Here is a 144,179-nt window from a genome sequence, read left to right as displayed (position 1 = left end):
TACATCCTAACTTTCAGCTCATGGAAATGATTCAACCACAATTCTGAAATATGTTTGCTGCAGGTCTTTGTACTGCCCATAGACTTAACATTCTCTCTTTTTCAAGCAAAAATCCATTTTTTTTTTTTTTTTTTTTTTTTTTTTTGTACTTCACTAGTGGGAAGACTGAAACCAATTTTGACATTACGTAAGAATAAATTGAGAAACAGAAAGCAAACATCGAAACATTCCTTAAAACTTCATCAGCGGGAAGTCTGTAATCAGTTTTGAGATTACACCAAAAGAATTACAAAGACAGAAAAGAGGAAGATCTTATAGCTGATATTTCATAAATTTCATAATTAATGTGTGTGATCTTGAGCTCCACAGCTGATTGACCCTTATTATTAATAGTTGATGAAATATACAAGAGCTTCATTTATATACATCTATTTTTAGAAAATAGGTATCTGTAAATTCACTACTTTAGCCTAGAAAAAGTGTTCACAAAAGGGTTTATATTTTAAAACAAGCTTACCTGTGGAACGAATGGTTACTTCCTTTCACATAAATTTTGGTGCAACCAGACGTGACAAAAGAAGTATTAAACAAATCTTTAATGAAAATACTTCAGTCAGCATAAACTGAATGATATTCGAGAAATCTCCTGCAAGTGGCTACCTCCACCACCCAGCTAATCGAGATGGTGGTTTCAACATAATTACGTCATCCGCGGTCTGCATCATCAGTGGTCCAAGTTGCGAGGTAAGAACGATTGCTGTTGCAGGTGTTATTTAGTCCAATTTCATCTTAACGAACGATATGTAGCGAGCTGTCAAATATTTGTGAACTACTTCCTGAAATCCAGTTCTTGGAAGATTATGGATAAGTTAACGCGAGTTGTCTAGTCGCTGTGCTTCACTTGTCGGCATATCTATATTTTTCGTTGTTTCTCCTATACTGTCCTGCGAGGTAAATAACGTATATGTTCTATATCGTCTATTTGCATAATATCGTACGCAACCTGCTCTCTTTGCAGGTATTCCAGCGTGGGTCGTAATGAGTGCTTCAAAATGGGAATGGCTGTACCCTAGTATCAGACCAGTGAATCCCAGGTGTCATTTCATTTACCTAATCTATGTGATTATTCCATTTCTATAAAATGTAGTTGTCAGCCAACCGTTTGCACACAATTTTTTTTTAAAAAAAAATCACGTAACCAGGTTTCGATAGTTTTACGACTATGCTCATCAGAATGGTTAAAAGTATTTGAAATCGCATAACAACTTTAAAATTTCAGCAACAGCTTTCTCGTCCAATAACATATTTGTGTTCCATGAGTCAAGAATAACAATAGAACACAAACATGCCATTTGACGAGAGCACGGTTGCTAAAATATTAAAGTTGTTATGTGATTTCATGTAACATTTACCATTCTGATGAAAATAGTCTTAGAAGTATCGAAACCTGGTTAATGTGATTTTTATAAAAAAAAAATTTGTGTGCAATCGGTTGGCTGACTATCACATTTTACATAATTTCATACATGGTCGCTGAGCTCACATCCACAAAATGTTTAAAATATCATTATTCCATTTCATATCTTCAAGGTCATTTAGACCCTGCTATTTGTATTAACTGACCATTTGTAACTTACAATTACTTTTACCTTTTAAGGTTTGTAAAGTGCACACTTCACATATCTCTACAAATCGTTACGAAATCAAAATTCTTCTCTCCATTAAATTAAATTATATTTACTAGATTAGAGTTCATTAATCAGATTGTTGATATACGATCAGACAACTTTTTAAAACGATGTGCACTGTTTCAGCAACTTCTTACAATTACTTGATACACTGTTGCTGCACCCAGTTGCATAATCGAAAAGCAGGCATTTAGGTATGTGCTAGGATATAGTAATTTGGAAGCAGTCGACTGTTCTTCCATGTTAACCGAATGATCAGTTTTCCTAAATTCACACAAAAAGTTTACTTACTATGCCCCCAACAAAGATAATCAAGATATTTCCCTGAGTTTTGACGAAAGCTTTCGAGATTCCAGCAGATTGCAGTTCTGTCAGGTAGCTCCGTAATAGGCCGCCAAGACGTCAGTCGGCGACACCCCGGGATGGATACACTGAGCAGTGCCACAGTATGATGCTAAATCAATAGAGGTCACTTGAAAAGAAAAGAACGGCACAGCCTGACAACGTGCAAAGGGACTGCGAGCGAGACGGTACAGCTGTCGCATTCACAAGGACAACAATTCTGATCCATGTGCGACAATGAAGTTTAAGGTTTTCCTGAATCGCTAGAGGTAAATGCTGGAATAATTCCTGTGAAAAGAATTCAGCATTCTGCGACATCTCCACTGACCTCGGTTTCTACACTATCCAAAATTACAGGATCCAAAATTAAATACAGAATAAGACAGAAATTCATTTCAGATGATTATTACAGAACAAAGAGCGCTGATATCACATCTAGAAGATCTTTTGGCGACGCAAATCTATGAATGTTGTGAATGTTATGAATAACGTCTTTCCATGGTAAAATGCAAGCTTTTACTGTCGGAATTGTATCACGTGTTATAATTTTCCGTATGGACAGACATTCTCATTCACTATACGAAAGAGAATGCTGACGATTAAGGATCTATTGACTACAGGCACCCATAGAACTTTGGCAGAAAGTTTCTCTGTTGTCTTGAATTGTAATTCTAAGCGCTTATCACCCACAATTGCTACTGGCTGCATGTGAGTATGTGTGGAACTATGATGGCAACAACTGGAGGATGCATAACTGCCCAAAATAATCTGTGGAAGGCTTAAATTAAGTTCACAAAAACAGCGCCATATCGATGAATCCACATATTACAGCAAACTTGACAACTGTTCTTTAACAGCCAACTAGACAGCACAAGCAGCCAAACACAAAAGACACAGACCTACCTCATAAGACTCCACACAACCAGCGGCCAATTCCATCTGACCTCTCAGACGACGAATTAGCATATTACAGGTCAGATGGCACTGTAACTGTCCCAGGTGATATCGTCGGGTACCAGCTACACTAACATTTTCTAACACCGAAGCATGGGCTGTCCCTACTGGCACAAATCCACCAGTAGCCTTACCAGCCGCCGAGACTACAGCATAACTTTTTTTCCCCTCACGGCACCATCCGTGTCACTTCTTCCTCTGTGCCCTTAAAATAGCTGCCCTGCAATTGCTTCCTGTCTGCCTCCCAGACGGGACCGTATTAGTGGGTGATCTAACCCACACATATGGACAGCATCGCAGACCCGCCTGTTCTGACTCCTCGATTCAAAAACTGACAATATTTGCATGGATGACACCAGAACTTCTCGTGTTAGTTATCGTGAAAGGTCGGGCGTAGAGGGGCTCCATCTCTTCTAAAAAAATTAAAAAATATTAAAGTTGCAACGATATTCATTTGTTTAACCGTAATGAGCACTCTCACACATAGCGAAATAGGATGAACTAAAGCTACACGTACTGCCCTCTCAGGCCATGCGCTACCGACCGGATCGGCGGCAGTTTCAACTTCAACAGCCGTCATAGTACCAATCCTCAGTGAAAAGTGATTACTTACTTCGTTACAAGCAACAGCTGTATCCTCAATTTCACATTTATCTCCTGTAATGGTTTAAACACTATTACATTTCATGTTGGAGTTACGCGCTGTATTCTGCACTTAAGGTACCATGGACATGGACGCACTTCGTTCACTGGTTCAGGCGTTGCACTTCAAAGACTTCGATACGAAAAGCCAAGAGGTTTCATTATACAGACAGAATATCTTTTTTTAATAAGATTATTTTTCAAGTTATATCTGCCTCTTGTATTTGCAGCACTTCACTCTAATGTGAAGGTGACGCCCCATTGGTTATTGCGGTAAAGGTCCCTGTTCTCTAGTTTTCCATTTTTTACATTTTGTTTCGGGGTCATTAGCTGTATTCTGCAAGTACTATTTTGATATACACGAGGCTTTATTTGGTTCAATTAGTGTTCAGCATTCAAGTGTTGTCGATCTGCACTGCAGTGGTTTTTCATTATGTTGAGACGTGGTAGTTGCAGGTCACCACACATTGGACGATAATCACACGAGTAGGTTTGGTGAAAACAGCATCGTGACCCGAGCGATAGAGCACGAGATATTTCAGTTTTATTCAAGCGCTGAAATAAGAATTCATAGGACCTCGAAAGGGCAGGAAGCTACCTCCGTCGCGTCGATGAAGCGACAGTAGACCAAAGCTCGCCACGTCATCACGATGGGCTTCAGAGTGTGGACTTGAAAAGTTTCGGAGGAGGGCATCAGTATAGGAAAAGGCAGGAACTAAAAATAAGACAGAGTTGCGGAGGACAGACACACTTTGGTAATCAGCAGACGGACGAGTCCAAGGGATGGATCATAGAAGAAAAAAGAGTAGTGCGTCCGCAAAACACATTTTTATAACAATAATACTGAACTGAGTACTATTTTAAAGAGTGTTCCTTAAGAGTTTCCACTGGATTGAGGACACTACAATTGTCGTAATAATATAATTGATACAGTGACTTGTCTGATATCACTTCAGACTCAAAAGTTTAACCAGGACCAACAGACCATCGTGTAGGGAGAACGCGTTGCGGCTTGACTGAGCTCGGTCCTATATCAAACGGCTGTCTACTTTCGTTACGACATAAGTTTTGTATATGTTCATTTCATGTTAAATAAGTTGAATACGTACATTCGCTTAGTCAAGCAAGTCTTCGAATGAAGCACTAGTGTAATGATTGAATTCAGCACACCCAGAGATTTATGGGTCTATATGACATTTTGGTTTATTTAGAGAGATGGATATGGGGCCAGAAGATGGCATAGTAAAATGCTGAAACTGGTAGCCTTCAAAACAAAATAAAATAACATCTTAAGTTACACGGTTGTTCGTGAACTTCATTGACATTGACAATTAATTAACCAGCCGATGTCCCCTGTCCAGACTGAAAAAAGCTGAGTGGCCAATGTGACCTAATGCCATGTTAGGAGGCTTGCTTCGGGCCCGATACTTGCTTCTCTTTGGTGGTACACTGGAGCGGCGTGGACTAAGCCTCGTCATAACAGTTGACCAGCTACTTTACGGACTCGTAGCAGCTTTGTCTCACGAGATTGAGAATGGCTGGGTGAGTGATATGCGAACTCCGTGCCATCCAACGACGCCAATGGCAGAGGATGACGAACCACTCGGCCTGTACCGATGGGTCAGTCAGGACCTGTAGACCGAGTTTACATTTAAAACTCTCATACTTTTCCCACATCCCTCACATTCCTCTTCAAAGAGGCGAGTGACATCGCGTTGGTTATCGTAATAAATGCTTTGCTAGCTAGTTTCCACATTTAACAATTATTTGGCTTTGCCATTGACTGTCATCTACAGTGCAGCTCAGGGACTAATTCTATGTTGGAGGATGACTATGTAGAGAAGTAACTGGAAGTTGTAACTAAATGCTGCAAATGAAACATTTTTAATTCCATTTTGATTTCCATTTCGCGACCGATCGGACATAGAAAAAAAATCTGATACAAGCGTTATCGACCCCTGGGCTGTATACAGCAGTGGTCCTTTGTGCATCCAATAAAAATCCCCTTGGTCTCCTACTACAACCATTTTAAGACCGTATTCTTCGTAATTAGATGTAGCAAGTAGTTGTGAATTTATTATTGGTTGTTAATATTTTTTGTTTCCAGTCACTTCATGATTTAGATCCGAAAAGCTCTGAAATGTAACAGTTATGCCTTTATTAACATAATGCAATTCAGTTACTAATTTTTATATAATTGAAAGTTTAATCATACATATACTTGTAATTAGCGATGATATGTCACATATATGCCTCTTATAATAGACAGTAGGATAATTCCATTAATGCCTCCAAGCGGCAACAACAGTTCGCATTGCAACATGTTGTGCTGCTGACCCACTTTGGGCAGTAATGTTGATTGTGGAATGAGTTGTAGTGAAAAAACACTCTGTATCTATGTTAAAGGTATACCACTCAGCTTCACTGACTTGTTGTAATGCACATTTCTCAGTTTTGTCTTGAATTCTTATCCCTAAGATCTGAAAACGGAGAAACGAGGTACGAATAAAATATTGACGACCAAGACAAGTTCACCATCAATACGTGTTTACCATCTTTACGTTGAGAACTGTGTTATTTTTCGGACGGGTACATTTAGGATGTCTGCCTGTGCACCTAGTGGTGAGCGCTGGTCACTGTCTTGCACAGAGCCCGGGTTCGATTCCCTGTACTATCAGGGATTTTCCATCGGTGGCGATGGCGGAGGGGGTGGGGGGAGGAGGAGGGGGTACTGGAGCAGAGTGCACTCAGCCTCGTGATGGCAATTCAGGAACAACTTCACGAACAGTAGCGGCTCGAGGTTAAGGAAACTGACAACGCCTGTGAGGGTGGTGTACTCAACTGAGGCCCCTCTATACCACATCCAGTGCGGAGGAGGACACGGCGCTCGGCCGGTTACCGACGGACGTGCCAGAGCCTGAGGACGGAGTTGATGCTACCGTTAGGATAACTGGTAAACAGGGTATTGTAATAATGATTAGATTATAGGTATTTGATCCGTGATGTGAGATACTGATGGTCCTGCGCAATGTAGCATCGAAGGAATATCTACTTAAAAAGTCAGTTCATAACCATCTCTTACTAAATGGGTGTATAAGGCACTGTTGTGGTGAAAACTGCGGGTGTAGCAGACGTAATGCATTCTAACATTCATACTTAGTTCGAACCATCTAGATATTTCGCAGCTCGTCCAGTGTCGAACTGCAAGAGTTTAGCTTTGGCAGGACAAGCGACTGCACCAGTTGATGTTCTGCGTGCTGTAGAAATAGGTTCTGAAAGTTTTGCAAGGCATAGGGACAAACGGGAGCACTCTAGGGCATGCAGATGGTGTTTTCTTTGCAGGTACTCATTCATGGTTACATCCGCATTCTAGCGCTTTTCGTATCTGATGTTGTGGTACAGTCGACAAGAACAGGGTCAAACGCTCCAGAAATTCTATGGGATATAAAGTGGTCCGGTCGTGCTTCGATCGCTATCGAGTGGTGAGAAGCCATTCATCAATTTGTCAGGGTGGCTTTCGGTTCTCCAGCCCTCACACTGTGAGGCCCATTGACTGGCGGAGACTACTGTTTATGGTGGAAGGTTGCAGATACCACATCGCTCTTACAGTATTCTGTGGAAACCAGTTCATAGATGTTAGCCACCGACAGGATCGTACATACGATTGAAGTTCACCCCCTCAGCGTCAATTAGGGCCTGAAGACGCAACCGAAACTGGTTGCAATATAATGACATTAAAACGAAGGCCGAACTTTCGTAGACTTTCAATCACAAGGATGGACATACAAACATAACAGAGATCCGTCTGAGGTGGAGATGTCTGCAGAAAGGAGTTCAGGGAAATTTTACTGTTCATCATGCTAGATGAGATACAAGTGCATTCCTTCGTCTGGTGGCTCATCCTGGTGTCGATCCACGGCGTCGTCCTGTCAGTGTAGTTGCGGTGGATGATGTCTGCAGGCCCCGCACAGCTATGGGAGGCAGCGCGCTTGCTTGGCGGTAAACTCGCACCCACTACCGACGCGGTGGCTGGCGGCTGTGACGGATACCCTGCGACGATTGTCAGCACGTTATTTTCACCCTCGTGCGCATCATAAAGATGTGAAATGTTATACACAATATTGCTAAGCGGACAAGTGAAATTACAAATAGCATAATGTAGTTGTTCTAATGGCAGTAAAAAGTTGCTCAAAGCTATTTATTGTAACGATTTATTGTAACGAAATGCTACGGAAGGTGACCCGACACGCGACACCCAGCTGTGTGAGCAACGACATCAAGGCGAGAAAGCCGGCCGCGAAAGCAGATCGGCGTGCCATTGCTGCTGAACAAAAAACAGAAGAAAACTAATATTGTAAATTTATTCATTCATTGTATTCTAATCTAGATAGACCAATGTGGATCATTCATTTCGCGCCAGGCCAGATATAAACTAATTGACTTTGGACATCACTGATTTGAAATACTTAAAGAGAATTACACGTACACGAGATGCTCTTGTATTGCTTTAACCAACAATATACCAGCCTCAGTTACAGCAGTTTAGTGCTTTTCGTTCGTCATTGGAAGTGATTATGTGTTGAAGAAGAACTGTGACTTTAATTTATCGCTTAATATTCTCCGAAGAAAATATAAAAGTAATCTCGAACAGTGCAGGGCGTTTATTCCTTGGGCATAAAATAAAGGGCATTCAAATGAAAACGAAACAGCTGCAAAACAATTAGTAAACTTTCTATTATTTCAAAATTAAACGCCATAGCTGTTAAAACATATATCCCACTGTGAAACAAGGTGGTCATTGCCTTCATGGAAAAATTTTTGCTGCCGGCCGTTGTGGCCGAGCGGCTCTAGGCGCTTCACTCCGGAACCACGCTGCTGCTACGGTCGCAGGTTCGAATCCTGCCTCGGGCATGGATGTGTGTGCTGTCCTTAGGTTAGTTAGGTTTAAGCAATTCTAAGTCTAGGGGACTGGTGACCTCAGATGTTAAGTTCCATAGTGCTCAGAGCCATTTTGAACCATTTTTTGAAAAAGTTTACAGTTGCCAACGAAACCCTGTTTGTACCCAGGGGTACATCTTTTCGTTCAAAGCAAAGGCAGGAATATCTTTTCTTCAGCGTTCCAAAAACGTGGAAATCGCCTGGGGAGAGATCGGGACAGGATAGAGGCAGCCTAACATGTTTCCAAGGTTTTTTCGACTATGCTGCGGAAGTTTCACTAGGAACCCCGGAGCCCTTACTCATACTGCATACAGTTTTGATCTGCCCCCTTTCGATTTCCAGAGTTTGGGAGCCCTGAAGAAAGACATTCGTGACCGTCGATTTGCTTAGAACGAGATAATGCACGTCTGGGTACAATCATGGTGTCGTAGCGAACCACAAACAGTTTTCTATGAAGACATTGACGGTACTTTCTCACAGTAAGACAGATGTATTAACAGTTATGTGGATGAGACACCTGCACCTTATACCTTACATTCTTTCCATATTTCACATGTTTGTTTCGCTAATCCTTATATTACGTCCAAGGAATGAACGTCTTGCACTGTGCGCACGAATGAACATTAATTTTTACGTAATCAGGTGAACATTTTACTTAGGGTCTACATCTTAACTGACCATTACGCATTAATTGGGATTTTTGAACCCCACTGGACTTAATTTTCCTTGTGTGTCAAGGATGCAGTAGGTGTGTAGGTAGATGGACCCTGTACCACCAGTCATCACCTTCCAAGACTCAGAATGCCACACGGTCGAGGCCCACGCGCTTACCTACATACATCGTCCGCTTACTAGCTGACAGCGTCAAGAAGGGGTTGGAAGGGGGGGCTGGAAGTAGCCGGTGCCTCGAAATCCAGATCTCGGCTGTTTGCTGGGCTGTCTAACAGCGAAAGCAAGCGCCGCAAATTGGCGCAGTACTGCGTCGACGAACCACTATGTGCGTCTTGCCACACGTTGACGTAACATGTGTAATGTTTACTACGTCGGCTGCATCAACCGCGTATCTTCGGAACGATAACTGGAACACTGTTTCCTAAATTACCTTGACGCCTTGGTCGTCCTCTGCACCGCAACGCGCACTGAAATCCAGTCAGCGTTCTCCAAATTACATTTTGATACTACGGTATTACGTTCTTTGACAGAAAACAACGCTATACGAAAGAATTATCCGAATGGGACGAAATCGGTAGATGTACAGACAAACAAATGATTACAATTTCAGAAAAATTGGATGATTCATTCAAGGGAAAGAGCTTCACAAATTGAGCAACTCAGTAAAGTGTTGGTTCACTTTTGGCCCACGGCGCTGATCGATGAGTAGGTGAATGTCCTCGTGAGAGATCCAGTCCCAAATTCTGTCCAACTGGCGCGTTAGATCGTCAAAATCCCGATCTGGTTGGACAGCCTTGCTCATAACGCTCCAAACATTTTTGGTTGTGGAGGGATCTGGCGATCTTGCTGACCAAGGTAGGGTTTCGCAAGCACGAACACAAGCAGTAGAAACTCTCGCCGTATGGGGTGGGCACAATTTTGCTGAAATGTAAGCCAAGGATGGCTTGCCATGAAGCGCAATAAAACGAAGTGTACAATATCTTCGATGTAGGGAAGTGCTGTAAGTTTTCCGCGAATGACCACCAAAATGTCATATGGCGAGCGACAATCAGGCTGGTACCCCATCGCTCTCCAGGGCGTTCCAGTCACATCTTCGCATGGCATCGGGGCTCACTTCGAAGCGGCAATCATAACTGAAGATAATTGTACTCCAGACAATGAGATTGCAGGTCGAAGACGTGTCTGGAGACTTGAGCACAGCGGCGGGATAGCACCCAGTCAATGAGATTCCAGGCCGGAAACGTATCTGGAGACTTCCGGACAGCGGCGGGATTCCAGCTTGACTGTCACTCGCCCAACGGTCCTACAACCATAAGTGATAATTTGGGGTGCCATTTAGTTTCGTAGCAGCAACCCTCTGTTTGTCAAACACGGCACAACACTTACAATACTACGGTACGTCGACGATATTCTAGGCTCCGTTTTGTTGCCCTTCATGACAAGCTGTTCCAGTCTTACATTGCAGCAGATAATGCCTTCCCGCGCACGGCGAGAGTTTCTACCGCTTGTGTTCGCGCTTGCCAAGCCCTACCATGGCCATTAAGGTGGCCAGGCCTCTTCAGAATTGAGAAGGTTTGGAGCATTATGTACAGAACCCTCCAAGCGGCTGGGGGTTTTGGCGATCTGACGCATCAGTTGGAGAACGTCTGGGATGATAACCACCAGAAGGAAATCCAACAACTCTACCAATCACTGCCAAGTTGAATAATTGCTTCCATAAGGGCCAAAGGTGGACCAACACGTTTCTGATTTGCTCAATTTGCGAAGCTCTTTCTCTTGAAAAAATCATCCAGTGTTTCTAAAACTGTAATCATTTGTTTCTTTCTACATCTACATCACATCTAGCGATTTCCCTCCGATTCGGATAACACCTTTCAGGTCCGTCGGTTTTTTGATTTAGATTGTTTTTGCCATTTACACTCATGCTCATAAATTAAGGATAATGCTAGTACGTGGTGAAACAACACTCTTGTGGGCGTTTGCGGGTTTAAATCACCTTGGTGTATGGCCATGCGGTGAATTTGACCTGTGGTCGTCGCACGGTGGCACTGGCAGGTTTGTTGGTGCATGGCAGAGGACGGTGCAATGAGTAAGTGTGAAGATATGCTAATGATGAATATATGTTGAAAATGGCTCAAAGAACACATATTGATGGCATTATGAGGGTTAGAATACTAGGGCGACTAGAGGCTGGTCAAACAGCAGGTCATAGTACAGGCCCTCCATTTGCCACAAAGTGTGATCTCAAGATTACGGCAACGATTCCAGCAGGCAGGAAACGTGTCCAGGCGCTACAGTACGGGACGTCCACAGTGTACAACACCACAAGAAGACCGATATCTCACCATCAGTGCCCACAGACGGCCCCGGAGTACTGCAGGTAGCGTTGCTCAGGACATTACTGCACCCACTGGAACAGTTGTCTCCAGACACGTATAGACGACTAAACAGACGGTTTATTCTCCTGGAGACCTGCAAGGTGCATTTCACTAACCCCTGGTCACAGGAGAGCCCATAAAGCCTGGTGTGAAGAACACAGTACATGGTCATTGGAACAGTGGTCCCAGGTTATGTTCACGGACGAGTCCAGGTATAGTCAGAACAGTGATTCTTGCTGGGTTTTCATCTGGCGTGAACCAGGAACCAGATACCAACCTCTTAATGTTCTTGAAAGGGACCTACATGGAGGTCGTGGTTTGATGGTGTGGGGTGGGATTATGATTGGTGCATGTACACCCCTGCATGTCTTTCACAGAGGAACCGTAACAGATCAGGTGTGTCGGGATGTCACTTTGCACCAGTATGTCCGCCTTTTCAGGGGTGCAGTGGGTCCCACTCTCCTCCTCATGTATGACAGCGCACGGTACCACCGAGCTGTCATCGTGGAGGCATACCTTGAAACAGAAGATATCAGGCGAATGGAGTGGCCTGCCTGTTCTCCAGACCTAAACCCCATCGAGCACGTCTGGGATGCTCGGTCGACGTATCACTGCACGTCTTCATACCCATAGGACACTTGAGGAGCTCCGACAGGCACTGGTACGAGAATGGGGGGCTATACCCCAGTAGTAGCTCGACAACCTGATCCAGAGTATGCCAACCCGTTGTGAAGCCTGTGTACGTGTGCATGGTGATCATATCTCTAATTGTTGTTGCGGTACATGCGCAGGAAACAGTGGCGTTTTGTAGCACATGTGTTTTGGGACGGTTTTCTCAATTTATCACCAATACCGTGGACTTACAGATCTGTGTCGTGTATGTTCTCTATGTGCCTATGCTATTAGCCCCAGTTCTGTGTAGTGCCACGTTGTGTGGCATCACATTCTGCAATTATCCTTAATTTATGAGCATGAGTGTAGTAAAAAGAAGCGGTTAGAGAAGGAAACCGAAGGGACATTTCATTGCATCTCTGTCTGAATGAAGCGGCTACTTATAACTCTTTTTCTTTATAGACTATAAAAAAAATTTCTAGCCACAGATTCGACATGCGGAAGTTCAAACATGGCTGATGGATAAGATCCTCACATGACATTTCTACTTGTTTAAGCTATAGCTGCGATATTGCTGCAACTATGGTCTACTCTTGTTGCCATAAGAGAGGTTACTGGCCTCTGATCACGGAACACTTTATGTGGTTGGTCAGTATGTGGGAGACCAGCTACAGACAATTTGCTCACTGCGTGAGGAGTCGATGTTGGACAACTCTCGCCATTGTTCAGTTCCAGTGTAACTTGTAGTTCACAGTTGGTGTGTTCTCCTTCTATATGCAGCCCGAAATTGTCTTATCATTCAAAATAACTGTGAATTAGGATGGGGTGGAGTTCTGTGTTGTTGCATACACACAGGCGTAATCGCCCGTTGACTGTAAATAGTGACTATCGTTACCCGTTAAGACAACATTATTCTTGCTTATTTGACATTGTTGCACTGATGCAATAAATGAAAATATTATTCTACAAATCGCCTGAGATTCACCAGACAGAGCTCGTGGATGAATATGTTCAATATAGAACAATCCAGAAATTATCATAGGGTCCTCCAGACCGAAATGATCTGGTGTACACAACATCTCTGGAATTTTCTTTGGATATGAATCGGAGAGGAAAGGAACATGTGGAAAACACTGATAAGGAGAAGGGGCAGGATGATAGGACATCTGTAAAGATATGAGTGAATGACTTCCATGGTACTAGAGGGAGCTGTAGAGTGCAAGAACTGTTGAGGAAGACAGAGATTGGATTACGTTCAGCAAATAATCGAGGACGTAGGTTGTGATGAAGAGGTTAGCACAGGAAAGGAATTCGTGGCGGGTCGCATCAAACCAGTCAGAAGACTGATGACAAAAAAAAAGTATTACTGCCCGCAGTGAGTAGCGGTTTCTGGGCTCATGAAATAAGTGTAATCTTCCTGACGCGATACATTCGTGCCTCTTACTAACTATCCATGTTGTAGTCTACGTAAATTTGCCTACGTCTGACTACACTGGATAAACTGAACTGTAGGCTGCATTCGGTTGTTCGATGATAGCTGGAAGCGAGACCTTATTACTCCGTACCTCCTACAGATGTCTTGTTTTCCCCATTGGAGTTCTTCTCCGTTGGTCGCCGCTTCTGACATAGCTACAGTAAGTGTGATCATTGGGATTGCTACTTATTCCATTACTATGACGTATAAATTTTGTTGATTTAATGAAAATAGATGCAACATTATTGTTTATCTAGTTATCTGAAATAAGGAACTTGTGCCTGCTTCGGTGGCCGAGTGGTTCTAGGCGCTTCAGTCCGGAACCGCGGGACTGTTACGGTCGCAGATTCGAATGCTGGAAGTGTGTGATGTCCTTAGGTTAGTTAGGTTTAAGTAGTTCTAAGTTCAAGGGGACTGATGACCTCAGATGTTAAGTCCCATAGTGCCCAGAGCCGTTTGAATTTAAGAAACCTGCATTTGGCAATACGGTACCGGATCAGTAACTACAACAGGATCTGATGTGACTATCGAGAGGCACCGAGGTAATGCGTACTGTCGTCATTCTTGAAAGAGATGTTGGAATCAGAACCATTATCCACAGTTTTCTTTCTTTCTAGTGTACTTGCCACATCCTTGGTCACAGGCACAGCTTACTAGCTCTCTTGCTTTGGGCCTATCCTTTTTTGTTTGGAGGCTCTTCTTTCCAGCAATGAGTTACTGCTGGAGGTGTGCTCATCCTCGGCTGTCTTCCTGGCGTACGGGAAGGGCGGCAACTCGCTGTACACCGCTGTCTGGCTGATAGCTGGCCATCAGGGGACGGGCTATCATGTTTAAGAATTACCTGTGTCATATTTTGGAACGCAGCGAATAACATTTGAAGATTATACTCAGTGCTTGCTAATTGTCTCAGTGTAACAAATGTATCAATAATGAGTAACTCAAGAGATGCCACACAATTTTTTGTGAGTAACATAAATTTAGTAGGCATATAGTTAACTTCATTAATTAAATGATAATAGTTAACTTCATTAAAATTAATGGAGAAGAAATAAAAACTTTGAGGTTCGCCGATGACATTGTAATTCTGTCAGAGACAGCAAAGGACTTGGAAGAGAAGTTGAATGGAATGGACAGTGTCTTGAAAGGAGGATATAAGATGAACATCAACCAAAACAAAACAAGGATAATGGAATATAGTCGAATTAAGTCGGGTGATGCTGAGGGAATTAGATTAGGAAATGAGACACTTAAAGTAGTAAAGGAGTTTTGCTATTTGGGGAGCAAAATAACTGATGATGGTCGAAGTAGAGAGGATATAAAATGTAGACTGGCAATGGCAAGGAAAGCGTTCCTGAAGAAGAGAAATTTGTTAACATCGAGTATAGATTTAAGTGTCAGGAAGTCATGTCTGAAAGTATTTGTATGGAGTGTAGCCATGTATGGAAGTGAAACATGGACGATAAATAGTTTAGACAAGAAGAGAATAGAAGCTTTCGAAATGTGGTGCTACAGAAGAATGCTGAAGATTAGATGGGTAGATCACATAACTAATGAGGAAGTATTGAATAGGATTGGGGAGAAGAGAAGTTTGTGGCACAACTTGACCAGAAGAAGGGATCGGTTGGTAGGACATGTTCTGAGGCATCAAGGGATCACCAATTTAATATTGGAGGGCAGCGTGGAGGGTAAAAATCGTAGAGGGAGACCAAGAGATGAATACACTAAGCAGATTCAGAAGAATGTAGGTTGCAGCAGGTACTGGGAGATGAAAAAGCTTGCACAGGATAGAGTAGCATGGAGAGCTGCATCAAACCAGTCTCAGGACTGAAGACCACAACAACAAAAACATAGTTAACTTTTAGCGTGAATGTGGCAAGCGTCCTGGAACTACTTATACATTTATTTTCAGTCTGATAGCGAAGTTTTCCAAAAGTTTATGTTACCGCAAAAGTGAATTTCTAATAGAAAAACAAATTATGACCAACTTCTCTTACACAATGACAGCATAGCTAATAGAAAATTTGTGATAGGTGGTTTCTTACGAACAGATTAGATATATCATTTCTGGACTGTTTTGGCTGTATCAGTTTTAAGACGACTAACTTTTCTTGGGAATCGTTTGACATCAATCTAACGTTTGACAACAAAACTGTAACTCGTTCGTTAATCACCACCAAGCAGTGAGCTAGACTGTTTAATGACCACACTTAAAGAGTTGCTCACTTACCCTCACGTGTGGCATCACCACCGGCATCTGCCAGCTCTACCTAGATTCGTCACGCTAATTTTTGTTTATCTTCCAAAAGTTCTTTTCAATCTGTAGTATTTCAGACAGGAAACGCCAAACTGAGTAAGTATTCAGGTATGGACAGATTTGTTTTTTAATAATTTTTTTTATAAATTATCATCAATTGAATCTCTGCATATGGCCACAATTTTTGCATGGAAGTTTCTACGTTCTGTCCTAACTCAAGAACAAAGTCTCCTACGACTCAAAATGCACCATACACCAGGTTCCTTGGCCATCTGTTGTACCGGAGCAGGTAACCAGCTGGCCTTCTGTGACACAGACAGCCGTTGCAGTGAACGTAAATCCGTATCGAAAATAGATTATGATGTGGAAATTAGATTATGACTGCAACGTGGCGTAAACGTCACTAGATCTCCCTCGCCAAAATCTCTCCTCGTCCTCGTCTTTCCGTAAGTACTTCACACATCTACGCCAAAACTGCTACTCAAAACTGACACACTGACTTCGTGAATGTTCTAAAATCGAATACTAATACTTTGTCACCAGATGTGTTTTCGTGTCTTCATATACGTTGACGATTTTTAGTGGATGGCTGCATATCTTTTTTTTTTCTAATCTCACGTAAAGTATATTAGGCATAAATAGTGGTGTAGATCATTATGAAGTTTTAAATTTACCTTTTAAAAATCATTCAGTCGGAAGGCTCAAACAGACGTACCACAAGTGAACAGCCGCACAGACGCCCGTACGGAGCACATAGAAATAGGCACCCCTGGCGGTGAGAAGCAAGAAGCAACTGAAAGAGTTCAAAAGAAAAAGGTTACGTGGTCCGGATGGAAATCCAGTTCGGTTGTACGGAGAGTACTGTACTGGCTCATGACTTAGCTTGCGTCTACCGCGAGTTTCTCGCCCAGCACGAGTTCCCGAGCGACTAGAAAGAAGTTCGGACGAGTACTGCATATAATCAGAGTAAAAGAACTGATTTGCAAAATTACAATCCAATACCCTTAACACTGATCTGCCGTAGGCTCTTGAAGGTAGTCTAAGTTCGAATATAATACGTTCCCTTGGGACAGAAAAGCTTCTGTGCACAAATCAGCACTGATTTGGAAAGCACCGCTCTTGCGGATCTCATCCTGCCCATTTCCCAAATGATTTCATGCGAACTATGGATGAATGACAACAGGCAGGTTCCATATTCCTAGACATAGTGTGCTAGAACATCGCAGAATAACATTGATAGTTTCCCAAATCCAGAGATAACATGATTAAATATATAGATATATGTGTAGTATAAAAGAACTCCTTGTTCTCTTTTTAGCTATATTTAGTTTAAAGACCAAATCTTATGGCTTAGCAACTGCTACATTCTCCTCCTGGAACTCCTCCTAAGTGCACATTACGCAAAAGGTGATCTCATTTTTTGTTCTCTATCCTATGTAAATGACAAATACTTGTGTACTACAGTTAACACGATTGCACATCAAATATCTAAAAGGTAACTGCGTAACTTTCATTCTATAAGATCAAGTGGACGCTCTCAATATCGAAACAACGGCAACGGATCACAAAGAGTGTTTCCGGCATTATAGATAACGTTGGGCACATATAAAATGTAACGGAAATTTTTGTTTTTCTAAATAACTTCTATTTATCCATCAACACCAACTATTTCCCCTTCAACGTAATCATCCTCAGATGTAATACACTTGTGCCACAGCTTCTTCCAACACTGCAAGCACTTATGGAACTCATTTTTCGTTATGGTGTTCAGCTCCTTCTGCGGTTCTGCTTTCATCTCATCGATGGGGGGAAAAACGACGTCATTTCATGGTTGTCTTCAGCCTCCAAAATACAAAGCACTCGCAGTGGGCCATACCCGGCGATTACGTTAGCCGTCACAGATCGACGGTTTTGTTTTTTGTCAAAAGATTGACGAACAACCATTATCATGTCAGCGGGAGCATTATGGTGACGCAATTTTCACGAGAGGCTTTGCCATAATTCTGGCCGTTTCCTCCGGACTGCTTCACGCAACGGTGCCTAACTTCCAGGTGGAATTCGTTATTGACGTACGACCACAAGCCAGGAATTCATGATGCCTTTTCCCACCGTAATCGAAGAACACAGTGTGAAGAACCTTCACATCTGACCGACCTAGTCGAAATTTTTCGGTCTTGGCTCTTCCTGCCGTTTCCATTGGGACAATTGGGATTTGGTTCCAACATAATATCCGTAGACCTATGTTTCCTCACCTGTTATAACCTTCTTTAGAAGTTCTGGGTTGCTGTCGACTTCATACAGAAATTCCTGAGCGATATCTGCGCGACGTGGTTTTTGGTCGAAATTCAAGAATTTCGGAACAAACTTTGCTGAAAAAATGAGAAATTCTAGCGTCGCATGAGTCAACGAATATGCCGACGTTGTCAGTAACCTCTCTGATGGTGACTCGATCATTTTCCAGAATCATTTTCTTTACTTCTCACACCCTGTCGTCAGTAATTGATGCGCTAGGGCGTCCTGGGCGGTCGTCGCCTGCAACGTTTTCTCGACCCTGTTTGAAACGTTTATAACACTCGTAAACTCTTCTCATACTCATAGAAGATTGGCCTAAAGCTATAGTCAACATTCCAAATGCTGCACTGCACATTGTTTCATTTTTCAAGCAAATTTTGAGGCAAATTCTTTGATTCATCTTTTTCGTAAGTAAATTTAATCCGACCATTCAAAACACCAATAACGTTTTCGACTGTCAATAATAAAATAAACATTCAAAACAGCTGAAAATTCGAACAAACATCAGGAACATGTGTAATAACAAGATGATAAATTTGAAAATCTGATGTATTGTTGTTGTTGTTGTGGTCTTTTCATTCCAGAGACTGGTTTGATGCAGCTCTCCTTGCTACTCTATATTGTGCAAGCTTCTTCATCTCGAAGTAACTACTGCAACCTTTTGAATCTGTTCAGTGTATTCATCTTTTGGTACCCCTCTACGATTTTTACCCTCCACGCTTTCCTCCAAAACTAAATTGATGATGCCTTGATGCCTCAGAACGTGTCCTACCAACCGATCCGTTCTTTTAGTCAAGTTGTGCTACAAACTCCTCTTCTCCCCAGTTCTGTTCAGTACCTCCTCATTAGTTACACGATTTACCCATCTAATCTTCAGCATTCTTCTGTGGCGCCACATTTCGAAAGATTCTATTCTCTTCTTGTCTAAACTATTTATTGACCATGTTTCATTTCCATACATGGCTACACTAGACTTCTTTGCTTAGAACTGGTTTTCCATCTGAGCTCTTATATTCATACAAGTGGTCCTTAGTTTAATGAATGGCACAATAAATCATAAAACTCTGTAGAAGCCAAACTTAAATTTCTCTTATTAAACTGCACTCCACTTCACTCTCTAACGTAGGACAAATATGGTTTGTTGTTATTTTTGTCATAGATTTACATATTTCCACTGTTGTATTACTAGAGTTTGATGAGAAGCAGTGAAAACACTGCCGTAGCATGAAGGATGTGCGTCTGAAGGTCTGCACGCTGTCTATATGTCATAGGAGAATGTCAGCTAAAGTAGTATAGCGAGCGGCGACGGCTGTGTTTGAGACAGTTGCGGTGAATAGTGACTGAAAAGTGTGGGGTGCCAGTTCAGGCGCCCTAACATTATGTTTAGGAAACACGAACAACTTGCACGAATAAAGACTAAAGTGGTTCGTGGTCGGATAGCACAATAATGTTTTCCTGGACGGCACCTTCTGGCACTGCAATCCATCATCCTTCATTACAATGCAGGATCTCGCAAGGCGAACCCTGTTCTGCAGCGAAGATGAACAAGTGCTCATAGCTATCAAGGTATGCATTTTGTGCCCTATGTTTACTGGACATTTTTTCTTGTTTCTGTTGCACCGTCCCAAAATAAGAAAGCAAAGAGCTCGCAGTAGATGAAATTTGTTTCATAGCATCGAAGCAAACATGTGTCCATAGCACTTAATGTATGGTTTTATGAGCCCATGATTACTAGACTTTTTCCTCTAGTTACGTGAAGAATCCATTCCTCAAGTTTTGCCATTGAAAACCATGGATTCCAACCTGTGATGTTCCGTACTATTTTATCCTCTGCAGCTCCTTCGAGAACCGTCGAAACTATTTCTACACGTGATAGTACCATGTGTTTTCCGCGTACGTTCCTCCCCTTCGTCGTTTCTGTGGAGTATAACATTGCTCCTTGTTTCAGCACTCCACCTAATTCATCATCCTTTCTATAGCATCACATCTCAAACGCTTCGATTTTCTGCATTTCCGGTTTTCCCGCAGTCCATGATCAACACAATGCCGTGCACGTAACGTGTTTCTCAGTAATGTCGTAATCAAATTGAGGCCGATGTTTGACATCAGTAGATTTCTTTTGGCCAGGAATTTTCTCCGTGCCTGTGCTAGTCTGCCATTAAGGGGCTCCGGAAAGGCTCAAAATCATGAAAAGTTCAATTTTTTCTTTTTTGCGTTTTCTGAATCTGCAGATTCTGCAGATTTGATAGATATATAATTTATTCAATTCCGAAGACTACAACTATTTTTAAATTTTTTTTGAAATGTGTTCTACATGGGCGTGACCCACTGTGGCGCTGTTAAACTGCTGTCAAATGGTGTTATTATTAACGTCCGTGTTCATCAGGTACATTTTAGTGATGTGAGATAAAGTATGTGTTGTGGCTAACCTGTGATGGTTCAATATATATCGCTGGTGAGATTGTCGATTGTTTCATATTTATTTACTCTGTCGTTATCTCGAAAATATTCGTAATTAATTCTGTTTCTTGAGTCTCTGTTTTGTTGAAGTATAATAATGAGTAAAAGTAAAGTTATTAGAAATCCTCAGAAGGCTTTCAAGAAAATGAGAAATGTTGGAAAGCCAAAGGTATGTGTTATTACTGTAAACAATAAAGACGAAAACGAAGTGAGTGAACCTAACCCCTCAAGTACACCTGCCCATAGCAGTCAAAGTGGGAAAGAAAATACTTCACAGAAGAAGCTTGGTTCAATGAGTGAAAACTATGAATGTTTTATGGGCGAATCGGATGTGAATGAAATATTTGATATGTCGGTTCTCAAAGGAATTTTTTCAAACTGTGTAAGATGTATTCATTGTAGTGAAGTTGGTCTGGAACTCTCCATAATAAAGCACGACGGACTTGCTAGTGAAATACAACTGAAATGTGATAAGTGTTCATACATGACCACCTTCTGGAACAGTGTTGCAGTAACTGCAACTGAAGAAAATGGTAGCAAAATCTACGAACACAACAACGAGCGATGCTTGCTTTAGACAGACAGGGCTGTAAAGAGTCTAGAAATACAAGCAAGAGTAAACAGGAGGAGGAACAAGAGGAAGCTGGAGGAGGAGTTTGCAGAGGATGAAGATAATCCATCCTATGGACCTGGAATGCACTAAAAAGTTAATCCAATCTTTGTCGCTCGATTCCCAAAACTTTTATTTTCTCATACTAATTACATGTTTTCTAAGGATCTTCCAAACATATTTGTTTCAAACATTCAGTGAATGTCACACAGTACCTTCTGCATAATTTAACACAGCCTTTTTCCAAAAACCTGTATATTTTTGAATATATAAATAAAAAATTGCAAAAAAATGTTGTGAATTTTCATTACGATTGAAAAAAAATCATCTTTAATAACTGAACTAAAATTTTGTAAAATCGCTGTGTTAAGTTGTAGCCCATATTCCAATAAATAATCTGTAAAAAGTTCAACTTCCTACCTCAAATACTTTGTGAGGAAAGATGTAATTTATAAGCGTTATTTTAACATTGCAGGTATAGGGCGTTCCGGAGCCCCTTAATGTGTTCCTTACCTCGTCCGTCAAGTGTTACTTTGTTTCCAAGGCACCAGAATGCATTCATTTCATCTCGTCATCCACTGTCTTGATGTTAAATTTGTCGGTAATCACATTTATGCAACTCCTCATTACATTCCACTTTCTTCGCTTTACTTTCAGTTCGTATTTTGTATTCATCAGACTGTTCTTTCCACCCAACATGTGCTGCAATTCTTTTCACTGACGACAATAATATCATCCTCAAAAATTATCATAAATACTGAAGTGTGTGTTTCTGTGTGTATGTGTACGAAAGCAAATACTATTCTCATAGGTAGTGACAAAAAAATTCACCATATTTTAGAGATATGCAGGGCGTATATTTTTAATACCCAAAAGAACAAATTCAGTAATCCGTTCTGACTCTAAAGTAAGAAGAAAATTTGTCACACAGTACGCACAGAAACACAGCGCAACGAAAAGAAGTGATGGCCTGCATATCTAATACGTATAAGTGGCACATACATGAATAACTTTGTGAATGCAGTAGATTACTTTGAACATCTATTAGGTTTCCGTTTATAGTGCAGTGGGACTTTCTTTCCCTCTGTGTACATAAATGCAGCATGAATTTTGTAAGTAGATTGTTTATGTGTTTGTATGTTGGCAGCGCTATGTAGCGCTCTGCATTAATAAATCTGACAGCGCTGTGTGCACACTGTAAGAGACTCTGTGGCTGGTCGGACTAGCAGTTGGAGGTGAACAGCCAGCAGTGATGGAATTTGGGAGTGAGTAGCCAGCAGTGATGGAGGTTAGAAGTTAATTATTAGCAGTGTTGGAGGTTTGCAGTATTAGCGAGAGCGGACGGTCTGAATGTGTATCCCTCATGAAGATTTATTGCTGCTAATTATATATATATATATTTTATGAAATGGTTGTCACATGATTAAGGTAAATTCTGCTAAATACATTGTTTGCTCTGCAACAAAATCTTTCCTTGGCTAACCACACGCCTATAAGTAGCAGTTAGAATCTTTTATTTAGCTGACAGTATCGGCGCTTGTATCGCTGTAGTTCATGTAATAAAGATTTTCTGTGAGGTAAGTGACTTATGTATGGGTTACTGTTAGGATTTCTTCTTATCCAGGGCCATTCTTTTGTATTAATTATTTGAAGTCGGGTTATCATTTTTGAGCAGCCGAACTACGTTACGCTAGAATATTGTGGGTCAGTGTTGAAGTGATGAGAATACGTAAAGAGAAAGTAGGCTCTATATGTTCAGTTTCACTCAGCAGTTTCCGAATTAAACAACGTATAAGTATCACCTTCCAAATTGTTTGAGTCCAAGTAAGAACATAATTAAGAAGTTTCAATTTTCAGTGAGATCAACGGCAATCCTAGTTCGCTTAGAACATAATATTTCGTTAGACAAATTAGACGACACAACGCGATGACCCTTAGCAGCAGCCAGCTACCGAGCGTACGACGACCTTCCTCATATCACCTCCTGAAACACGTCTAGCAAACAGAGAGATTCTGTTTATTATTATTTATAATGCTCGGTGCCAACACTGTCGCCCAGTGGTGATTCGACACAATGGTTATGAATTGCTTATTTAACTATCATAATACAACATGGCGGCCTGTCAGCCTGTCACATCCAGTCAGATCAAATACATAGAATTATATGGCGTGAGTTTAACAAAAGAAGTATTGACCTTAAGGGCAACAGAAAACTTTACAGCCCCTTACGGGTATTGCAAACTAAATTGAGCCTTACAAACTCAAGCATCATACTCTAAAATACGTAATGCTGACTCATTGAGAAATTAATCTTACACTCCATGAAAAGTTAAATTCGATGAGTTTACGCTAACACTGGACAGTATAAAGCAAGAAGTAATAAAATAAGCAGCTTCCCAGCAGTTCGTGATAGCAAGCTTGGAACGCCAGTTCATGTGCGGAGCCACGCGGGTCGGCTACCTACACGCGGAATAATCCAAACAAGCATTCCCAAACTATTCTTGTTTCATGAAGCTAATTTTCAACTCAGGAAGTTGGTCCCAAACAACCGTTACGCACTGCATCGTCTGCTCAATGGCGTGGACCTCGACGAGACTAAAGCGGGTTTCTTCCCAAAAGCAGAAACAAAGCACATAGGGCCTCTTTACCATATCAGGTCCAGACAAGAAATGGCCAAAAGTTATGGCGAACTATTTTCAAACAAGCAAGACCATAAGTCCATCACATGCAAATGGATGCTATTGGTCGAGACCAAACCCACTCGCCAATGACTTACGTTAGCCTCTGTGACCAAACAAAGCGGTGAATAAAGAGCTAGTACCTACCTATGTAACTGGTCAGAGGAAGCTCTCCTAGACTACAGCAGAAATAAGCGTCATCATACACAAACAGACAAAATGTAGTGTGAGGAAATGAAAGTGCTCACTAAAAGGCACCTTTCAAAACCCTTTCTCCCTGCATTTTAATACCACACCTGAGCCTTTATTTGATTTTCATCATTGCTGAATGCGTATTTCAATTTTCTTATACCTGCTCTAGTCGAATCACTTCGTTTTTGGTGTTTTGTTCTTATTGTTTCCTTTTTATTCTTGTACAAATTGTACGTTACCCACATTTCCCTATAGCTTGAAATGTGGTAAGCCCTTCAGATAACCACTTTTCATTTTTTTTCCACCTATAAATGTACAAATGAAGGAGAGCTGAATTAGGTTAGTGTGATTCATGATATGACAGTGATTGTATAAACAGATTTCACATCCTCTAGGAGTATAACATGGTTCTGTATACATTTATTTCCTCTGTGAACTAACTTTGGAAGTGAGGAATGCCTTGAGTACGAGACAAGCGACGCGTTTAGATTAGAAGATCTCGGGGAAACACAAAGAGGGTTTCACTCTCCAAGGGTGCAGGTCGAATACAGGAACAACGTAGGCCGAAGAACCTTCGATAAGACTGCTGTAAATAGTAGTAGCTTGTTGAGAAAGTACTAGAGCTCCAAGCGCCAATAGAAACCATTCTTGCAAATTGTTATCGGCACTGAAAGCTTGGCGGCAGCTGTGGCCGAGAGGTTCTAGGTGCTTCAGCCAGGAACCGCGCTGCTGCTACGGTCGCAGATTCTAATCCTGCCTCGGGCACGGATGTGTGTGATGTTCTTAGGTTAGTTCGGTTTAAGTAGTTCTAAGTCTAGGGGACTGATGACATCAGATGTTAAGTCCCATAGTGCTTACAGCCATTTGAAACATTTGAACTGAAAGATGGCTAAAGCCGGAGATCAGTTCAGCTGAAATTTTTACAAAGGAGCTAACGGTGTTCAGTAAGGGTAGACTAAACGCATTTGGCTGTGACGTGTTTGTTGATGTTAGAAGTACTTTATCTTGTACCGAAATAGAAGTAGATAGATTCTGTTAGTATGGGTAGAGGTCATTCTTGGCAAACGGAATAAAATAGTAGTTGGATACTTTTACCGACCTCCCAACTCAGATGACAGAACTGCTGAAAGGTTCAAAGAAAACTTGAGTCTAATTTCAAACACGTACCCGACTCACCCGACTCATACAATTATAGTTAATGATGACTTCTATTTACCCTCTATATGTTGGCGAAAATACATGTTTAAATCCGTAGGTACACATAATATATCACCCGAAACTGTGCTAAACACAATCTTTGAAAATTATTTCTAGCAATTACTTCTTGAGCCCACTCCAATAATAAATGTTTTGAGAACACACTTGACCTCTTAGCAACAGATAATCCTGAGCTAATAACGAGCATCAAAACGAATACAGAGTTTGTGAACACCGGGCTGTCGTAGCGAGATTGAACGCCGTAACTCCAAATCCACCAAAATTAAACGAAAAGTATGTCCATTCAAAAAAGATAAGCGAAAAATATATCCACTCAAAAAAGCAGATAAAAATTCGCTTGACGCCTTCCTGAGAGACAATCTCCACTCCTTCCATATTCTAATAAATTTCCTTTACTTTACATCTATGGTCACAAATTATTTCATCACCAGGCTACAGGTTTAGGTCTATAATAATCATGTTCAGATCTGCATCAAAATATGAGAAAACCTAAATACACTAGGAGATTATCTACAGCTTAAAACAATAAAATAGACCACAATGAAAAGTACACTGACATAAATGTACATTTGTCCCATTTAAGTATGAAGAGTCATACTTGTTCTATAAAAAAAATGCCATAATGTACAGCAGCCATAGTGGCATTGGCGTCAGCGCGAACAGATGGCGCTTGTTATGTGCTGCAGTCTGTTTTTCTTTCATTGTGACTTATTTAGCTATTTGTTTTATAGTTTTTATGTTATTCTGTGCACTCTGAAAGCTATTATTTATGTCACTATCTATAATATTGGCACTTGAGCATATGCCAATTACTGTCTATTTACTCTTCCACTTTCTAACTTTCTGACTTTTGCGTGTTTTATTTCATCGCTTTTTGTTACTGTGATGCCTCTTATACCTTATAAGCCCAATACAGACTTTACCGATCGTATCCCCCTTTCTTTTAAGTTGTTAAATTAATTATTGAAGAATATGTGTATGCCTACAATAGCAACACCTCGTGAACTTGCAACAACAAACATCTTGTGGCTACTGTACGGCAGTTTGTTTTGAACAGTAGTGCTGCTGACAAGATGACTATTGCAGACGCTGTTATTTATATATATTTGACGATCCTGGTGATAATTTTGTGTTTAACATTTGACGATGCCACTAGGGCTGCAGTATATTAGGAGATGTTTTTATAGAACAGGTATGCCTCTTCATACGTAAAGCGTAAAAATGTACATTTATGTCAATGTACTTTCCATTATGGTCTATTTTTTTGTTTAAGCTGTAGACAATTTGCTAGTGTATTTCTGTTTTCCCATATTTTGCTGCAGATCTGAAGATGGTCATTACAGAGCTAAACCGGTAGTCTAAGACCAAATAACTTGTGACCATAGACGTAAAGTAAATGAAATTTATTGTATATTCGGGTCGCAGTTTTATTCGCGACCATGTCGCAAACTGTGAATGTAATTATAGGCCGGCCGGAGTGGCCGTGCGATTCTAGGCGCTACACTCTGGATCCGAGCGACCGCTACGGTTGCAGGTTCGAATCCTGCCTCGGGCATGGATGTGTGTGATGTCCTTAGGTTAGTTAGGTTTAATTAGTTCTAAGTCCTAGGCGCCTGATGACCTCAGAAGTTAAGTCGCATGGTGCTCAGAGCCATTTGAACCGTTTTTTTATAATTATAGACCAGATGTGGCTTGAATTCAAAGAAATAGCATCGACAACAATTGAGTGATTTATACCAACTAATTTAACAAATGACGGAGATGATCACCTATGATATACTAAACATGTCAGAAAACTGTTGCAGAAACAACGAAAAAAGCGTGCCAAATTTAAATGAACTCAAAATCCCCATGGTTGGCGATCTTTTCTAGAAACCTGAAATTCAGCACGGACTTCAACGCGAGATGCTCGTTATAGTTTGCAGAACGAAACTTTGTCACTACTCCTGGCATAAAACCAGAAGTGATTCTGGTCGTATTTAAAGTATGTTAGCAGCAATGCGCGATAGCAATGGAAATGCTATCGATGACACTGCTACTAAAGCAGCGTTACTAAGCACAGCATTCTGAAATTCCTTCACCAAAGAAGACGGAACAAATATTCCAAAATTCGAATCAAGAGCAGCTGTCAACATGAGAAACTTAGAATTAGATATCCTCGGAGTAGTGTAGCAGCTCAAATCACCCAATAAGACCAAGTCCGCCGGTAAAAATTGTATACTACTCAGCTTTCTTTCAGAGTATGCTGATGCAATAGCTCCATATTTAACAACCGCATACAACCGCTCGATCGCCGAAAGTTGCATGGGACACACCAATAATCAAGCAAGACGAAAGGAGTAATCCAGTACATTACAGGCCCATATCATTAACGTCGAGTGTAGCAGCGTTTCTGAACGTATATTGTGTTTGAACACTATGAATTACATCGAAGGGAACAGTCTATTGATGTATAGTTAACACGGATTTACAAAACATCGTTTTTGTGAAACACAATTCACTTCCTATCACAGGAATTGTTGTATGCTACCGACAAGGGATTTCAAATTGATTCCATATTTCTAGATATCCTGAAGGCTTTTGACACCGTGCCTCACAAGCGGTTGTAACTAAACTGCCTGCTAATGGAATATCGTTTCAGTTACGCGACTGGCTTCGTGATATCCTGTCAGTGAGGTCACAGTTCTTAGTAACTGATGGAAAGCTATCGAGTAAAACAGAAGCGATTTCTGGCGATTTCCCAAAGGTAGTGTTATAAGCCCTATGAAGTTCTTTATCTACATAAATGATCTAGGTGACAATCTGAGTGGCTGTGTTACCTAAAAATTACAATTACAGACTACTTAATTTCGAAAGAACACACAGAAAATGTTGTAGGGAAAGCGTTTTAATGGCAGAACACATAGAAGGTGCAACACATCTACTAAAGAAATTGCCTGCACCATGCTTGTCCGTCTCCTTACGGTGTACTTCTGCACAGTGTGGGATCGTTACCAGATAGGATTAACATAGTACGTCGAGGAAGTTCAAAGAAGGGTTGCACGTTTTGTATGTCTATAAATGTCGGAGTGAGTGTCACAGACATGATACAATATTTGGGATGGATATCATCAAAATGTTTTCTTCGATGTCGAGGAATCTTCTCACGAAATTTCAATCATCAGCTTTCTCCTCCAACTGCGAAAGTATTTTGTTGTCACCGACCTTCACAGGGAAACGATAATCATAATAAAAAACTGATATCAGAACTCGCTCGGAAAGATATAGGTGTTCGTTTTTTTTCCACATGCTGTTCGAGGGAGAAATAATAGATAATTTTTGTGAAGATGGTTTGATGAACCCTCTGCCAGGCTCTTAAGTGTGATTTGCAGAGTAGCCATATGGACGCAGATGTAGCTGAGCCACGGGGACCGTTGTCATGCTGATCTACACAGAAACAGAGAGAGATGTAATTGCAGGTAGCATGCCCAGCTCGTTGCCAGTGACGGAAGTAGCTTTGCAAAATAGAGCAGGTGGACAGGCTCTTGTCCATTTATAGGGCCGTCTATTGGCAGCCGAGATAAAAAGAAGCAACAATATTAATGGATGGCAGGCACTGGGAGACTTTTACTGCTGTACGTGGGCAGATAAACATCTCCTAACTTTCCTAAAAACATGAGAAAACAGCGCTCGCCTATTTAACGTATGGACGCTGGAGCAGATTCGGTTGCTAGCCTCGTAGCAAATTTTTTAACATTTCACGGGAAGGTAGTTGGTGGCTGAATGAGCACCTATGGGAGTGTTAGTAGTGACGCCATGGGGATGTAACATTCCCTGTGAAACTTGTTAGAAAAGATGGAAAGAAATACGATTGATTGCGTTGCTGACATTTCACCGTTACTGGGCTTTAGGTATTGTCAGAGAAACATCTACATCTACATCTACATCTATACTCCGCGAGCCACCTTACGGTGTGTGGCGGAGGGTACTTATTGTACCACTATCTGATCCCCCCTTCCCTGTTCCATTCACGAATTGTGCGTGGAAAGAACGACTGCTTGTAAGTCTCCGTATTTGCTCTAATTTCTCGGATCTTTTCGTTGTGATCATTACGCGAGATATATGTGGGCGGTAGTAATATGTTGCCCATCTCTTCCCGGAATGTGCTCTCTCGTAATTTCGATAATAAACCTCTCCGTATTGCGTAACGCCTTTCTTGAAGTGTCCGCCACTGGAGCTTGTTCAGCATCTCCGTAACGCTCTCGCGCTGACTAAATGTCCCCATGACGAATCGCGCTGCTTTTCGCTGGATCATGTCTATCTCTTCTATTAATCCAACCTGGTAAGGGTCCCATACTGATGAGCAATACTCAAGAATCGGACGAACAAGCGTTTTGTAAGCTACTTCTTTCGTCGATGAGTCACATTTTCTTAGAATTCTTCCTATGAATCTCAACCTGGCGCCTGCTTTTCCCACTATTTGTTTTATGTGATCATTCCACTTCAGATCGCTCCGGATAGTAACTCCTAAGTATTTTACGGTCGTTACCGCTTCCAATGATTTACCACCTATGGCATAATCGTACTGGAATGGATTTCTGCCCCTATGTATGCGCATTATATTACATTTATCTACGTTTAGGGAAAGCTGCCAGCTGTCGCACCATGCATTAATCCTCTGCAGGTCCTCCTGGAGTACGTACGAGTCTTCTGATGTTGCTACTTTCTTGTAGACAACCGTGTCATCTGCAAATAGCCTCACGGAGCTATCGATGTTGTCAACTAAGTCATTTATGTATATTGTAAACAATAAAGGTCCTATCACGCTTCCCTGCGGTACTCCCGAAATTACCTCTACATCTGCAGATTTTGAACCGTTAAGAATGACATGTTGTGTTCTTTCTTCTAGGAAATCCTGAATCCAATCACAAACCTGGTCCGATATTCCGTAAGCTCGTATTTTTTTCACTAAACGTAAGTGCGGAACCGTATCAAATGCCTTCCTGAAGTCCAGGAATACGGCATCAATCTGCTCGCCAGTGTCTACGGCACTGTGAATTTCTTGGGGAAATAGGGCGAGCTGAGTTTCACATGATCTCTGTTTGCGGAATCCATGTTGGTTATGATGAAGGAGATTTGTATTATCTAAGAACGTCATAATACGAGAACACAAAACATGTTCCATTATTCTACAACAGATTGACGTAAGCGAAATAGGCCTATAATTATTCGCATCTGATTTATGACCCTTCTTGAAAATGGGAACGACCTGCGCTTTCTTCCAGTCGCTAGGTACTTTACGTTCTTCCAGCGATCTACGATAAATTGCCGATAGAAAGGGGGCAAGTTCTTTAGCATAATCACTGTAGAATCTTAAGGGTATCTCGTCTGGTCCGGATGCTTTTCCGCTACTAAGTGATAGCAGTTGTTTTTCAATTCCGATATCGTTTATTTCAATATTTTCCATTTTGGCGTCCGTGCGACGGCTGAAGTCAGGGACCGTGTTACGATTTTCCGCAGTGAAACAGTTTCGGAACACTGAATTCAGTATTTCTGCCTTTCTTCGGTCGTCCTCTGTTTCGGTTCCATCGTGGTCAACGAGTGACTGAATAGGGGATTTAGATCCGCTTACCGCAGTGGTTAGCACACTGGACTCGCATTCGGGAGGACGACGGTTCAATCCCGTCTCCGGCCATCCTAATTTAGGTTTTCCGTGATTTCCCTAAATCGTTTCAGGCAAATGCCGGGATGGTTCCTTTGAAAGGGCACGGCCGATTTCCTTCCCAATCCTTCCCTAACCCGAGCTTGCGCTCCGTCTCTAATGACCTCGTTGTCGACGGGACGTTAAACACTAACCACCACCACCACCAGATCCGCTTACCGATTTTACGTATGACCAAAACTTTTTAGGGTTCTTGTTTAGATTGTTTGCCAATGTTTTATGTTCGAATTCGTTGAATGCTTCTCTCATTGCTCTCTTTACGCTCTTTTTCGCTTCGTTCAGCTTTTCCTTATCAGCTATGATTCGACTACTCTTAAACCTATGATGAAGCTTTCTTTGTTTCCGTAGTACCTTTCGTACATGATTGTTATACCACGGTGGATCTTTCCCCTCGCTTTGGAACTTAGTCGGTACGAACTTATCTAAGGCGTACTGGACGATGTTTCTGAATTTTTTCCATTTTTGTTCCACATCCTCTTCCTCAGAAATGAACGTTTGATGGTGGTCACTCAGATATTCTGCGATTTGTGCCCTATCACTCTTGTTAAGCAAATATATTTTCCTTCCTTTCTTGGCATTTCTTATTACACTTGTAGTCATTGATGCAACCACTGACTTATGATCACTGATACCCTCTTCTACATTCACGGAGTCGAAAAGTTCCGGTCTATTTGTTGCTATGAGGTCTAAAACGTTAGCTTCACGAGTTGGTTCTCTAACTATCTGCTCGAAGTAATTCTCGGACAAGGCAGTCAGGATAATGTCACAAGAGTCTCTGTCCCTGGCTCCAGTTCTGATTGTGTGACTATCCCATTCTATACCTGGTAGATTGAAGTCTCCCCCTATTACAATAGTATGATCACGAAACTTCTTCACGACGTTCTGCAGGTTCTCTCTGAGGCGCTCAACTACTACGGTTGCTGATGCAGGTGGTCTATAGAAGCATCCGACTATCATATCTGACCCACTTTTGATACTTAACTTAACCCAGATTATTTCACATTCGCATTCGCTAATAACTTCACTGGATATTATTGAATTCTTTACTGCTATAAATACTCCTCCACCATTGGCGTTTATCCTATCCTTGCGGTATATATTCCATTCTGTGTCTAGGATTTCGTTACTGTTCACTTCCGGTTTTAACCAACTTTCCGTTCCTAATACTATATGCGCACTATTTCCTTCAATAAGAGATACTAATTCAGGAACCTTGCCCTGGATACTCCTGCAGTTTACCAATATTACGTTAACTTTTCCTGTTTTTGGTCTCTGAGGACGGACATTCTTTATCAACGATGATAATGTCCTCTCTGGTAAGCCGTCAGGTATTTTATCGCCATTGGCGGGCTGTAACAATTTTTAAGAGGATTGGTGGTGGCGTTCTGTTGCTGAGATGACAGCAGAAAGCTACTGGCAGGAGACTTAAAAAATATGAGTTCCATATAGTCACTAAGGGTGAAGAGATGCAGAAGTTGAAGGAGTCTTGAGCAGAAGTTACGGATAGGTGATGGGGGTTAAGTTGCAGCTGTACTCTCAAGCTGCAGAGTCACTATGTTTCCAACCTGCTCACAATGCACTGGAAATTGTGATAAGAATCACTTACACTTCCAGCATACTAGGGTACGCAAGAGTATTGTAGTTCAATTTCAGAATAGCTATCATTGGCTCATATTTGTCAGGGCTTCCATAGATATTTAGAATTCTTGGTTGTTGGTTCCAAACAAATAGACATTCTGATCGACTTAATCAGCTTACTGTATCTTATTCACAGAATTGGATCCGATATTTTATCCGTCTTCATGTTTTCCAGTAAATTTGCTAACTCGGAGCTTTAGTTTGCTGATCTCGAAGTAAGATATATTTGTAATGTTCCTGTCCACACAACTGGTTTTGTTGCATTATTATTCATGTGTCTTTTATATTAATCCATAGTATTGTTTAAACCTGAGTTTATTACCTCAACCATTTCTTTTACATGGTTAATTTTATGTCACTTTCCACCTACAGATTCACAGTTCTGGCCAATAAATTAAATCGTTAATAAATCTATTGTCTACATTTAATTCAGAGTTGGATATCAAGGGTATGCCTGATTCTTGATTAATTTCAGATTCAGAAAGAGTCCATACTTTCATAAACATGGAGTTTTGCAACCTCACACCAATTTTGATGACGATTTCCAATATCTTGCACTACTTTACATTGTCAAAAGCCTTTTCAGCAAATGATATTAGAGGCTCTTGATTTTTCTGAAGTCGTGCTTCGAACTGCAACTTCAGAACTATCTATTTTGTGCCTTATTTACTTTACTTATCATAAATCCATAGTGATCGTCATCTCACAAATAAGAAATTTTCCTTTCCCTTCTTCGGTACATTATTCTTGTCAGCAACTTGATGCATGAAATGTTAAGCTAATTGTGGCATACTTCTACTGCTTATATGGTTTTGAATTTTTTGGGACTGTGTAGATGTTTTATGAAAAGTCTAATAGAATGTTATCTACATATTATGACTTATTTTATCACAGGTCCTCCAGAGCTCTGTAAAACTCATCATACAGCCCCTCCACGTTGTAGAGCTCTTCAATGTACCCTTTTACGTGGCCGCTCTCTCCTCTTAACAGCAGGTACCTTGTTACGGATTTACTTTTGACTTCTTTGCTTTTGATTTCATCGAATTGTGTGTTCACTTTTTAAATATTCAGTCAGTCCTTCCGACGGACACTTGTTTTTGAATTTCTTCGCGTTTTTGCTGCAGGTATTTAACTTGTCTTCGCCGGCCGATGTGGCCGAGCGGTTCTAGGCGCGTCAGTCTGGAACCGCGCGACCGCTACTGTCGCAGGTTCGAATCCTGCCTCGGGCATGAATGTCTGTGATGTCCTTAGGTTAATTAGGTTTAAGTAGTTCTAAGTTCTAGGGGACTGATGACCTCAGATGTTAAGTCCCATAGTGCTCAGAGCCATTTGAGCCATTTAACTTGGCTTCAATACACTTAAAAGTATTTAATTCCCAAGTGACATGAGTTTGTGTATTCCTGTCTTTCCTGCACATTTTTGTACACTCTTCATTCATCAGTCCGTTGAAGTATTTATCCTATTGTCCTAGATTACTTACCTTCCTTGCATCTGTATCCGTCAGGCCAATATCCCTGGTTGCCCTGTTTAGAGATGTCCATTTCCTGTAGTTACAGCGTCAGAGAACTTCAAACGCATAGTACTTCAGTAGTTCCCTGTCCTTCTTTTCGTGCTGATTCCTCCAACGGATGCTCTTGAACCTTTGCTTTCATCATTACTAAATTGTGACCTTAGTTTCTATCTGCTCTTTTGTATGCCTTACAATCCACTGTCTCTAATCATTATGAAATCTATGTTGAATCTTGTCATTTCTCTAGACCTTTTCCAAGCATGTATCCTCCTTTGGTGATACTTGAGGAGTGCAGTCACTTTTACGTTCTGGAATTTATTGCAGAACTCATTTCTACTACAGAACCTCCATTCTACAGTAACTTTACCTCCAATTCCCTCCCTTACTACAACCCCCTTATCACAGATGACAGTTACATTTTTATCTCAGTTTAAAGGTACTAAATTACAAGCACAGTATCCTCATTCGCTTACTCTACCTCTTCATCTTGTGACGTTAGCTTGCATACTTGAGCTATTGCTGTCGGCGTTGGTTTGTTGTCAGTTTCGATGAGAAAACCCTGAACCGTTGACAGTAACGTATCGTCCGCCCTACCTACCTATTCATGATTAAAGCTACAGCCATTAAGCTATTGGCTGCTGCTGTTGGTATTATTCTATATTTTGCTGACCAGAAAGCTACTCCCATTACATCATTTTCTGCTGCTGTTCATATTACCCTTTTTTTCTGTTTCACTTCACTCACCCCCTCTATATCTAGACTGAGCACTTCCAGTGTCCTTTTCCAATCTTATAGCTTCCATAACGCCTTCATTCTTCTAATATTGGATGTTCTGATCCGTGGAACGTTACTCTTTCGTTGCATATTCAATCTTTGTCTCATGTTCACCTCCCTCTTTGCCGTCCCACTGGAGATACGAATGGGAGATTAATTTGGAATCTTCCTCCAAGTGAGAGACCAGAATGACACTTTTTCCACACGCTTGTGGATACACAATACGTATCTTTAAATCACTACTTTCTATTCCCGTCATCCTCATGCCATTGATCAATGCTGATTATTCCTCATTTTAGGGAAAGTGAACGACCACAACAGCAAGAAGTTGTCCCCGTCTTACCCCGTCTGCCAATGTCTTCAACAAAATGTGGGTGACTCCCTCTGTCTGAACTCTTCAGTTGCGGTTGCTGAGGATTTTTGAGCAGTGGTTAGTTTTTGATTACTTGTCGTACATGCTAACCCTTGACCACGGTGGCTAGTTGTGTAAGATCTAGACAGCGAAGATATACTGTAAAGTGTGACAGATTGTGATAAAAATCAAGACAAAGAAATTAATTTTTTGTAAGTTACTTCTTTGGATTCATTGTCGTGCGAACATTTATACAACTGACGGAAAATCAGATACGCCTCCGACTTTTAGTGGGGGCATTTGATGCTCTATAAGCTGGAACAAAATGTTACAATAACTTTCAATGTAAGGAAGACTGCCAGTGTGTTACAAAGAGCTAAAATCATTTTGGGCTTGTGAAAATTTACCCTAAGAGGAAAAGAGCAGTGGACTACGCGGACCGTCCACAGACAAGAAAAACTGACAGTTGAGTACGGTTATTAATTCTGACAACGTAGTTTCGTATTTAGGGACGTAGTCACCGATTCGTTACTTGTTTTATCTCAGCGCTATGCCTCATGAACAGAAATCATTTAATAACTCGTGAAATAGGGTCAGTCAGTCTCTTCACGGCACGCAGATTTTGAATCAGTATTCACAAATACAATGTGAGCAATCGGCGTCTGGGTCAAGTTTTGATTGCTGACAGTAAATCCGACTGGAAATGGGACTTGTAAACTAAAATATGAGAATATCTTGACCAGATTGGTAATAATTATATGCCGTGAACGGACAGATGTTTTTCGTTTTAATACTGACGTTCCTACGCGTATTTCTCTCATAAGGTGACTGTTTAAGATGGACACACGATTACCAACATAAACAATAATTTACGACTGATACAAAATTATTGTACAAATAAAATCTTCAGTTGTTAAGATATGAAAACCTATAGAAAGTGTCCCTGGAGAAATGGTCAGTATTTAGGGAGAGAAGCGATCATTCGAAGCTAAACGTGTGGTAAATATGGGCTCTAGAATTCATACCTTAACAGTGATGAACACTTATTCATCATCTAAACTGTGAAACAAATCTCTTCTACCGCAAGCTCTTTGGTTTCCATATTTTTAGAGGTAGTAATATAGACCAAAACAAAAAGTGTCCGCTCAACATTGCCTGTGAAGTGCGTACCTTAAGAGCTATGAGCACTTCTTCATCTTCGCTACTGTAACACTTCTCTTCTACCGAATAAGGGCTGGTAACACTTAGTACATTCAATAGGCTTGTTCATAAATAACTCATCTGCTACCAGTCACGATTTTCTTTATTTTATTTTTCGCACGACGCGTTTCGGGAAATGATTCCCATTTTCAAGTGCGTTTTTTGTGTTCTTTATGTCATTCCTACGTGAAGTTGTCGATGTGTGATATTGTGCTTCATTTTGTTGACTTTACTGCAATGTGTAAGAAAACACGCGATTTTTAGTTGGTAGTCGATCTTTCTGTGAAGTTAGTGACGAAATTTAGAAGAATTTGTACTACAAGTTTCCTTATGGTCCATTTGTACAGAGTCTCACACACCCTAAACATCACACACAACTTCTTGTAACTTTTAAACATCGAAAACATTTTTCATAAATAAAACAGTGACACAGATGTTCTAGCAAGTAGTCAACAGAAATGACATTGTAGGTCTTCCACAGAGTATGATATGTTTTTGAACAGACGTTATTTACCTTAATAATTTGGACCATAATTTACTATTTCAAAATTAACCTTATTTCTGTGTGTTACTACTTTTACTTATGTATTCTATCGAAACATCTGAAGAAATTCACTGATTCACTTTCAAATGTTTCATTTAATATTTTATCCTCATATTTCCTGTAATGTGAATATATCTTTAGTTCTTCTAGCAAATTCATTTTATGTCATTTATTTAGTCGATGGAGTAATTTAACATTTTGTTCTATTTTTCCAAATGCGTTTCCTGTATTAAGTACATGTGTTGCTATGGCTGATGTAGTGTGTCTGTTGTATGAGTAGGCTTTTATGTTCTCCATGTACCTGGTGAAGAGATTTCGGCCTGTTTGTCCTAGGTAGAACATGGAGAATTCCTGGCATGTGACCTTGTATATTCCAGAGTCTGAGTATGGCTCATGCATGCACTTCATATTGTGTATTAGTTTGTGTTGTAGTTTGTTAGATATAGAAAACCCAATTTTTACTCTGTGATTTTTGAAAATATTTGCCGTCTTCTGTGATACATTGCCTATGTATGGGATACTAGATATACATTTGTCTTTCCCTTTTTGTTGTGTGGTGTAGTTTGTACCTGGCTCTTTCTTCACTTTGTCTAGGATTGTGTCAACCATGGAAGCATTGTACATAATGGCAACTGCAATCTTTTTCACTGTGGTTATTTCTTGTTGCATGTTTTCTTGGTTCAATGGTATTTTAGTTGCTCTATGTAGCATTGACCTGTATGCTGCCTGCTTATGGATATTTGGGTGACATGAGGTTGCGGGGACTGTCGTGTCGGTCATTGTGTTTTTCCTATGAATTTTGAATGTGCATGTGTTGTTGTGTCTTGTTATAATTAGGTCCAGAACGTTGATGCTTTTATTTTGCTCATGTTCCACTGTAAATTTAATTTTCTCGTGTAGATTATTGAAGTAACTTAGAATGTCTGTGATGTCTTTGGTATCCCCTTTTGACTAACAGTAGTGTGTCATCTACATATCTCCTATAAAATTCAATTTTCTTTAGGCAAGGTGCTTGCCTATTAAATAATTTTTGTTCTAAGTGGTTTCTGTGTACGTCAGCCACTGCAACATTTGTACATAATACAGGACACCCATTTGGAAAAATAGAGCAAAATGTCAAAGTAATCCATCGACTAAATAAATGACATAAAAGGAATTTGGTAGAAGAACTGGAGATATATTCACATTACAAAAAATATGATGATAAAATATTAAATGAAAAACTTGAAAGTGAATCAGTGAATTTCTTCAGATGTTTCGATAGTATACTTAAATAAAAATAGTAACACGTAGAAATAAGCACGATTGTAAAATAGACATAAGTAAATTATGATCCACATTTTTAAGGTAAGTAACCTCTGTACAAAAACATATCATAGCTGTGGAAGACCTATAATGTCATCTATGTCTGTGTCATTGTTTTATTATGAAAAATGTTTTCGATGTTTAAAAGTGTACAACAAGTTGTGTGTGATGTTTACTGTGTGTGTGTGACTCTGCACAAATGGAGCATAAGGAAACTATAAGTACAAATCCTTCTAAATTTCGCCACTAACTTCACAAAAAGATCGACAACCAGCTAAAAATCACGTGTTTTCTTATATATTGCAGTGAAGTTAACAAAATGAAGCAGAATATCACACATCGACAACATCACATAGGAATCACATAACGTACACAAAAAACGCACTTGAAAATGGGAATCATTTCCCGAAACGTGTCGTGCGAAAAATAAAATAAAGAAAACAGTGACTGGTAACAGATGAGTTATTTATAAACAAACCTACTGTTTTCACAGTCGCAGGCTTTCAGAACCTTTAGAAATGGATCAAAGCAGATTAGTACATTCATTTTAGAGCCTTAATTTTCCTAATTGTTTTCTTCTTCTTTTGGTTCGTACACCTCCTCCCAATATACGAGTACGTAATCGTAGGTAGTGCAGTAGAGGACATTTGTTTCACAGTATCGAAGATAAGTGTTTGTACCTCTTGAGGTATGTATTTTAGAGCCCATTTTGCCAGATTTTTTGGTTTTGAATGATCGTTCCTGTCTTAACCATAAAGATTGTTCTTTCTCCCTGAGACACCTTGAAAATGAGGTTCAGATGCAGAAGGTTATTGGAATCTGTGAAATAGAGCTACATTTCACCAAAATTCTAACACTCTCTTTCTAATATTTTCTCTCAAGTGTGGACTGATGACCTCAGCTGTTAAGTCCCATAGTGGTCAGAGCCACTTGAATCTCTCAAGTGTGAGGACAATATCTAGTGCTCATCACTCATTTAGCTACAGAAATTTATGAATGATGTCAGACCAACTGATCTGTATTTCAGCCACAAACGTAGCGTTTTCTTACAGCTCATTTGATAGTGTTTTGCATAACAGGCTTTTGTTTAAATAATAAGAAATACAATTATGAGATCGCTTACGACGTTGTAGTGCTGTTTAATATATAGGTAAGGCTGTTCATTCCTCTCTTTTGAGTAGTGCACGTTAATGTCTATCGAGTAAATACGGTCCATACAGACATACATTTTACTGTTTATCTAAATTCTTCCATGAAGGGATAGTTTGATAGCACTATAACATCAATCACAATAACTACATAATTACATAATAACGTCTATGTCGTTATCCTGACGTCATTTATGTAATCCATATTTTCCTAATTTTGCTCATAACTTCAAAGAACTTCCTGCAAAGAGCAGAATTCTACTTGATTCCTTTATTTTATTTCATAGTTGTCTGCAGTTTCTCTAATTAATAAATATTAGAGGTCGAAATTCTAGGTTGAATCTATCTTTTTAATTTATTGTGCAATAGGTTATGCTGAACGCAGAAATTCGACTGACATATTGAATGAATTGAGACACAACTTTGTTTAAAAATGAATTGATCCATTTGATTTGAATCCCTAACCATGTGTGGTATGCTGCTTTATCCCAACATGTGCCTTTGGTATCTAGTAGCACAGATGAACTTGCCTCCCCTGGTTTTTTTTCCAAATTAAATTGTGAATCATTTAAATTTTACAGTGACAATCATCTTGTAGTTTATATAGCAGCAGACAGAACTACTAAGAAGCCAAACAACTACACAAACTTTCGTCACTACTGTGTCACTGCACCGTTCCCTGAACCACATTTATTTATATTTTACGTAGGGAAAAATGGAAGAACACGCATTTTTGAGAATAGCGATACACATTTTTTATTGAACACGAATTTATGATTCGTTAACAAAACACCTGGCCGTTAAATATTTGTTTTACGAGCTCCTACCGCGCTGCGCTGTCGTTAGCAGCTTGTCCTTGTCACCATAAAAACCCGGGACATCCGGTCCAAATAAAAGTTCTAAACGGTATAATATACTGGAACTGTTGTAAAGATAAGCCCACTCACGGCGTACATTTTTGATTATACGGTCTCGTGATGGCAATTTCCATAAATTCTAACGCATTTAAGGTAACGCTTTTTTACGCAATTACGCTTCTCCGATCGCTACAAAACAGATATATATGAACTATTGGTTGCGACGAAAATTAAATGTTATTCCGCCACCCGATAACACTCACAGAGCTTAACGAGCAAATTCCTCCAAGCTGAGTACGTCAATAAATGTCATCCGCAATTGTATTTTTAAAATGCTGTCCAGTGATGAAGAAACTAATTCACGTAGTACCAAGATAACCTGCAGAATAATACAGGGCCTGACATAAAAAGGGAAGGACACAAAGCGGAGAAGGAAACAAAATTTCACGGGCTGAGAATGTGAAGTGTTTCAGTGATAACAAAGTCGAGAAAAAATTGTAAATAAGTTTGGCAGTTTGAGGGTACTTATTAATGTGACATTGCTTCCTCTTCCGCCTGGATGAATAGACTGATTCGGTTGGGAAGGGTCTTGTAATACTCTCATGAGGCAAGACGATTCGCAACTGGGACCATACCGGACACTATGATACCTCAACATCACGTAGATAGTTCATAGTCATAGAGACACGTATCATTTGTGGAAGAGCAATGTGCTCTTGAAAAATGGCGCCACGGTACTTTTGCATCACAGGTAACTCATGAAGACGAACGATGTTCTTGACGTACCGTCGTGCCATTTGAGTTGGTTGGAGACCAAGTGCGCAAAATCATAATACAAACACCGCAAAAAATAATTTTCAATACTCCAAAAAAATATTTTTTTGCTACTGCAGAATTTAATTTTCTATATCGCTAAGTTAACCCTCGCCATACGAGGTGGGGAGTCATACTTTACGCCCGACGTTTGAAAACATTGTAACCTGGTCATGCACTTCGCATTTTGAAAGTCTGAAAAATATTTGTTGTTTTTAATGATTTCTTATAGCAGATTCTGTAACTGTTCTGAACTTTTCTGTAAAACGTAACCCAAAAATTCAGGTCTTTGTAGCTGACTTTTCGCAACAAGAGTCATTCATAACTTCAAGTTCAGAATCCCTTTCATACACCTGCATATATTCTAAAAGTACGCTGTGAATAAGATTCAACGACAATTAACGAAATCTGTATTTTGCAAAATTATTTACTGAAAGACATAAAGTACTCTTTTCCTCTGTTTACACTCTACGGAAAATATGTTGCTATTAGAGAGATCTTGCTAAAAGATATTTTCAGTTCCTGGACCATAGTTATACGACCATACCTATTTAAAAATTATATTGCTAATAAAAGTTATTTATAATTAACGAAATTGTTTACTTGTTTGTGGGAATGAAGTACCTCTACCCCCCACCACCACCACCACCTCCACTTGACCGTACGCGTTAAGTAAAATGCGTTGGTGTTGCTAGGGTCAAATTTCTTATTACATAGCACTTAAGTTTCACGACTCCATGCTTATCATATCCATATTGCACACACAACTATTGCTACTTGTAGATGAATCTAGATCGAAGGTTTTACGTTGGTTCTATGGCCACAGACAAAAGTTGCTTTAGATGGTACTATACGACGTAGAAGGCTATATGTTGTGCTTGGTGATATGTTGGGTATTTCTATGTGCACAGTCGAAAATTACTGCTTTAAAAGACAGCGAGAACTAAGTCTCTATAGTGATATCGAAATCACTTTAAGCGTTTGAAGAATGGACTTCATAAAAACTATTATGAATCGCGGAGTGGACTGTATTATTAAGGACAATAGCAAATACAGAAAGCAGCGTAATATGAGAACAGGTGACATTTTGTGGATGTGCACGGAGCAGAATTGTGTTGTAACTTTACAGACTAATCAATGAAACAGTGTATTTAGAACGATCACGAAAACAAATGCGCTAGGGCTATAGAATCACGTGTTATATGAAAAACTCGCAAAAGAAAAGCGCATGACCGACTAACTTGGCAGTCCAGTAAAGCAGTACGAGCAAAATTTTCTCGGTCAATTAGCTATGAAATACAGGAAAAGGAAATACTAATTTTTGTTTGGCAGTGTATAGAGCCAGAAGGCGGCACAGAAATTGTTTCCAAGCGTTACTTTTAAAGGCAGCTTATTAGTTCGTATCGATAAGTAATGGGTGTAAAGGCGGTTGCGCCTTAACTTGTTGCACGCCGCGAGACCGCGCTGTTGCTGATGTTCGGTGAAGAGACGTCGCGTAGCTGTGAGGAAGGAGATAAGGAGTCTGCTCCCTGAGAGAGATCGTAGATTTTGAGAGGCTGAAATTTTACTGTTTGGAGGTTGCTACGCAGTGGATAGCCACATTTAAGGTTGTCTCTCCTTTCGGCCATCTCCATGGCTGTTGTAGAACATTCGATGTGCTGGAGACAGGTTTTAATTTCGCCACGAATGTACTGCACCCAAGTTTACTTACTGCGAGGCTGCGTGGCAGTCATCACCTTCATATGCCGGAAGTTAATGGTAAGCTCCTGTCTGCCGTATGTCTTCTTAATGGGGGAACAAATAGAATGATCTTAATGGTGAGATTCAGTGATGACATTGCTGACGGGGGTTCGGTTGCCTCAGCGCTTATGTGTTCCTTGTTCAATATTTCCAAAAGTGAGTGCTAGTAGTTGCTTGTGTGCGCCTTGATGTTTCTAGTAACTGAATCTACGTTCTGTCTGGGTAGCAGCTCACATTAGGGTGTTTTGGTGCTTAATCTTTTGTCCTGGCAGTCAGTTTATCTTGTTAAGTCATTTGCATTATTAATTGGAAAATGAAGATCGGGCAAAATTGATAACATATTTTAGATTACATCTATTCAAAATGCAGTTTTACCTATGTTAACCCTGTCACCTTTGTACTTTAAAACTCTAAATTATAATACTATTCTACCCACGTAAATTGGTGGAGACAGCCTATGACTCCTGATGTGGAATGCAAATATGGGCTTCTGATCAAGTTTTCATGCCTAGCTAAGGCATTATTCGTCGGTAAATCCTCGATTGTAAATTAAACTGTTGCCCCTGACAGGAGTTTTAAAATAAATTTTCTAAGTGCTCTAATCTGTTTCGAGTACAGTTGCTTGCCGTAGGGTGGCATTGAAATTTAGGTTCTCCAACTTTTATTCTGGCATTGTTACGTATTCTGCTTCTGTTATCAGGTTTTCTATGATTTTTTGTGACAGGTTTGTGTTTATGTTGTGTTTAGGCCCCTTTTCAAGTAATTCTCGCTTTTGTTTTGTTACATTTATGTTAGTTAAATTGAAAAGTCTGTCATGGAACTGATGTTGGGCCCCTACTCAGTCTTCATTATCTATTGTTCCTGTGTAAGGCCTTATTTCTTGAGTTATGTCGTCGAAATGGGTTTTTATTTCTAAGAGATTGGCTAATTCAAGGTGTATTTTGTACACTTGAAGATTAAGCTGCTGTATTTTCGCATATTGGAAACGAATTACTTCTTCTAACCAAACAATTTCTGCATTTCTTTTAGCTACTTGTGTTGCAGGTGACTTGCTGTTTACATTGTCTTTTACAAAACGAGGGGTTATCTTATTAGTTAGAGAGATTTGGTTAAAGCTGATGTTGAGTATAGTTTTATACAGTAGTATAGTTGTATTCACAAATTTCTTATAGAGCTTCGTGGGAAATGTTTCCCTTGGCGTTGAAATATTCATTTTACTAAGGTTTGAAGCAGAAATGTTTGTTTAGTAGAAGAAAGTCGTTTCCTATATGCGAAAAAACAGCAGCTTAATCATCAAATGTACATAAAACCCCTTGAATTGGCCAATCTCTTAGAAATAAAAACCCATTTTGATGACATAACTCAAGAAATAAGGTCTTACACAGGAACAATAGATAAAGAAGACTGAGTAGGGGCCCAACATCAGTTCCATGACAGACTTGTCAATTTAACTAACATAGATTTAACAAAACAAAAGCGAGAATTACTTGAAAAGGGGCCTAAACACAACATAAACACAAACCTGTCACAAAAAATCATAGAAAACCTGATCACAGAAACAGAATACATAACAAAGCAAGAAGAAAAGTTGGAGGAACTAAATTTCAGTGCCAACTTAACTCGGTAACTTGTAGCAGAATAGATAAACACACAATAATGGAGAACAGACCCACATCATTTCAAAAACAAACACAACAGAGCAAAATATATCTATCAAACTAAACAAAAACTCCAAGAACACAATGTAATCAACACCAGAGCAGACAAAGAGAATACTCTTGTACTGATGAATGAGGCAAAGTAAATCGAGAAAAGAGAAGAATTTACAGAACAGAACACTATCAAGTTAATCAATGATCCTACAATGAGGTACGAAAGAAACTTTCAAAAACTCTCAAGAAGCCTCACAGTCGCTATTCTCAAAAATGCGTGTTCTTCCATTTTTCCCTACGTAAAAAAAAAAAAAAATGTGGTTCAGGGAACGGTGCAATGACACAGTAGTGACGAAAGTTTGTGTAGTTGCTTGGCTTCTTAGTAGTTCCGTCACGGAAGCTCAGGCCAAATACATGACACAAAAGAATCCTAAAGCACCCAGCCTCAATAGTTTACCACAGATTCACAAATATAACTGTCCAATCAGTCCTGTATCAATTTCAAAAATGCACCACCTTAACACCTAGCTAAACACTTACATACATTACTACAGAAATTATACACAATCGCAGACAACACAAACCATAAAAATACCAGTCAACTAATGGAAAAGACAGAAGATATAAACATACTATCAACGAGAACCCTAGTATCTTTCGACATCATATCGATGTACACAAATGTGCCAGTAGAAGAAACAATCAGCATTGTTAAGAAACAGCTGCAGTATCAAGGGGACAAAACAAGTACATACATAGAAGAAATAGAAGCCACCCTAAAGATTATACAACTGAACAGACCTCCTTACTTTCAAGCAACAGTTCTATCTGCAAAAAGATGGCCTACCAATGGGCTCATCCATCAGTGGTCTACTTGCAAACACATTTCTAAACCACACTGAAAACAAAATATTCAATGAAATCATACGTCCAAAACAGTAGAAGATTATATACTGGTTCTCATATGTAGATGACATCATTTGCTTTATTGATGAAACAGATACCCAAATAAAACAATTACACAGTGACATAAATACAGTTCACCCAAAAATAATATTTATCATTGAGACAGAAGAGGAAATGAAGTTTTATTTCTTAGTCATTACCATACACAGAATCAACAACAAACATAATTTTGGAATTTTCAGGATACCTACAGCCACAAGTACAACCATTCACATCAACTCCAACCACCCACAAGCACACAAACTCTCAAGTTTCAGACACATACCACACAGGCTCAACAGAACTCCAATGGACAAACTCAACTAAACACAGGAACTAAAAACAATACACCAAATAGCCAGAGGGAATGTGTACAACACACAAATGATGATCAAACTGAACAACAAAATTAAAAAACAACTTAAATGGGAAAAAAACATCAATAAATCACCAGCCACAACAGAGAACCAAGAACAAAATCTCCAGACAAACACAAGATACTAGGAACACCCTACAAATAGTATAGCATGGCATACACTAACATACAGTAACAAAAACGTACACAGGGTGGGAAACATATTGAAGAAACAAGGGTTACAAATATCATTCCACACAAACAATACAGTACAGAAGAATTTAAGATCGAAGAACACCTCTGCTGACAAATTCTCCAAATCTAGAATATATCAGTTAACCTGCAGTTCATGCCAGTCGGTCTACATCGGTCACACATGCAGAAATTTCAAAACGAGGCACTCTGTACACATCAGAGCCCTAAGAAGTGATTGTACACACTGCACTTCTGCAGACTATCTAATAGAAGAAAACCACCACCCAAAAAACATGGAGACTGATCTGAAGATCCTCAGAGAAAGCAACAGTTTCTAACAAAAACTCAGAATAAAGGAGAAGTACCACATACAAAAACCAATAATACACGGAAAGAGAGTCCTGAATAAAAATACGACACTGTGCAACAAAACTCTGTTTGCAACTCTCAATGAACTAAACAGAAATGACTACCCACAAAAACTATAAAAAAAACTTCAGTGTTCTTGGTTCTCATCCCACAACTCTTTCCTTCTCTCTCTCTCTCTCTCTCTCTCTCTCTCTCTCTCTCTTTCTCTATCTCTCTCTCTCTCACACACACACACACACACACACACACACACACACACACATTGAAAATCAGCGCCACAACAAACTCAAGGCCAACGATGAACAAGTGAGCAACGATAATAACATGACACCTTTCATTGAGTGTGTTGTCAGAAGTGTCTGTGGAGATCACATTTCGCCATACTTTGTGTAAGTGCATCTGAGTTGAAGTAGTGAGCGGAAATTTGTGATAAACTGAGTGAAAGCAATGCACTAAACAACAGCTGATTGAGACACCGACCAGGAACAGGAATCAGGAGGCCGGGCGGTTCTAGGCGCTACAGTCTGGAACCGCGTGACCGCCACGGTCGCAGGTTCGAATCCTGCCTCGGGCATGGATGTGTGTGATGTCCTTAGGTTAGTTAGGTTCAAAATGGTTCAAATGGCTCTGAGCACTATGGGACTTAACATCTGTGGTCATCAGTCCCCTAGAACTTAGAACTACTTAAACCTAACTAACCTAAAGACATCACACACATCCATGCCAGAGGCAGGATTCGAACCTGCGACCGTAGCAGTCGCGCGGTTCCGGGCTGAGCGCCTAGAACCGCTAGACCACCGCGGCCGGCGGTTAGTTAGGTTTATGTAGTTCTAAGTTCTAGGGGACTGATGACCTCAGATGGTTCAAATGGTTCAAATGGCTCTGAGCACTATGCGACTTAACTTCTGAGGTCATCAGTCGCCTAGAACTTAGAACTAATTAAACCTAACTAACCTAAGGACATCACACACATCCATGCCCGAGGCAGGATTCGAACCTGCGACCGTAGCGATCACGCGGTTCCAGACTGAAGCGCCTTTAACCGCACGGCCACACCGGCCGGCTGACCTCAGATGTTAAGTCCCATAGTGCTCAGAGCCATTTGAACCATTTTGAACTAATCAGGACGGAAAATGTAAGTACAGAAACGTACGTAACCTCTACCCTCGAAACAGCTTTCCACAAATACGTAACAATTTTCTTCATGGCTAGTTTGCAGATGACATGCTCTCAAATAATCAACGAAAACGAGCACTAAAATCGATGTATAATAATACAGTTCAGGTAGCGATGTAATTGTAAGGTGAGTGTCCAAACAAAACGAAGCAAATTGCAAATACTGTATTCCTTATGCCCACAGTAGTCAAATTATTACAAATGTGATATTGTACTTTACAGTAATAAAGATTTGTCCCACAGAAGATGACACATTGGTGTCGAATCGTGTCTGGGAAAATATAAAAAATAAAGTAATTGTGTTTGCTTAAGGGTGATTTCCAAGAGCAACAAGTCTTTAAAATCTTACTGAAATTACACATCGTGAAATCTCCACCACGTAGTATCAAAAAAGGCACACAATCTTAAAACTGAACCTAAATGAAAAGTAGAAGAAATAAAAGATATACAAACGAGAAAAGTTCACACTAGCATTCCAGTTAATAGAAAAGTCAGACAACTGAATTTTAAACTTGGGATGGCTGGAGCAACGAACTTGCTACACCACGAAGCGAGGATAGGAGTAAATTACTACTTACAGAAAAATATTCTCTGAAAAATGCAATAATTCGACAATCGAACTTGAAAATGAAGTAGCAGATCACACGCGTATATCTTTTTGAATAGCTGCACACCATCACACATTAACACACTCACCATCGCCAAGTCGCTCTTAAGAGTACCGTCTTCATTCACCAAAGGACCAGTCCCGAGTGCTGAGGGCGCGCTCTCCCTGCAACGAACTTCCACCAGGTAGCCTGAAGAAACCAGAGTGGCACTTTCTCCCACCAATTTAACTTCTGTCGAATGGAAAGGTTAAAATCTCTTTCCGTTGATTGAGAAATCTACGTTGGCTACAATGTTGCTACCACAGCAGACAGCCAGATGGTGTACTGCTACCATGTATAAGACAAATTCAGCGCACCCACTAACTCATTCATTCATACAGATGCTAAAGAGAGGAAGGAATTTTGGGAGCACAAAATGTAGGAAATGTACATAGGAATAGATGCTTACTGGAGAATCTGATACTTTAATGCGATTGTTTACCACTGAAAGAGGGCGAACACGAAGTACAAAATTAAATTTAAGCTAACTGAACGTGACAACACGAAATGTAAGTTAAACAGTATGGAACGAATGTAATAGAATCGTTTCACTGTGTGGAAAGAATTTAGTAAATTATCAAGCCCACTGCTGGTTTGTTCAAAGGGCGCCTATTGGAAATACTAACCGAATATTGGGCAGTATTATGGTTACCTATTAGACTGCAGAAACAGGACGATGCGTTGCAAATTCCGCACCGGATTGTATTCCCGTTTATTCCGGTTTATTTATCCATTTTTGGTCTGCCGAGTAAGGGCTAATGGCTGCAGTTCTTCAGACCGTTGGCTCGTAACGTGAACTCATTTACAGTGCAACTTTTCATGATCATTTAGAGCGAATCAGGCAAGTGTTAGGGCGCCTGAGGGTGGCGGGATTGACTGTTACATTGTCGAAAGGTAATTTGTCCCATATCAATCTCTTTTATGGCATGCAGTGTCAGGCAGGAGAATTAGTATATACCACGCTCGTGCACGAGCTATTTACAAGTTCCCGTCGCCGAAGAACAAAAAGGACTTTGCCTGATTCATCAACATGTTGAATTTTTTTAAAGAAATTTATCATAAATTTTGCCCAACTTGTGGCCCCGCTCAAACAGCTGTGTCGCAAAAGGAGAAATAGCAAAGGGGTGATACTCAGCAGGCAGCCTCTGATGCCCTGAAACATCGTTCGACAATGTTCCAGTTATTTCACCGTTTATTGTGGAAAGAGACGCATCCAGATTCGTTAATGTCAACGTTTTATTACAAGAACATAATGGAGAGCGGACGCCTTTGCCGTATTCTTCGATAGCTTTGTCAGGTGTGTAAATAAATTACTGTGTTTACGAGCTGTAAGCTTTGGCCGTTCTTTTCGCCCTAAAAAAGTTTAAGTACTACCTGGAGCATAAGAGATTCAGATAACTCGGGGCTGATTTGGGTTCTTGGCAGGCCTCATGAGACCAGAAGCATTACGCAATGAGCGGTCTTAATATCAGCCTTCCAATCTGAAACAGTATGCGAACAATGGGTGACCCGACAGATGTTAATACGGTAATCGAATTCTTGCCATACCCGTCCCAGCATGGCGTCCTCGAATGTGGCAGTCGATTCCCGTATTCTTTCCCGGAGCTCTGCTACATCACGTGGTAGAGGCGGTACATACACCAGATTTTTAATGTGTACCCACAGAAAAAAGTCACACGGAATGAGATCTGGTGATCGGGAAGGCCATTTCATGAAACAAGTGTCCCCTACCCTTCTGTAGCACGGCCGATCCATCGATGCGGCAGCTCCGTGTTCAGGTAACTACGAACTTCACGATGAAACTGGGGTGGAGCCCCATCCTGCTGAAAGATGAACGGAGAGTCCGAATACATTTGAGGCATCATCCATTGCTGCAACATGTCCAAGTCTTTCGTACGCGCTCCACATTCACTTCACTCACACTAGGACGTCCATTTCTCTTTTGCCAGGCACAAGCAACCCGTCGTAACGAATTTGTTGTTCCAGTGGTAAATGGCCTTCATTGTTGGTGGCTTGTTACATTACTTAGTTCCAAACTTCCGTTGCACAGCTGTAGCTCACTTCTTTTTGTCGAAATCCAACACACAGAATGCTCGCTCCGCACCTGAACTCGCCATATTTGCGGTTACCTCTGGCTATCGGCAAATTACCAAACTACGCTGTGGCGGTGAACATGAAAACAAACTTTCAAGGTTTCCCCTCAAAATGACATATATATGATATCTGTAAAATGTTTGGTTCTTATGCAGTAAATAATTGAAAGTGTTCCCGGACTTTATGTACACCCTGTATATTATGGGGCAAAAAACCAAGTCGTTGATGGGATTAGTCGCATGTTTCAGGAGAACGTCGTGGAACCTGAAGATGAAGCATACGGGCTGGGTTTTCTTGGTGCTGTTTGTTGATCTTAAGGAGAAACACCAATAAGATACTGAGTCGGATGAAATTCGGCGAAAACTGGAGGAGTATTACTTGCCAGATGGCTATTCTTTGCTATGTTACTGTACACGTCAGGATAAGAAACTCCTGTCTCAGGCACTGTTGTTTTTGGTTATTTTCATTGTTTGTTGCTTGGAGGCGCATCTGACTTCCATAAAACGAGAATGAAAATTAGTGAAAAGCTGACTTGGAAATGCATGAACTCAGAAATTATGACGTTAGCTGGTCAACGTCAGGAATTAAAGACCGTTAAGCCTAACACTAACACTTGAAAGATTTCTTGCAGTCCGCTAGAGAATATCAGCGTAATGGTAAGCTTTTTACTGATTACTTGGGGAACTGCCACGTACAAGTGGCAACAAGGATATTTTAGTGGTGGTTGACGCCTTTGCAATGTTCATACGGTTGATGTCTTGTAACGGAACGAGTGACTGCAGTTAGTTTGCAGCACTTCAGTGTTACATTCACAAGTCTTGAACCAAAGTCTTATAATTAACTGACAATGTTCCCGGGTTTAAGTCAACTGAATTCAAAAAAAAATTTATGTAATAATGGTATTTTTCTGTCTCCACTGTCTGTTCAAAATGTATGTGAAATCTTATGGGACAGTCCATAAGCTTACACACTGCTTGACCTAAATTATCCTAAGGACAAACACACACACTCATGCCCGGGGGAGGACTCGAACCTCCGCCGGGACTAGCCGTCTCCGCTCTCTTTTGCGGAAGACATTAAGAGGCAATTGAAATATGCCTGAATAATTTATCATTCGTAGAGTCGTTGGGATAGTTCAGTGAATTGTCTTAGCCTAGCCTTTAATGCAATCTGCCATGAAGCACATAAGATAACGTCTGCCACATTAATTTTCACTTTCTCTCTTAATTCACCACATGTGATCGTTGAATGAGCTTCCACTGGAGCGCATTGACCCTGAGGATGAACAATCGAGGGAGAAGAGTGACTTCAGTGACGGTGGGGCATATTGACCATCTGCAAATTTTCTGGAAATAAGGTAAAGGTTGAGGATCACGGGTGAAATTATGCCCCGATTTGTGGGCCATGTAAGGTCATTAAGAGTTTGTCCCCTATCAACGTCTTGGTACAATAACTTAAAAATCGTAGGAAAATCACGGGATAGTTGAGTGTTCCCCAATATTTAATATATGAGAGGCGGGATGGGGAGGGTGGAGGGGAACGAGCTTACTACGTTCCTGTCGACGATATATATTAATATATATCGACGATATATATATATATATAATAAATTAAATAATATAAACGGGCGGCAGTGCTTTATCTTGGAGCTCTTTGACACGTCGGAATAGAGCGCTGTTGCTGACGTTCCACGCAATTGCGGGAAAAAACAGGTGGGGTGGGCTATACAGGGGGACGAGTCTGCTAACAGCCAGCAAAACGTGAAGATGGCCCAGGACAGTGGAGACGGTAACGGAAGGCAGCAGCATTTCCTCTTTGGAGGTTGCTGCGTGGTGGGTAGCCACCTTCATGGCTGTTGTAGAACGTTCGATGTGCTGGAGCCAGGTTTTAATTCCGTGTCGAATGTACTTCACCAGAGTCTACCTACTGCGGGGATGAATTACAGTTACCACCTTCATATAACGAAAGTTAATGGTGAGCTGCCATCTGCCGTATTTGATCTTAGTCGGGGACCATACTGAACGAACTTAATTGCGAGATTCAGCGTTGACAGTGCAAGCAGGAGTTCGACTGCCTCAGCATTTAAGTGTTCCTTTGTTTCAAATTTACGTAAGAGAGTGCAAGTGGTTGCTCGTGTGCGCCTCCGTGTTTCTAGTAACGCTAACTATGTATTACTTCTGCCGATAGTCAGAGGTGGTCGCAAATATGGCGAGTTCAGGTGCGGAGCGAGCATTCTGTGTGTTGGATTTCGACAAAAAGAAGTGTGCTACAGCTGTGCAGCGGATGTTTGGAACTAAGTACGGTAAGAAGCCACCAAGAATGAAGGCCATTTACCACTGGAACAACAAATTCGTTACGACGGGGTGCTTGTGCCAGGCAAAAGAGAAATGAGGTCTAATATTCTGTGGTAAATATGCATGTGTAATTTTGTGATCGTGAAATACGATGTTTTGCGGTAAAGCTAGCCTGCATTGTGGAAATTCATTCTGTTGTCAGAGTCATTATCAGTGACTCCAGGAATAGCACAGCTTGGAATTATGGGACCTCTTCTCTCTGCCATATCAAAAAATCGCGATTCATTGCTTAACAAAATGTGACACCCCACATTAGACTGTTTTTTCCTCTGGCAATCAGTCTTGTTTGATAAATCCATTTCAATTTTTAATTAATAAATGGAAAAAGGGACAGAATTGGTATCTTATTTGAGATTATTTATTTAAGATGCAGTTTTAAGTATATTAACAACGTAACATGTCTGTTTAGAGCTCTAAAACCTAACTACAATCGAATCATGCAAATTGTTGACGACTACCACTGGCTCCAGACACCGGCTTCTGACCAAATTTTCAGGCTGATCGTTGCCGTTCTTCGTTGGTAACCGCCGGGTTGTATTTTAAAGTATTTTGCATTACTGAAGTTTTCAACTAATTTTTCTAAATAGTCTAACACGTTTTAGGCACCTTTAAATGTTGTTTGATATTGTCACTTATTCGCGCGTCTAAATTCTCATGCTTTTCTTGTATTTTCAAATAATTCTCGTAAATGGTCTAATCTCATTTGGTCGCCTTTAAAGGTTTTGATATTGTTGCATGTTGGCGTCTCAGAATTACCTTGCTTTTCTTGTCTTTTCAAAATTATTTTGCTAATGAAGGGAACACGGCAAGTGCCATAGTCTGATTTCCCAGAGACTTTGCTCAATGAAAGAGGGGTCAAAATGCGCTGACATGGGTCTCGCCTTATCCGTAGATACTCCACAGTTTCTGAGGAAACGACGGTCAAAATGTTCGACGTAATTGGTATGCCTTTCCGCGCTCGCTGAGCTCGACCGAAGTTTTCGTATGGTGTGTAGTGATGCGGCCTGATACTTTTGGGTCCCGTGCTCGTGACCCGATTTTTTTAATACTTTCTTTTAGGTTTTCCTTTTATATACACAAGTACGTAGAAATTTGCTACACCAACGTCTCTTATCACGTTATGTGAAAGGGGGCGATACGTTAAATGAAAAATTACGATTGGGATTCACAATACATGTCATAGTGTCTTTTTGTAATGTATGTATGGTATTTTCAGAGGTTTAAATTCTAATTATGTTTTATTTCGTTCTTATATCAATACTTACATTTAATTCTCATGTTTTTTATTCAAGAATATTTGCTGCATTCTCTTGAATGACACCGATTGTAGAGACATTCGAAACATAGAAATTCCGAACACTATGAGCACCGCGCGAAGGTGCGTTAGTCGCACTTACATTTCTTCGTATGAATCTCACTAGGGAAAGAAACACCGTTAACAATGCTGAAGAGTTCACGGTTTGGCAATTATTTCGTGGCAAATCACACATAACGGAGCATTTTCCAAAACTTTGCTGTACAAACAGGTTAAGCATCAATATATTAACTTTTATTGTGATATCCCTGGGCTTTCTGCGTTTTTCGGACGAAATGTTTTATTTGCCGGTAGCAGTAGCGTATACGTTACAGGTTGGACAGAACAGCGTACACATATGAGGACTTACTTTCAGAGAACGGATTGGTATTACATCTTCATCCAAGAATTTCTAGTAGTGTGAACAAAGGAGCACTCCCAGAGATAAATGAAAAAAAATAAAATAAAATAAAATCAACAACGAGGTTTCGAACACGGAACGAGTATTAATCCGCGACTCTACACGCTGTGCACCACTTCGCCTGAATTTTTCTAGGCGCTGAATGGCATATAATAAAGCCTTAGAAAACGCTGACTGTTGTTTTCCCAGAAATAGTCGACTATCTAAAAAATGGTTCAAATGGCTCTGAGCACTAGAAGACTTAACATCTGAGGTCATCAGTCCCCTAGAACTTAGAACTACTTAAACCTAATTAACCTAAGGACATCACACACATCCATGCCCGAGGCAGGATTCGAACCTGCGACCGTACCAGTCGCGCAGTTCTAGACTGAAGCGCCTAGAACCACTCGGCCACAGCAGCCGGCTCGAATATCAACCGATAAACCGAGACATACGTTCACGGGAAATCGGATTTGGCACTCGCCGCCTACTCCACGTAAGCGGTCTGATCTGCTTAGAACACATTTAAATGATTTTTGATATTGCCACTATTGAGGGATCTGAAATATCTTGCATTTCTTGTATTTTAAAATAATTTTGAAAAGTGGTCTAATGTGTTGGGTGCATTTAAATATTTCCTTACATTGTTCCTAAACGGCGCCTTTGTAATATTTTGGCTTTGGACGGGTTACAGTGGAGTTATTGCACTACTTTAATAAACGTTCTCAGGCTACCAGTGTGTACTTGACGTACATATATGATACTGAAATAAAACTGTGTAATTTTTGTGCTGAGTCTGGGGATAGGAATTTACCACTCCCGGATTCCCGCCTCCCTTTATCAGTTCAACTGCAGTTTTTCACTTAGGTCAGGCATCGTTCCGAAAGACAATCGAACTTCGTTCTGTGAATACCAGTCGACAATCAAAAGTCGGGAAGTATGTGTAATATATGTTTGGTTTAAGATTTCTGCCTCCAGGTATGGTAGAGGATGCTTTCGACGAGATGGTAAATTTCCACCGAATTTATGAGCCAGTGTACCAAAAGATGAAAGAGCTACAGATGATGCGAAGTCGTTTCATCGTCATTTGAAACAACTGTTTTACAAACCCCATCCTTCTGTCCATGAGCTTATGCAAGTTTTAAAGCACCTGCAAAGAGAAACGTATCTGTGGTTTAATATACTACTTTATAAAAGAGAAAGAAACGTGACCTGAAAATCAACGTGCTGGTGATAAACTGCTGGACAAATATCAGTGTGGTGAATTATCTTCAGTGGAGTACTTAACAATAACTGCACATATCATCCATCCTGCCGGCCGCGGTGGTCTCGCGGTTAAGGCGCTCAGTCCGGAACCGCGCGACTGCTACGGTCGCAGGTTCGAATCCTGCCTCGGGCATGGATGTGTGTGATGTCCTTAGGTTAGTTAGGTTTAAGTAGTTCTAAGTTCTAGGGGACTGATGACCACAGATATTAAGTCCCATAGTGCTCAGAGCCATTTGAACCATCCATCCTATCGCACTCTAGGATAAGAGTTTCAATTGGCTAAAAGCCACTGTACGCATTATATTTGCGTTAGTGATGTCTAATATTTTGTGGTAGATGTATGTGTGCAATTTTGTGATCGTGAAATAAGATGTTTCGCGGTAAAGCTAGCTTGTATTGTGGAAATGCATTCTGTTGTCGGAGTCACTATTAGTGACGGCAGGAACAGCACCGCTTGGAATAATGGGGCCTCTTGTCTCCGCCATATCGGCCGGGATAGTGCAAAATAGTGATCCATCACTGAACAAAATGTGACACCACTCATCAGCACGCTTTACTTCACTGTCACGGGGCCACTCGAAAAATAGCCGTTTGTATCGTGCTTTTAACGGCAGCCTACGCATGAGACGATAATTCCATTTTCTTGCTCTGCTAGTCTCTGACAACTCATGCAGGATGGTACAGAACGTTGCAGGGCGTTCGTTATTTGTTCTCGAATGGTGGGCGCAGATATAAAGGGTTTACGATGTGATTGGTGCAAAATAAGGTGAGCCTGTTTTGTGTTGGTCTGGTGCGCTCGATGGAAGCCCTCAGGGGGAATGTTCCTGCCCCTCACGTTCCCATGCAGGCCAAAGTGAGGCCGCTTTCACATTCGAATTCACTGTGATCTGTATAATACACGATGAGTCCAGCAGGCCAAATGGAGATTCACAATGAGGCCTCTTTCGAACTGCAGGTACTGATAACGCTATCTCCAACGTGGTATTTCCTGCACAACGATCACTTTGATTCGACACCCTAGTAGGCCTGGTAACAGGACCTATCACGGACACACTCTGTTGCCCGTTCTGCAAATCACAAAGAATTTACGTACCCGCCGATGGCGTGTACAAAATCATATTGATATTCGATAATGTCTTCCGGGTGTATAAATTTTTCTGTCTGACAGTGTATGAAGAGTTAACAATTGTAGTAACGATATGGGAAATGCTTGCGCACTAACGATGTCACTTTTCAGATAAGTGAAAACAATCTGCTTAGAAGATGACATCCCTAACTTCCCTTCGTTATTCATTTGCATTATATATTTTAAAAACTGTAGATGATGCATTACGGTGGAAGTAGGGCGAACAATAATTTAAGCTTGACACTTCATTATCGAATTAGAAAACGTCCTCATATGGAAAACGTAGCAAATATTGTCGCCTGGCCCGTTTCCAACAATAGCTAGAAAATTACATATCAATACTCCGAATTCCTCAAATTGTAACGCAGTAGTGTAATGAGAATATTCAAACAATTTCTTTCACCCAATAAAGCAATAATATTAACCGCCGTACTAAAAATGAAGTAACTATGAAAAAACAATGTGGCACTTATGAGTCATATGACCGGAAATGTGTAAGGCATTTTACATATTTTCGAGGTAAAACCAAAAGTGTAGATCTAACACCCAAACATCCATATATCAGACACTCTGATCTGTACCAAACGTTGTGTGTCGATAGAGTATCAACCAAAACTCCGATTTAGTTCCTACTACGTGCTGTCGTCCAAAAGGACGGCCCTTAACGTTAATTAAAAGTAACACAAGAACTACGAAGCGTAGGAAAACCATATCTGTGAGGAGTTGACATTAATGGCTGCCGTGGATGAGCCGATAGAGCGTTAAGTCGTCTAACTAAGGATCCGCGGTTCCGATCTCTCCGACGACACAACTGTTTACGCGTGGAACTGTTATATGGGAGAATATTTTCCTGTCATGTAAAAAGCCTTTTCGATGTTCGTAGAACTGTTCTTTTGACAGCTTGCTTTCGCTTCGTTAGTTGAAAGTAGCAAACTTATAGCGTACATTTTTATAGATGGGTGTTGTGTTCTGTCAGACGTGTGCGACAGAACAGACACCACTCGTGATGTTGCATAGCGACTGTTGTGTACTTACAACGGAAATAACTGAAGATGAGAGAAAGTGTGCAGCATTCCTACCGGACGTAATTGATCAGTCGAATGCGTCGAACTTCACAGAAGAAGAAACATCAGATATCGACAAGCGCACACGAGGTGGAGCGGAATCGTTCGCTTGTGATCAAGTGAACGGACTAGAGTCGACATCTTTGATATCGTCGCCAAAAGGGTCCTCAAGCGATGGAAATGAAGAGATACAGCAGAAGGAGAAAAGGGTAGTATTTTATTAAAGAAATGAGAAAATCGAAATGCTTAAATATTGGCTTAAAGTCAAAAAGCAACCGAAACCAACACAAACATTTGCAGATCACGCGATGTCTGCAATGAAAAACAGATTTCGCACTAGGTGTCCTGCACGGTGTATGTTGTATGAATCGAAAAGGCAGCGGCAAAGTGGATAAGTGGAAAACATGGTTCAAATGGCTCTGAGCACTTTGTGACTTAACATCTGTCATCAGTCCGCTAGACTTAGAACTACTTAAACCTAACTAACCTAAGGACATCACACACATCCATGCCCGAGGCAGGATTCGAACCTGCGATCGTAGCAGCAGCGCGGTTCCAGACTGAAGCGCCTACAACCGCTCTGCTCTGCTGATAAGTGGAAAGTGAAAGAGAAGTACAAGGATATTACAATGCGTGGTGATGCAGACCTTCAAACACCCCCGCCAGGAAGGTCGATGTGTTCACGATGGAGAGATTAAATTGTTGGCGAAAACAAAAACGAGACAGTGATATTTCCTAGTATTTCACGCCAGTGGTAATTGATTCTTGCGCTGGAAGAGTAAAAACAGTACTGTAAGCCGTAAAATCAAATCTTTTGTTAAGGTGATAATGCACCACAACAGAAACGCCATCCAGAAGACGGTAGAGCACTGGCAACAAGTAACTCTTGTACTCGTGACACCCTACACAGACCCAAATATACGCCGACGAAAGTGAATTCAACATGATGTTTAGGCCCGCACTCTTGCAGCCAGATATTCTAAAGATATTGTCGGGATTGTACAGTCTCTTCACGTGACATTACATACGTACACAGTTATTCCATTGCCTTCGAAGATGCGCAAACATGCTCCAAAGCAGTTTGTTGTCCTTCAAGACCCTCGTTCTTTGAGTATTCATACATATAATCTTCCACTCTCACTCCTCCGGCAAAATGACTAAACAACTGTCCATGAAATTTCTAAAGGAGGCTGTAGTGGAACAAATCAGTGGAGAGATACTTCTGCTACTACTGGATTCTTACGGGCCCCACAAAGACGCTAGTGATCAATAAACAACCAGAGGACAAAATCACAGCTCACATAATTCCAGCAAACCCAGTCTCCATTTATCATTGATCTCCATTTATTCAGAATATAGAACCATGTGATTCGTAAAATACCCGATGCAGCTCGAGAATCTTCGGAAGAGATCAGTCTACAACAAAGGGTTAATGGTCTTAAGCTACAGTCTCTCACATACAATCAGTTGTGTTATCCACGTTTCTATAATTCTCACCGTTATGGATGGATTAGGGCCTCACTGTTTGATAAACCCAGACCCTTTGAAGCTTTGACAAAGATCTGTTTCTAACACAAGCTTTCAGTCTGCAATCTGCAGGGTCGATGCACAAATGTGGGATTTATTAAATGTGCTTGGAGTAGGAAAGTAATTTGCTTCACATACTTCTTCGTATGTAACTATTATTGTGAAGCCTTTGTTCCTGGAAGAATAACATATTGTTTGGGGAGGGGGTCGTTTTTGCCTTAATTTTTGAACATTATGTACTTATTATTATTCTTATTATATCGTTTATTATTACTACTATTGATTTTATTATATGTATTATTGTTTTTGTTATTATTATTATTTCCGTACGTTTGATGCAATTCTTTCCTTATTTTTCTGTGCTGAGATTTACTACTTTCAAAGCCACAAAGCGATAGCAGTCTACCAAGAGGACATTCCTGTAAACTCCAAACAGCCCTTTTACATGTCATAAACGAGTTGTCCCATATAATACTTTTGTGGTGTCACCGCCAGACACCACACTTGCTAGGTGGTAGCTTTAAATCGGCCGCGGTCCATTAGTACATGTCGGACCCGCGTGTCGCCACTGTGTGATCGCAGACCGAGCGCCACCACAAGGCAGGTCTCGAGATACGGACTAGCACTCGCCCCAGTTGTACGGACGACTTTGCTAGCGACTACATGGACGAAGCATTGCTCATTAGCCGAGCCAATAGTTAGAATAGCCTTCAGCTAAGTCAATGGCTACGACCTAGCAAGGCGCCATTAGTAACATTGCATGTATCTATGGAGTCTCACTTATATCGTCAATGGCGATGTACCAAGGATGGATTAAAGTTACGTATTCCAGAAGCTACGTCCTTTTCTTTATAGCATTCATTACGTATCCTGTTACAGACCTATCTCGTGCCTGCGTGAACTAAACGCGTGCCTTTCGGCTACTTCCGTGGCGTGGCTGTCTTGCTACGCCACAACAACTTTCATGCATTACACAGTAAAAAAAAAGCCATCATTGGACTAGGAAGCCGGACTTTTGATACGACGACCTATCGCTGTAACTACTCACCCACGTTAGTCACACGTATGAATCACTCACAGATACACTTTTCCTATGCTCTCGTAGTTATGGTGTTACTTTTAATTAACCTTTACGCTCGTCCTGCTAGACAACAGCACATAGTACGAACTAAATCGGATTTTTGGTTGATTATCGACATACAATGTTTGGTACAGATCTGAGTGTCTGGAATATGAAGGATCCCATAGAAGCGTCATGGAGACATGCTCTGCGAAAATCTGATGTTTGAGTTGAACGAGTACCCGTTTTTGAGGGGTAATACTAACAACATACCCAGAAAATTACTATTGTGTAAGTGACCAGATTCGAACAGCATTATTATTAATTTAAGTACTACTTTAAACGCTAATAGGTACGCACTGAAGACGATCACAATGAAATGTGTCGCTATTTGCTGATTTGTAACTTTTTTCTTTTTTCTTTTTTCTTTTTTTGGTAGGGGAGGGGCGGCTGACTTGTTTCATACGCCCACAATCATAGATCACTCCCTTCATTTTGAACAGCTGCAACCAATAGCTTGTATTATTTATTAAGAAATTTGATTCTCAAATTGGGAATACTTGTCTTCATCCGCATTGTTTAGCAGTGACAAATGAAAATTTGTGCCGAACCGGGACTCCTACCCGGAATTCCTGTTTAACGCGAGCGATCACTGTAACCACTTTGGATGTCCGAGCAAGCCTCCAGAACCGACCAAAACTTCTATAGGTCATACTTGTCCACGTCTCCTAACGCTGGCAAACACACATTGTGATTCCCGCCAGAGACGGACAGCCGATGTGATCTTCGTTGTAACCCATTGAGGCATGTAATACTTATTACGTTGTTTTACAATGTCTGTGTGGACAATTCACATCATACAACGTTCCTTCAGACTAGCACGAAGCGGGAAATCGGGGATGGAGTCCTGATCCGGTACGTATTTTCATATGTCACTGATAAATAGAACAGCTGAAGCCAATTGGGATTCACAGTTTTCGAATCAAATTCACAGGATTTAATGAGCAGTTGTGGATAGCCGCGCAGTGTCTTTTCCCTCAGACACTCTTACATGTCTGAACATGTATAACGTGAATTGTCATCATAGACATTGTACAATAACATAATAAGTGTTACATTCCTCAACGGGTTGCAACGACAATCACTTCAGGATTCCATCTCTGGCAGCAGTGTGAGTTAAGGAGCATTTCGCTCTCATTTAAATATATGGCCGAAAGAGTCAGCCTTCAAGAATTGTGAAACGAACCATGTCGTCCAGGACCGTGTGCCATAAAGAGCGCAGATTCGGCACGAGATGGCGAAATTCACAGACGTCTATTGTGCTGATTGAGGCCTAAGTGCTGTATTGTGCGAGTGACACAGACGAAAACCTACGTCGTAGGGAAAACCCTTAAAATCCGTTTGTGACCGGGGAGACATAGCAGTATTAAATGTGGCAGACCTAAGACCGGCCATAAAGGGAAACATTTATGAAAACTATTTAATTCTGTAGTAATTCAGGGAATGAAGACACAGTAATTTTAATCTACCATCCTTCATAAATTTTCATGGTAATCCCAATAAAACTTGAATATTGTTCATATCTGTAATAGTTTAGGATTTAGTGCTAAGGCGAAATTAACAAGTTTTGTAACAACTCAGTGCTAAAATCTAAACGCTTTGGTCGATCTTAGCGATCGATATTTCATATATAAGCGCATCATTAAAATGACAAACGTTGTAAATATAAACCCTGTAACTTTATTTGTTTAAAAGATATAGTAATTTTAAATTATCCGTATTTTCAGTCACATATCAGATCATCATTTCCTCCATACAAAACACATTAAATGATGACAGCATGGCACCCTATTGAACCATCAGGTAATAGAATATTTGTTGTAACGTTTAATGCATAATAGGCACTTTTGTTCTTTATTTATTTTTCAGAAAGCACATTGGTGCAAGGTTACTGGCCTTGGCATTCAAAGCTAAAACTGAAATTGTATTGGTTTTATGTAAAAGGATTTAATGTTCATTATGTCAAAGATATTATTGTTACTTTATTTAGAATGTGAAATATTGTTTAAATATGTTAAAATGTAAAATAATGTAGAATAAGCTGCAGCCTATCCGATGGACGGCTTCAGGAAAGGGAACTGTTTTACAGCAGCTTACAGAACGTTGGTGAGGCTGATGGGCCGATAGTTATCCACATTAAGCGGGTTTTTACCGGGTTTTAGCTCCGGAATGATGGTTCTCTCCCACCATTGCGATGGAAAGACGCCATCACACCAGATCCAGAAGAGGGTGACGAGGAGATATCGCTTGTAGTCAGACGAGAGATGTTTAATCATCTGACTATGGATCCCACCCAACCCAGGAGCTGTGTTGGGGTAGTGTGCAGGGGCGCTGAGGAGCTCCCACTATGTAAATGGGGCGTTATAGGGTTCACTGTGGCGTGTAGTGGTGGACTTTCCTTTCCATCTGCCGTTTGAGGGTACGAAAGGCTGGGGGGTAGTTCTCGGATGCAGAGGCTTGAGCACAGTGCACAGCAAAGTGCTCGGCAATCGCGTTTGCGTCGGTAAAGAGCACGCCATTGATGTTAACGCCAGGGACACTTGTTGGGGTCTGGTACCCAGAAAGACGTCTGATATTCGTCCAGACTTGGGAAGGTGACATATGGGACCCAATGGTCGGCACGTACCTCTCCCAACACTCTTGTTTCCGTCGCTTTATAAGCAGGCGCACGCGGGCACGGAGACGCTTCAGGGCTCTAGGAAAGGGTGCCGCATATGTCTCTGTAGAGCTCGCCGACGGTCTTCAATTGCCTCAGCCACTTCCAGCGACCACCAAGGGCTTGTCTTTCGCCGGGGCAACCTAGAGAACGAGGGATCGCGTTTTCCGCGGCAGAAACGATCGTAACACGACGGCTGTTCGGAAAGTAAGGTCCCATCGGTCGCGAAATGAAAACCACTGTGAAAATCAAAAATCTTTTATTCGCAACATTTAGCCAAACTTTCGAGCTACCTCCCCAAAGAGTCGCCACTCCGACTTAGACATTTGTCGTGGCGTTGTAAAAACTTTACAGGACCCTCGTCACAAAAAATAGCGGCATGTGCTTTACGCCAATTCCCTGTGCTGGTTTGCCTTTCCTTCTTTGTGACAAAACGTTGTCTTTGCAGCCAACGGTTCATGTGAGCGGAGATGAACATCGGAGGACGCCAATTAAGCGCTGTATTGTGGGTAATCAAAAACTTCCCATCGGAAACGCTGCAGGAGCGTCTTCATTGCCCCTGCAGAATGCGACTGAGAATTGTTTTGAAGAAAGAAACGCATGACATTTAAGTTATGTGGGCTGCATAGCTTCAGCCGAAATCTGTCACCAGATCCACAATCTTTGTTGGAGACAATGTTGTTTTGAGCATTTATATGTGATCACTTTCCGCTCTGTCCTGAAAAGAGCGATGCGAAGCGATCGACAGGTATACTAAAGACACTGCCCAACACTTCTGCGCAAAGTCCCATCGGATGTTAACAGTTGTTTTCATTTCGCGCCCAATCGGACTTTACTATCCGAATACGCCTCGTTGGGCAATCTCCCACATGTCCCATGTGCAGTGACCCAGGACATCTTCGAGAAAACTCCTAACGACTGGTGTTTATTCTACTGTTTACCCTGTGACATCGAACAAGATTAGAGACACTCGAACCGATTCCCTCAAGAAATACAGCGTGCAAGACCTAGTTTACACCCATGGAATCCACTGAACGGTCCTGTAATTTAGTTGCAGAGGATTTCCCACCCTTGAATAAGAGACCAGTAAAAAATGAAGTACGCAAGAAATCAAACAACGATCATAAGGATGAAACTGAAAAAGACCAGTCTGCAAAGGAGTCTATGAAATGACATTTCAACATCAAGAAAACAAAAGAGACATGAAAAATTAAATTCGTTCTGGTTCTCATCCAAATTAAAGAAAAAAAGAAATGGTCACTAGAAAAGGTCAATATGAACTCCAGATCGTGAAGTGAAATCGGACCAGATGCCAAGGAAACAGAAAGCCACTAACGTTCCATCAATACCAATTGCCCCTCCAAAGTCGGCAACGCGAATCGATACCATGGACAAGGCTCTCTGCAGATCGCACGGCTGTATGCGAGGTACTGAGAAGACCACGCTGAGGTCAGTATTGTTTTGAGAATGGAAGAGATTTATCCCTTTTGACACCTCAGCAACAGCAGTCAGCATCATAATACACGACCAACGACTGGTTAAAGTTAACAGTGAACTTGTAGTGTTGTTAATGTCGAACGTTGTACTTCTACAGGACAGTTTTATAATTAGTGCACCAAGTGATGCTTAGCGAATCCATGGTAGTTGAAATTATCCAGTACTCTTGTGACAAAAGAGTATGTCAGAGTTAAGTAAATTTTTTATTCGTGTATGTAATTAAGTCAACTAATATTTCATGTCAGATTTTGGTGAGCCTTCTCCCAGAGCAATCAAAAAACCCACAGATGTTGCCGAGCAAAAGTAGTTACAACTGGTCACAATGAACGAGACATGGCGAGCATTTCGAGCCATCCACAGCAGCAACCGTTGCAGGAAACAATACACCAGGCATCAACACAGAAGAAGATGGGTGAAATCACAATAGCTGTAACTAGAGTTGTAAAAAAGGGAGGTAAAGTAGAAGATTATACTGTTCCAACACGATGTACAAAGCACACAGCAGAGTGAAGAACTACCAAGCACAAGACAATACGATCTCAAGGTGCGAGAATTCAGAAAGAGTTAAAGCCAAACTAAATATAAATGTGGCATGAAGAAAAAATAAGAAAGGTGTGGAAAGGGAAAACCAAGACGGCAAGAAAAGAGAAACAGAAACTGAAATTACTAGAAATGAATCCGGACAAGACTATTAAATAGGGGCATATGAAGAGACAAGACAACTGACAAATAGTTTGCAATGGACAGTAGCAGAGTGCTTGCTCTAGTCACTCTACTAAATATGTACGGAGTAACAAGTGAAAACAAGATCAGGATTCTGGGGAATTTCTTACAAACAAATGACGTATACATTGCTTTCCTTCAGGAAGTAGCTTGCGAGGACATGAACCTGCAGCAGCAGTACAATGTGTACAACATTATCGACTCTAGCGGTAGGGGTTGCTACATTTTAACCAGAATGGGTCTGTAGTTAGAGAACTTAGAAAAGCAACCGACCGGACGCTTTATCAGAGCCAAACCAAACAAAATTTTTTAAACTATTATGCGTCGTCAGGAGTAAATAATAGAAGTAGCAGAGAAAAGATTTTGTATAAAATCCGCACAGGGTGACAAAATAATGAGGGAGATTTTAATTGAGTTTTAAGATGATAGATATGACAGTATCGACCCCAAATTTCGAAACATGAGTCGAGGATTAAAGCTGACAGACATCACAGACCAACTAGCCATTCCGCGAGCCCATTATACGTACGTTATCTTCACAATCAGCCTCGAGACGGGACAGATTTTATACCGCGACAGGAATAGATGTACAGGACCAGAAGGTAATCCCTGTCAGCTACTTGAACCCCCACGCAGTTGTCTTCCAAAATAAAAGGTTTACCCCGGACCAAGATAATAGGGAAGAGGTACTGGAAGTTAATCAGCAACCTACTCAAAGTTGAGTAGGCGAAAACAGAATTCTGTGAATGTTATTGAACATGGGTTCATCGAAAGCGGTTCATGAGTAGTGTTCTTGAAAGTTTGGATAAACTGGTGAAACCTAGATTTCGTAAACCGCTCAGAAACATAGCATATAGGATGAGTGACACTAGAAGGAAAAACATCGAAGTCTAGAACTCAAAGCAAATGTGTGTGACGAGGAAGACCGATCTCGCGGATTGTAGAAATTAATAAAGAAGATCCTAGAACTACAGGAAAAAGAACTGGAAGGAAAAATAATCATTTGCAAAGGTAATGCGTACATTCCAGACGGACAACGGAGCATCTACCGCCTCCGCAGAGACCGGAAACGGCTCAGACAGAGATTTATCTTTAATTTAATGCCTTGCGACAGGGGACAATACTGATAGTATGGAAGATATCAAGGATCATTTCCAGAGTGTGTTCGGAGAGGAATAATCAGTAAGTTCGCTACAAACCTGCACGACTTACCTCACCAATGAAAATGTCATTGTGTTGATAGAGCCCCTATATTAAGAAGAAATTGAACACATCATAAAGCACTTGTCACGAAATAGGTGTCCGGGCATTGACATCATACGAAGCCTTCTGGTTGGTTATCAAAATGGAATTCACGGAGCTCATGACAGAAAAACAGAGAGAGGGTACAATATATTCAGAAAATGAGCCTGGCTGTAGTCCATGTACCCAAAACTTCGAAACCTAGAAGAATAACAGATTACTGGCCAATAACTTTGTTACGAACAGACTGAAAAGTAATGGAGCTCACAATAGCAGCAAGCCGAAAAGAGACTCTTCCAGAGATAATCGGGCCTCGTCAAACGTGCAATGTTTCCAACAGGATTATCATAGATAGAATTTATACTGTGAGTGGCAGAACCTTCCTCTCATAGATGTACCAAAACGGCGCAATAGGATTACTGAACATGGACATAGAAAATGACATTGCCAAATTCTGTCATCAGTATCCAAGGAATGTGTTGGAACACTATAATTTCCTACAGGCCGCAATAGGTATACTAATACCATACCGGACTCCAATGGCCTCCAAAATACAAATAAACGGTCACTTCACAGGTGAGTTCTCAATCCAGCGCTCAGTTCGTCAGGGATCCCAGTTATCCAAGATGATATTCACCATGTCCTTGGAACCTGTGATGCACTCAGTCATCAACCAAACATCTGGACTACACGTGGGTCTAAAAGGTTCACTGTTAATGCTTCCGCCGACTATATAACAATTTTAATCACACAGCATCAAGACGCTAGGAAGACATTACAAATAATGACTAACTATAAGGTAGCAGCAGGAGCAGCAATAAACAACAATGAAAGCCGACTCCTTTGGTCGAATGAAAATTCACAACTCACGCCACACCTCTACACAGAATGTGACGAAATTGAAGTGTTCGGCTTTAAAGTGAAGAAGAACACGAAGCAAATGGTTGACGTTAATTCAAAGCCAATGGTGGAGAAGGTAAGAGCACCTTAATAGCGATCAGCACTAGGAACTTTTATTAGAAGGATGTAGTATGTCAATATGTTGGTAATTTGAAAAACTATGGTATACAGCTCAAGTAACACTCATTGAGTGAAAATATGTAGCTTCAATATGTTATGACTTCCTTTGCACGCTAAGTAATTCTTTTGTGGGTACATGAGCGTGGAAAAAATGCCGTTTATGAACAGATAATTCAGATATTGATTTATTTTGCATCTAATATTAAATAGTAAAAATTATACATAGGTTTTTGGCTGAAGTGGCAGTGTCAGTTGCTAACAGTAGCTTTTAATGTAGAAATATATACAGACGCAAAAGATTTATACATCTGCCACTCTTGAATACACTCTCTACTAAGAAGATGTCGAGCTGAGGCTATTACGAAAGTTTAGCAATGTTGTTCAACTGGCGAACACACAAAATGGTCTCAGTGCATGTATATTTGAGCTTACTGCTGCACGATCTCCGGAGAGGGGATGCTTACTTCTCACCGGCGATATCGTTCGTGGCAGCGTCTTCGTCCCGTTGGGGATGCTGGCTGGCGGTTCGCGTATTTGAAAGAGCGCCAACCGGACAGCGGCCGATACCGCACAGTAGAGAAGTATGTAGGACAATTCATCTGGAAAGGGATGTTATACATTCTAACCGTCAAATGAAAGTGGAATAGGTTTAATACATTGTGAGAAAGAAAGAGGCAACACTCATAGTTAAAAATCGTATAGAATCCATGAAATGACCAACAAGTCTGTAGGATTTATTCAAAGCCGCATGGAGACGCAACGCAATAAGTAGAGCTCAATAATAGACACGCAATTATGTATGTTATTGGCACTCCTAAAACAACTGGACTTCAAAATAAAAAAATAAAAAAAATAAAAGAAACACTTCGCTACGAAAAGGATTATGGCAGAATTATAGAAGGAAGCAGTACACGCCTTAGTCAGCGAAATAAAATATAAACATATTAACTGGAGGCTAGTGTGGTCTAACTTTCCGGATGCGACTGCAAGTTCAGCGCTGTGCCCGGCCGCTTATATGGACATTGTGGCTTGACTGACACAGCTCAGCACAGAACAGGTTTTTGAAGATTCTAAGCTTAAGGAAGTGGATTAAACTTAAATTTATATTTAAGCGAAGGGTGAGTTAGTGTACGTGAGGGTGGAGTAGGCGAACGGTGGGTTAGGTTCGGAGCGGGGGTAGGACAGATTCGGTTAGGTTCAAAAATGGTTCAAATGGCTCTGAACACTATGGGACTTAACAGCTGAGGTCATCAGTCCCCTAGAACTTAGAACTACTTAAACCTAACTAACCTAAGGACATCACATACATCCATGCCCGAGGCAGGTTCGAACCTGTGACCGTAGCGGTCTCGCGGTTTGAGACTGACGCGCCTACAACCGCACGGCCACACCGGCCAGCTTAGTTTAGGTCAGAAGGGGTGTTGGGTTAGGCAACGGTAGGTTAAGGCTCGACAAAAACGACTCAAGTTAACACCAAGAAGGTAATTTACACGGATATCAAAACTTTCCCGGCTTCAAAGACGAGAAATATGTTTTGATTAGGCTAAACATTCCTATATGAACTACGTCATCAACGTTGGAGGTGAATCTGCAACTGAATTCAGACTGTACTTCAAATAAAAAAATGGACAAAATAGTCAGCAGCAACTAGTAAAAGGGAAAACTTGGCCCTTTCACACATCTTTTATAAAAATAATGATCTTTTAAGAAGGGAAACATAAAATTACTTTTCAGAAGAGGTTAAGACTTTAGTTAGAAGTGTACCTTAGTTCCATCATTTCACATAAAGTGAGGACATAATTTTAGTTCTTCTAAAATGCCAAAAATAAAATAATTACATGCACTTAAGGAGAAGAAGGATTTGGATTTGATAGGAAACACAAACAGATTGGCACTTATAAAGAAGAAAATTTAGTTACTTAAACCTCGGACACTGAAGGGGAAATATGTTGTATATTTACTAAACCACAGTAAATTTTACTAATCCATATTTTACTTACAGACATCGTAATTCATAGCTTATGCTCTATTTAATTAAAATTATAAGGCATCCGGTGATGTGCGACATACAAAATAAGTGCAAGGTGTCCTGTTTTACACCTTGCACTGACGATACCAGATTGCGGGAAACGCGAATTGATAAAACAGCAATCGTAAATTTTTCGATTGTTTAGTAATCTGAGACTAAGAAAACTAATACAGCTCAAGGCAGCTAGCCGATGAAGGCATAATTTCGAGAGCGCCAGGACGGGCTGTAGTGGTTCATGGAGACCCAAAAAAATAAAGCAAATACACTCCTGGAAATGGAAAAAAGAACACATTGACACCGGTGTGTCAGACCCACCATACTTGCTCCGGACACTGCGAGAGGGCTGTACAAGCAATGATCACACGCACGGCACAGCGGACACACCAGGAACCGCGGTGTTGGCCGTCGAATGGCGCTAGCTGCGCAGCATTTGTGCACCGCCGCCGTCAGTGTAAGCCAGTTTGCCGTGGCATACGGAGCTCCATCGCAGTCTTTAACACTAGTAGCATGCCGCGACAGCGTGGACGTGAACCGTATGTGCAGTTGACGGACTTTGAGCGAGGGCGTATAGTGGGCATGCGGGAGGCCGTGTGGACGTACCGCCGAATTGCTCAACACGTGGGGCGTGAGGTCTCCACAGTACATCGATGTTGTCGCCAGTGGTCGGCGGAAGGTGCACGTGCCCGTCGACCTGGGACCGGACCGCAGCGACGCACGGATGCACGCCAAGACCGTAGGATCCTACGCAGTGCCGTAGGGGACCGCACCGCCACTTCCCAGCAAATTAGGGACACTGTTGGTCCTGGGGTATCGGCGAGGACCATTCGCAACCGTCTCCATGAAGCTGGGCTACGGTCCCGCACACCGTTAGGCCGTCTTCCGCTCACGCCCCAACATCGTGCAGCCCGCCTCCAGTGGTGTCGCGACAGGCGTGAATGGAGGGACGAATGGAGACGTGTCGTCTTCAGCGATGAGAGTCGCTTCTGCCTTGGTGCCAATGATGGTCGTATGCGTGTTTGGCGCCGTGCAGGTGAACGCCACAATCAGGACTGCATACGACCGAGGCACACAGGGCCAACACCCGGCATCATGGTGTGGGGAGCGATCTCCTACACTGGCCGTACACCACTGGTGATCGTCGAGGGGACACTGAATAGTGCACGGTAGATCCAAACCGTCATCGAACCCATCGTTCTACCATTCCTAGACCGGCAAGGGAACTTGCTGTTCCAACAGGACAATTCACGTCCGCATGTATCCCGTGCCACCCAACGTGCTCTAGAAGGTGTAAGTCAACTACCCTGGCCAGCAAGATCTCCGGATCTGTCCCCCATTGAGCATGTTTGGGACTGGATGAAGCGTCGTCTCACGCGGTCTGCACGTCCAGCACGAACGCTGGTCCAACCGAGGCGCCAGGTGGAAATGGCATGGCAAGCCGTTCCACAGGACTACATCCAGCATCTCTACGATCGTCTCCATGGGAGAATAGCAGCCTGCATTGCTGCGAAAGGTGGATATACACTGTACTAGTGCCGACATTGTGCATGCTCTGTTGCCTGTGTCTATGTGCCTGTGGTTCTGTCAGTGTGATCATGTGATGTATCTGATCCCAGGAATGTGCCAATAAAGTTTCCCCTTCCTGGGACAAAGAATTCACGGTGTTCTTATTTCAATTTCCAGGAGTGTATATATATATATATATATATATATATATATATATATATATATATATATATATATATATATATATATTGCATGTTAAGGCACCGCTTCGGAAACCGGGAGGTACGCGTCCCCGAATCATCTCATCTGTCTCCTGGCTTATTAATGATGAGGTTCGGTGTGCCGTCCAGCCTGGATGTCCGTTTTACGCGGTTTCCCACATCCCACTAGGTGAATTCAAGGCTAATGCCGAAGTCCCGCATCAGCTACATGATTCGCAAACACTTCAAAAACCGCAGTTCACTTTCACATGGCCTACATTACAGCTTGGGTCACTTATTTTGCCACATGGCGTAAGGTGGCGGCGACAGGAAGGTCATCCAGCCACCCCTTATACTAACCACACCAAATCCGTAAATAACAATGCCGATCCTGCGCCGATGGGGCACAAAGACACAAACAAAAGCGACTGAGAGCTAGCAAATGGTTCAAATGGCTCTGAGCACTATGGGACAACATCTATGGTCATCAGTCCCCAAGAACGTAGAACTACTTAAACCTAACTAACCTAAGGACATCACACAACACCTATGCGTGGGACAGTAAATTTTCAGTAATGGTTCCAAAAATATGTACAGAAATAATAAATAATTTCCAATGCGTAATACGAAATCAACTGTTAAAAAATTCATTTGGCAGTTTCAGTCAAAAGGATGATAAAAATATATGTACCTGTGAAGAGAAAATATGACACATGTGGTAGTATTAAATGTGGCAGGAATGAAAAGGAAGGAAACGATGATCTTGAAAGATGACTTACGTTGTTCTGTCACCAGCATCGAAGCCCGTATGAAAAGAGTAGAAAGAAACTGCTCCAACCGCCTAACTGACCAAGGAGCTGTAACTCCGATGGACTGAAAATAGAAAGCGCGGAGTTGAATGACCGCATAAACCACATAGGAGCACAATCGGAGGCCAGTATGAGATTCACAGGGAGAAAAGGAAACGTAATTCACTCGCCATAGAGGTGTCTCACAAAACACTTGTAAGATTGTTGCGTATTGCTGAGCAACCTAGGGACCTTACAGTGTTGGTTTAACAGAAGATGCAGAGAAGATCCAACAAAAAGTAGCACCGAGTCGTTTAGTTGTCGCGAGAACCTTACCGAGATGCTCGAGCAACTCCAAGCAGATGCTACAACATAGGCGTTGTGCAATATGTTACGGAGAAGGTTACTGTTGTAATTCTCAGAACGAACGCTCCTCTAAGAGACGGGTAATATATTACTTCCTCCCATAGGCCTCTCGCCAAATTATCACCAACAAAAGACAGAGTAGATTAGAGTTGATTATGGAGGTTTGCCAACATTAATTCCTCATATAGGCCGTTTCCAGTTGGTACAGGGAAGCCAGGAGTAGATAGCGATGCCAAAAGGCCGCACTGCCACACGCCGTTATGTATATTGCGGAATACAGAGTACTTCTTGGGTTAATGAAAAAGACGTAGTTAATGCTATTTCCTTGAACGAATATTAAATATCATTCAGTCAGTTTAAAACATCTGAATGTTCACCTTCATTAATTTTATTGGTTTTCAGTTACTAGCCCTGAGCTTAACACCAAGCAGACAGTTCATTAGCATATACAGGGTGGTCCATTGATAGTGACCGGACCAAATATCTCACGAAATAAGCATCAAACGAAAAAACTACATAGAACGAAACTCGTCTAGCTTGAAGGGGAAACCAGATGGCGCTATGGCTGGCCCGCTAGATGGCACTGCCATAGGTCAAATGGATATCAGCTGCGTTTTTTAAAATAGGAACCCCCATTTTTATTACATATTCGTGTAGTACGTAAAGAAATATGAATGTTTTAGTTGAACCACTTTTTTAGCTTTGTGATAGATGGCGCTGTAATAGTCACAAACGTATAAGTACTTGGTGTCACGTTAGATTCCGACAGTGCTGACAGTATTTGCTTCGTGATACTTTACCCGTGTTAAAATGGACCGTTTACCAATTGCGAAAAAGGTCGATTTCGTGTTGATGTATGGCTATTGTTATCAAAATACCCAACGGGCGTGTGCTATGTATGCTGCTCGGTATCCTGGACGACGTCATCCAAGTGTCCGGACCGTTCGCTGAATAGTTACATTATTTAAGGAAACAGGAAGTGTTCAGCCACATGTTAAACGTCAGCCACGACCTGCAACAAATGATGATGCCCAAGTAGGTGTTTTAGCTGCTGTCGCGGCTAATCCGCACATCAGTAGCAGACAAATTGCGCGAGAATCGGGAATCTCAAAAACGTCGGTGTTGAGAATGCTACATCAACATCGATTGCACCCGTACCATATTTCTACGCACTAGGAATTGCATGGCGACGACTTTGAACGTCATGTACATTTCTGCCACTGTGCACAAGAGAAATTACGGGACAATGACAGATTTTTGCACGCGTTCTATTTAGCGACGAAGTGTCATTCACCAAGAGTGGCAACTTAAGCCCTTATGGCGGGTCATGGCCCATCGAACATAGGCCGGTGTGAGGTGGAGCATACACCATTAAGTTAAGTAGTGGTTTGGACTTTGTACATATGTACTGTTTGTGTTTTCCTTTTCTTTCGTTTATAAATGTATAGCTATGGTGTTCTTTTAATCATTGACAAAGGTCTTCTTAGGCACTTGTGGGTTTTATTGTTCTGAAGAAGCTGTAGTTATCTATGCCGAAACCTAGGTTAACACTAGGTGCTTATTTCGCAATCGAGGCGGGTTTCTACTTTTTTAACACACACACACACACACACACACACACACACACACACAGATTGCAGACAGAGTATACATCATACATAGTTACGAATTGTTTCACACAGTCCATGGTTGTGATGTGTTAGTCTTAGATGCATATGCCTGTGGCAACAGTGAATCTGTGCGTCGTGTTGTAAAGTCTGTGAACTGGTGTTGCTAACAAAGTCATCATGCAGATTGGTAACGGATCGCCACGCTTCCCATATTTAAAAAGGTTATAGAACTTCCATGTAGTCCGAGGTACCCCACGAAGGGATATTCTGTATCCTCTTCTTCCCCACAGGGGCAGAATGGAGTGTGTAGGAAGTAATGACTGTGAAGACATTCATTGAAAATTCGTGGTTAAAGTTGAGTTTGGCTGCTAGAGAGACGAGATGTCAAGGCATTGGATATGTATAGGATTTGCTTGCAGGATATGTACAGAGATTTGTTAGTGATCAAAAGCTCGGAGAAAAGTTGGGCGAGGCGCCTGTCATCAGTGCAAGAAGGTTGCGCAAACGGGTCTCGCATCTTCCAACTTACATCTGTTTGGTCCAATGAAGAATGCACTAAACGGGAAGCAGTACATGGGTGATGAGCAAATTACTATATATTTCGTATAAGGACTACAAACAATTTACAATAAATTCACACATTATAGAATAATTTGTCCTCTATCTCACTCTTCCAGAAGTCCACATATGCCCTCGCTGTTTCAATGCACGCCATCAGTTCTCGGGCCGTGCACGCTCTTGGATGGTTTACAAGCGGACATTGAAGCTGGTGGTTCGTTGTCTGGATGTTCCCACACGGACACAAAGCACTTTCACTAATTCCCCACTTGTGCAGATTTTTGTTACGTCTGCCAATTCCTGAACGCAGTCTATTCAGGGTTTTCCATCACTCCCACTCAAGTTCTGCACCTGGTGGCAGCACTTCCTCAGCATCGTGGGCAGATTCTGGTTGTTCCTGCCACAATCTTTTTCTAGAAGTTTTTGGTGGATCTGTGAGTGGTTCGTTTGAGTGGAGAAAAGTACTTCTTGACTTAAGGCGTTTTGGTACCATTTGGTGCCCATGTAGCGAATGACGTTGATCTTGAACCTGTTTTTTTTGTTCAGTTCTGCTCTGTATTGAACGTCGGACTTTTGGCGGACCAATTCCTCATAAGGAGTATAGGTGCTCTACTCTTGTTGGCTTAAGACATCCAGTAATACGTCTACACGTCTGGTTCAGGACAGCGTCCAGTTTGTTATGTGGCATGACCGCCCCCAGACAGGAATTGCAAACTCAGCAGCGGTGGTTCGTAAGAGTTTTGGATTAGCTCCCCATTCTGATGTTTTTAGCTTGCCAAGTAAATTATTCTGTGATTGGACTTTTACCCTGCTCTTCTCAGTGTGCCGCTTGAATGACAGTGTCCTGTCAAGAGTAACTCCCAGTACACTAGGAAAGGGCAGTGTGTTAATCTTGTGTCATTCCACCAAACATTCAGTTCTAGCTTCGCCTCTCTGTTGTTAAGATGGAATAGGCAAGTATGGGTCATACTTGGATTGGGTTTCAGCTGATTTTTATTGTAATAGTTGGTGAGATTTTCCAGGTCCTCAGCTAGCAGTTCCTCAATATCCTTGTAGTTTGATGCCTGAACTATTGCCATATCATCAGCATAAAAGAAAGATCTAGACCGGGGACTAATAGGTTGGCCATTTGTATAAATATTGAATAACATCGGGGCAAGAACACTGCCTAGGGAAGCCCATTTTCTTGTAGTCGTCATCTTCTCTTGTTACCCTGGAACGCAACAAAATATCTTCTGTTAAATAGAACTGATTTGAGTACAGCAGTTAGTTGAGGGCTTTTTGTTGGTTTTTGCACTTTCGCAATGAGATTTCTGAGATTGATGGTATCATATGCTGCCGTCAAATCTATAAACACCACCCCTGTAGCTAGTCCTTCCTTAAACCCATCATCAATATACTGGGTTAGGCTGAGAGCTTGACTGGTACAAGATTTGCCAGGCCGAAATCATGCTTGCTCTTTTATTAGGATACCCTTAAGCAGCTCTTTTAATCTGTTTAGTATCAGTTACTGATGCAGCGAAACGTTGCCTACGACGTCGACCGGTACAGTGGTACCATGCAGGTGTACATGCCTTCCCAGTAAGGTGGCGTAAGGCCGTCGCATTGAATGAAGACTTTGTTGGAAACTAGCTTTTTGTAGACAAAAGAGTGGGGAATAATATGGTGTGTTGGAATCGTCAATAAAACAAATCTGCTTTCAGAGATAAAGTATTGCATTACCTACTGAACGCCCTTCGCAAATTTGAAGCCCCTAATTCGAAGCTCCCGGGAGCGACGACTTATTTCCTGATAATATGGAGTACAGTTACAAGGAAACATCAGAGTGGTGCGGTAAGAGCCGCCCATGTGCACGGGGGACCGTGGTTAGTGGGGCGGCAGCGCGCCTTCTCCATGGATATGCATGCGGCCACCCCCACCCCACACGCCGGGCCTCAGTCCGCGGTGGCCCATTGCGTGGGGAGCCGACTGTAGCATTATGCGGGCAGTGCTGCGAGGCGGCCGGCGTTTAACATGCAGTAGCCAGAGCTAACAACACCCCCGCCTCGAACAATGACCGCCTGTTCTCAAATGAACTGGCCCGCCCTACCTACAGACGCGCGCTGCGGCCCAAGTTACGCGGCAATGAATTATTAATCTTTCTATGCTCCTTCCTCCCTCTTCCCTTGTCCTACTATGTGAGCAATGAATATTCAGTGTTTGCGGGTATCGTTTCGTTACTTTTTTTAAGAAAAAATATGTTTAGTGTCGTGGGAGATGACAGGGTTGCTTACTTGCTTGTAACACTTCTGCCTCGACTGTTTTTTTCTTTCTTTCCATTATTTATCATTTAGTTCCCCTGACTCCACTTGTCTGTTTCGCCCTAATATCATTTCAGGTATTAATAGGGCTTTTAAATTCTAAGTCAAAAGCTCTTTTTTGGGTCATCAGTCTTGTGACCAGTTTGATGCGGCCGCCACAAATTTCTCTCCTTCTCTATCCGTCTTCAATTCGGCTTAGCTCTTCCACCTTATGTTCCACTTTTTTGTGAGATGCATGCCTCTACGGCTCTCTCTACTATCATAGACTTTATTTCCGGAAGTCGTAGCACATGACCCGTTATCCCGTCCTTCTCCTTGTCAGTGTTATCCATATGTTTCTTCTTTTGCCGATTCTCCTCATTCGACCCAGCTTTCAACATTTTCCTACAGTACCACATCTGAAACAGATTCTCTTCTGTTCCAGTTTTACCACATCTATCATCCACTACCATTCAGTGCTGTACTCCAAACGTACAGTCTCAGAAATTTCTTCCACAAATTAAGGGCTGTGATTGGTATCAGTAGACTTCTGTTGACAGGACTGCCCTCTTTGCCTGTGCTAGTCTGCTTGACTGTATTCCTTGCTTCGTCCTCATGGGTAATTTTGCTTCCAAAGAAGCAGTAATCCTTAACTTCATCTACTTCGTGACCATCAATTTTGTACTACATTCCTGCTACGTCTCATTACTTTCGGCTTTCTTCAGTTTACTTCCAATCCGTACTCTGTACTCATTAGACTTTTCATTCCATTCAACAGATTCTGTAAATCTACTTCACCTTCACTGAAGATGGTGATGTCATTAACATATCTTATAACTCATTTCTTTTCTCCTTGAACTTCAATCATATTCTTCAATCTTTCATTTTCATCATTGCCTCTTCGACATACAGACTGAATTATATGAGTGAAAGACCGTGGTGCCCTCTTACACCCTTCTCAATCCGAGCTCTTGGTTCCTTGTTCTTCAGCCTGATTGTTCCCTCTTTGTTCTATTATGCATTGTGTATTACCCGTCTTACTCTTCCGAACATTTTGCACCATTTTACGTTGTCGAACACGCTTTCTGCGTGAACAGTTCCTGTGAGCCTGTCTTGACTTTTCTTCAGTCTTTTTTCTATCATCAGGAGCAACACAAGAACTCCTACTCTCGATGCCTTTACCTTTTCTAAAGTCAAATTGATTGTCATCTAAAAGATCCCCAATTTTCTTCTCCATTTTTCCTTGTGCAGGGTGACACAGAAAATCTGGAGCATTTACACAATCCAATACAACTAGAAGTAATGAAGGAAAGAAATTGCATTCATAGTAGTTGAAACCTTACAACTTTGCCATTTACGAAACAGTGATGGCATTTATGATTTTTTAAAAAAATTACGTCCTTTAGACGCCGTCCTACTGTACGAACACATTCTTGAAATGTTGAGATTCCTCAGTGACTGCTGCAACATCTCAGCTGGGATACCGCAAATTGCATCCCGAATTCTCTGTTTTAACTCATCCAGGGTTCTTGGTCGAGTGGTGTAGACTTTGCTCTTGAGGTAGCCCCACAAGGAAAAACCACACACAGATAAATCTGGTGATCAAGGGGGCCAGGCAATATTACCGAATTGTATGATCAGACGGTTGCAAACAGTTCTCGCACATGTGCCACTGATTGCCGTGCAGCGTGTGATGTCGCTCCGACCTGCTGAAACCAGGCTTCTTGAACTTTCGGAAAGTTGTTCAATGCAGGTGCAACGAAAGTTCGTAAAATCTCCACGTAACGATCGGACTTGGCGGTTATTGTGTTTCCCTGTTCATCTGCGATAAAATACGGTCCGAGAATCCCATGCGATGAAACGGCCCACCATACTGTCACCTTACTAGCGTGTAAATGTCGCTCATGAACATCATTACCATTTGTGTTTGCCCAGTAGCTGTGGTTCTATTTATTCACATAACCTGTGAGATGAAAATGTGCTTCATCTGACAGCCACATATTGCTTAGAAATACATCGTCATTATTTATTTTTGTTGTAATTTGTTGACAAAATCCTAATCGTAACCGGTAATCGTAGTCCTTCAATTGTTGCACCATTTGTTGTTTGTAGGGATGAAATTTTAACACTCTTCCGGGACATTCCAACCACTGCTGCTTGCTTATGAACTGAACTGAACGCCGTGGGCTCTGTAAGACAGACTCGCTACAACATCGATGTTCGCTGGAGACGCAAACTTCTTTGTCGTCCTGTTGGTTTCTTGTTGAGGGCAGATCCAGTCTCTTCAAAGTTTTATCGCGTGTTTCGACGGAACAGCATCATGACGTCCTAAATTACACGAACGTCGGAACTCCCGCTGCGCCGCTACCAAACTATCTTTGCTTTTATAAAACATTTTTGTGGCCAGCGAACTGATTCATGATTACTGAAATGGCTCACTGTTTACTCGCTACCTGTCACGAACCCGCAGTGTTGCCACCTGCTCATGGCTGCCACTACTCATTTCTAACATTCTCATTATTCTGTGTCACCATGTATTATTCTTGTCAGCAACTTTGATGCTTGACCTTTTGAAGCTGATTGTGAGTGTGTTCTCGCACTTAACTGCTGTGCTACCTTCGGATTTGTGTGGAAGATGTTTTTTGGAAAGTCTGATGTTACGTCGACCGTCTCATAGATTCGATCCACAGATCTGAATTGTCGTTTGGGTACCACTTTCCCCATTAACTATAGAAATTCCGGTGGAACATTATCTATTGCTTCTGCTTTATCTGATCTCAGGTCTTTCACAGCTCTTTTAAATTCTTTCTGTAAAACAGTATCCACTATATCTTTCATATCCACTCCGGTTTCTTCTTCCATTGCTTCATCAGACTAGTCTACCTCTTATAGAGGTGTGTTCTATTTGCTGAATCAGTCCTTTTGACTATCATTTCTCTTTTTGATTTTTTTCACTTTTTTCCTGCGGCCATCTAGCCTTAGCTGCCCTGAACTTCCAATTTATTTCGTTCATAAGGGATTCATATCACTCTATTCCTGGTTATTACACTTTCTTTAGTTGCCTACTTCTCTTCAGATGAACATCTTAACCTGGGAACTCAGTGCAATCCAATATCTGATTTCGGAATTTCTGTCCTACCATCATGAAATTCCGCTGGTATCCTGCCATGTCTCCAGATAGCTTTCAAATATATCAGCTCCTCTCGTGATCCTTGAAGCGTGTATTCACTATTACCGTATTGTGGAACTCAATTAGTCTTTCTCCACTCTCGTTCCTACTACCATATATATGAAAAAAAAGTTTTGCATCACCCCGGTTCTCAGAACTTCTGAAGATAGACGTTGACTTTGGGTATTGTATCACAGACACAGTCCCTTGGACAATTGCCGGCCGAAGTGGCCGAGCGGTTCTTGGCGCTACGGTCTGGAACCGCGCGACCGCTACAGTCGCAGGTTTGAATCCTGCCTCGGGCGTGGATGTGTGTGATGTCCTTAGGTTAGTTAGGTTTAAGTAGTTCTAAGTTCTAGGGGACTGATGACCTCAGAAGTTAAGTCCCATAGCGCTCAGAGCCCTTTGACTATTCAGGTATGTCATTAAACCCGCCGAAAGATGTAAACAATCATGCATGAGCAGCGCCTATTAGACGGAGGGCGTCCCACAGTCGATCAGTTCCAGTTATACCACTAGAAAGGAGGTACATGGCTCGTGTTGTCGGTAGTTCAGCCATGCCTAGACGGTCAATAACGCTGTTCGATCGCGGCGACATTGTTACTTTGTGCCAGGAAGGTTTCTCAACAAGGGAAGTGTCCAGGCGACTCGAAGTGAACGAAAGCGATGTTGTTCGGACATGCAGGAGATACAGAGCGAGACAGGAACTGTCGATGACACGGCTCGCTCAGGTCGCCCAAGGGCTACTACTGCAATGGATGACCGCTATCTATGGATTATGGCTCGGAGTAAACCTGACAACAACGCCATCATGTTGAATAATGCTTGTCCTGCAGCCACAGGACTTCGTGTTACGACCGATAGTGCAACCATATCAGCAGAATATTGGTGAGGCATTTGTCTCCATGGACGACAATTCGCGCCCCCATCGTGCAAATCTTGTGAATGACTTCCTTCAGCATAACGACACCGCTCGACTAGAGTGGTCAGCATATTCTCCAGACATGAACCCTATCGGACATGCCTGGGATAGATTAGAAAGAGCTGTTTATGGACGACGAGATCCACCAACCATTCCAAGGGATCTACGCCGAATCACTGTTGAGGAGTCGAACAATTTGGACCAAAAGTGAGTTGATGAACTACTGGATAGTATGCCACGACGAATACAGGCATGCATCAATGCAAGAGGACGTGCTACTGGGTGTTAGAGGTACTAGTGTGTACAGCAATCTGGACCACTACCTCTGAAGATCTCACTGTATGGTGATACAACAAACAATGTGTGATTTTCATCAGCAATGATGTTTATGTTGATCTCTATTCTAATTTTCTGTACAGGTTCCGGAACACTCGAAACTGAGGTGACGCAATTTTTTTGATGTGTGTATATTTCCTTCTCCATCCAGATATTGATTCATCCACTATATAAGTGTTCTATCCCTTTATCTTCTGCTTGCGAGATATATTTCTGAACTGGTCAAAGACCAGGCATATTGTCTCCATTTTAATGTTGGCTTGGAAAATGTTAGGAGAGATGCAGACCTGTTGAGTAGCTGTACGACCTTTTATAAATCAGTGTAGATACTCCCTTATGCCACTGACAAAGATAAAATTCCAAGAACTAGGAAGGCAATGGAGGAGACATTAATTACCGTTGAGCAGGCCAATATGACTATGTGACTGGATATGAATCAGCAGGAAACAAAATGGGAAAGAAGACAAGGAGAACATGCCATCCTCAATAAAATTGGAAAGTTATATATATTACTGAGAGAGTTGAATAGTTAAAATATCTAGGATCTACAAATACTCAGTCAAATGACACCTCTTATGAAATTAAACGGAAATTAATAGCAGCCGAAAGAGCCTATTTTGCATTGAAAAGTATTTTCCTCGAGGCTCTTAACTGCTGTCATCAAATTATACATTTATAAAAAGCTTGAAACATCAATGGTTATGTATGTCTCAGGAGACCAGGTCACTAACATTGGAGGATATGCTAATGCTTCTCAGAAAAAGTTACTTCGAAGAACTGTTGGCCCGACCTGCGAAAGAGGAAAATGGAGGAGGATGTGCAGCCTTGATGTGTACACAAAATATGGAGATCCAACTAGACTGTGATGGGTAGAGCACGTGGCACAGATGAGTCATACGGAAGCAGCTATTAGGATATTAGATGGGAATTCAGGTGAGGCGAAGAGGACAAGGTTGACCGAGAACCAGGTGGATTCATTGAGTCGTCGAGGATCTGCAGAAAATGATTTGCAAGGGGATGGAAGGGTCGCGCGTTGGATCGTGTTAACTGGTGAACTCTTGATGAGGCCAAGATACAAAAGGGACTGTGTGGCCACAGAACAAGAAGAGGGAGAAGACGTAGCTTCCGAATGTTATGTTAACTCGTTTCGGAAGAAAACTGCAAAACATGGTCTTGGACGCCATATCAAAAGAGTACATCACAGACGGGAAGAACTTTCGTTCTCAACCTGAGTAGTTCATAAGTGTTGGATACCTATGTTATACTGTTAGAATAATGAAAACACACTCTTGGGTGCTCGCAGAGCAGAAAATATATTTACAGATAAAAGGTGCCAAAAGTTCATTCTTTTTATTTAAATCTCTTTATATTTAAATAAAAAGAATGAACTTTTGGCTCCTTTTGTTCGCTATCACTACAACTGTAAGACCTATAACGAAACTCATGAAACGTAATATCTCTCCGCTACTAATGCATATTTTCCTAGCATGACAGGACTTAATTTTATATTCAAACTGGACTGTTTAAATGATTGGTTCTCTGGAACTGATTCATACCGCTATCGATTCTCGGAGTTCGGTTATCTGATCGAACAGAAATGAAATTGTTTTAATGTGTATCGCATAGCACAGAGACTGATTACCGTACCGTTACAGCCTGACATGTCCAATACATGTGACATGATGAATGAGATCCATTTAATCGGCGGCATGTTAGACCGACAGGCAATACGTAGAAGAACAGAACAGTGGTGTGTAGGTGGAGAAGGCTTTTCTACCGCCAAATAACATGTAGTGAAGCATTGCATAGTATTTTGAAGACGAAGTTGTTCTCATCATCGCCCAGTTCGAACATGTCAGCCCAGAGAACCAGTTACATTCGCAATACATTTCTACAGTAGGCTGTAGAGTACATTACAGATGAGCTTTCAGTGTTTACCCGAGTTGCTGTTTCTGTTTTGTGCACAATATTTCGGCGACCGACCAGTCTCCTTCAGCTGTTGCGAGCTTTGTTGTTATGCGTTTTCCTTGCCTGGACTATGTACTAGGACTGTTGAATCTTTTAACAATAACGGAAATTCGATACATCGGCATTTAAAGAAAAATCATTATCGATTCTTGATATATAGAAAAAAGTATCGATATATCGGCGGAAAAAATATGGGCGTATTGGCCTACAAAAACATCGACTACACATTGCAAATGTACTGCCGGTTTTAGAGCTGCATATTGAAGTATTAATTTATTATTAGATATTCTGTGCATCAACAAGCTAGCTGTCTGCTTAGCGCTCGTAGAGCAAGAATTGAAGGAAAAACGACGCACGTACACGCTTGACGATAACCACTTTGCGGACAATGGTAACCGCATGTAAGTAGAAAAATAAAAGTTGTCCGAGGGGTTCATCGTTCGGTTTCGCCATATATCGGATTTGTCCGGAGCACTTCATGTCGACTTCTCTGTTTTCCATTTCTGCGAACGCCACCGACCTAGCAGTTATGGTATCAAAATTGTGTGGTGAAATTAAATGTTACAGTTACTGTTGATATCGCCGATCTCCAACCTAGGTCGGCTTTTCCCCTCACACGTCTCCGAGACAGCCGCAGAGACCGATCTTTTCGTTCAAATTTATGTTCATCATTTACAGCAACTGTTTTTGAAGAATGCCGATGTGAAGAAATAGCACACTAGTTGCTTTAAAATTTTTTTTTAGCGGAGTTTGTGTAATTTCTTCACATCGGAAATCTTGTTATTCCATTCATGCCATCACCTCTCAGAACAATCTGACTACTACTTTTGTGCCACCTATACTTGATTCTCACATTCAAAGAGAAAGATTATACCTGATGAAAGCTCAACAAGAAGTAAGACTCCTTCACACAGTGAAAGTCAATTTCATATCGATAGATAGTGAGAAGAAGCGACACCAGTATATATATCGATACTATTTTTAGGAAAGCACCGATATATCGATATTTTTCTTAACAGTGCTACTGAGAACTGCCGTTGGTACAGCGGCAGTCCTCATAGCCAAGATCGACTACTGGCGCCAGCTTCGCACATTGATCATTGATTTGACCGGTATTCTGTGAGATGTAGTGATAATCCCTGTTGAAACTGAAAACCGCCGTCCCGATTTATTGGTTTATGCGGCATCTCTGTTTCGCTAGATATTTATCACAGAAACTCGACGTTTGTACGACTATATTGGTGTCGTATTTTATTTCATGATTACATTTGAGGCAGTGCTTGGTGCAGATGATTTGCATGGTTATTTTAATCGGATGTGTCGCCGAGTTTCTCGATCTCTGCTGGACAGGTCTGCCCCACGTAAGACATACTATATACGCGTGGAATGTCGTACACACCCGGTTTTTGGAGATTTTTGACGTCTTTAATATCACAAAGATTTTCTTAACTTTGTTGACGACAGTGAAATACTATGGATCCCATGTTTCCGTGGCACAAGGCAGACAAGCGATTCTTGGCTTCTGCTTATGTATCTCATTTTGAATTTTTTACTTGGGCTTGTTGATTTCGAGTGCAGCGCTCAGTCAGTTTTTGCACTCAAAAACACACCGTGAATCAGAAACGCCTAGAAAACCTGAAAGACCAGAGCATAGCAAATTTCACTGTTCGTGAAATCATTGCTAAATCAAGTACTAGGTCGGACGAGGTCCCGGAATATGTAATCCCTAATCAGGTTTCATTTAAAAAGGAAGAAGAAGTCCTATAGTTGATTATAATTTTTATTAATGGTATGGTTATGTATACTACAGTCTGAATGAATATTTTGAAGAAGGAAGATAAAAACGAGAAGGAGGAGGGGATGCAATCCTTATTTTAAGATAAAAGACGTTAGTGAAATGTACACAGAAAAATAAAAAAAGGGCTCCAATAGCTGTAAGCACTATGGAACTTAACATCTGAGGCTATCAGTCCCATAGACTTAGAACTACTTAAACCTAACTAACCTAAGGACAACACACACATCCACCCCCGAGGCAGGATTCGAACCTGCAACCGTAGCAGCAGCGCGGTTCCATACTGAAGCGCCTAGAACCGCTCGGCAACAGCTGCCGGTACAGAAAAGTCTGTGTGTACACTAATCTCGATGGGTATAACATGTAAAGTCTTGAGCTGATTGAGGCGCATTGAGAACACTGAGCAAGTTAACAAATGTAAGCGTAGGCTTTCGCAGCCGTTGTCACTGTGAATAAAATTTTTCAGGTATGTGACAGCATTGTCAACATGTAAAATTCTTTGACGTTTCGACCACTGTTGCAGATGGCCTTGGTGAGGAAGGTATTCTGCAACACAGGCCTAAACGTCGGAGAATTTTGCATATTGACTGCGCCGTCAAATATGTTGAAGAATTTTATTGACAGTGGAAAATAGCTTTATTAGGGAATACATAACCCAAAAAGCTACTTGAAGACAAGTTGATCATAACAGTTTCTGAAGGTTCGTAATATGCTTTGAATTTATACGAGGCTGAACTTGGGCTGACGGGTGCAGTCAATAATTCAAGCCAGAGATTCGCATAATAGAGAACAGTATAAAGCGATGTAAGGTTGGTGACAGATACCAAAAGTCTTTGCTAACCCCGATGTACAGACCACATCCCAGTGGTGGTGATGACAAGCCGCTAGTGGCTCCTTCGGTCGCATGGAGTCACAGTGTGCGAAGTTTCCCGGAGACTCGATGGAAATCTGCTCGGACTGGCTCTGTACTGGCCTGAATAGCCAGGCAGCGCTCCAGTACTAGAGGAACTTTTACAATCACGTAGCCCGCAGAAGCAAACAGGTGCACGGGGCGAGTGACCTGTAGCCGCATTCATATGGCCGCCAGCTGGTGCAGTCAGCATGCTCGATTTTGACTCTGTCATCTGCTGATGTAGCCCCCTCCAGCTTAGGCTGCCCACACACCACAGATGTGTGGGGAGTAGCTGGTATGCAGGGCGAATGGTCCGTACACGCCCTCCTCAGTGCAAAGTGGGGACAAAGAGCTGTATGGAGTAATTCTATTTGCAAATAACCTCCTGTGACTTTCAGCAGAATACTGAATCGCCAGTTTAAAGGAAGAAGTGTTTAAGACTCCCTCAGTTTTCCAGAAGTAGTACAAGTGAGATAAAATGAGTGCTGCTGCACACAGAGACATATGCCTTATGGACAAATCAGACAAAGAGTACTATGTAACTCATTATTTGAGCTTTCCAAAAACTTTACATTGGACTGTGTGCATACCTTCATCTCATCAGACCACTCGTAGGACCTTGTTTCTTTTCAGTTAGTTCTGATTCTGGACATATTTTCCATCATAAATCACTTCATCCACATCTATTCCTCTTGCCGACAATTTCAGTTCAGGTAATTTATATAAATGTCAGTATTTTATCCCATTCTAAAGTAAGAATCGACTGAACCTTCAGAGAAGCTGAGTAAACATGAGAATCTCAGCAGAACCCACACGCCCCTGCCGTCTCATGGGGTCACGTATAGAAGCTCACGATCAAAACTGAGAGCATTAGAAGGCGACGCTACCTATCTTTTGTACCCACCGCTGTTGTGACGCGTGCAGTGTTTGACTATGCTACGAGGTTATAAAAGATCGTACACTATCTCATGTTGGGGGTTATAAATTAGCCATGTCCATGTTTAGAGGTAACTTACTGCCAATTGCCTTAAGGGATTTAGAGCAACAGCGGAAAACTAGAATATTGATGGCTGGACAGGAATCTGAGCACAAATACTGTGACTTGTGAGCGCAAATGTGGAGTAATAATAATATTATCAGTAATAATTACTGAATCTCTGTCTGAGATTTCTAGTTTTATTACTGCAAGTAATTTATTTTCTAAAACTCAAGAGAGATGGTACTAGATATTAATGCAGTTATAAATCAGGAACCACTATCAGGAGATAAAAGGTCATTCTGTGTATACATCTACATCAAAATTCACATACAAACACCGCAAACCACTGTGAAATGACTAACAGTGGACACTTATCATGTTAGCAGGTATTACGTCTTCTTCCCGTCCTTAGCAGGTATTACGTCTTCTTCCCGTCCCATGCGCACATGGAGTCTCGGAAGAATGACGGCTTAAATACCTCTGTGCGGGCTCTGATTAGTTTGTCTTGGTAACCCTTAGGGGAGCGGTGAATAGACGCTTAAAAATAATCACACAATCGTCAATACTGTTTCTTGAGACTCTGTAAGTAACTAAATATTTATAGACTACAAGACTATTAGAATTCTGTATTTGCACGAATTCAGATTGCTCCAAGCACTATGGGACTTAACATCTGAAGTCATCAATCCCCTAGACTTAGAACTACTTAAACCAAACTAACGTAAGGACATCACACACATCCATGCCCGAGGCAGGATTCGAACCTGAGACCGTAGCAGCAGCGCGGTTCCGGACTGAAGCGCCTAGAACCACTCGGCCACAGCGGCCGACTGTATTTGGACGGCTTAAGGAATTTCTAAAATCACTGGTGGATGTAGAAACAAGACGACTACTCACGTTGGTGCGTAGCATGTATGAGACTGGCGATATACTATCAGACACACGATTCCAAAGATAGTAAAAGAGAACTATCGCAAAGTTAGCTTAACATCTATGCATGCAAGTTGCTGACAAGAACAATATGCAGAAAAATGGGAAAGAAAATTTGAGGATCTGTTAGATCACTTTGACTTTAGGAAAGGTGAAGGCACCAGAGAGGCATTTCTGACGCTGTTATTGATAATGGAAGCAAGACTGGAGAAAAATCAAGATACGTTGATAGGAATCGCGCAGGCATTTTAACAACTCATGCATCCAAGTTGCAAACAAGAACAATACAAATAAGTACAGAAAAAAATTGAGAATCTGTTAGATGATGATAAATTAGGCTTCAGGAAAGGTAAAGGCACCACAGAGGCAATTCTGAATTTGCGATTGATAATCTAAGCAAGACTGAAGAAAAATCAAGACATGTTCATAGGATTTGTTGACCTGGAAAAAGCGTTCAACAATGTAAAATGGTGAAAATCTTCGAAATTCGAGAAAAATAAGGGTAAGATATACGAAAAGGCGGGTAGTATACCAAGAGGGAACATTATGACCGGAAGACGCGGTGCTCATTTTAAGAAGAACGCAAGGCATGGGTATAGTCTTCCACCCCTACTGTTCAATATTTACATCGAAGAAACACTGAGAGAAATAAAAGAAAGGATTATGAGTGGGCTTAAAGTACAGGGCGAAAGAATATCAATGATAAGATTCGCTGATGAAATTGCTATCCTTAGTGAATGTGAAGAATAATTGCAGAATGTGTTGAATGAAATCAACAGTCTAATGAGTAGAATAGGGATTGAGAGTAAACCGAAGAAAGACGAAAGTAATGAGAAGTAGCAGACATGAGAAGAGCGAGAAACTTAACATCTGAACTGGTGACCACAGAGCAGATGTAGTTAAGAAATTATGCTATCTAGGCAGCAAAATAATCCGTGACGATCGAAGCCAGGAAGACATAAAAGTAGTCTAGCACTGGCAAAAAGGGCATTTCAGGTAGAGATAAGTCAACTAGTATCATATATAGACCTTACTTCGAGGAAGAAATTTCCGAGAATGTACGTTTGAAGTACAACATTGTCTGGTAGTGAGAAATGGTCTGTGGAAAACCCGGAACAGAAGAGAATCGAAGCCTTAAAGATATGGACTACATAAGAATGTTGAAAATTAGATGGAACATTAAATGGAGTTAGGACGTTCTTCACAGATTCGACGAGGAAAGAAACATATGGAGAATACTGACAAGGAGAAGGGGCGGGATGGTAGGACATCTGTTAAAACGTCAAGGAAAAACTTACATGGTAGTAGTGGGAACTGTAAAGGATATAAACTTAGAAGAAGAAAGAATTGGAATACCTCCAAAAAATAATTGAGGTCGTAGTTTGCAAGTGCTACACTGAGACTAAAGTGTTGGCACAGGAGAGGAATTAGTGGCAGACCGCATCAGACCAGTCAGAAGACTGATTAGTAAAATAATGTACCCTACAGCTGGTACGTTGTCAATAATGAATACACTGTGGTGGTATACTTGAAAAAGGCCCTTCAGACATGGGGTGATAGCAATTAGTCACAGAGAGACTTCAAAACCAGATACTGGGTTGTAAAGCATACTCAGCAGCCAAGAACTCTCATTCGATAGTTTGTAGGGGAAGGGAGGAGGGCTGCAGCTGGAGGTATGGAGTGCTTTTAGGAATTTGGAAGATGAGTGGTGACATGTAAGCAACCATAAAAAAGTTTTAATTCAGACACTGTTAAAAACCTGCGTAATACAGACTTTTGAGCTAGGAAGGTGGACCATACTTTGCTCTCAGGTATCGACGCCCTTGCCACGTGTATATACAGACTCGGATCACAATTTAGTTGTGATGACGAATAAGCTGAAGTTTAACAGAATTGTCCGGAAGAATCAACGTGGAACGAAGTTGCATACTGAACTATTGAAGAATGATGAGGTGCGTTTGAATTTAGCTGAGGAGGTAGATACTGCGATAGTAAATACTGCAGTAAGAAGTTTCTCTGAAGAAAAACACATTTCTAAATAGTGAAGTCGTAGAACGTGGACAGACGCATATGAGTACAACGAAGATAACTGCGAAGAAAGTATAGGTAACAGATGAAATAGTTCATAACTTCGACGAGAGAAGAAATTGCGAAAACGTTAAAGAAAAGAAAGGTGTACTGGAATATAAGTCACTTAGGAATGAAATAAATAAAAAGTTCAGTGAAGTCAAGGTGACATGGCTGCAGGAAAAATGCGAGAAATCTTAATATAAATAGTCGTCAGAAGGACTGATTCAGCTTATAGAACAGTCAAAACAGCCTCGAGTGAACTTAAAAGCAAAGGTTCAACATCAAGAGTGCAATACCACTTCCACTGTTAAACGCAGAGGAGACAGCGAGCAGGTGCAAAGAGAACGTTTAGCACTTCCACTCGGGTGAGAAACTATGCGATAACGTGATAGAAGGGGAGGCACAGTTTGTTAAGGAAAACGCAAGGGATCCAGTATTATGGCGTTTAATACTACACTGAAAGACTAGGGCTCAAATAAGATATAGCTAACATACTCTCTTTCAATGTGTGAAGGTGGAAGGGGTCAAATACAGGGAACGGAAGTCTATTTACAATTTGTACAGAAACTGGATGGCAGTTTTAAGAGTCGAAAGGCATGAAAGGGAAGCAGTGGTTGGGAATGGAGTAAGACAGAGCTGTAGCTTATCCCCGATGTTAATCAATTTGTATATTGAGCAAGCAGTAAAGGAAACAAAAGAAAAATTTGTAGTAGGAATTAAAATCTATGGAGCAGAAATAAAAATCTTGAGGTTTGCCAATGACATTGTAATTCTGTCAGAGACAGCAAAGGAGCTGGAAGAGCAGTTGAATGGAAGGGACGGTGTCTTGAAAGGAGGATATAAGATGAACATCATCAAAAGCAAAACGAATATAATAGAATGTTAGTAGAACTAAATCATGTGATGCTGAGGGAATTAGAGTAGGAAATGAGATACTTAAAGATGTAGATGAATTTTGCTATTTGGGGAGGAAAATAACCGATGATGGTCGAAGTAGGGAGGATATAAAACGTAGACTGGCAATGGCAAGGAAAGCGTTTTTGAAGAAGAGATATTTGTTAAAATTGTGTATAGATTTGTCAGGAAGTCTTTTCTGAAAGTATTTGTACAGAGTGTAGCCATGTAAGGGAGTGAAACGTAGACGATAAATAGTTTGGACAAAAAGAGAACAGAAGCTTTCGAAATGTGGTGCTACAGAAGAATTCTGAAGATTAAGTGGATAGATCACGTAACTAATGAGGCGATACTGAACAGAATTGGGGAGAAGAGGAATTTGTGGCACAGTTTAACTAGAAGAAAGGATCGGTTGGTAGGACATATTCTGAGGCATCAACGAATCACCAATTTGGTATTGGAGAGCAGTGTGGAGGGTAAAAATCATAGAGGGAGACCAAGAGAAGAATACACTAAGCAGATTCAGAAGGATGTGGTTTGCAGTTACTTGGAGCTGAAGAAGCTTCCACAAGATAGAGTAACACGCAGAGCTGCACAAACCAGTCTCTGGACTAAAGACAACAACAACAACGACATTCCTTTGGAATTTCTAAAATCGTTAGGGGGGTGGGCTCAAACAACTAGTTACTTTAGTGGGTACAGCCTATGAGATTGGAACAGACCATCAGACTTTCGGAGAGATACCTTCCTCACATTTCCAAAGGTAGCAAGGCCAAGTGAGAGCCAGAATTATCGCACAACAGATTAATAGTTCATGCATCCAAGTTGTTGACAAGAATAATATACGGACGAATGGAGAAGAAAACGTAGCATCTTCAGCATCTCTTAGGGAACGATCGGTTTGGATTTAGGAAAGGTAAAGGCTCCGTAGACGCAGTTGTGACGTTGCGCTTAATAATGGAAGCACATCAAGACAACTTCAATGGATTTGTCAGCATAGAAAAAGCGTTCTACAATGTAAAGTAATGCAACATGTTGGAAACTATGGAAAAAATGATTGTAATCTATAGGGAAATGTGGGTAACGCAGAGGGACCAAGAGAAAACATCAAAAGTGGAAGGCTAAGACCGAAGTTTTGATGTTAAAAAGAGTAAGAGACGGGTACAATTTTTATCTCCTACTGTTTAGGCTATACACTGAACAAGCAATGTCGGAAATAAAAGTTAGGCTCAGGAGTGGGATTAAAGTTCAGAGCCAACAATATCAATGATTCGCTGATGTCATTGTTATCCTCAGTGAAATTGAAGAAGAATTACAGGATGTGCTGAATGGAATGAATTCAACTGGGACAAGCTGTGGGTTGAGAGTAAACCGAAGAAAGACGTAAATAATGAGGAGCAGAAGGAATGACACGAGTGAGAAAATTAACATGAAAATTGGAAGACATAAACTAAACGAAGGCAATGAATTCTGCTACTTGGAAGCAAAATAACATATGGACGAAGCAAGGGATACATATAAAGTAGACTATCACAGGCAAAGAACAGTACGAGACCGGAATAGAAGGGAAGACCGATAAAGGTACTCAGGGTACCCTCCGCCACACACCGTCAGGTGGCTTGCGGAGTATGGATGTAGATGTAGATGTAGAAAGAGGGCATTCCAGGTGACGCTAAGTCTACTAGTATCAGATACTGGCCTTGAGTAAGAAATTTCTGAGAATGTACGTCTGGAGCACAACAGCATTGGACGGTCATGAAACACAGAGTATGCGGAAACGACAAAAGAACAGAATTTGGCGTTTAACACCTGATGCTAAAGACGGTTGCTGACAGTCGGGTGGACTAATAAGATAGGGTGCAAATGGCTCTGAGCGCTATGGGACTTAACTTCTGAGGTCATCAGTCCCCTAGAACTTAGAACTACTTAAATCTAACCTAAGGACATCACACACACCCACGCCCGAGGCAGGATTCGAACCTGCGACCGTAGTGGCCGCGCGGTTCCAGACTGTAGCGCCTAGAACCGCTCGGCCACCCAGGCCGGCAATAAGGTATGAAATGGTTTTCCCCGCATTGTGGCCACGAAAAGAAATATGTGGAAACAGTGAGAAGTAGAAGAGATATGGTGATAGAACATGTGTTAAGACATCAGGGAGGCCGGCCGGGGTGGCCGAGCGTTTCTAGGCGCTTCAGTCTGGAACCGAGCGACCGCCACGGTCGCTGGTTCGAATCCTGCCTTGGGCATGGATGTTTGTGATGTCGTTAGGTTAGTTAGGTTTAAGTAGTTCTAAGTTCTAGGGGACTGGTGACCTCAGAAGTTAGGTCCCATAGTGCTCAGAGCCATCTTTTAACATCAGGGAGTAAATTTTGAAATACTAGAGAGAGCATTACGGAGTAAAAATGGTAGGGGAACACAGATATTGGAATACATCCAACTAATGCATAATGACGACGCGTGTAAGAGCTACTCTGGAATGAAGCGGTTGGCACCTGAGAGGAAGGCGTTACGGGAATCATCAAGCCAGATACAGGGAAAAAAAAGAGAAAAAAGCCTCTCGTGGGATAATTGGCGTCTTTCTTCTATGGTCTGTCAATTCAGGTTTTTCGGTATCTTCGTGACGCTATTCTGTGCGTAAAATAAACCTGTGATCATTCGTGCTGCCCTTTTTCTTATATACCTTCATTGTCCTCTGTTACTCCTATTTGATGTGGGTTCCACACACTTTAGACTTACCTATGATGGCACACAAATGGAATTAGTAGGATCTCCTTTGTAGACTGACTGCATTTTTCCATATCCTCCTAATGAACCACACAAAGCTTGCGGAGTGCCTTACCCATGACTTAGCAGATGTGATCACTCAATTTGGAAGCCCTAGGACTTGCTACACCCAGGTAATTGTAGGAGTTGACCTACTTCATGGTGACCCATTGATTTTGCCTTCATATGATAGTACCATTTGTGATGTGTACGAGTTCATACTACTGAATAATTAAATCAGGAAGTCAATATTTGCACCATTTGTAAATCTAATCGCGATCTGACTAAATACATCAGCATTCTTGGGTAGTGCTTCCTTATACCTAACATCATTTGCTATAACTTTGAGGAAACTGTTAATGTTATCCGTCACGTCCGTGATGTACGACGTGACCAACAAGAATCCTACTACACTTCCCTGGGGCGCGCCTGAAATTACTTATGCTTCTGTCGATGACTGTCCATGCAGGATAACATTCTGCGTACTCCCTATAAAGAAGTCTTCAGTCCAATTAAATATTTTCTATGATACCATGTACACTCATATTTTTGTCAATAAATGTTGATGAGATACTGATCAAATGCTTTACGCGGTGGCGAGTATATGGTTAAAGGTGTGAATGGCTGGGATTATTTGACTGACACGGTTAAGCTGAACTTCCTTTGTTCAGATTTCGTAAGAACAATAGAACGTACGTTGGAGCTTCTGGAGCGTCTTCATCCTAGCAGTGAGGGAGTAACAGCACCGTATGCAGCCAGCTCTAATAAACTTCCGCGACGAGAACCAGCAGTGTATTCTGAAACATAGTTCTGTATGTCACAGGCCCTTGACTGGCAGCGTCAACAGCAGTTTATTTTCTGCCACCTGCCGTAACACGAGGCAGGTTAAAGTCATGAGCGAAAGACACTGTGATTTACAAACCTTCGATTATTGGACAACGATTTTCTTCTCAGCCCACAACTCACTGCTACACTTATGAAACTTCAGAATTCTAAACTGATAAACGTATTTAGGTCTGAATTTTAGGAGACTGAAATAAATTTATTACTTTAAAATTAATTCGAAGTCTACGAATAATGTTGTAGTTTAAAAAGGAAATATACAGACGGAAGGCATTAAATAATATCATCCTCCAACGATTTTAACTGTTTTAAACTTGTTACGACTTGAAACTTGACAAGCAAACCTAATTAATAATTGGCCACAACTTTACATGTATACATATGGATAGCAAACCTTACGAATCACGGGGTACAAGGCAGTTTTAGTTTTTTGGCACCGGCCTTGATATTAAAAAGAGCTTAAGCATGTAGTAACTTTCTTAGCATAGGCCGGAAAACACGCAGTATGTAATCCATTATTGGTAATCCGTTATTTGTAACTAAAGTAATTTACCACTGAGAACTTAACACTGATCATTAACTTTCGCCTAGAAGTACGGGGTCACTCAACGTCTCTGAGTGTTGTCACGCTACTGGTAGCGTGAACAAGAAAGCAGGCGCTTTATTACGTGTAACCAGATCAAAAATCGTAAAAACAGCTATTAACACCGTCACAGTAGCCAACGCTATCGACATATATCAACGTTCAGACACAGACATAGAGTAGCTCTCCACAGCAACGACCAGCACAACATTCTGCTTACAGATGTCTTAACAGATTTCACCAACACACAAGTAATACTGACATCAGTATTCAAACATAAATACTCATCGTTCACGAAACGGAGAGGCACAAGCAAGTCGCATCAACAGCCCACTAGTGCGGATCGAACTAAAGTCACTAGAACAAGAGCGACCTAGAAGCGACTACTTCGTAGCCATGTTAGCAAAACAACTACAGAGAATGGGAAAACCGCTAACTCAGTGCAGAGGCGAATTAACATGGGCATACGCTCCATACTAACGTCACCGTGTAGTAATAAGAAATATAAATCTTACCTGTGACGGCCCTTGGCGGTGAGAGTTACACTTTAGATCGTAGTTATATTGTTGTCTGAGTAGGGAAAAGGTTTATGCAGAACATCATTTTTCATAGTTGTGACATAATTAGCAAACCCATCGTTCACAACAAGACAATGCTTCGTTGTAACAGGAAGGCACCGGCACACATAGGAGACAACTTAATTAACAGTTAACTAAGCGACTGCGCAATGCAGAAACCTCCTCAGAACGACATCGATAAATTTATCCGAATAGACGTGATACCTGAACCTGAGCGAGTGTAAACCATGCAACCAAAGCATCGACTCGGATCCCAATTCAACAATGTAATATCAATAGCAGCTTACACTGGTAGCAACCAAGGTGAACTCTAAAATAATACCCTAGATTCAGTTTCGCTGCTCGCTCTATTTAACAACGAAGTCACTGAACATAGGAATGGGAGAAACCGACTGGTTAAAACCGATACAGGTATTTTACTTTTGAATAACCGTTATTTTTTGGTATTTGCCCGGTCTGGGTTCTAACAGACTTTTTTTGTTTTGTACTGATAAATGAGTTAGAAACGGAAATATCAATGACTCATACAAGCAGTGCCAAAATTTTTCGTTTTTAATCAAAGGGTTCTTTAAAAAGGTGTAACTTTTACTCGTAAAATTTGCTTTGGTTTGAAATATTGTGTTATTGTAGAAAACAGGAAAAGCCATCAGTGCTATGTTGAGAGAAACGAGCAGCAAACACAAGGCATAAGACATAAGAATTGGTACAACACTGCTGAGACAATAATGTCCCTGTTGCCGTGTGTCGTGACTTAAGGTACGCATGTGTGTGCAGTGTGCAAGACTTGTCCCCCAGCTGGTCTACACGTCAGTTTCTCGCTGTCGCCGCCAAACATCACACGAATAGTAGAATGGCACCAACCCTGGCATGGAAATATTTTTATGAAGTGACGTAGCAGTAATATCAATAGTTCATTTACTTTGAAAGATTAAAGATTTGCCTGCCATTTCTATGAAGTAATAAAAGAGGATTGGGATTATGATACCAGTAATAATTTGAAAACTTGACATTTCATTCGTATTATACAATAAAAGTTAAAAGTAGCTGATTTGCTGCCTCTGTCTACATAAAACGCCTTTATCTGCTTGTACCTCCTGGAAACAAACAAATTAAGTCTCGGGTTTTTCCCTTTAGCACTGATTATTCGTATTGCCCAAATACTGGTACGATTCTGATTGCAACATAATGCTTGAGCAGGGTTTAAAAAATTAAACCAAACTGGAGAATACTGGTGATCAAGTTTCGAGAAAACCATCGAATAGTGAACGGACTAAGTTTTATTTTATTTGCCTATTTAATTTATATTTTGATTCTTTGTATCTTAAAACTCAGTTAGTCAAAATAATTCCATGTTTGTTCTATTTACGTTTAGTACAGGAAATAATGAAATTAAAGAAACGGAGAATCGGTTATTTCAGAATTGAGTGATTTTAGAACTTAGGTTAAACTGGCGCGGAAGAAAATGATACAACCTAAAACGTTTGTTTTAGCGAAAACCGCCATCCATACCGCAAGACGCAATTATCCACCTTGTTCCTAAACAGTAGTAATCTAACTGCCTATGCGACATCCCAACTAGAAAGACCTACTGGTCGAACGAAGCCACCTCTGCCACTCACTACAACAAAACTGACCCTGACCTGCAGGAACTGCATCCCTTATCACGCCACGCGACGAAGAGAGACTGCCGCGCTTGCTGACCGTACCACCTCAGCCCTGAGCGCTGATCTGGCGATACGGAACTGCGCCATGTGAGAGACGCATCACCACAGAAACAGCGCCGCACTCCGCAACCGCGGAGATTCAGACTGCCGAATAGATGAACATCCGGCACAATGAAAGTCAAGAAATACGGCATACACGAGCTTACCTTTTTCCACGGCATTTATGTCGACTGCTATCGCTGCCACGGAAGGAGTCACTGTTGAGTAGCGACAGGGAGCGAGTACATGCGACTTGGTTATTCGTGTTGGCTGACGCGCTTCCGAGCAGCAGAGACGGATTTGTGTCCATGGCGTGGTGCGACTCCACGAAATACAACATGAAATTGCTTATATCAACTAATACATATTTGTAGCGCCAGTCCTAATTTTCAGACGTGGGGTAGCCAAGCGTTCGGCCATGCCCTGGCACGACTGCCATAGCACTCTGCCTCTCTACACATTTCTCCCACGCTCAATGAGCATCTGGAGGGGGAGAGGGACGAACTGCAAACGCGCCGTATTTCAACGGCAATGCAGTCACACTGCAAACGACTTCATCACCAACATGTTCTTGGGACTTTGTTCCACCTCAGCGCGGGGTCGGCCATGTTACTATGTCTGTGGCAATGTTAATGTCAGAGGGTGGCCAGATTCCTGTCGCCACCCCCAACACCTCGGGGCGCTAGCCGGAAGGCACCCCAGCTGCCTGCATCTAGTGTAATCCATGATGGTGCGAACGTCTTCGAATGTCTGCGAGTCGTGTAACCGAGGCAGGACATGGGGACCAGACCGGTATTCACTTAATGGGATGTGGGAAACCGCCTAAAAACCACATGCAGGCTGGCCGGCACACCGGCCCTCGTCCTTAATCCGCGTGGCGGATTCTATTCGGGGTCGGCGCGCTTACCCGAATCCAGGAAGCAGCGCATCAGTGATCTCGGCTAACGTGGTGGGTCGCACTGCAAATGACTTGGTTTTACACTTCAAATTTCTCAACAACGTAGATCACAAACCAAAATAAACCTGCAATATTGCTTCATTATTGTTGACGCACTAAGGATATAACGTAATGTTTACCTAGTACGAACAGTTGTTATACGGACAAACACAGACAATGTCACAGGTTTTCCCACTCAGCTTCCCATGTAGTCGTAGCTTATTTAGTTTGATAATCGGGAAAAGAACTTACGCTCTTCATCGAAATATTATAGAACTTTTGCATACTCATTATAGAGATGTGGAATATCTACTTGAGGAAAACAGTGTGGAAGTCGGTGTCGACATTAAATCGTCACCAGTTGCGGCGGCTTGAATTCCCGCGCGGCCTCGTCTCAACTTGCTGTGGCGCGGCACCGGGGGCGGGGCGAGTGTGACGCCGCCTGTTGGCAGCCGCTCTTTGCCGGACACATAGCGGCCTCTTTTGTGATCCAGCCGTTTGTCTGCAATGGTCGATAAGTCGGCTCGCCTTCCTGCATCATGCCTCTCACCGCACCGTCGTGTTAACCTTTCGTTCGGTATCAGTGTCAGTGCCGCTACCACTGAACTTTCTTCTTGTAAGTGGTTAAGGAAGACTTCCTGCTGATATTTCAATCTGTCGGGACTGCTCAAACCCGCCACCGGCAATTACAACGACACATCCGCTACCTGCTTACTGTGAAGAAACGCCGCGCATGGCGACAGACATGTACACAACTCAACACCACGCTCCCAATAAACTCTTCCAAGTATTGGTCTGCTTTCCATCGCCTCACTGGGAACCGCCCCACCCCCACAGTACTCTCTCCTCCTTGATGATCGTCCCTTTCCTGACAACCTCAGTAAGGCCAACCAGTTTGCCTCTCACCTATCTGATGTTTTTTCCGTCCCTCTTCCCTGACGTCATCGACCATATGGATACCTCTGTTCCTCCCCTTGCTCCTAGCTTCCAATACTTGGGCCACACACCACCGTCTGAACTTAACACTCCCATCACTACACAGGACATCAGCCTCACACTCCGCACTAAACGCAACACTGGTCCCAGCCACGACCACGTTACCTACCACCACCTCAAACACTACCCTCCCTCCTTCCTTGCAGTCCGTGCCACCATCTGCAACGTAATCCTTGACACCAGCTTCTACCCTCGGCCTGTGGGAAACCTCCCGTATCCTGATGTTCTCCAAACCCAACAAGCCTCCATCTGATGCCTCTTCCTATCGCCCTATATGTCTCACCTCGGTGTTTAGCAACCTCTTGGAATCCATCCTTACCCAGCGCATCCATCACCACCTCCACCGACACCACCTCCTCCCCAACACCCAATGTTGCTTTCGACCTTCCTTCTCTGCTGATGCCCACCTCCTACGCCTCACTCACCTCCTCTCTCTGCAGCTTAACTCCCGTCACTCTGCCATTTTTGTCTCCGTCGACATCGAAAAGGCCTATGACCATGTCTGGCAGCCCGGTATCCTGTTTCAACTCCAGACTTATGCCCTACGTGTCAACTACATCCACCTGTTCGCCTCTTTTCTCTTCTGCCGCCCCTCCTATGTTACCATCCTTAATGACGATTCCTTTTACCCCTCTGCAGGTGTGCCCCAGTGCTCTGTCCTCTCCCCTCTCCTCTACGTCCTGTACACGCAGATATGCCCCAACCCCCCCCCCACCAGTACACCCCCTGCAGTATGCCTATGACACCACATCCTTGCCCTCCCTCTTACCCTCCAATGGCCCCAACGCCTTCTCCAGAAGCACCTTGATCTTTTTGCCACTTGGTGTAACCAGTGGCTTCTGAAAATCAATACTCTCAAGACCCAGGCAATCATCGTAGGTCATACCACTCGCTCCTTCCGGCTCCGTCCTGTCCGCTTCTCCCTCACCTTCACCTACTTTGGCCTCACCATTTGCCGCCACCTCACCTGGATCCCTCATCTCCGCTCTATCCAATCCAAAGCCCGCAACTGCTTCCAACTCCTCAAACTCCCCTATGGTCAGACATGGGGGTTGAACTTCTCTACCATCCTCCACATCTACAAATCCTTAATCCATTCCATACTCTGTTATGCCGGTCCCGCCTGGTTATCTGCCCCCTACCCAAATTCTCTAAGTCCCTTCAGATCCTCGAGTGCCATGCACTCCACCTCACCTTCCATATAATGCCTTCTGTCCCCCACGCAGATCCTCTGTGACCTGATTCCTTTCCCCCATCGGCTCCTATTCCTCTTCTTCTTCTTCTTCCGTTATAGCCTCTGTAGGACCACAGGTAGCCCCTTCGTGGACTGCATTCTCCTCTTCTTCTCCCAGAACCTCTTTATTCTTTCTCTTCTTCCCTCCCACTCTTCTTCCGAGATCTTCAGTTTCCGTTTCTCCTGTCGGCTCCACTGGTAATACTTTAATCTTTTCCTGTATTCCTCTCTGTCATTGATTTCCGGCTTATTGGTTGGTGTATATTTGTTCCTCCAATTTTCCTTTCCTTCGACCTTGATCCACTATTCCAACCAGTCCTTCCGAAGTTCAACAGCCCACTTGGTTCCTGTCTTTCCCCTTGTCCTCCCTGTTGTTTCCCTCACTCTCTTCGTCATTCTGTCCATACTCATCCTACCTACATGTGCAGCAAACCTTGCCCTATAGAGTCTGATTTCCCTGGATATTGTTCTCATGTTCCAGTACAATTCTTCCCTAGATCTTCGCATCCACCTCTCTCCACCTCTTTTGGGACCTAGTATTTTTCTCAGTATTTTTCTTTCTTCTTTCCCTAGTTGTTCTGCCCCATTTCTTACTAGTTTCATCGTCTCAGCAGCATATAATACTGCATTCCTCACCACTGCCTTGTAGTGGCGTATCTTTGCCTCTATGGATCTATTCTTTTTATTGCATATCTCTTTCGTCATGCAGAAGGCTGACCTCATCTTCTTTATGCTGTTATTCCCTCCTTTCTCCTGTTCCTTCCTGTTATAAATTCTTCCAGGTATTTAAATTTGTCCACCATTTGCACAATGCCTTCTGGTTTTCCCAGTCTGCAGTGGTATTTAATGTCTTTGTCTTGTTATAGGCGATCCTCAGTCCCACCTTTCTGGCTACCTTACTTAAGTTGTCGAGTTGTGTCTTTGCGTCTTCTTCTGTCTTACTTACTATTGCTATGTCATCTGCAAAGGCTAGGCAGTCCACTTGAGACTTGTTGTCCTTTTTGCCCCCACATGGGTCTTCGGTATTCCCATTTCCTCGTTTATTGCTCTCCACTGCCTGATCACTTCGTCCAGTGCTATATTGAACAACAATGGTGACAATCCATCTCCCTGTTTAACACTAGTCTTGATCTCAAATTCTTCTGACAGTGCTCCTCTGAATCTCACCCTTACTTTTCTGTCTATCAGAATTTCTTTTGTGCATTCTCGTGTAGTTCCATCAAGTCCTCTGTTTTTCAGTATCCTAACAAGAGTCTGTCTGTCGATGGAGTCATATGCCTTTGTGAAGTCCAAGAAGGTTATTCCTGTCTTTTTGTTTTTTAAGGCCCTGTGATCTATCAGTTGCTTCAGGATAAATATCTGTTCTATACAACCTCTTCCCTTCCTGAATCCCGATTGGTAGTTGCCAACTGTACTTTCTACCTGTTCTTCTACTCTCTTGAGCAAGAGTTTTGACAGCACCTTGTATCCGAACTCTAGCAGCGATATTCCTCTGTAGTTGTTTGCATCTCTCTTGTCCCCCTTCTTATGTATTGGTACTACAATTGCATTCTTCCACCCTTCTGGCAACTTCTTTGTTCTCCATATCTGGTGAATTATTTTGCTCATGTTGTCTATTGCTTTGTGGCCTCCCCACTTTATCATCTCGGCTGCTATTCCATCTCCTCCAGTTGCCTTATGATTCTGTAGATTGCTTATGGCATGTGTGACTTCATCCCTGGTTGAAGGGCGTGTCTCTCTCTCTTCTGTGTCAGTCCCCAGTTCCAGCTGTTCTTCAGGTGGTTCACAGTTCAATAGGTCGTGATAGTGCTCTGCAAACATACGACAGTTCTCCTTCACACTGACAGCCAGCTCCCCTTTCTTATCTCTTATAAACAGTTCTCTTCCCTTGTATCCAATCAGACTCTTTTTTAATTTCCCGAAAAAGTGTCTGCTGTTGTTTTTCCTGAAGTTCTTCTCAATCTCGTCCAGTTCCTGCTTCATCTTCTGTCTTCTGGTCCATCTTATTGTTCGGGCTGCTTCCTTCTTGCTCCTAAGAAAACTTCCCATTTTTCTGGGTCCTTGTTGCTGCTCCAGTCTCTCCAGGCTTTCCTGCGAGTCTCTACTGCTTCCTCAAATTCCTTGTTCCACCACCAGTGCTTCCGTTTCTTTTCTTCCTTTCCCCATAGTTCAGCATGTTTCGCCATATTTCGATTCATATCTTCCCATTCATTGAATGATTCAATTCCTTCCTCATATCTGGATCGATTGTGTCTTAATTTGTTTCTGTCTACCTTTATGTTTTCTGTTCTTCTGTTAGTCTGTGGTAGTCTGTTCCTGTTTGGAATACAAAGGCACTTAACTTCTGTAAGATAGTGATCCGATTTTATTGTTGTGTTCTTCCTCACCTTTGTCTTCATGATCTCTTTAGCATTTGTCCAGTTGATTGCTATGTGGTCAATTTGGAATTCCCCAAGGTGGGTGCATGGGTTTACCTATGTCTTTTTCTTACACAGTTTGGCCCTGAAGTGTGTTGTCATCAATCTCATTTTGTGTTCTCGACACAGTTCAGTTACTCTTTCTCCATTTTTGTTTGTCCGCTGGTGTGCAGGGTACTCGCCCACTACTCCTTTATGTTGCTTCTCTCTTCCAGTCTGTGGATTATAATCTCTTACGAGTATCTTTACATGTCTATATGGTAAGTTTTTCAGTGTATCATCTCTTCCCAGAAACTATCTGCAACTTTCTCTTCTTTCCTGTTCTTGTCATTTGTAGGTGTATGTCCATTTATTGTTGTATACTTTTTGTTCCTTGCTTGAAATGTCAGTGTTGATATCCTTTCTGACCTGCTCTTCATTTCAATTATGCCACCCTCGTATCTCTTGTCTAGTATGAACCCTGTACCAAAGCATCTAGGTACATGTCTTTCATTTCCCACTTTAACTCCTGTTTTCCCCTTTAGTATTATGAAGTCTTTTGACTCCACTGCATCTTCGTCAGTGTATCTAGTTTCTTGCATCGCTAGTATTCCAGTGCTTCTCTCTTTCATCTTATCTATTACCTGTTTAAGTTTACCAGTCTTAATCATTGTCTGTACATTTATGGTTCCAATTCTGAAAGTCTTTTTAGTCTTAATCTTCTTTGAGGTTCTTGGGAGCTCCGACTCTTCCCTTATGCACTTTTTGGCAGGTCCCCCAGAATCCGAATACCTGCTTGCGTCGACCTTGGTCAAAGGGGGATTGTCCCCCTGGGGTAATCTCCATTCCATAGTGCGATCCATTCCATGCGCTAAAAAATTTTTCAGTTACACGACTGAAGTTGTTAGCCCCAGATGATGTGTTCAGGCCGCCCCTGACATGGGGACACAGCCGCCTTTGGTAGCCGCCCCTAACATGGAGTACAGCCGCTACCTGATCTGTTTCAGTGGCTCTGCCGCTCTCTCTGCTGTTGGGAAACGACGTTCCTCTTCCGCCTTTGAGACCGTTGGCCGGGCTTCGCCTGTAACCCTAGGTAGGGGCCTTAACTGGGTGCTACCATCCGGAGCTAGATGGACGCAGGTTTTTTTACGAGGTTGTTACTCCTCCCCTCCTCCTTCCCCACGACTTGCGAGATGGGGCCCCAGGCTTGGGACCGGCAATGGCGGAGTTTCCTCAAACATAACCGCATACTCTACACCTCCTACTGCCTTGGCCCCCTCATCCCCTGGTTGCTCTTCTCCTCTCCAACTCCCGCTCTCTGCTGCAGATTCACTGTTGTGTCCCCCCTACCTTCCATCTCTACACCCTACATCTCCTTTCCCAAGGTGGCTTCCGCCAACTCACCCTCCCGGACGATGCTTTATCTACCTCCATTTATCCTTCCTATCAACTCTGATCCTCACTCCCCCTCCCTTCCTCTGTCCATTTCCCAGGCTCCTTCTCCTCCCCTTCCATCCTGTTTTTTCCCTGCCTACTCTCTCTCTGCCTCTCCTGCCTAAGTCCTTTTACATTTCCCTCCTCTGCCTTTCCCCATTCCCTCCCACATCTGCCCTGCTCCCCTCCCCCTTATGAGTCCTCTCTCCCCGTCGGTCCCCCCCCCCCCCCGCTGCCCACTTCACTTTTCCTCTCCACCCCCCCTTTTTTCCCCTCATCTGTCCAGGTAACCCCCCTCCCCAATCTTCCGATTTTTAAGTGCAGTGTTTCCAGTGTTTGTTACGTGTTGTACATCTTTTCCAAAGTGTTGCGAATGGACATCATACTGTCGCTGGGTGTGATTTTTGTATCTCCTGCGAAAAGAAACCAGACTATCACCGTGTTTTTTAATTGTCTGTCTACTATTGTACCTGTCTGGTTCCTGTGTATTTTATTAGCATCACCCCCCCCCCCCCCTTGTTTTATGTTTTAATTTTCCACAAATTACCTCCGTTTTAAAATTTAAGTCACCATTACATCGCTGTTTTTAATGTATCTTATATTCATATGTTTTAAAAATTCTGTAGGCTGAAGGTCAGCGTACTAAAGGGAATCGAAATTAAATAAAGGAAAAAAAAGGGACTGTTCAAGGACTTAGCTGATGTGTTTTATTGTAACGGTGCTACTTCACGCAAGCAACTTTGTTCTTTTGGTAAATGGGCACGTAGTGTGGGCTACCTTGGGTGTAGAGTTTTTGTGGCATTCTTGTTCATAAATAGAGTGTTAAATATATACATCAAAAAACCTTTTACATCATCCCAGTTCCCAGAACTCCTGTAGATAGACGTTGACTGTTGATATTGTATCACAGTCACAGGCCCTTTTACTGTTCAGAGATGTTACTAAGGCCGCCCACAGATGTAAACAACCATGCATGAGCAGCTCCTGTTAGACGGAGACCGAGGGGGTCCGACAGCCGATCAGTTCTAGTCCTTCAACCAGGATGGAGGTACACCGTTCGTGTTGTCTGTTGTTCAATCATGCCTAGACGCTTAATACCGCTGTTCGATCGCGTCCGCATTGTTACTTTGTGCCAAGAACGGCTCTCAACAAGGCAAGTGTTCAGGCATCTTGAAGTGAACAAAAGCGATGTTGTTCGGACATGGAGGAGATACAGAGAGGCTGGATCTGTCGATGACATGCCTCGCTCAGGCCGCCTTAGGGCTACTACTGCAGTGGATGACCGTTATCTATGGATTATGGTTGGGAGGAACCCTGACAGCAACGACACGATGTTGAATAATGCTTTTCATGTAGCTACAGGACGTCACGTTACGACTCAAACTGTGCGCAATAGGCTGCATGATGCGTAACTTCACTCCTTACGTCCATGGCGAGGTCCATCTTTGCAACCATGACACCATGCAGAGCGGTACAGATGGGCCCAACAACATGCCGAATGGACCGCTCAGGATTGGCATCACGTTCCCTTCACCAATGTGTGTCGCGCATACCTTCAACCAGACTATCGTGTTTGGAGGCACCCCGGTCACGCTGAAAGCCTTAGACGCACTGTCCAGCGAGTGCAGCAAGATGGAGGTTCCCTGCTGTTTTGGGGTGGCATTATGTGGGACCGACGTACGACGCTGGTGGTCATGGAAGGCGCCGTAACGGCTGTACGATGCGTGAATGCCATCCTCCGACGAATAATGCAACCATATCGGCAGCATATTGGCGAGGCACTCTTCTTCATGGACGACACTTCGCGCCCCCATCGTGCAGATCTGGTGAATGACTTCCTTCAGGATAACGACACCGCTCGACTAGAGTGGCCAGCATGTTCTCCAGACATAAAATCTACCGAACATGGCTGGGTTAGATTGAAAAGGGCTGTTTATGGACGACGTGACGCACCAACGACTCTGAGGGATCTATGCCGAATCTCCGTTAAGGAGTGGGACAATGTGAACCTAACAGTGTCTTGATGAACTTGTGGTAGTATGTCACGACGAATACAGGCATGCATCAATGCAAGAGGTCGTGCTACTGGTTATTTGAGGTACCGGTGTGTACAGCAATCTGGAGCACCACATCTAAAGGTCTCGCTGTATGTTGGTACATCATGCAATGTGTGGTTTCATGAGCAACAAAAAGGGCGGAAATGAATTTTATGTTGATCTCTATTCCAATTTTCTGTGCTGGTTCCGGAACTCTCTGACTCGATGTTATGCAAAACTTTTTTCTATAAGTGTATTTCGTGATTTACGGCCATGCATTCGCTAAACCGTTTATCTGTATACTAGTTGATGCTTTCAACGCATTCAGATATACTTTCAACTGATCTACGTTACTGGAAGAAACAGTTAAACAGTCTGTAATTGTATCTCATTACTAGTATCATTATCATTTATTGTGCGGCCGCGCGGGGTAGCAGTGCGGTCTTAGGCGCCTTGTCACGGTCCGTGCGGCTCCTCCCCTCGGAGGTTCGATTCCTCCCTCGGGCATGGGTGTGTGTGTTGTCCATAGCGTAAGTTAGTTTAAGTTAGATTAAGTAGTGTGTAGGTTTAGGGACCGTTGACCTCAGCAGTTTGGTCCCGTAAGACCTTACCCCAAATTTTTAAAAGTTTCATTTATTGCGTCAAAGATTATATTAACTATTTCTCTCACTGGTGATATTGGGATTTTAACATGTTTGCTGTGTTTAAAATTGTAATAAATAGTAGTTGTTCATAAGAATGTCACACCTACTTCCTCTTAGCCCCTCCGCTCACAAGTTATGTTACAACGTCTTCGACGATTTTTCGTTGAAAGGATTTGTCTTTAAAATGGAAATTACACTGCAGATCAATCAGTTACATCTGCACATCCACATGGGCACAGTCAACCGAAATGAAAAATAGCCTCGAGAACAGCTTGATAACAGATGTAAAATTGGCAGTATCCTGAAAACGTTTAGAAAATTATCGTCGTATTTCTTTCAAGGCCACAAGGAATTTTCAGGCCCTGTATATTCTTTAAAGCCAGATTGGGGAACTGGACTGAATTTGTCAGATTTCTTCCCTTCTATAACGCGATTTTCTTTTGTAGTGTATCACCATCAAATCAGATCTCATTTTGCAATGTCTTACTGTGGGCAGCGTGCAGTCAAATCCACTTAAAATTCCACATGTTCTAATTTACTTTCCTGCTCTTCGTTTTTCTTTATAAATTCAACAGCAGTGGGTTTTAAAACGAAAAATCGTTCCAGGCATGCCCCTTGACTTAACCAACGTATTTTATAGTAATTTATAAAATCTCTCTACTCTTCATTCACTTCTATCGAGTCGTTTTGCAACTCGAGAGTGGAAGAATGTATGCGACTCAGAAATTTTACAATTCACACCACCAGTTTCTTCATACGCTCCATCCCTGCAAACGTAGCGCAAAGTACTTTTTGATGTACAGATAAGTGAATCCAGCCTACTGATGGTCGTTATTTTTTTCTCGATGGTTGTCAACTAAATCTTTAAATTCTTTCTACATGGTATTGTGATGCACATGTTTAATGTAAATTTGCGACATCCATCGATTATGTGACTCCCTAACACATATTGAGAATTCTCATCTCTTTTATCTGAATTCCTACCCATTTTTAAAGGCTTGTAATGACGCATTGGTAGACTGCCTTATTTTGAGCAAACGGACATTGGGACCTGTGAGTGTCCTTCATACCACGAACAAACAGAGAAGGGTAAACAGCACTGACACCACGATTCTGCCAAACTGAAGAGTGTCCTGGTGACCTAAAACTGCCACGTCGTAGTATAAAATGGAAAGGCTTGCTGTACCGGGCACTATCGAGAAGGACCGAGTAAAGCCGAGACACGCCGAGCCTCGGCCCGCGCGTGGCCCAAAAATCCGGGTCGTGTGCCGTTTGGAACGCCGTGGCTGTCCATGCTTTAGAGAAACACCTCCTGCGGTTGCGGTCCTCCTTTGAGCATGCCACAGCCTTGCCGCACACCTCGGTAGCAACCGTCGCAAACTCGTATGCGTTGAGCAAACTGGTTCCGAACTGCTCGTCTTCTTAACAGCTACAAATGAGGTAAAGTAAGCTACTAACTTTGTCAGCTCTAATAAAGGGAATTACTTCTAGGCACATCCTTCTTCAATAACTAAGGCTCTGTAGTAAATTCCAATTAAATTCTTAATGAATCTGGAAAATTAATTTTACAGTTGACTGTATGAAAGAACATTAACAGATTTACATAAATAATGAAAAACATGGAGTTTCAGAGACGTATTGTCAGGAGTTATCATTGCTATAATTGATACAGAAAAGTAAAAAAAAAAAAAAAAAAAAAAAAAAAAGAGAAGAAAAATATGGAAATTTAAATTAACAGGAGCATTAATGCCATTTATCTGTGTGATGGTTTAAATCAATTCTTTTTGCAGATGTTAGTTCCTTAAATACTGTTTCTATATGAAACAGCATAACTATTTAGAAAAAATGTAATACATATATTTTTCTATTCAAAATTACCCAGCCATGTTATTCATTGGCACTATCGATAAGAGAAAGGCCAACTATTATTACGAAAGCATAAATTCAAACTAATGTTGAGAATACTGTTTTTTAGAGCTTTCTTCTGATGCAGTTATCTTACTCTATTGTAAGTGGCAGCTATGATGTATTGACCTGCCACTACCGAATAATTTCTTTAGTCTTTCTGTGTTTTTATTGTAACGTTTAAGGCAATGGATTTTCCATTCAGGAATAGCGGTTCATCCACATTTAATTTTTGAATGGTTTTCCTAAACGCTTAAGACGAATATCGGAATTCCAATCAAGAACAACTGCTAAGATGAGGAACATAGAGGTAGATATCCTCAGTGTAGCAAAGCAGCTTAAACCACTTAATAGAGGCAAGGCCTCCAGTCCAGGTTGTATAACAGTCAGGTTCATTTCAGAGTATGGTGATAAAATAGCACCATATCTATCAATTATGTACAACAGCTCGCTCACTGTAAGCTCCGTACCTAAAGACTGGAAAATTGCTCAAAAATGGAAATAGCAGTAATCCGCTGAATTACAGGGCCATATCAGTAACGTCGATTTGCAGTAGGGTTTAGGAACATATACTGTGTTCGAACATTATGAATTACCTCGAAAAAACGATTTATTGAAACATAGTCAGCAGGAATTCAGAAAACATCGTTCTTGTGAAACACAACTAGCTCTTTATACTCATGAAGTAATGAGTGCTATCGACAGGGGATGTCAAATTGATTCCATGTTTTTAGATTTCCAAAAGGCTTTCGACACCCTTCCTTCTTCCAACCAAACTGCTTGCCTATGGAATATCGCCTCAGTTGTGACACTGGATTCACGATCTCCTGTCAGAAAGGACACAGTTTATTGTAATAGAGGGAAAGTCATCGAGTAACACAGAAATAATATTCGACGTTCCCCAAGGAAGTGTTATAGGCCCTCTATAGTTCCTGATCTATAGTCACGACATAGGAGACAATCTGAGTAGCCGTCTTAGATTGTTTGTAGACGATACTGTCATTTCCCGTCTTGTAAAGTCATCAGATGACCAAAACGAATTGCAAAAACATTTACATAATATATATGTATAATGCGAAAAGTTGCAGTTGAACCTGAATTAAGAAAAGTGAGAAGTTATTCATGTGAGTACTAAAAGAAATCCGCTAAATTTCGATTGTACGATAAATCACACAAATCTGAAGGCTGTAAATTTAAGTAAATAGTTAGGGATTACAATTACAAATCACCTAAATTGGAACGGTCACATACATAAACTTGTGGGTAGAGCAAACCAAAGACTCCGATTCATTGGCAGAATACTTAGAAGGTGCAATAGGTCTAGTAAAGATTCTGCTTACACCACGCTTGTCCGCCCTATTCTGGAGCAGTGCTGAGCGGCGTGGGATCGCCATCAGGTGGGACTGATGGATGACTTCGAAAAACTTCAAACAAGGGCGGCTTGTTTTGTACATTCACGAAATAGGGGAGATAGAGCCACAAACATGATACGTGAATTGGAGTGGCAATCAACAAAACAAAGGTGTTTTTCGTTGAAATGGTATCTTCTCATGAAATTTCAATCACCAGTGTTCTCCTCCGAAGACATTCTGTTGGCACCCATCTGCGTAGGGAGAAACGATCATCACGATAAAATAAGAGAAATCAGGGCTCGCACAAAAAAATTTAAGCGCTAATTTTCACCATGCGCCGTTCGAGAGTGGAACGGTGGACAGACAGCTTGAAGATGGTTCATTGAACCCTCTGCCAGGCACTTTATTGTGAATTGCAGAATAATCTCGTAGATGTAGATGTGCTTATTCGCATCTGCGAATAAATTTCAAGAGTGACTCCAGTTGATGAGTAATTAATTTCAAAGGTGACAAGGGCATGATGGTGCGTCGAATAGGATTGTAGCTAGCAAAGTGCTGTGGTATTTAAAATTATCTTCGAGGTAATGACAATTATTTTATGATACAACAGTAGTAAGATCGCTTTTGTTTATTTTAACATCAAAAGCCGGATACGCTTATCGGAGCGTTATGTCACCAACAGTTTACTTGGTAGAGGAACCCTGCAAGTCTGTATCAAACCAGTAGGCAGACTCAAAATTTATGGGTAGATTTATTGCCCCTGAATTGGTACTTTGAGTGGCCTATTTTTTTCCTCTGTCACACATGTAAAAAAATGAAAAAGGTTCTAGATAGTGATTATGTTTTTAGCCGTGAAGAAACGGTTTCCTTGAATACGTTTTTAGAGCTTATCGATTCCTGAGGTTTCAGTGGCTACAGGAAAAGGAACAAAAAACGAAGAACTTGCGGTGGGGAAGGAATGCCGGCATTTCCGCTGAGGCACTCTGTGGGCGGCCTTGGGCTCAGCTGTGTCTCCCTGTTACTGCGGCCTGTAGGCGGTACACCGCTGGTAAGGCGGAGCTTCCACCGGTAGGAGCGATAGAGTGGGGCCACGGGGTTGGGGGTTGGGAGGTGGGTGGGTGGGCACGAGACATTGGTGGGTGGGCTGAGGCCGTGGAGGCGGCGGGCGGAACACGAGCCGTTATCCTGCCGCTACTGCTGCTGCTACTGTTCGCCAGGGCCTGCAAGCGTCCTCACACGGGACACGATAATCAACGTGGACGTGGTGCTGGTCGATTTCTGTGACGTTCGACGTGAAGTATCACGTTGCCAAGTTTTCCGAAGCGTGATAAATAGACTCGGACATTTTAGATACGTTTCTCGTGGAGACGAACGTGGTCAATGACATGCAGGATTGCTTTCATTACAAGCGGAACTTAGGAGATACCGTACTGCAGTACGTTGTTTGCAGTTGAAGCCAGAACTTCATGGTTTTCAAGTTGCAACTTATGTGCTATGAATGTACACTGCCAAAAAGATATCAACACCAAGAAGGAGTTGTGTGACATAAACGAAAGTTGGTACCCTTGTTTCTACATCTAAAAGATGATGTCTACTAAAATTTCACGCCAGTCGCGTAAGAGTGGCGCTAGTAGTGCCACTACGAAGAATATTTTTTTTATATATATAAAGAGGTGGAGCCCCTCCACGCCCACACTGGCACGATGGCCAACTCAAAAGGTCTACTGCCATCTCTGTATAAAGTGTTAGTGCTCACTAAAGTGAGGTGTCGCAGGATGTGGGTGCTACGATGTTTGGGTACGTCTGCCTAAGGTTAGCCATTTATACGCGCTCATATGTAGAAAATCGAACGAAGGGTAGCGGTTTTTAAGGGCAGAGGGAAAAAAGTGCCAAGGAAAGCGCCAAGGGAAAAAAACCTCTGCGATAGTTAGGTCGGGTACTAAGAGCAGTAGCGGATGTCTTGCTGACTGCGATAGATCATGCAAGGGTAGGTTATGTTAGAAGCGGATACCGTGTCATGTCAAGCTTCGCCATAAGAGATCAGTCCTAGACGGTGCTGCAGCACGGTGTGCTGCGGTTTGTGGTGTCAGAGCCCCAGCCACGCTGTCAGTGGTGACTTCACGCGGGGGAGGGCCCGGATCGTCCATCGGCGTCTGGTGGGCGCGCGTCGAAGCCAAGCCCTCGGAGATGCGTGACCGCGTAGCGGCACCACTCCTCGCTTGTCGGCTGCGCAGACAGGCTCAATGAGGGCCGTGGCTGCGTCTTCCCCGTGTTGTGGATGACGTAGCCCATGCTCCTGAGCGTCCTTAACGCTGTGGCTGCCCACTCGTCGGAGCAGAGCTGCTCGAAGATACAAATCAGGTTTACTTTAAATACTCACCGTTACGGTCGCGAGTGTTATAGATTGGAGGTGATGGGTTCATGTAACTCAAGAAGGGCTTCAAGGCGACAAAGTCACCATTATCAGCACCTCACTTAGTTAGAACGAGGTCGAGTAATAGGGCTGCGAGAAGCTATTCATTCTTCAGCGATATTGCAGAAAGACTTGGAAAGAATGTAGCACCTGTACATGATTGCTGGCAGCGGTGGTCACTAGAACGTACGGCTGCAAGAAGACCGGATTCTGGGCTGCCAGATGGCACTATCGAGATGGAAGACCATCATGTTCGGCATATGGCTCCGTCGCATCGCACTGCAGCGACAATTTGAGCAGGAGTTGGCACGACAGTGACAAAATGAACTGGTCCAAGGACAGCTCCGAGACAGACTGCAGGTAGCGTGCGTATCCCCGATCCCAAACCACCACCAAGTGTGATTTAAGTTGTGTAAAGCGAGAGCCTATTCGGGGGCAGCGTGGGGGAGAGGGGGAAGGGCAGGATGCGGAGGGCTTTTGCATTTTCTGATGGGAACTGATTCTGCCTCGTTGCCAGTGATGCCCGTGCGTTGATTACGAGGAGGCCTGTTGAGGGCCTGCAACGAAGTTGCCTACTTGGATCGGATCTACGCCTGAAGTTATGGCCTGGTGTGCGATTTCGTATGACAGCGGGAGCAATCTCGTGGTTATGTCAGGCACAATGACCGCAAATTTGTACGTCAATCTGGTTATTTGACCTGTAATGCTGTCATTCATGAACAGCATTCCAGGGGGTGATTTCCAACAGGCTAGGGCTCGCCCATATACCGCTGTTGTAACCGAACTTGCGCCACAAAATGTCGACATGCTGCTTTGGCCTGCTCGGTCACCGAAAGTGTCTCCGATCGAGCACTAATGGGATATCAGCATTTCACGTTGTAATGCTTTTGTAAATATAATACTGCCATTAATCTGTATATTTTAAAATTTTTTTATTCCGCAATAATTTTGAAAAATTAAGCAAATACTATAACGAGAGTAAGCTTTCGTTAAGTGTAGTTTATCTGTTTAAAATAACCTCTTTGACGTAGGTGGGATAAATATATTAAAACATATTTTGTAAATAATTATGTAATATTTCAAGTACAACTGTAATTAATTATGTCAGTTTTGTATGTATATGCTGTCATACAGTTGTAGATGGTTCATACTTACGGTTTTTGTAAGCAGAAGTGTAATTTGAAAAGGTGTAGGGATCATAGGTAGAACGGAACTCTGTTCTGTGGTGGAATGGAAAAGGTGGTGTGGCGCGCGAGTGAGAATTGGCGCGCAAGTGGCTCAGACATTCGGTAGCTGCCCTGCAAGTGGTGAACACGCATTACGTTGATCAAGCACTAGAGGCCCCGAATTTACCTGCAAGACTGGGTTTTGGCCTCAGAAGTGTTCTACATGATTGGTGCAGTACGGCAATAAAATAATAGCTCAGAAATTTGCAATTTTCTCGTCGCCACCAAGAGGAAGACAGAGCTACGTACATCAAGAGACGTGCCTCCGCAGTGTTACTACGCAGCACCGCCTCACGCCACCTTCGACATCAGTAACAGGCAGAGTACTTTATTTAGAAGTGTATCACAGTACGAACCATCCATTTTCAATCAGTGGAATATAAGTGTTAAATGTACCTTTGTGTTTAACCGTAATTTTCCTATTTCATTTACCTCAGTAGGGTAATATGGATGGAAAGAGGCGACGAAGGAAGAGTTAATGAAGGTTGAAGAGAAGGAAGACAAAAAGCAGTTCGTCCAAAAGGAGACGATACTTGCTAATGTCATAAATCAGGAAATAATAGACGCCGCGCAAAGATCACGAGTAGTCCACATAAATGATAGGGAAAGAAATAAGGAGGAACAAGTAGACGGGATATTGAGTATGTTTTCGATGAAGATGACAATTTGCTAAGCGTGACTTAACTAATTATGGAAGCCACTCAATATCCTCACGATCGGAAAGTAAATTAAATCCATGCATATAATGCAACAGGAGAAAATGAGAACATACGGATCATCGAAATAGGGGAAGATTATACAAAGTTTGAAATGAAAGCGGAGGTTCATAGGTCGTGTAATTCAGAGGATGACGAAACAGAAACAGCTCTGAAAGAAACTAGCCTGGCTGAAACAAGTAAATCAGATACTATATTGTCAGTCAAAGATGTTGAAAATGAAACAGGTTTCGAAACAGAAGAATTGCAGGACAATTTCAATCACGATAGATCAGGTGATGAACAGGTCGCAAAGGAATTTGCGATCGGGATAAAGTAAGGAACTACCAGATATAGTACAGGTGCAGGGGCATGTCGCCAAAAGTCATTGCGAATCCCACAGAGAAGAAACCACCCGATATTGACCAAAAACGAATAAGCAACATTTCTTGGGAAGACCTAATGGTTGAACAGGATCTGTTGTGGGAGGAACAGGAAGGCTCCGATAAGAAGAGCATTAAACAAACTGTTATACCTGTCGATATTTACAACTGTAAAGTACAGGTTTTGCTAGACACTGGTTCTCAAATAAGTTCCACATCGAAATCATTTTTCGAATACATGAAAGACCAACCAGGGCTAGTCATTATGTCTGTAGGTAGGGGTAAAAATTATAGGAGCTACTGGAAAACCAAGCAAGCCTATCAAACATCAGATACTTGCTGAATTTAGCATTAAAGGACAGACTTTCGAACACGATTTCCTAATAGTACCGGATCTAAGTACTGAAATGATTCTGGGAATTGATTGGTTGATTAAACAGCGAGTAACTATTGAATATGTGAATGAAATCGTGAAGATTAATACAGGCAAAGGCTTGTTAGAAGTTGCTTTCGAAGAGTCATCTAGAGATGTAAATAACACCCATCAATCATTGAAGGTAGAAATCAATTCTGAAAATAATAGTTTATCAAATGTGCATGAATGTTACCACGTTAAGCAATTACGTGATGAAGACGAACTGAAAGACAATTTGAAAGACATGGTATTGGAAATAGCCGATATAAATGAGGAGCAGAAAAGAGGATTAATTAAGACCTTAGAGGAGAACCAAAGTGTGTTTTCTGATCGACCTGGACTAGTGAAATGCCTTGTCTACCAGATTGAGACGTTGCCACATGTAACATTTTTCGTACACCCATATTCAGTACCGATTGCTAAGAAATCAGCTGTTCAAAACGAAATAGACAAAATTATGGAATGGGGCATCATTGAACGGAGCAATAGTGAATATAATAACCCGCTCCTCATTGTTAATAAACGCGATGGCGGCGTCAGAGTGGTGATTGATGCACGAACTCTGAATAAAGTAGTAAAAAGGGAAGTGGATAGACCAGAAGGTTTGGATGAAGTGCTTGAAAAATTTCATAGCCTGCAGTACTTAAGTAGCCTCGACTTGACTGCCGGTTATTGACAAATTTCCCTCGCCCAACAATCTAGGAAGTATACAGCTTTCCTTTTCGGTGGAAAGTGTTACCAGTATAAGGTAGTTCCATTTGGACTGAACACTTCGGCATCTGTTTTCATTAGAGCCCTAGATTTTGTACTAGGTAGGAATTTAACCAACAGGTTGACTATCTAGGTTAATGATTTATTAATAGGCACACAGGAATGGCAAGAACATATTGATATGTTAAAAGATGTCTTTGTAGCACTAATTAAAGGAGGTACGACAAGCTAAAGAAATTTTAATTCGTGCAGAAGCAAATAAAATTTTTAGGACACATCATTACCAATTCAGGAATTTGCAAAGATCCTGAAAAACTAACAGCAATAGAAAATTGTCCACCTCCTAAAAACCGGAAGCAGCTCAACGCTTGCTCTGGCATGTTCGGATTTTATAGAAAATTTGCAAAAGGCCAACTGTTCAATAGTCCACATTTGAACAAGTTACTGAGAAAAAACCGGGCTTTCATTTGGACGCCGGAATGCCAAGAAGACTTTGACAGGTTAAAAGCTGAATTAATAAGGGATAGTGTACTGCATCATCCGGAGCTATCTCAACCGTTCCATATGGGAACAGATAGCAGTTTTTAAGGCATTGGTGTCGAAATATTTCAGGAAATTCAAGAGTCAGGAAAAGTTTTACATAAGACTATTGCCTTCGCTAGCAGTGCTCTGATGCAATATGAAAAGAACTATACCATCTCAGAAAAGGAAGCATTAGCATTTATATGGGGTCTTAAAAAGTTCAGGCATTATCTATGGGGACACAAGGCAGTCATTCATACAAATCACAAGGCATTAAGTTTTCTGAAAGGTTGCAGACTGTTAAATGGGAGATTGACACGCTGGGCGCTGTGTTTACAACAGCACGATTATGACATTCATTACGTAAGAGGAGAGGAAAAGATAGTTGCACACGCTTTGTCTAGGTTACCAGAGGATGCGGATTCTGTCCCCAGAGAAAACCCAGAAGAAAGGTTGTACCTGGTAGGAAAAAGATTGAATCCATTTGTAAAAGTATGGAAATCAGTAAAAGTCAAATTTGATTCCACCCAACGTCCACATATAGCCAAATTCTATAAAATACACAAGGGCATACTTTACCAAAGGAAAAATCTGACAACTGAAGAGTGGCGAGTGTGTTGGCCTTCGCAATTTGAAACTGAAATAATTGGTTATGTCCACTTAGCGTTAGGTCACTGTGGAAGTAAGAAATGTCTGGAAAAATTGTCCGATATAGTAGTAATTTTAAACCGAGCAGCTAAAAAGGTAGCAGACAGGTTGAGATCTTGTGATGTGGGTCAGAAAGCCAAAGTTCCCAATCTAATAAGCAGAGGGCCAATGCAAAACATCATTCCGCAGGATACCTTGGAATTGCTTTCTGTTGACTTGTACAGAACCCTACCAAAGACATCCAGAAACTGTACCTGTATACTAGTAGTGCTGGAAGTATTTTCAAAGCACATAAAGTTGTATCCTTTGAAGAAAGCTAGTGCAAAAGCCGTTTTTAACAGAATGATTGAATATTTTGACAAAATCGGAAAACCAAATTTGTAATGTCAGATAATGGACCCCAGTTTATTTCAAAGATATGGAAAGAAGGAATGGAACCTTTAGGTGTACAAGTAATACATGTTTTAGCGTACAATCCAACCAGGAACCCAGTTCAATGTTTTGACAGAGAATTAGGACGTTTATGTAGGACATATTGCCACCACAATCATAGAGCCTGGGGCAAGTTTGTGCCCAAATTTAAGGCAATTATCAACTCTTTGCCTCACGAATCTACAGGGTTCTTACCGGAGGAAATCTTATTAGGTAAAAAGAGCAAGAGTGTGGTAGAAGAGATGTTAGAATACCCTCCCGGTAATGAATTAAGAATAGATGAAAAGAGAGAGTTAGTGAGAGAAAGAATGAGGAAAAAAGCGGACGCCAGAAACAAAAGGCACAATGCAAAAGCTAAATTTGTGAAATTTGACAAAGGCCACCTACTCTTAGTTAAAACACATGAAAACTCCAGTGAAATTAATCATGAGATTGCCAAACATAAGTTCATTTAGCATGGTCCCTTTCTGGTGGAAAATGTTTGTCATAACAATGCTTATTATCTGGTGTACCCAGAAACTAAAAGACAATTAGGGTTAAGAAACGTCGTAGACTTTAAGCCCTATATGGCTAGAACCTAATGTAACTGTAATCCCTACTATGACTAGTATATGATATCTAGATTTTGCAAAAATTAGTGTAGAATATTAATTATGTCAAAATTTCTAATACTGGTATATCCGTTTCAGGTTGAATGCTAAATATGTAACGAATTAGTCATTACTATTTGGACCTAATGACATGAAACAACCAGTACAGAATTGTAAAATATGGATGGACTGCCAAAGATTGCCACAGGCAGCAAAGTAACTAAATGCATTAATATGCATATGGTGTAGTACCCAATGGACTGCAGAAAGCGGCGAAAAAGGTGGTACCAAGTGTCTTTGTAATGGGAAGTGGACTTCACTGCGCAGGATAATGTAATTGAATTAGGAGATAAATTTTTCTGCTTTTCTTGTGTATGTGTAATTAAAATGGACTGCACTGTGCAGCATAAAGTTGAAAATTTCCTAAAGTAGTTATTTGTTTATGAAGAGAATATTTAATGGACTGCTTTAATTTTTTCATGTTGCAGCTGAAGTCTCTTATGACATATAATAAGATTACTGAAATACAGTTGAAACTAAGGTATACATAAAGATCTGGCATATAACTGAAAATTACGAGGAAAAAAGTAGGTTAGTAAATTTCTTGGAAAATGATTACCTGCTGCAGGTAAAATTTTGTGTATTTAATGGGAAATGTATGTTATGAAACTTCATTTGTAGTTGTTATGTTGGAATGTATGTATCATAATTTTTACAGGTTTAGGATTTCTTGGTACACATGTAAATGTTATTTTTCTTTAACATTACTGTTGAACACCAGAATTTATAATGTGTAAAAAAACGTTTATTGCAACTGAAGAAAAATAATTGGGTCCACTATTCCTTTGAGATGTTTATGCATAAAATGTAATCTAATAAGTTTTAAAGAAGTGGCCCCTTTATAGTCAATAGCATTTGGATGTTTTGCTAAGATTGTCTTGACAGAAACCATTACCAAAACAGGTGCATATGTAATGTTATTGTAAATATAATACTGCCATTAATCTGTACATTTTAAAACATATTTGTTCCGTTAAAATTTTGAAAAATTAAGCAAATACTATAACGAGAGTAAGCTTTCGTTAAGTGTAGTTTATCTCTCTAAAATAACCTCTTTGACGTAGGTGGAATAAATGTATTAAAACATATTTTGTAAACAATTATGTAATATTTCAAGTACAACTGTAATTAATTATGTCAGTTTTGTATGTATATGCTGTCATACAATTCTAGACGGTTCATACTTAGGGTTTTTGTAACCAGAAGTGTAAATTGAAAAGGTGTAGGGATCACAGGTAGAACGGAACTCTGTTCTGTGGTGGAATGAAAAAGGGTGGTGTGGCGCGCGAGTGAGAATTGGCGCGCAAGTGGCTCAGACATTCGGTAGCTGCCCTGCAAGTGGTGAACACGCGTTACGTTGGTCAAGCACTAGAGGCCCCGAATTAATCTGCAAGACTGGGTTTTGGCCTCGGACGTGTTCTAAATGAAATAGGAAAATTACGGTTAAACACAAAGGTACATTTAACACATATTCCACTGATTGAAAATGGATGGTTCCTACTGTGATACACTTCTAAATAAAGTACTTTGCCTGTTAATGATGTCGAAGGTGGCGTGAGGCGGTGCTGCGTAGTAACATTGCGCAGGTACGTCTCTTGATGTACATAGCTCTGTCTTCCTGTTGGTGGCGACGATAAAATTGCAAATTTCTGAGCTATTAATTTACTGCCGTACTGCGCCAAACATGTAGAACACGTCCGAGGCCAAAACCCAGTCTTGCAGATAAAATCGGGGCCTCTAGTGCTTGACCAACGTAACGCGTGTTCACCATTTGCAGGGCAGCTACCGAATGTCTGAGCCACTTGCGCGCCAATTCTCACTCGCGCGCCCCAGCACCTTTTCCATTCCACCACAGAACAGAGTTCCGTTCTACATATGATCCCTACACCTTTTCAATTTACACTTCTGGTTACAAAAACCCTTAGTATGAACCGTCTAGAATTGTATGACAGCATATACATACAAAACTGACATAATTAATTACAGTTGTACTTGAAATATTACATAATTGTTTACAAAATATGTTTTAATACATTTATTCCACCTACGTCAAAGAGGTTATTTTATAGAGATAAACTACACTTTACAAAAGCTTACTCTCGTTATAGTATTTGCTTAATTTTTCAAAATTTTAAGGAACAAAAATTTTTTAAATATACAGATTAATGGCAGTATTATATTTACAATAGCGTTACAACGTCTGCAACTGCTTATCTCACGCTTACGTTAACCCGTGATCTTCCAATTTTAATCAGTTAAGCGTATTACCTGGACGAATGTATTACTGTAATTTTATTGCTCAATATTAATAATTTTTTGGTGTTGCGATTTTTTTCCGTCATTTTATGAGGATCTCTGGAAAAGTGATTTTGGTACCGTTTGTTGTAATACAATGTCGGGATGATGATGATGTTTGGTTTGTGAGGCGCTCAACTGCGCGGTCATCAGCGCCAGTACAAAGTCCCAATTTTCACACAGTTCATTCTGTTTTCTTCACAATCCAACCTAGTCATTACAATGTCGGGAAAGCGAATTGGGAGTAAAAGGCTTTTCTGATTGGGTTCTTTTCTTCTTACATCGTGATCGCTATGAAACTATGCCGGTTCAAGGCAGTAGTGCTTTCAACGTTTATTGTTTCTGGTACGAACTGTCACATTTGAATGTCAAATAATGACATGTCTACGGTTGAAGCATTGGTTCACATCTTGATTTCTGTAAATATCTTTTTTATTTATCTGCTTCATCCTAAGAGATTTGGAGGCTTTCATATTAGTTAATACAAATGTGTTCTGAAGTACTGGATGTTACATGGAAATAAGAGCTCTTTTCGTTCATGATTGATTTTGTTCTCTTTTGTCAATATGCCCGTGAACGAGGACCGATGAACTGCAACAGTGCTGTGTACGTCACTGGTCGATCTCTCGCTATTCGAAACACAAACTCCAAACGAAACGACTCGGCTAGCATGTCCACAATGGAGCAAATGTCCTTTTTAATAGACACAGTGAAAGAGCAGCAGTGTTTATGTACCAGTAAAAGTACAAATACCACAATAAACATTGCCGACCCGAGGCGCTTCAATGAGTATTTGAGAAGACAAAATGCGTTAGGTCGGATTTAATGAGTACACAGGAAAGCCAAAGCAAATTTTTAAGCTTGTGCAACAATTTACTGTTCAATCAACTGGTGTGTCCACAAACTTCTTTGTGATTTTCACCTCTCATCTTCGACAACAGCTTACAGAACTAACGTTGCCATTTTATACGCTTTAGATTGCGTAAAACTAGTGCGTGTTTTGTGCACCGCATGTAGCAAGAAACTGCCGCTTGAAAACATTGCAGTGACAAAAGTACTCTGAGAGGCACGTCCTGTATAATACAGCAGCTCGTTTCTGAGCGTGCACCAGCCTCGGCGAAAATCAAGTTCTCGATGAGGAATACGTCCCATGTGAGGACCTCTTAAGTCCTGCCTCTCCTCAAACACCAACGCAGCACTTAATCGTAAGGTGATTCTTCTATAGGAAAGTTTGAACAATAAATATATTTGGAGGATTCCGCATTGACTACTCATATGTACCGACGTAGCTAAAACATTAGATTAATATACTATGACAGACAAAAACCGCCAATTAAAAAAAGGTTAAGTGTGGCTTCGTGACTTGATCTTCGATATTGTGCTAGAAGGGACACGTGATACAGTGTTACTGCTTAAAATGTAACAAGCAAATGATATTATGTGCAATGTTGGCAGAGGATAGGTTGGGAATTGTGCGTGGTAAAAGTTATAGTCAAGTTTAATATAAATCAGCGATAGGGTTGAAAAACTGTTGGTAATACAAACATGTGGTGTATGACGAAAATAAAATTCCCGTCTTTAGCAGCATGGGACCTAACATTTAGTAAACTTTATATATTATTGTCATGTTTTAATAGCTATCTTCTTTCCTATCAAGCCCTTTTGTGTAACAATAACAAGCAAGTATTACTTTCAATGCTTTTGCAGGATATGGTGCCCCACATTTAATAAATGTCGTACTACCGTGCTGAGCTGCTGGTAAAATACTTCATTTGTACAATTAGTTTCAGTCGTCTGACCACCATCTGGTTCATAAAATTATTCACAGCGTCATGTCAGGCGAAATACAAAATCGTTATCGTCAGACGGTAAAACAATGAATAATACACTGTCATTATGTTGTTATATAAATTACGTCATCAGTCTACAAAATGTGCTGTAGGGTGTACTAATTCATTATCTTCATTGACTACGAAGTAATGTATAGTACGATATGATAACAGTGTATTATTCATCGTTTTACCCTCTGACGATAACGATATTACATTTCGTCTAACGTTATGTGAATACTTGTATGTAGCTGATAAAGTTAGACGACTGAAACTCGATGTGTGAATAAAATGTTTAAGCAGCAGTTGAAAGCGGTAATGCGTCATTTTTCAAGTATTTACTTCCAGCTGAAGACATTCAAGGGAGTCCCTGGTGATTACAGTATCATGCCTCCCCTGCTTAGAGATGGTAGCTTTGTGAGCAGGGAAATGCTCTGTCCAAGATTTCTCAAATGATAGGCAGGCTGGTAGACCCCTGGCAACAGCTGTACTGGTAAGAAAACGTAGTCGAATATAATGAAGTGCTGTACTTTCGACAATATCCGACTGTGTTAGAGTACTTAATGCTGGAGCTGCGATAAACAAAGGAAGCGCCGAAGGCAGCAGTGAGAAAAGCAAGACGTGGCTGTCATGACGAAGCTTTGACAGCAGCTTCGAGCTAGACGTTTCTGTTTTGGAAATCTAACACCGGGTAGTCCTCAATTTTTCACGTAAACTTCTCCCTTTACTTCATACTACAGTAACCAGTGAAGTAAATGACGTACCATTGACAATATTTTACCCCTGAAAACCACAATGAACAATCACAAAATGCAATAAACTGAAAAAAGTAATACTGATTTTTTTACTGATCTCCAGTTAGTTTCAGTCGTATTTCTACTTGTTAATCTTTTATCAATTTAGTTTTCTTTTCGTGCTGAACATGCACCTGTTGCGAAAACGATAAGAGAGGGAACGTAAGTGCTATGAGAAGACTGTCAAAAGTGAAATTTACAAACGTCGATGTTTTCCGAAAAATAGTGACTGACTGCTTCACTATATGGCTTTCAAAGTGCAGATGTAGAACGTATTCAATTATTTTCCTTGCACATTCTTCCTCCATATCAAAAACTGAAGTTATAAAGGTCTACTCTGTTAAAAAAACTGGTTGAGGCTCATAAATATTGTAATTCTTCAGCTTCTTCCGGCGTACTTCATGTCAAAGTAGTTCACAGGTGAACTGCCAGATGTCAGTGTCCAACGGGCACAATGTTTCGGGGAACGACTGCGTTGCCATCATCAGGTACATTGACGAGCTGACTGATAGGGGCCGTCACCGCGCTTTTCTGACCTATCCCTCTCGCTCTGATTGGCATCCCTGCCCTCACTCCTCCTCGTACTTGGTTCACCCAGGTGTGCTCGTGCTGGCGACGCCTCTGCTGTTCCTCCACCTTCCCTCGAAGTCAGTTCGATGTCTGGTATCCATCTTCGCGTCTTGACCTTTCTAGTAGTGGGATCCTATGCCTTACTAAGGTTGTGTTCGCTATCATAATATTTTAGGATTCCCTTACTCGAATCTCAATAGATTCCTTAATCACATAGTTCCAGAAGTCTGTGCAGAACCTCGGTATGGTAATAATCGATTTCATGTGATACTATCCGGCTACATTCTGCGACTGCCAACTTAAGAGAGTGCTGCAATGTAGTGTGCTGTTCGTGTTCGCGGCAACGACCTTCGACAGTGCGCACCGTCTGACCTACGTAAACGTTATCAAATTGGCAGGGTATCCGTTACACACCGTAGCTTAAGGTCGTTCTTCAAACGACCTGGCAGAGGCTGTGCTTTGACTGGTGGGATCGTCTTCGCTTGGTGCTTATGGGAAATTCATACTGTCTTTCCGGATAACGCGCCACAAAAGGAAATAAATGCGATGGCGGCGTCCTCATGAGAAATCTTACTTCTTCGATTATAGCATGTAGGTCTCTCCGAATTTGCCACTTCTTGTAGCGTTTTGGGAAATCGCTCTCGTATGTTGAAGTTCTTGGTTAATACTTTCGTTGTCAGGCAGGGTGCGAGTACGTTGTACGAAAGAATTGAGCACGCCGTTCCTCTAAGTAAGGAAGTGGCAGCTGTCCGCATGGAAGTATACCGGTACACGTTCTGGACCACAGTGCCATTCGCTATTCTTTAAAAGTATGACATTCAGAACGTGGAGCACTTCATCTCCTTCGACTTCCATGGTAAAACTAATGTTCTGGTGTGAGGAATTGAGGAATATAAGGAAGTTCAAATGGTTCAAATGGCTCTGAGCACTATGGGACTTAACTTCTGAGGTCATCAGTCCCCTAGAACTTAGAACTACTTAAACCTAACTAACGTAAGGACATCACACACATCCATGACCGAGGCAGGATTCGAACCGGCGACCGTAGCGGTCGCGCTTTTCCAGACTGAAGCGACTAGAACCGCTCGGCCACCCCGACCGGCCTATAAGGAAGTCATTCAGCTTGTCTCTTCCATGTGGGCATGTCGAAAGAGTCATCTACATAACGGAAGAAGCAATCAGTTTTCCATTGGGCAAATTCCAGGGCCTCCTCCTCGAAATATTCTCTATACATAGTGGTGACAGCTGGTGAGAGTGGACCTCCTAGGGCTGTTCCTTCTGACTGCTCATAGTAGCCACCGTCGAAAAGAAGGTACGTCGACATAAAGACTAACCTAGGAAGATTGATCGTCTCTGCGTCACATTTGTGGCCAGTAGTTTGTAAGGATTCTTGTAAAGCCACTCTGGTGAAAAGCGAGACGATGCCAAATTTCAGAAGAATCAGAGTAAGAGGGGGAGGAGATAAATGTGCGGTGCTGCTCCGCCCCTTCAATCAGTTCATCAGGGCACCTCATGAAGCCAGTTTATAGACGCTCCTACTTCCTGGTGCAATGGATGTCTAGTGAATGAATAGAGCATTATGATCGTATTTTGTACATATAACCATATTGTCCTGACAATTAAACCCTGAGAAGTGCCCTACAGATCGTCAAATACGGAAAGACAATTACTCAATTACACTGGTCTCCCACTGAGGATAGGAACTTCAATATTAGAGCGCAAAACAGATCTCCAACACAGCTATATATTATTGTGTACCGTGTGGAGGTAGTAAACATGCAATTTGTATCCTGCGCCATACCAAATCAGCCCTTTTGTTTCATTCCTACATATACCGCGATGACAGACGATACCGTATACACTCCTCGCAACACTAGATATTGCCGTGCGAATTCGGCGGTCATCCAGCCCCGACAGGTGACCAGAGCGCTCTCAGCGGACCAAAGTCACTCTCAGAACTATTCGACAAATTCGTACTCGTTCCGCCCCGGCACAAACGCGTTACTGTTTCTTGTCCGGACCTGCTTGCTTGCTTGCTTTTTCTATACCCGACTCTGGAATTACAAGAACACATGTATTTTTGTATTGGTGTGCCATAATATTATACCATTTGGGCTGTACTTCTCGATATCAAGCACGCAGCAAAATCCTACCGATGCCTCGTTCAACATACTTCTGAAGATATCGACTGGAAAGTATTTCTCTACAAACCCGAAATTTTAGCTAGGTGGGGCGTGCTGTAAACCACTGACTAACTAGAAACTTGTCACATCTGCGAAGACATTTAGGCGGAAACCCGAAAGAAAATAGGGAAAACTGATATTTCCACTCATTAATGCCGATGTCCATGATGTAGCTGATTCCAAATCATCCCTATAATATACAAGGTCAACTAAGGTGTTTCTCATGTCTAGAGAATCGGCAAATGTGTCTTCCACATGCTACATGCACACACCACAATCGATCTTCTTTCAGCTATATAAAAGAGCGAAAGGTGCAGAAGCAGTCAACCAAACAATTTATGTGGGAGGGATTAACGGTCCAGCACAAACACAGACCTCCATAATCAATCTTCTCAAATTTCCACGCGATCACGAAAGCTATCCAACACATACTAGGTAGACATCCACTATTCTACAAATTCGGGTTCGTTCCCCCTCAGAACAAACTCGTTACTGTTTCTGGTTCGGACCTGCTTGCTTGCTTTTCCTACACCTATCTGTAGACTCTGGGATTACAAGAACACATGTGTTTTTGTATTGGTTTGCCATAATACAGGGTGATTCAAAAAGAACACCACAACTTTAAAAATGTGTATTTAATGAAAGAAACATAATATAACCTTCTGTTGTACATCATTACAAAGAGTATTTAAAAAGGTTTTTTTTTCACTCAAAAACAAGTTCAGAGATTTTCAATATGGCCCCCTCCAGACACACGAGCAATATCAACCCGATACTCCAACTCGTTCCACACTCTCTGTAGCATATCAGGCGTAACAGTTTGGATAGCTGCTGTTATTTCTCGTTTCAAATCATCAATGGTGGCTGGGAGAGGTGGCCAAAACACCATATCCTTAACATATCCCCATAAGAAAAAATCGCAGGGGGTAAGATTAGGGCTTCTTGGAGGCCAGTGATGAAGTGCTCCGTCACGGGCTGCCTGGTGGCCGATCCATCGCCTCGGGTAGTTGACGTTCAGGTAGTTACAGACAGATAAGTGCCAATGTGGTGGCGCTCCATCCTGCTGAAATATGAATTGTTGTGCTTCTTGTTCGAGCTGAGGGAACAGCCAATTCTCTAACATCTCCAGATATTGTAGTCCAGTTACAGTAGCACCTTCGAAGAAAAAGGGACCAAAAACTTTATTGGCTGAAATGGCACAGAAAACGTTCACCTAGGCGAGTCACGTTCATACTGAGTTGTTTCCCGCGGATTCTCAGTGCCCCATATACAGACATTGTGACGGTTGACTTTCCCGTTAGTGTGGAAAGTTGCTTCATCACTAAACACAATCTTTGAAACGAAAGATTCATCTGTTTCCATTTGAGCAAGGATAAAATCACAGAAATCGATTCTTTTAATCTTATCAGCTGCAGACAGTGCTTGAACCCATTTTCAGACGATAAGGTTTCATAATTAACCTTTTTCGTAGGACTCTCCATACAGTTGATTGTGGAATTTGCAGCTCTCTGCTAGCTCTGCGAGTCGATTTTCATGGGCTGCGAACAAATGGTTGTTGGATGCGTGCTACATTTTCATCACTCGTTCTCGGCCGTCCAGAACTTTTCCCTTTGCACAAACACCCATTCTCTGTAAACTGTTTATACCAACGTTTAATACACCACCTATCAGGAGGTTTAACACCATACTTCGTTCGAAATGCACGCTGAACAACTGTCGTCGATTCACTTCTGCCGTACTCAATAACACAAAAAGCTTTCTGTTGAGCGGTCGCCATCTTCGCATCAACTGACGCTGACGCCTAGTCAACAGCGCCTCAAGCGAACAAATGTACAACTAAATGAAACTTTATAGCTCCCTTAATTCGCCGACAGATAGTGCTTAGCTTTGCCTTTTGTCGTTGCAGAGTTTTAAATTCCTAAAGTTGTGGTATTCTTTTTGAATCACCCTGTATTATACTATTTCCGCTGTACTTCTCGATATCAAGCACACAGAGCACAACACGCTTAAGTTATCTACATTCCTATACTCCAACAGGCCTCTCCATTTGGACAGCTCCTAACGTTAACGGGAAACATGAATCATCTCCACACAGGTCACTGGCGTACGACGCGTTGTATGCCAAGCACGTACATGTAGAATCATCATCCTAAGAAAACGGTCACATATATATTTTATCCCTGTACTAAATGCTACTATCGCAGTCTCAGTTGAATGACTGGGGGAAGGACATGGATTTTGCTACTGCATTGTGGTGCGTCCCCAAACTACAAGCAGGTACTATAGCTCCACATCCCTCAGAGCCCATTCACGTCTATCACCCCAACATTCTATCATCGTTATTCCATTCCATCCACCAGAGAAAAATTACGAACTATAAAAGCTCCACTAACTTCATCCGATAGAGAACTCGTTAAGGTTTCTGCTGCATCTCTCTCCTTCCATATATCGAATAATATATAATATATATATATATAAATATACTGGTATTGATCCACTCCACAGACCAGTTTAAAGTTTCATCACCTGTACTGTAGGAGGATGACCGTATCCCGCACATCATACTGTAAGTCGCAAGAGACGCTCCCTGTGACCCTGCGACTTTGTTTGAAACAATGTTTTTTTTCTGCTCTAACACGCTTTGTACACTGCCATACCTTTTGTTTTTCAGTCACGACTTAGAGGTCTGTGTCAGGTTGTAAAGTGACACTGACACATTCTGATTCATTGCCTCTCGCAGAAAACTAGGCGTAACATGGGGTAAATCATCTTGTTACTCCAACTACGATAACACGAGCACACAATGGATGATTTTAAATAAAAGATAGTGACAACAGAAGGAAACTAGAAGAGTTTGGCGGCGTTGTGGAGAGTTTCCAAACTGCTATCCGAAAGTGATTGGCGACCCTACATTTAAACTCATCTTTTACAGTGACGGAATAACTGATGGCACTGCATTCTATTTTGACTGGTTCCTCATATTGCCGTCATGTCTGCGATCACTGTTTCGGTGCTATCCATCCCCAGACGGTGGTGTCCCTCCACCAAAGCTCTTTCTTCAGCCGGCCGCTGTGGACGAGCGGTTCTAGGCACTTAAGTCCGGAACCACTCTGCTGCTACGGTCGCAGGTTCAAATCCTGCCTCGGGCATGGATGTGTGTCATGTCCATACGTTAGTTAGGTTTAAGTCTATAAAGGCACATTTGCATGCCGAGCGTGAGTTTCCTCGGAAACGCGAGATATTAATTAAATAAATAATCAGTGACAAATAAATAAAGCCTATGGCACACAACTGCAGCGCTGTGTCGCTGATAAAACAAAAGTACATTTTCGTTAGTCGTATGTTTGATTAAAAAAAAAAGAAAAGAAGAGCTCTCGTTGAAGTGGTGCGAGAAGCACGTATTTTAGTTTATTGTCTGGCACACCGCCATATTTCATGTTATTGAAAATTACTGCGAGTTGCAACCATACTAGGCACTCGATTCTGTAAAGAATTTATATTTATAAAAGTAAGTAGGATTATGAACTGTAGGCTTATTCATTGAATATATCTGATTTAACTAACTGTGTAATTTTTTGTTTAGTAGACAATCACCTCTGTACGACGTTTTGGCATGGCTGGCAAATTATTGTAATATTGAGATTTAGATTATGAGTCCGCACCTACCGCAGCAGTCTTTGGAAACGATTTAATTACGAAGTCCGATTATTTCAGTTTTATTTCACGGTCAACTACGAGTAACATTGCCTTTACGAAAAAGCCATTGTCAAGCGTCTGATACCGAATAATCAAAACCTGACGACTCATAGGAGAGCCAATCAGACAGATAAAAATAATTAATATTTTATTTTATTTTATTTTATTTTATTTATTTTATATTGGCGACCGTGACAGGACTTGTTATTTTGTCATTTGTTACATTGTTCTCTTTGTTTCATGTGAAAAATCAACCTTCTGGTCCTGGACTTGACTATATGAGAAATAAAAAAAAATCAGAAGATATTTGCCAATTATAAAATTTTGCGGGAAGACGCAAAGAAGCTTCCAGCAAAATAAGGTAAGACGCAGCATCTTTGCATTAGCAGGCTTGACCAGACGTATAATTCAGTGTATTAGCTTTTCAGTAAAATTCTGTAGTGTTTCTTTTCCGCATAACAGTTTCAGTGATAAATTCCATTCTCAGTATTTTTCCTTAAACAATAACGTATGCAACAATACCAATACACGAGTGTACAATATGGCCGACTTCTGTACGATATCATGTAACATGGCCAGCAGCCATTACCAATAATCTCAAATTCAGTTTATATTTTTAAATTAACAGACAGCCATTGTTGCTACGACCGATTCATGCTCAACTGCATTTTATTTTAAAATCAGTGTCAAATATTTTCTTGAAATATATAGCACGTGTGGCATGGTAATAACTAGAAAACAATACGCAAAAATGGAACAGCAAAGACGTACTATTCAGACGCAATCCGACTCGGACGAGAGACAAATGTTAGAAAATGACTTTACGACAGCAACCGGTAGTGACGATACATCAAATATTGACGCAAGTGTCAACGGAAATTTTGACAATAGGCCGTCCACCACAAAAATTTCAAAGTCTCAGTCAGAGCCCATGTTAATACATGACGTCACGTCTAATGACGCGGCGGGGGCAGAGACCTTGCAAACAGTAAACATTGCCAACATGTTACAAATGCTAATGAAACAAAACGCAGAAAATATGGCAACCTTAAGGATGCAGAACGCGGAAAACATGGCAACCTTAAAGACACAAAATGAACAGTTAAAGACACAAAATGACGAAATTAAATCTGATCTCATAGCAATCAAGGCATGTAATGACACTTTGTGTAAACGTGTGGAACTTATAGACGCCACACTGACCGAACAGATGACTGAACTCAGTACGAAATTTTCCAAGCTTAATACGAGACAAGAAAAGACTACAAATGACGTAGCACTTTTACAGAAACAATTAAAAAACCTTAATGTCACGTGTGAAGCTCTTACTGAACAAATTCAAACATATCCTTCAGTACACGACAACCTTGAAAAACGAATTACTGACGTGCAGAATAAATTTGACGATGTTGAACAACACCTGACTGACATCTTACAATCTGATGCCACAGCTCATTTTCAAAATATTAATAAAGAATTTCATGATTGGGTAGAGAACAAAGACAAACATTTTGATAGATGCATACGTGAAAATTTACCAACAATTGTGCACGACTCCGTAGCGGAATACATCACTAATAACAAACAGCTGATTAGTGACGCAGTACAATCCGTCACTGCACCCATGAGACAATTCACCGATCAACCACAGTCTGAATGTAACGAAAATATCAGTCAAAATGTACAGTTCAGAAACCAATATACATTCGAGTATGACGCACACATACCGCACACCACAAACACACAAGAACAAAATACACCACGACTACAACACATACCACGACGTGCAACCACAAACACAAGCTATTATCATGGTAAACCACAGCAACATTATCGTAATTACTCGCCAGCTGAGCATTGCAGTAATTACAGTGGAACAAATCCATATCATAATGCAAAGGAAGAAGAAAGCTTAATAAAACACAGGCAATTTCAGGCTTTTATCCCAGAGAAACGAACCATTCATCCGGTGATTTTTCTTAAATCTTTTAGTAACGCATTTCCACGCACTTGGAGTGACCGGAAAAAGATTTCATATATTGTCGGTTACATCCAAGGTGATGCAGCTGTCTGGGCATACAGTCAAGCTGACGTATGTACCACGTACAGTGAGTTTGAGCGTGCCTTTCTGAACAAATTCTGGTCGCAATCCGTCCAGGAGCGACTCAGGAGACAAATTTTAGAACCTGAAACTTTTAACAGTAAAAATGGTAACTTACGCAGATATTTTGAAAAATACTTGAACATGGGACATTTTTTAGACGAACCAGTCGCAACACGTGATATACTCCGAGCGTTGAAGGCCAAATTGCCTTTCGACATTAAGGAAAAACTTCTACATATCCCGGATGACGATTCAGATTATTTTTTAACAGCTTTAGATTCGGTTGACATGTTACTTGAAGATCAGCGCTTCGCGCGGCAAAACAGCAGCCACAATGTTTACACTAGTGGTATGCAAAACATGCAGGCTTGCCAACACAATTCTGGCGCGCCCACAGTTGGATACGCGGTACAGCAAAAACAGCAAACTCACATGCCGTCTCAATACGGAAATCAAAATCAACACGCGTATTCCAATACAAACAACAGTTACAACAGTAATAACACTTCATGCGGCAATCCATACAAAAGGCACCGCGGTAATAACTGCAACGGTAACAACGGATACAAAGGTAATAACAAAAACACAAACAGAAATAGAAATAATAATAACTACGAGCCAAGACAGCATCAAGGTTGGACTCGTAACGATCAGTACTTTCATTCAAACTCTGCTTTACCACAGCAACCACCAGGTCAAAATTGGAGCATACCTTACGACCGACAGGTAAGTTATAATGCGCAACAGCAACAACAACCGCAAAAGTTTGGAGATCATAATAGGCAATATCCGAATGTGAATATAATAGAAATGACACCTGATGCACAACCTCAATCTGTGTCAGTACCTAGTACAAATGATAATCCAACAAACTAGAAACAGTCACTACTTTGCCCCAGGTCGTGGCTGAAGAATCCTTGGGGGGCGGCTTCAATGTTAATCAGTTATTTGACACCACACTTGAACAACAGAATAATGATATGCCGAGTAATTCTAAACAAAAACTACCTGTTTTATTTATAAGATACAACCACAATAACAATATATCAGATGAACTTTTGCAAGACAGTACACAATGTCGTTTAAACACAAATGAAATTGTTTTAGCATCCACTACTGGTGTAGTAGGTGGGATTCCAACTACTATTTTCCTAGATACAGGTGCAGCTGTGAGCGTTTTATCTTTTAATTTTTATAAAAAGATGTGTGAATTGGAACCTGTGCCTGAGTTTCCTGCCCAAAACTGTAAAATAACTACTGCACTAGGTAATAAGTCATGTAGGGTTACGAAGCAAGTTTTTGTAAACGTTAAAATAGGTAATGGAACCGTACAATGGCCATTCCTGGTTGTACAAAACCTTGTGACTAATTGCATATTAGGAATAGATATTATGAGCGAGAAGGACTGCATTATAGACTTCTCCAAAGGTAAATGTATTTTAAATGATAAAAGCAGGGTAATTATTATTGATTTGGACAGGAGAACTCTAAAGCATGACAAACACTGTACAGGGTACAAGGTTCAGTTAGTACTTGACAAAGACATTCAAGACATGCAAACACACTCATCTGACACAGAGCTAATGGACTTGAAAACATTGCTTGATCATAAGATAAGTGAAGCTACAGCTCTCAGTGTACATGAACGTATAAAACTACAGGAAGTGTTATCCAAATATTTACAAGTTTTTACCAAACGATTAGGTGTTATCAACACGTATGTGTACAAGATTGAAGTTAAGCCTCACAAGACCTTCTACCATAAGACATATAACGTACCGTTATCTCAACGACCTGCTGTGTGGCAAGAACTAAAACAAATTACAACATAGATTATAAGTAGTATAGAAATTTTCATTTCAGCGTTCCAGAGTCGCAGTTGAAGACAGAAGAACTTTTCTTTCAACGCCGCGGCACCACCGAGAAGACTGAATATTAAAGTAAAATTTATGATTACGTAGCAGTGAATGACATGATAATTTTTCACGGAACATTTGTTATTGTAGGTACCACTGACTTGATATGACACCTGACGAACTGACAGACGTCATCTGTGAACCGATCTTTTACTTTGAGAAATAGATTAGACGCACATCTCTCAACACGAAAAGCATCTATCAGTAGTCAAGGCCACACAGACACTCTACACACACGCACAAAACGCGAGGAATCGAACATTTTCTCTCTCTTACTATTTTGAATATTTATTGAGTAGTGAAAACGCCTGGTCTTGCCTACTGATGTAATGAATGTTGTGTCTAACCTATCTTAATTTCAGATGACATCACAAAAAACATCGATAATATCCCAGCAAAACCGCTAAAGAGGATGTAAATATCTGCAATTCATGTAATCAAATATGACACAATGTAATAACCTATAGCTATGTAATGATGATGTAAACATGTTTATGTGCAACTGTATTATGTTTATGCTAAGAAAATATGTGACGTGTGTATGTATTATTACTTATGTTTTTTTTAAACTGATGTATAATGTAACTGTTACTGTGTGAAAATTTGAACGATAACGAGTGCCAAAATGTGAAAAACTTTTTTTAAAAAAAAAAAAAAAAATTGCGTAGTGAACCACTATTCACGGACATTAACGTACATTACTAAGTCTGCAACTACGCAGAAACCTATGTGAAAGAAACTGTTAATGACATTCATGATGCATCGTACCTTTGTTAACGCGATGAACGATTTCTTCGATGAGTACCCACGAACATTTAGGTGAGCTATATTTAAAAAAAAAAAAAAAACTGAATATGTGAAGTGCATAATTCGTGCATCGTCTAGCGACATTACTACAGTACCCAACTTCAAGATGTTAACTGGATTAAATGGACACAAAGTGCCTGTCCAGAAAACAACACGACGGGTGGAAGAATTTTGGTTGGAACTTCAGGGAATGAAATGTTCTCGAAATGTGACGGACACGCTTACCTGGACTGTCCAAGGATCGACGCCAGCTATGTGCCGTCCGAGGTTCTGCAACCAAGCTTCCACGGAATATCGAAAACGAACTGCATATGGACTAATTACTCGACGGGTCACGTCTGATCTGTAATAAACAATGCTTTTTGTCACAACGAACTGCATCACAACGACTATAATGGAAATAGGAAATGGACATGCTTATGTATCAATCACGTTGTTATACAACGATGTTACTGTGATCAAAAAAACTTTACCACGACGATACTAACCTGTAAAAAATTATTGTGCAGCAGATGAATATGAACTGTGATAACGACACCATGTGTATAGGTCAACGCACCTGAAAAATACGGACATTTTTCTTTGAAGCATTTCATTGCAATGCTATGTAACTAAGAACATTCAACAATCTAAAGTTGTATTGTATTATAACAAATATTGTAATTTTAAAACTAAGTTACCTGTCATAGAATGTAGTCTTCATATGTAATCTTGGTGGAATATTTTCTTTGTGCAACGACTAAGAAATGCGCGCGCACACGAACAATATGAACTGCAATACTGTGCCGCGTGATCTAAATTTACGAAATAACGGCAGTGCCGTAGTTACACAGACGCTTCTGCGCATGCGCGCACTCTGTTTTGCCAACATAAGAACTTTTTCGGCGCACGCGCGTCATTCAAATTTTGTGTATAATATACAGTATAATGTAAGTCATGTAAATAGTTGTAGATAACTTAAATTTTCTTGTGCCTTTAGGTGAATTGCTCGCCTGCAGGTGTGTCCTTTCGCCTCGCAATTCAGGGGGCAATATAAAGGCACATTTGCATGCCGAGCGTGAGTTTCCTCGGAAACGCGAGATATTAATTAAATAAATAATCAGTGACAAATAAATAAAGCCTATGGCACACAACTGCAGCGCTGTGTCGCTGATAAAACAAAAGTACATTTTCGTTAGTCGTATGTTTGATTAAAAAAAAAAGAAAAGAAGAGCTCTCGTTGAAGTGGTGCGAGAAGCACGTATTTTAGTTTATTGTCTGGCACACCGCCATATTTCATGTTATTGAAAATTACTGCGAGTTGCAACCATACTAGGCACTCGATTCTGTAAAGAATTTATATTTATAAAAGTAAGTAGGATTATGAACTGTAGGCTTATTCATTGAATATATCTGATTTAACTAACTGTGTAATTTTTTGTTTAGTAGACAATCACCTCTGTACGACGTTTTGGCATGGCTGGCAAATTATTGTAATATTGAGATTTAGATTATGAGTCCGCACCTACCGCAGCAGTCTTTGGAAACGATTTAATTACGAAGTCCGATTATTTCAGTTTTATTTCACGGTCAACTACGAGTAACATTGCCTTTACGAAAAAGCCATTGTCAAGCGTCTGATACCGAATAATCAAAACCTGACGACTCATAGGAGAGCCAATCAGACAGATAAAAATAATTAATATTTTATTTTATTTTATTTTATTTTATTTATTTTATAAGTCGTTCTAAGTCTAGGGGACTGATGACCTCAGATGTTAAGTCCCATAAGGCTTAGAGCCATTTGAATCTTTCTTCATCTCAAAAAACGAACCAAGTCAGTCATTATGTGGTAACCAACAGCATACCAGTGGACGGATGGGATGGAAAAGAAACCTCCGATGTACTGAAATAATAGCTTTCACAGTTGATCATACGAACAATTTTACCAATTTTACAATAATTACAACACCGACCAGTGATCAGTGATGTGACAGCATGTTCCCCAATTTCAATATCATACCTAATTCTCCCCCCCCCCCCCCACACACACACACACGCACTGCAAGATGGGGGCAAGGTATGCACGGAAAGTTCTGAGAAAGGAAATGTTCAAAGACGAGTTGAAGCAGACCATCCATCTTTGGCAGCGATGCCGTCACTCATCCGCCACTGTGACATTAGGACATCTCCAGACCTGTAGCTGTAGGACACCGAAAATTCCGGCCATTTTTTCCCTCTTCTGTAAGACAGTGCTTCGTATTCTGTTTAGATAATAGTTCTGACATCTCCCCCCCCCCCCCACCCACCCATACATGCTTAGAGACTGCTCTCTTTAGAAACAACAAGAACGCTTTTTTGATTAACTGTGTTTTCGTGAGTGTGCTCAGGCTTTTTGTGGTGAGAAAGTTTAACGTTTTCTAACATTCTGCGTGGTGTATGTTGTTCTATATCGTGTCTCCCTACCACTTTCGCGCAACGACGCTCTGAGCGTGTTTTTTAGGGAATTGACTAGTTTGAACCTGGGACCTGTTGCTGGTAAGGAGACACCAGACCACACATGACATGTAGAGTTCAGAAGAGTTCAGTGAGACTAGCGATCATATAACCAAATACTTAATGATTTCAGCGTCAGCTCCACTGCACTCCCTGTAAAAGAATCTTAATACTAACTACATTTAGTGGAAGGGGTTCAAGGCTTTCCTATTTTTAGTTAGCTGGTAAAATAACGTCGAAAAAGCAGTTAAGTTTACCATTGGAAATTTTATTCTACTCACAAAACATTGTTTACAAATTGCACTATTGATAAAAGGAAATGTTTTAATACAGGATGGTAAAAACCGACTGCGTTCCACAAAAATGTGAACGAATATTCCCTGAATGGGTTTCCTAGTTCTATAATGGATCGAAGGATGACCTATGCCATATCACATCTATAATCTAGGTTTAAATTAAGTTTCACAAAAGAGAAAACTATCAAAATGGTCTAAAGTGACCATCAGTTATCTATTATTACTTATCTGTCCTGTCGTAAATTACAGTGGCTGATGTGGCTTCACAATAACTATATAACAGAAAAATAATTGCGTTTCAGATTTTTACTTCCAGTGGCAAATGTGAACACCATGAGCTTTAATTGACGATCGACACTAGTATTACGCAAAAAGGGGGTGTAACAGATGAGACTTCTGCAGTTCTGAGTGAGGCTTTATGCGCTGTTATGCGGCATCGCGTGCGTTCATTACCTTGTCGGTGTTCGTCAGGGGGCGGTGGGCAGCACAGCTCCGCTCACCTCGCCGTCTCGGAAGCAACTCTCTCCTAACTTCTCCTTCCTACAATTTACCGAAGTTCATTTAAAAAAAACTATCTGGCTGTGTTTTCATCAGACCAATCACGGTCTCAATGTTAACCTTAAGCTCTGCCTACAAAAATTTTGTCTATCCAATGAGAAACATTATACTTTTCGTGGTGGGGCAATGTTTTTAAAGTTTGCAACGTAACAGAGACGCGAAAAAGTCTCACGCTAAAACTTGCAGCTGGTGTGGTCCTTTTAGCGTTATCGTAAGATCTATACTGTTCTTCTGGAGGGCTCTATATTTTAACATAGGCTGGGGGGTGGTCCTGACGTAACAGAGACGCGAAGAAGTCTCATGCTAAAACTTGCGGCCGGATTAGTCCTTTTTGTGTTATCGTAAGATCTATACTGTTCTTCTGGAGGGCTCTAGCTTTTAACATGGGCTGGGGGGTTGTCCTAGAGGTTCGCTGGCGACGTGGGTGTCCGTCTCTTAACACGGTTCTGCTCTCGGCTTCTGTTCTCGTTTCTCCCCTCGGAACTGCGTCTGTCTCACGGTGGGAAGGTATGACATGCATTTAGGCATTCTTGTGTTAGTCTGTGGTATTCCATTTGCTCACTCGTTACTCGTATTACTTTGGTTAATTTAATGTCACGATTTATTCGGAGCTATGTGACATACTACTGGATTTGCTTATCATGTCAGGGTTTTCGTGGAAGGTGTTGGATTCGCCTGACACCTTACACTTTCTGAGATGGATATCGATAGCAGTATGAAAATTTCGCACCATGTGTCAGCCACACTGGGTACTACTACATGGCTAGACACAGCTCACATGGCCCATTAGGATCGCTAGGAAAAATGCACCTTGTGCTATTCTGTGAGGCCAGTATCTGCAGGTATCACGTCAGCAATGGTAAACACAGCGTAATAAATATACAATCTAAAATCCAGCCCTAAATAAATTGTTCCAAAGTATATAAAGTACAGCCTTTCCTGTCTCCAGCAGCCAAGCGCAGGTTGAGTCATTTTCCCCTCTAGACAGCCATCTTGTGTTACATCATGGAATGGATGACAGTGCCCTCTGGTAGTGGTACTGTGTACTAGGTCAGTTGTACTCCAGATCCCATGGCGACCACACTGTTTCCCACCACTCCCCCCCACCACCTTTGGATTATGTCACGGAATGGACGACAATGCCCTCTGATGGCAGTACTGTGTACCAGGTCAGTTGGACTCCAGACCCCATGGCGACTACACTTAATGGTGGTACTGCCTCTAATTGTTTAAACAAATAGTGCATGCAAAATAAAGACTTACGCCCAGCACAGGTCGAGTCCACTTCCCACCATTTCCGAGGATGAGGTGGCGGTTGGATAACTTAGGTTAGTGGAGTTAGCCCAACTGTCCTTTCTTCCTTGCCATTTTTTTAGGTTAGTAGAGACAGCCCCATTGCCCTATCTTCTCTCCAAAATTCAAACTTCCCACCTGTTCCTAGGAAGAGGTGGCACTCGGATGACTTAGGTTTGTGGAGGTAGCCCATCTTCCCACAATTTTCTTATCTTAGAAGCGTTGTGTTGCATTGTCCTGAAGGAATTTTATCATCCTGACCTTTTTGGGGGAGGGGAGGGGAGAGGGGATTCGGATAGTGGATGTAGCCCAATTGACCTATCTTCCCACGAAAATTCAAACTTCCTGCCCAAAACTCGCCATCTTGGATGATGTCATCACCGCCATCTTGGATACATTTGGCAACAGTGGAGAGTGGGGCCACATATACTTAGTCCAACTACTGGCATCTGTCAGATGCTGACAATGAATATGGTAACATTACATTATCACGAAGAACTATTGAATTTGTCGTTCGTATAAGGTATTCTGAATGAATGATAATAGCCACATGAGCAAAAAAATACTATAGACGTGACTGACGATATTGTTAAATGCATTTGCTTACTGGATCATTTAATAAATGGCAGAAAATATTTTCACTGTAAGATAATGCTCAATACAACTCCACAAAAAAAATAAATGTGCCATCTGACCAAGCTCCCACAAAAAGATCAAATTAATGGTCCGCAGATATACTGGATCTCTTCAAAACATGTCTAGGAACAAATCCAGTGCTATTTATTACACTTTTTACTCTTGAAAATAAACTTCATCATATGTGTGTTATTTGCAATTAAACCCTCCTGTCATTTCATAATCTGTGGAAATCGAGTCTAATTATGATGGTGTTCCTCTATCTCTTCTGGAAAGCAGACCTACCACATAATCTACCAAACTTCCGACATACACCCACGTGACTAGTGTGGTGTCAACACTCTCCAGACAACTGTTAGTGGACTTTATTTCGCCTTAAAGACGGTTTGAACTCTGATGTGGACACATACAGGCGGTGTCTGAATGTTTGGAATGAAAGAATGGCAGCTCATTCTTTTTCAAGAACCGAGACCCGAGAATGTGATGATGTACTTTCGGTTTGGAGTGAAGTAAATGTTCTAAGTCAAACCAAAGTAGTTTCATTGGGTTCGGTTCGATACTCTAGGCAGGCCAGTCCATTTCAGGACTATTATCGTCTACAAATTCACAGATTCTGCTTACAACAGGGGCATTGTCATGCTGATACAATCAACGTCTCCGATCTGTTCCTGCACTGTATGCAGTACACAGTGGTGTAAACTGTCCATGTCCTTATTTACCATTTCCTTCAGCCCAGAGTTCTAGTGATAGCGTATTTGACTAGTAATAAAAATGTTTTGGGTCCCTGGTTCGAACCTCGCAATTGTTAATAGTTTGAATAGAAATCATAAGCAATTGCCGCCGAAGACTTTAGGCATAATAAGTCACTCTCTTTCTGCCAATGGCGTTGTCAAATAGAGCGAATGAGCAGACAGAGGTTTAGGACGCTGTGTTGCCCTTGAGGTGAGGAAACTGGTCCTCAAAGCAGGCTGTATCAGCAATGATCAACGGCATGAGGATGCAGAAGGCATTGGGAAACGGTGCATGAACGTCACAAAATGGGCATTCGCAGGAAATATGGCCTGTAATAGGAAAAATGTCAGTGTTAACTCTTCACTGGCAAAGGACTGTATTAGATCCCCAATCGGATCTCTGGGAGGAGACTGCCAGGGTAAAGGAGCTCATGAAAAATAGATGGAATAACCAACGAAAGGGGACCGCTCTAGGGGTCGGGGCGTCGAATACCAGAAGATTGAGCATTGCAGGGAAGTTAGAAAATCTGAAAATGGAAAATGCTAAACGTGAAAGTGGTCAGTCAAGTGCAACGGAAAGAGGATAAGGATTCCAGGTTAGACGAATATGTCAACAGCAGCAGATTATTGTATAACAGGAGTAGAATTTGTTAAGAATAGGCAGGCAGGGCAGAGAGTGAGTTACCGCGAACAGTTCAACGATAGTACTCCTTTCATCAGGATCGACAGCGAACCATGGTAAAGACTTAGCGAAAGTATATGAAAATAATGGAAGCGTAAGATCTGATAATCATGGCGGATAGGAATTTGGTTACTGGAGGAGTAGAAGAAAGAATTCCGGGAGAATATGAGCTTGGCAGTTGGTATGAAAGGTGAGAAAGACTAACTGAGTTACGTAATAAGTTTCAAATTCTCATAGCGAATATACTGTTCTAGAATTACTAGACGATGAGGTATAGGGGGGGGGGGGGAGATGACTGGATTATACCATTGTCAGACAGATATTCAGAAATAAGAAATGGAATTTTAAATTTTAGGGTGTACTCAACAACACATACAGATACAGGCAACAGTTTGGTAACAACAAAGACTAGGCTGAAGTTTAAAAGAATTGTACGTGAGAATCAGTGTAGAAGAATGCGGGATACTACAGAACTAAGAAAGAGACGCGCTTGCACTTAGCTAAAACTGTCGATACTGCGGTCAGGAATGTCACAGTAGGCAGTTCAGCTGACAGTGAGTGGGTATCACAAAAAAAGGGCAATATCAGATGCTGGAAAAACAAACATAGGCACTAGGAAGGTAACTGGGAAGAAACGTCGAGTAACAGGAGAAATAACAACTGATCGGCGAAAAAAGTAAGGAGAGAAATGTACAGAGAAAGACATGAATACAGTAACATAAGTCAATTACGAATGAAATAAGTAGGAAGTGCAAGGAAGGAAGGCGAAATGGCTGCAGGAAAATGTGGAGAAATCAAGAAAGGAATTATCTTCAGAGGGACTGAATCAGCATGTGGAAAAGTCAAAATAACCTTTGGTGAAATTAAAAACGAGGGCGGTAGCATTAAGAGTACAACAATGCTAATTCCACCGTTAAATAACGCAGAGGACAGAGATGAAACTGCATTGATGGAGTATAAGAGGGGAGAGGCAATTAGGTTTCGTTATACAGGAGACAGGGGACCGAGTGTTAAAATTTAAAAGATCAAATAAGGCAGAAGGTGACCATCTATCGAAATTTTTTAAGTCAATGGGGAACATTCCTACTATACGAATATTCATGTTGGCATATAGAATCTACAAGATTGGTGAAATACAATCAGAATTCTGGAGGAATATGAACCGCACAAGTGCGAGTACTAGTACACAATCAGATTAACAGTTCGTTAATTGTCGACAAGAATTACGTACAGAGAAATGGAAAATAAATATCTGTTAGATGACCATATTTTGTCTTTGTTGTTTTGTCGTCTTCACGCCGAAGACTGATTTTATACAGCTCTCGATGCTAGTCTATCCTGTGCAAATCTCTCATCTCCAAATAACTACTGTAACTTAGAGCCTTCTGAATCTGCTTACTGTATTCACCTCTTGGTCTCCCTCTATAATTTTTATCCCTCACACTTAAATACGGACTAGGTGATCCCCTGAAGCCTCAGAAAGTGTCCTATCAACCGATCCTTCTTCTAATGGGGATGTGCCACAAATTTCTTCTTTCCCCAATTCAGTACCTCCTTACTAGTTACGTGGTCTACCCACGTAACATCAAGCAATGCTCTGTAGCACCACATTTCAAAAGCTTCTAATCTCTCCTCGTCTAATCTGCCTACAGTACGTTTTCACTTCCTAACATGGTTACTGCATGCAAATACTTTCACATACAATCACTTAAATCTATATTCGATAGTAATAAATTCCTCTTCTTCAGAAACGCTTTTCTTCCCACTGCCAGTCTACATTTTATATCGTCTCTACTTCAACCATCATCGGTTACATCGCTGCCGAAATAATAAAACTGACATACTACTTGCAAAGTCTCGTTTGCTAATCTAAGTCCCTTATCACCACCTGATTTAATTTAATTACGTTATCCATGTTTTATTTTGTTGACGTATCTCTTATATCCTCCTTTCAAGACAGTGTGCACTCCTTTCAACTGCTCTTCCAAACTCTTTGTTATCTCTGACAGAATTAGAGTGTCATTGGGAAACCTCAAATTTTTGTTTCTTCTCCCTGAACTTTCATTCATACTGAATAACATTGGCGATTGGCTACATGACTGTCTCACTCTCTCCTAAGCAACTGCTACCCTCACATGCTCCTCAACTCTTGTAACTAGCGTCTGATTTTTGTAGAAGTTGCCAATAGCCTTTCGCTTCCTGTAATTTATCCCCTTTGCCTTCAGAGTTTCAAAGTGAGTACTTCAGTCAATATCTAAAAGCACATGGTTTCTTGGGAATTGGAGTTATTAGATTTAGCTTATAATTTTGGGATATTTTGCTTGTATCATACATCTTGCACACCAGATATATGAGTTTTGATATGGCTTGCTCTCACTCTTCCTGTCAATTTCGTTTTTCAGAATTCATTTGTTGATTTTTTTTCTTCTTCTTTCGTTAGCTACGCTCGAAATCTCATGTGTTATCCAAGGATACCTTCTGGCGTTGTCTTTTTACCTATTTGATCCTCTGCTGTCCTCACTGCTTCATTCGTCTTTTGCTGCACTCATTTCTCTTGTTCTGGTCAATTGTTGCCTAATGCTCCCTCTGATACTGTCAACAAGCTCTGTTTCTTTCAATTTATAATCGTCGTATCCGGGTAATTTCGTACCTTCTTGCTATTTCTTTGGTTTCAATCCACAGTTCATAACAAATAAACTGTGGTCAGAGTCCACTTCTGCAACTGAATTTCTCTTACAATTTAATATTTGTTTCCGAAATCTCCGTATTACCAATACATAATATCTTAAACTTTCCGGTGTCTCCAGGTCTCGTCA

Source organism: Schistocerca serialis, chromosome 5, assembly GCF_023864345.2.
Source record: "Schistocerca serialis cubense isolate TAMUIC-IGC-003099 chromosome 5, iqSchSeri2.2, whole genome shotgun sequence".
NCBI classification, from domain to species: Eukaryota; Metazoa; Arthropoda; class Insecta; order Orthoptera; family Acrididae; genus Schistocerca; species Schistocerca serialis.
Note: the sequence above shows the minus strand (reverse complement) of the source record.